The sequence below is a fragment of the Bidens hawaiensis genome, unplaced genomic scaffold (assembly GCF_021521415.1).
Source record: "Bidens hawaiensis isolate Kalapana, Puna unplaced genomic scaffold, B.hawaiensis_p1.1 tig00000055_1, whole genome shotgun sequence".
In the NCBI taxonomy this organism is placed as follows: domain Eukaryota; kingdom Viridiplantae; phylum Streptophyta; class Magnoliopsida; order Asterales; family Asteraceae; genus Bidens; species Bidens hawaiensis.
Genome location: NW_027491016.1, coordinates 481,125 through 625,303, shown reverse-complemented (window position 1 = coordinate 625,303; position 144,179 = coordinate 481,125). Strand labels below are relative to the sequence as shown.

General features: G+C 35.3%; 10 protein-coding genes and 4 pseudogenes across 11 annotated transcripts; 5 read left to right on the top strand and 9 right to left on the bottom strand.

Annotated features, from left to right (window-relative positions):
- Positions 1-14,251: 14,251 nt before the first annotated feature.
- LOC143548062 (fasciclin-like arabinogalactan protein 16) lies at positions 14,252-16,709 on the top strand. The gene is made up of 3 exons (XM_077039353.1): positions 14,252-15,509; positions 16,381-16,476; positions 16,572-16,709. The coding sequence occupies exons 1-2, from the start codon at positions 14,252-14,254 to the stop codon at positions 16,443-16,445; spliced, it is 1,323 nt and encodes a 440-aa protein (XP_076895468.1). The 3' UTR covers positions 16,446-16,476; positions 16,572-16,709.
- Positions 16,710-23,239: 6,530 nt separating this feature from the next.
- Positions 23,240-25,988, bottom strand: LOC143629350 (uncharacterized). The gene is made up of 7 exons (XM_077098668.1): positions 25,852-25,988; positions 25,091-25,431; positions 24,960-25,006; positions 24,791-24,875; positions 24,640-24,711; positions 24,444-24,551; positions 23,240-23,723 (listed from the first exon to the last, which is right to left on the bottom strand). Exons 2-7 carry the CDS (start codon positions 25,427-25,429, stop codon positions 23,397-23,399), a joined length of 978 nt encoding a protein of 325 aa, XP_076954783.1. The 5' UTR covers positions 25,430-25,431; positions 25,852-25,988; the 3' UTR covers positions 23,240-23,396.
- Positions 25,989-28,503: 2,515 nt separating this feature from the next.
- On the bottom strand, positions 28,504-36,075 carry LOC143548393 (calcium-dependent protein kinase 26-like). The gene is made up of 8 exons (XM_077039604.1): positions 35,256-36,075; positions 29,936-29,986; positions 29,719-29,862; positions 29,475-29,627; positions 29,257-29,372; positions 29,009-29,176; positions 28,707-28,931; positions 28,504-28,626 (listed from the first exon to the last, which is right to left on the bottom strand). The coding sequence occupies exons 1-8, from the start codon at positions 36,073-36,075 to the stop codon at positions 28,504-28,506; spliced, it is 1,800 nt and encodes a 599-aa protein (XP_076895719.1).
- Positions 36,076-44,679: 8,604 nt separating this feature from the next.
- LOC143620169 (uncharacterized) lies at positions 44,680-47,138 on the top strand (annotated as a pseudogene). The gene is made up of 4 exons (XR_013151305.1): positions 44,680-44,841; positions 45,636-45,751; positions 45,828-45,841; positions 45,963-47,138. The product of XR_013151305.1 is annotated as an uncharacterized LOC143620169 (transcript).
- A 3,473-nt stretch (positions 47,139-50,611) lies between these two features.
- Positions 50,612-51,506, bottom strand: LOC143629260 (RING-H2 finger protein ATL70-like). The gene has a single exon (XM_077098602.1). The coding sequence runs from the start codon at positions 51,152-51,154 to the stop codon at positions 50,612-50,614; it is 543 nt and encodes a 180-aa protein (XP_076954717.1). The 5' UTR covers positions 51,155-51,506.
- A 3,600-nt stretch (positions 51,507-55,106) lies between these two features.
- LOC143629168 (uncharacterized) lies at positions 55,107-58,179 on the bottom strand (annotated as a pseudogene).
- Positions 58,180-62,060: 3,881 nt separating this feature from the next.
- On the bottom strand, positions 62,061-65,152 carry LOC143620065 (uncharacterized; annotated as a pseudogene).
- Positions 65,153-73,673: 8,521 nt separating this feature from the next.
- On the top strand, positions 73,674-79,750 carry LOC143629084 (non-specific lipid transfer protein GPI-anchored 6-like). The gene is made up of 4 exons (XM_077098465.1): positions 73,674-74,027; positions 74,263-74,361; positions 74,841-74,849; positions 79,584-79,750. Exons 1-4 carry the CDS (start codon positions 73,700-73,702, stop codon positions 79,694-79,696), a joined length of 549 nt encoding a protein of 182 aa, XP_076954580.1. The 5' UTR covers positions 73,674-73,699; the 3' UTR covers positions 79,697-79,750.
- Positions 79,751-91,128: 11,378 nt separating this feature from the next.
- Positions 91,129-95,904, top strand: LOC143619969 (uncharacterized). Its single transcript, XM_077091808.1, has 8 exons — positions 91,129-91,444; positions 92,905-93,010; positions 93,122-93,214; positions 93,311-93,506; positions 93,583-93,761; positions 93,863-94,059; positions 94,129-94,292; positions 95,684-95,904. Exons 1-8 carry the CDS (start codon positions 91,129-91,131, stop codon positions 95,840-95,842), a joined length of 1,410 nt encoding a protein of 469 aa, XP_076947923.1. The 3' UTR covers positions 95,843-95,904.
- On the bottom strand, positions 95,903-97,847 carry LOC143547959 (uncharacterized). Its single transcript, XM_077039270.1, has 4 exons — positions 97,470-97,847; positions 96,492-96,557; positions 96,219-96,391; positions 95,903-96,138 (listed from the first exon to the last, which is right to left on the bottom strand). Exons 1-4 carry the CDS (start codon positions 97,771-97,773, stop codon positions 95,944-95,946), a joined length of 738 nt encoding a protein of 245 aa, XP_076895385.1. The 5' UTR covers positions 97,774-97,847; the 3' UTR covers positions 95,903-95,943.
- An 18,938-nt stretch (positions 97,848-116,785) lies between these two features.
- On the top strand, positions 116,786-120,659 carry LOC143547764 (casein kinase 1-like protein HD16). The gene is made up of 14 exons (XM_077039127.1): positions 116,786-117,079; positions 117,853-118,055; positions 118,155-118,224; positions 118,320-118,375; positions 118,446-118,517; positions 118,595-118,689; positions 118,779-118,845; positions 118,932-119,061; positions 119,137-119,355; positions 119,436-119,578; positions 119,668-119,933; positions 120,002-120,159; positions 120,238-120,426; positions 120,521-120,659. The coding sequence occupies exons 1-14, from the start codon at positions 116,828-116,830 to the stop codon at positions 120,578-120,580; spliced, it is 1,980 nt and encodes a 659-aa protein (XP_076895242.1). The 5' UTR covers positions 116,786-116,827; the 3' UTR covers positions 120,581-120,659.
- A 376-nt stretch (positions 120,660-121,035) lies between these two features.
- On the bottom strand, positions 121,036-122,055 carry LOC143547862 (E3 ubiquitin-protein ligase SINAT2-like). Its single transcript, XM_077039197.1, has 2 exons — positions 121,873-122,055; positions 121,036-121,800 (listed from the first exon to the last, which is right to left on the bottom strand). The coding sequence occupies exons 1-2, from the start codon at positions 122,053-122,055 to the stop codon at positions 121,090-121,092; spliced, it is 894 nt and encodes a 297-aa protein (XP_076895312.1). The 3' UTR covers positions 121,036-121,089.
- Positions 122,056-131,035: 8,980 nt separating this feature from the next.
- On the bottom strand, positions 131,036-133,141 carry LOC143619863 (uncharacterized). The gene has a single exon (XM_077091720.1). The coding sequence runs from the start codon at positions 133,139-133,141 to the stop codon at positions 131,036-131,038; it is 2,106 nt and encodes a 701-aa protein (XP_076947835.1).
- A 4,839-nt stretch (positions 133,142-137,980) lies between these two features.
- Positions 137,981-142,389, bottom strand: LOC143628973 (peroxidase N-like; annotated as a pseudogene).
- Between the last annotated feature and the right edge of the window lie 1,790 nt (positions 142,390-144,179).

Sequence of the window (144,179 nt, the reverse complement as noted above, 5' to 3'; positions counted from 1 at the left end):
ATGTCAGTCACTTTTTCTGTCAACCAATGGGGTTGGTGCGCATGCTGCGCCAAAAGTGGCTTTTCAGACAAGGTCAACAGCTCAGAAGACAAGACAACACAAAAGCTAACGGCTAGATTAAACAGGAGAAAAGACTCAAGGGTTAAGCGCGAGAAGGCATCGAGCGCGAAGGCAAAAGTGCGCGAGCGCGAAGGCAGACAGAACCAACCTTAACGCGTCGCGGGAAGAATTACATTTCTAAGCGCGCCTCGGGAAGAACTTCAATTCTAAGCGCGTCGCGAGAAGAACTATATTCCTTAGCGCGTCGCGGGAAGAACGGTATCCATAGCGCGCCGCGGGAGGAACTAAAATCCTTAGCGCGCTGCGGGGACAGTTCGTCTCGCGTATCGCAGTAACAGGTGGTCTTCACGCAGGCTTCCTTGTAAGGAGTCTGGCGCGTGGAGCTGCGCAGACAACCTTAGGCGGGAAGGAACAAAGGACAAAAAGAGGGTTCAAGGCTTAAGGGCGGGACGGCGACAAGAGGGAAAAGAAGGCGGAAAGAGAGAAGAAGAGGGACGGAACGGCGGAAAGAAAGAGAGAGAAAGAGGCGGGAAGGAAAATATATTATTATTATTATTATTAAAAGTAAAATATAAGTATAAATAAATATTAAATCACAAAAGAAAGAGATCGGGTCAGAGAAACGGGTACCTGGGTCGGGTCGGATCGGGGCAGATGCCACACAGAGGGCTTCTCGACTTTGTCATAATGACAACATAAAACACATGTTAACACATTCAATTTTGTGAATATTTTGTTTCATTTGAGCATAGTTTAGCATGTTATGCTACCCATACGATGTTCTGATCACCATTGAAAGAAAAAATTAATGTTGACATAAATATTTCAAATTTGATAAAAGTTAAGCATTGATAGGCATGGGGGTGACATGTCGAAAGTGTTCGCAATGTTTTCTTAAATTTTAATAGTTGAGGGAAAAATAGTCAGTTTGCCAAATCCCGAACCTTTTGATTATTTCAAAAAATGTCCTTAAAAATAAATTTGAAACCCGAATCATGTTTAAAATTTTAACTTTCATACTTTTGACATTTTAAAGTCAACACTTTGAACCCATAACAAATTTGACGATATATCTATTTTGCATTCTCAAACTTTTAAAAACACTCAAAATTTTCATTTTTGCCCATAATAAATTTTGACCAAAATGTAGTTAACTTGTACCAAACAGTCTATTTAGCAACTTTTAACCCATAAAATCAAATTTAAGTTTCACAAAAAAACCCGAAACAATGTTCATTTGAGAAACATGATTTGTTGTTGATTTTTGGAATTCATCAAGTATTTTGAATATATAGTAAAATAATATGTTAATAATTATATTTATAAAAATATATAGATATTATATAAATATAGTGTAAAAGGAAAGTGAATAATTATTTTTTTATTACATATATTAGGGTATATTAGTTTTGGAGGGAAAAAATTATAAGAATTAACCAAAACATGACAAGTGTCCACATTTATTTTACTTTATTAGAATAGGTAGATAGATTTACTATTGTGTATAAAAAGATACTTTTACTTTGATAAATATATTTTAATTCCGGTATGAAAAGGTTACGTCCCATCTAGGACGAAACACAGAATATCCAAAGGTACACGGCATCCCCAAAACAAATAAACTTTGCAAAAGCTTCGTGTAAAGCGTGACTTTCGGAGTATAATCGTCAATAATGCAAACGTATCATTTGAGTAGCACCCATATGCTCAACATCATGTTTCATAAAATATTTTGTATTTGTAGGGATTACTCGCAACGAATTATGACAATCATTCATTTGAAAGGGGACCACGATCATGGTCCGTTCTAACCAAAAAGAGTATAAATACCCAAGCATAAAACTAAACCAAGGTAATCACAATCTAATATATGAATCCCGTGTACTCTCTTTTTTACTCTCAAACTCAATTGCCTATACTCACACCGTAGAGTGGTCGGAGAAACAGACCCTCTCTTCTCCGATGACCTCGCCAGTGTTCTGTTTTGCAGGTTTTCAAGTCCTGTCATTTCACTGTTGTCATACATCGGAGCCACTAGAATCTATTATCCTTAGGTGCTTATTCCTGTAGCTTCAATTGGCGTAATCCATGGGACTCGAAACCATAACCACGTGGTTAAAGTTCAAACAATATGAATAACCATTATTTACAAGTAAATACTAGAATCTTATATAATTGAAGGCATTAATTTCTCTTGTATTATTAGAAAACAAAACTATTAGATTTGTCTTAGACCGTGCAATATATTATTTTGGAAGGCATGCCGCATGTGTACGAAATTAGATGGCACTATATTGTCCAAGCAATATGAATAGTATTTCACATTTAAAACCTTTCAAAATTATGATGTTGACCATTGATCTCCCAAGTTGTTGAAACGTCCCCCCCATTTCTTCATTTACATCTCTTCTGTTAGTAGCCAAAGGGCACCCTAAACAATCATTTGTTAAAAAATATAGCCTAAAAGCTTTATAGTTACTTTCTCACCTTTACAAAGAGGGACATTTGATTCTAACAATCAGTGTTGCAAAAGTCCCGACTAGGCGTCGATTAATCCCAATTAATCGCTAGTCTTCACTTGACTGATTAATTTTTGGCTAATCTGCCAATTAATCGGTCAATGGTCAAATTCAGCCAAAGGCGGTTTCCAGCGAGATTCCGATCAAAATCAGTGGTTTCCAGGTATATGCCAACCAAAATCAACGGTTTCCGACGAGATTCCAACAAAAACCAGCGGTATCCAGCGAGATTCCTGCCAATTTCTAGGCAAAATGTGTTTGTGTATGTATAAAATTGAAATTTACATATAAAAATGCGTGTATATAAATCCGAAAATTATGCATTAAAGTCTGATACGTTTAATCCCGATTAATCTCGATTAATCATGATTAATCACTAGTCCTCATCCTACCGCCCGACTAGCGACTAGTGATTTTTACAACACTGCTAACAATACTAACATGCTGAGTTGGCAACCTTGTATTGAGCCGTTAATAGGTGGCCTCTGACTCAGTTAACATGTTTCTATAACTCACTTGTTAAGATACAGCCTCTTAATATAATCATTAAAAGACTATCAAGCAACCCATTAAAGTTAACCATGGTCGTTGCAATTGATGTGCATGGACCTTATCTTTGGATACCACGAATGGCCATGGTGACATAAATTATTGTTAGTCTAGTCACGAGTATTTGTCACATGACTTGACTCGGCATAACAAGTTCACTAAAGTAAAATCATAGAGAGTGATAAAACAAGACAGGTATATAATGTACATCCAGTAAATGAGAAGTAATGAATGTGCATGTGTGATAAGATCGACAGATCGTGCCTCACCTTATTTGTCATTTTGAAATACCATATTTATGATTAGTATCACGGCAGAATTTAGCTTATCATGTAACTTTTGTTCAATCCATTACAATTCCAAATGACAAATTAGGTGCCAATTAATCCAACGTTTATTCAATTCCTAATGGTTCAAATTAGTTTAACTTTTACGAATGTACCCTCCAGACGGGATACCTAACGCGTTATATTCATATTTTAGAATTGCAAAAGAGTTTTGAGAACAAAATGAAAAATTATTAAAACTGCCGCCAAGAAATTGATGCAATGGAGCCAAAGAAATGAAGAAATAAATAGCTTGACGTAAAATCAAAATAACTAAAACTTTTTAAGGAACAAATAAAAACAAAAAATAAAACACGACAACGACAGCTTGCCTTCCAGCTAACCTTTGGACTTTACTCGGCTTATATGGCTCGAGCCGTCTTTCTCACAAGCAGCCGCTGTTTAATTGAATCATACTTATTACCAAAATTAAATTATAATTATAGTTCTTTGATTAATCACACGTGCTTTTTGTCAAGTTATATAATGTTACGTTGAATCAAATTTATTAAATAAAATATAAAGTTCTACCTTTTGGTTCATTTGGAAGCAAAGGAACGATAAGTTTTTAATATTCGGACTCTCTCAACCGAGTTCAAGAAATTAGAAGGTGTTTGTTCGACTGGTTAAGAAAATCAATTGGTTGGTTTGGGTTAACTCCTTGGTGTCTTGTTTCGCAACTTGAGTGACTAGTCGAATGTTTGTTATTGTTTTCTTGTTTTTTGGCTTTTGATTGTATCTTGCGCCTTTTATAATATATCTTTTTGTTATTGGTGTGCAAAAAGAAAAAAAAATATGTAACTTACAAAATAATTTTCTTTGTATTGTGAGGCTAACGGTTGTTAAATTTTGCAACTCAGACCATAAAGTCTGTTCGTTACACAAGATCATCACATTACGAGTCTTATTCGAACGAACTTCAAGTAAGATTTTTTTATAGCATGTAAAATTAAAATAATAATAATAATAATTAAAGAAAGTGAAAGATGGTTTGCTTTGCCTAAAAGGTAAAGAATAAGGCAACACAAGATTATTGAATTCATCAAAGCAGTTGATGGATAGTGATTGCTAAACTTTCACAATGTCTTCTTTTACCTGCTATATATCTTGCTACGTTGATTTTATATTTATATATAAAAAATCAAAATGAAGTTCAATTGTAGTATTTTATTGATTTATAGATATTCAAGTTTTATAATAACTTGACTTGGTATTGGCATCATGGTTTTGAAACAATAAATGTATCAATCAATCACTAATGCTACATTTATAAGTGAATGTTAGTGTTTGTTTGTTATACCGAATCACAAATCTCTTTGCGCTACGTTCTGTGGTCAAATGTATCGGTCGAGTTACCATAATCGGATATGAAACTGGTTTTGTTAATTTTTGTCGCACACTTATTCATAAAATTATATCAGTTGAGTACCAATTACTCATCAATTGTTGGTTTCACATCTAGGGCTACCATTTTTACCCGAAACCCATCCCGAGAAAATCCTAACCCGAATCTAAATTAACACAACCCGAACCCAAGAAAAGACCAGCCCGAACCCAAACCAAAGTAATTCAGGTTGGTTCTTGGGTCTGATTTCTAGGTTTCGGGTCAACCTGAAAAACCCGAATAAACTATTTGTTTAAAAATATGATATTATTATTAGGTATGTACACCGTATATGAAACACTCTACATATTATACTTTTTTTCTATTCTACATATTATGGTTGATCGACTATTTATTGTTTATATATCCTTTTCTATTTACGGCTAATAACAACTGTAGTCGATGAATATGTTGCTTTACCGGGCTATATTTATTTAGTATTTGGTTATTTACGTAACGAGTAAAGAAGAATATGTTGCGATATTGTTCATGTTGTAGTTTTTCTTTACTTTTTTTATTTTCTTTTTGTTTTTTTAGATACCCGAAACCCGATTAACCCAACCCGAATCCCCCGAACCCGAAAAACGTGAGAGATTTGGGTTGGGTTTTGGGTCTAAAATTAAAACTTCGAAGCCCGAATAACCTGACATGAAACCAGAAAAACAAACTCATAGAACACCCCTATTCACATCTACCCATCGAGTATATAAGTTCATTATCTTATCTGATTAAAAGTTACCCTTTTACCCTTCTCATGATTCTTATAACTTGAAAATCCATCTTAACATATTCGGTTTCGGTGTGTATAAATTTCAAATGGTCACATCCCTAGATGACATATATGAATGAACTTAAGGACGAATTTGATAAAGTTATTAAAGTCGTATCAAAATATTATAAACCGATGGGCAAGTGATCACTTAGGTATAACTCCTTTTCTTTTTCTTAATAGATAAAATAATAAGAATAAAAATATGAGTAGGACCCTTGTTTTATTTCCACAATGAGATGAAGTGAAAGAGAAGGATATAGCCATTTTAGGCATTTGTCTTCCCACGTTTTTTGTCATGCGATTCTGGCCGTGTAAAGGGTTACAAGCTTTCGAATTGTACATCGACTTTACTATACTTATATGTCTAGAGGTGACACCACCTTACCACCGTCACCATCGTAGCTAAAAAAGGCGTGAGACAATTTTAATATCTTCTTGTTTTTTTTTCCTTAAACAACTTGTTTCAATACGAACTCATTTTTAATCATAATTATTGTGAACATAACAAAATTGGAACCTCTTCTTGCATATCATTTTTTGATCCATACTTGGCACCTAACCCGTGTTATACCAACCTAATCATGTTTTATATCTTATTTAGTGCATAGAAGCAGCTATAGATGTCAATAAGTCAGGATAGCCAGATTAATAAGAAGCTCAACTTGGTTAGCTTAATAGATTTTGAGATTGAATCGTTTTAATATTTATTTTTAAAAATTAAGCTCGGCTAGTGAGTTATATTGCGTGTTTGGATCCGACTTGTTTATTACTTATGTATTGTTTGAATGGCTTGTAATTATATATGTAAAACAACTCTGTTATATATATAGGTTAAGCAGTTAATGCGGAAAAATATCGGATATTGGTCGAGCGGCATTTGAGATATTGGTTATCGCGGTGAGATATCGGTGGGATCTCCATAATTTTAATATCGTGCAGAATTTATGTATATAGCACTTTAACACTAACAATTTAGTATATTTTCCTACTATTAACAAATTAACCTTTTGCAACACTAAGACTGTTCTCTATGGTGGAGGGCATCGAAGCCCCACCACAGTGCAACACAAATTAACCTTCTCCACAATGCCCCGCTGTGGTTTAAAGCCACCTGGGCACCCCCAATATATATATATATATATATACATACATACATCTATATGTATGTATGTGTGTGTATGAGAGGGAGAGAGAGAGAAGGCGCCAATCGTTGTGAAGCCGGGCACCCCCATGAGCCCCCCCTGGACCACAGCCCTCGGCGGTGTTCCGCGCCTTTTGCGCCCCTTCGTAGCCCCCTTCCGCGCCCATATCGAAGGGTCTAACAAATATAGCAAGTAGGAACTGATTAAGACTTGAAACACCAACATTAAACACTAAAAGTTTAAAACTAATACTTAAAACACTGATATCGGGGATATCGAAATATTGATCAATATCGATAAATATCGTTGATATTATCGGTACCGATATGCTGACCGATATTTCACATAAGAACTGATAACCGATATACCACCGAGATTTACTACATAGTATGTATATATCTATATTTTTCGAACGGCATAGTATATAGGTAAGGTTCGGGTAAAAAAAAGATTTTACCTAAAAAGATGCCTGAGTGATTATGGGCCAATTTTAATCAACGGCCTTAGATTAGATAGGCTGTCATGTATCATACCATTCATGTCAATTTTGGTTTTGCCAAATAGGTAATAGTGACAAATGGATTTGGCAAAAGTGACAAATGGTCGACTTTTTGGAGTTCCACTAATTAAAAAAAAAAGTAAATTGTTTATGATAATCCCGTATGTAAGAACATGTCGAGTTAAAGGAAGATAGTCAAACAAACTCAGATATGAAAATGCTTCGTGCTAACACCAAGCATGTCTCATAAAGATTATGAAATATTAGAACGAACGAAAAAAAACTATTCGTCGAAAATACCATTTGTAATATATTTTGGGATTCGTTTGATACATATATCTCTATTTTGTATGTCTAGTATTGTTTATTTTAAATTTGTAATAATAAAATATATTTAAACGAATTTCATTAATTTTTGTCACAATGTTTTTTAATATCTAGTTACAAATTAAAATTATAAATAATTATAATAACTCATAGTAATAAGCGCCTAACGGTCAAAATAAAATTATATTTCACAGTCATCACCACACATGCCTCAGTATATGAAATGTGAAAGCCTCATCGTGACTTCACTCTTTTTTTTCGTCACATTTCACACCTCCATAATAAATGACTTAAGTAGTGAAAGTTCAAGCTCGTGATAAATTAAAGTTGTATATTTAGGAGTAAGATTAGAAGCTTGCGTTGACCGTTCTAAAAATTTTTTATATATAGTTTGTTTATTGGTTATTGCGTTTTTGCTTTTTTTTTTAAAGATAAATTTCTTAATGTGAGACTTAAAACACTATCAAAATTAAGGTCTGAATTTCTGTATCTACAAGGCATCCATATATTTGTTGTTTATAAATTTATTTATTTCATCTTAATCAATTAAGTGAGATCTCCATAGTTAATGAGTTAGTGGTAGAATGGTAAAAAAAAAACTTGATGTTCCATGTGACTCAGGTTCAATTCCTGACCATAGCATTTAGTTTCAGAGGCATCAAGATGATTATGGGAGACTATACGATTAGGTGACTTTCACTAGTTGGATTCTTGAACTGAACGGGTTTTATATCAACGCATTATCGTACCTTCGGGCGAGTGTTCACGGGCGTTGGCCTTAGATGAGGGTTTTTCCCAGATCGAAAAACGAGTGACCATATGCGATAAATTTAACCAGAAGCCTATTTAAAGGATTCCTTAGCCATTAAAAAAAAGTGAGATCTCCATAGCTCCATTACAAGAAAAGTTAACACTTGGATCCAACGTTCTAAAGATATTAATCACATAAATAATGGTGAAGATCATCTTATATAATAATATTTGTGTATTCTTTTAGTTTATTTATCACGTGTAATTAATTATTTTTAGATTCATGTAAAATATGAGATTTATTTTATTATAAAATTGATTCAGTATTAAACTTATATTATATTGTAGGGTAAATACATAAAATAAAATTTTCTATTTAGTCTTACATTAACTTTTACACTTAGAAAAATACATTTGGTTACAAAAAGTATTACATTAACTTTACACCACCGTTGTCTTCCTCTACTATAACACCACAAGAGTCTCAAATTCTAAAGATTTTATGCATGAAAATCTTAGCTTTTCGGAAAAAAAAATCAATATTACATGCGGTATATCAAGTATTTTCTATTTTTCTTTCATCCCTTTCAAACCTTCTCCATCATCGTCACGATCACCTTAATCTTTCATCATCATGGGTTGAACCATAGCCATCCAAAAAGAGGCATTCGCTTTCCTTGAAAATCATCACAAGAAAGCAGCATTTAATCTTTGGTTCCATCCCCTCGATTTTTATTTTCTTGTTCTTTCGCTAGCTAGATAGATCGTAGTGTTTAATTAACATACAATTAGTTTAATCTTCCATATATAGGTGTTGATCTTTCATTTCTCAAATTGTAACAAGAACACGAAATCAAAGTAGTACAATATTTGGATTTCCTCCTTAATTACGAAATTCAAAGTTTTCATTTTCTTTTTGTTTTACAATTCAACCCGCGTAATATATTAGACAATTGATATGTATTATTGTGGCTTAACGTAATACTTTATTATGATTTTTTTTCTTATAATGGTGTTTGTGAAGAAATATTTACCTAAATGAGTTGTTTGAAAAGTATTTAACAAAATATGTGTTTTCTTAACTTATTTTTTCTCATTGTTAATTTTATCGGATGAAAATAGATAGACAAAAAAAATTGATATACCTATCTATTTTTCATCTGAAATTTCTCAGTTATGTGTTTTAAAAACTGTCTTAAATTTAAATAGATTTTTGTTTATTTAAGAAAATCACATTAAAATAATTTTTGGTTTTATATCTACCACTCACCAGTTGAATTCTTGAACTGAACGAGTTTTATCTCATCGCACTGCCGTGTATTCGGGCGAGTGTTCATGGGTTTTATCTCTTAGGTGAGGGTTTTTTCCGGATCGAAAGACGAGTGTATCCTGATGTAATAAATTTAGCCTGTAGTGCATTTGAAGGATTCGTTGTTCTTCAAAAATAAAAATAAAAATTCAGCAATAAATGTTGTTTTCAGGAGCATATAGGGAGAAAACTGTTGGTAATTAAATGAAAAACAATAAATTCCATTAAAAGCCATTTGTTGAATTATTTGATGATATAGGGTTGGTGAAGAATTAATTGTGAAGTCACTAAATTATTTTCCTACTCTTATTCTACTCCGTTACTCACTACTACCCAACCTCTCATATTATAATTTTCAGATCTTTCAAGTAACCACACCAAACTCACATTCAGTATCCGTATTAAATTCTGAAATATCTGTAGTAAATTTAGAAATTATTAACAAGCATTAATAAAAACAAAATACAAAAACATTGTTTTCTGGTTTATAGATACGAACCGTACACCTGAATTATACCATAATTTTTTTCCAAAAGGTTGTAACCCTTTTGGTGTTCAAATGTTTTTCAAGAAGGGTTTGTTGCCCGGTTAATTCTTCGAAATTTTTTTACTGGGTTAAAACAGGTCAGAGCATGCATAATACATTCCTCGTCCTTATCTTTATAATATAACTATAGATTCATTTCTAAAAACTAAACATCTTTAAATATCCCTCATTCCCCATATTTCATCAAATAATACATATGTATTATTATTAAAAAAACAGCCCATCTGTTTTTCCAAGCTTACCAAATAACGTTGATTACTTGTATACATAGTTGAAGTACATACTCGAAGTTTTTAAAAAAAGGTCATCGTATTTTAGGAGTTGCTACAAGTTTCTTTTTCCTGAGTTCATCAATTCATATTTCCTCAAGCCAAAAAATCTATTACATACTTCACAAGGCCATAAGGGTAAAATAGTGTGACATTTGTCAATATCGGGTTATTTTATACTTGTATTCTTAATGTAAACCTGACCCGTTTTGTATCCCGAACCTTTCGATATTATCAAAATGATGAATTGTATGTTAAATATTTGTTTTATAGTTGTTGGATAAAAAAAACACCCTTTTCGGTTCTTAAAATTCCCCGAAAACGCTCAAAACGAACTCCATGGACTAAAACTACCAAAATGGAGACTTGAATGACCCATTTGTAGCTTGTGCTTATTGGGTCTATAACCAACTCATTTTCATGAAACACCCTTTATGAAAGACCTATTCAACTTACTCTATATATACACACACATCTTCTTCATTTGTGCTTGCTCATTTCTTCATTTCTCTCTCAAATTCTTGAATTCTAAGGTTGTCCTTCATAAGCTAATCTTTCATTTTAACTAACTTCTCAACACTTAAAGCTTGATGTTACAGCATATATATAATATACACTCCTTGTTTACCTTCGGTCTTTCATTTCTCCGGTCTCGGCCGGTTGAAATGTCGGGCTAGTAAGGCAAGGTTACATGGAGGACTTTGTAGTCCTTGTTTATATATTTAACAAATCTAACCATATAACTTGTTATACTTGCTTAACTTCTACATATTTTAGTTTATTGTTCATATTTGTCAAGTTCCATGGTATTGGGTATGTGGTGACTAGCCTCGGTTTCATCCCGAGTTGAGAACCGAACAAAAAACCGAACTTTTGTTTAAAAGCATTATTGTTAACTTTTTGAATGTAAAACTTGAGTATTATTATTTATAAGTTATTTTACAAGTTCCATGGTAATTGGGTATGTGGTAACCATCCTCGGTCTTATTCCGAGTCAAGGACCGAACCAAAAACCGAACTAAATCGAGTTCACTCGCTTAAGACACACAAGTGTGTTTTTAGCCACCAAAACTCATATTTTTCTTCAAGATTATATTTTAAATCAATTTTAGTTAGTTTCTAAACATACCTGGCATGTCGGTAACCAACTTGATCTTATAACAAGTTCGAACCGATAAGGTCGTATACTCGCTTAACGAACGTTAAGGTTCTTCACAATAAAACTACATACCTGGTTAAGTCTATTTTGATTTTATTGAGTTATCTCATAACATTTATTATTTTGGGAAGTTAACTGTGAGCTTGGTCAATTATCAAGTCTCGAACCGACAAACCCGAACACTCGTTTAAACCTCGTTTTGGGTATTCTTATAACCAAGGGTTTTGCAATATCGCATTTTAACTCACATTATTACTTAACATAGGTTGAGTAAAAAAAGAAAAAAACTAATGAATAGAATACCGAGACCCGGTTTCGAGTAAACTTATTTTACAAAACTCGTTTCTTTAATTTCCCAAATATTTACATTTTAAATCCTAAACTTTATTTATTTACTTTATTTGTCATGTATTTTATTTTAAACCCTTCCAAGACTACCTACTAACACAAGACCCGTTTAATATAGGTCTTGCTCGTTAAACCGATCTCTCCGATTATTCACGACACTATCTTTCAAGTTACTTGTTAATGTGAGTACGTTTTCATCCCTCGTTTTCCATCTTTCATTTTGGGGGTGGCATTGCATACTTATTCAAATTCAAATGATTTATACTTGAGTCTTAAACCACAACACGTATTGTATATGTTTACTTAAATAAATGTTCGATTTGGTGTTATATGCTTTACATGATTATGTGCAAATTCTTGAATGCTAAGGCGGGTAGCCTCATCAAAGTATGATCATAAGTTAATTCCGAGTATATATGGTATCCCCATATAGAAAGGTGTCGTCAATGTATTCTTATTGACGATTTCATTATTGTCGTCAATGTATTCTTATTGACGGTTTTATTATCTAAATTGTTGCTATTATTTATAGTTTTCATATACTAGTTGTGGGTTTCATACTATATACTTATTGTCCAAAACTATGAAAATTGCTCACCAACATTCGTGTTGACAAACTCTATTTTATGCAATGTTACAGGTTTGATGTTAGCTTGATTGGATTACTTGAATAAACTTATTATCTTGGCTTTAGGATATTAGAAAATAAAAGAACAAGTTATTTGTTTATCTATCTATTTGACATTTTGTATGAACAATTGTTGTGTTATTTATGATGATATGGATTTAAATGAGTTGTTTAAATATTGTAACTTTATAGTGTCATTGTGCAATGAGCAATCATGTCGCGCCTCGATGTTTCCGTCTTCATTGGTGGTGTGACAAATAGTTATTCAATAACTTAATTTTAATGAAATTTCTAGTTATGCAATATATGTTTAAGAATAGGAAAATATAGATAAGGAAAATATGTAATGAATTATAAGGTAAAGTTAAATTAAAAAGGGTGATAAAAATGATAATTGTGAGAATGATTTGTATCCACACAAAAGACCCCTTAAAAAAATTAAAAAAATAATAATTAAAAAATCATCACTCAATATATAAATAAAAAACAAAAAAAAATACAAAACCAAAATGTTTCCCCCCGTCATTCCCGTTTCAAAAAAAAACAACGAAAAGTCACAATGCCAAGAAAAAAGATACAATGCCGAAAATGAACAAACAACACAATAATAAACAAAAAAAACACAATAGATAGCAAAATATAACAATAGGCCAAACAAAATATGACACTATGCTGCGTAATATAACACAACATCAAGAAAAAAAGACACAATCAATTACGAAAATAGAAACAAAATGCAATAATAAACAAAAAGACACAATGATTTTTTCGCTTAACGTCGTGTCTTTTTCGAGGTATATTATTATTATTTTTAGAACGAGGAATACGGTGGAAACATTTTTGTGTTTTTATATTTTTCGTTTTCGTATTAAAAATTGAGTTATGATTTTTTTATTAATTTTTGATTATTTTTAGAGGTTTTTTTTTGTTGCTACAAATACTTCTCATCATTCTCATTTCTGTCCCCATATGTAGAATAACATACTAGTTTTAGAAAAATATGTAATACATATATATAATATAAATATTATTTGCCAATAATCATGTCTCAAGTGGTTGAGGTAACGCATCCAAAGACTATTTATAAAGTGTAGGTATTGGGTTTAACTCTCACACGTAACAAAAAAAAAGGAGGGGGGGATTTCAGGTTGGCCCAACGAGTTTTCTCCGCCTATGGTGTGTTTCCTCCTAAAAGTGGTCCTCGGCACCCAGAGGATGAAAATGAGTGGATGAAACAGTGACCCAAATTAACTGTTAAATAAGAAAAAAACTATTATTAGGAAATCATTAACTAAAGAATTAAAGAACAGTAGTATAAATCCGAATATTAATTCATATACAAAAAAATAACAATAAATACCAATATATTCAAAGGTCCAAAAAATCTCACATTTATTGCGAATCCATTAATGAGGAAAAAATATTAGCTTTGGTACCAAGCCAAGCTAAGCCGTACACTAGCCGAGCCGAGCCGAGCCGAGCACAATGCTTTCTAACTTGCTTCCACTCGTGTGGCCCCTACCTCTCCTTCATCCTACCTCATAAAACGACACCACCTCCGCCGTTTCACGTCTTCTCTTTTCATTCATTATTATATTATTATCATTTCTATTCACTTATCCGATACCTTGTTGCGGTTACTTGTTTAGACAGATATTGCATCATGAGTTCTCTTAAGAACTATGATGCAATGAGACTTGTAGTAGTATTCATAACCATGATGTGTAGTTCTACCGCCGCATTGCCGATTCAGAATCCGAAATCGATTAACTCGAACTCGGTTCTCGTCGCCTTACTCGACTCGCACTACACCGAGTTATCCGAACTCGTTGAGAAGGCTCTGCTTCTACAAACTTTAGAACAAGCTGTGTCCACTCACAACATCACCATATTCGCACCGAATAATGAAGCTTTGGAAAGACAAATGGATCCTGAATTCAAACGGTTTTTACTCGAGCCACGTAATCTAAAGTCGTTACAGAGTTTGTTGCTTTACCATATTGTTCCGTCTCGGGTCGGCTCGGACGAATGGGCGGGTCGGGATCACGACACGCTTTGTGCCGGTGAGAGAGTGGTTGGCGGTGCGGCCAGGGTGACCCGACCCGAGGATGTGGTTCGACCCGACGGGTTGATCCATGGGATTGAGAGGCTGCTGGTGCCGAGATCTGTGCAGGAGGATTTCAACAGGAGACGGAGTTTGAGTTCTACTTCGGCGGTGCTTCCAGAAGGAGCACCGCAAGTGGATCCGAGAACTCACCGGTTGAAGAAACCAGCGGCTCTGGTCCCTGCGGGTGCTCCACCGGTTCTACCGGTGTATGACGCGCTGGCCCCGGGTCCGTCACTTGCCCCGGCGCCAGCGCCGGGACCCGGTGGAGCACACCGCCACTTTGACGGTGAGAGCCAGGTCAAGGATTTTATCCACACGCTTTTACATTATGGGGGGTATAATGAGTTAGCGGATATATTAGTCAACTTAACGTCGTTAGCGACGGAGATGGGGAGACTGGTATCCGAAGGCTATGTTTTAACGGTGTTGGCACCTAACGATGAGGCGATGGCGAAACTGACCACGGATCAGTTGAGTGATCCCGGTGCGCCCGAGCAGATAATGTACTATCATTTAATACCGGAGTATCAAACCGAAGAGAGTATGTATAATTCGGTTAGGCGGTTTGGGAAGGTTCAGTATGATACCCTTCGGTTGCCGCATAAGGTTGTGGCGGAGGAGGCGGATGGGTCGGTTAAGTTCGGGTCGGGTGAGGGGTCGGCGTATTTGTTTGACCCGGATATTTACACCGACGGGAGGATATCGGTGCAGGGTATTGACGGGGTTCTGTTTCCGTTGGAAGAGACGAAGGAAAAACCGACGAGCAAGGTTTCGCCTGCGACGGCGCCCAAGGTGGTCGCTAAGCAAAGAAGAGGTACATTACTATTACTATTTTACTAGGTTAAAAACCCTTATATTACACGAGTTGAATAAATAAAATATTTAGCAGTTAGTCGTAAAGATTTAGAAATAATTATAAAACGATATATTGAGATAAGACATGATTGATTATTAACTTTTTAGAATTAATAAATAGAATACGAAGGGTAATAAGAGAAGCGATAACCAGAATTTTGGGCAATAGAAGTTTCTAATACGTAGCGCAATCAGTTACTTATTTATTAGTAAGGGAGGGGGGCTTATGTTCAAGGATCATATACGGAAAGAATTTAAAAAAGATTTACCGTTTATAAAAATAATAAAAAATCATTAATATCTTGAATTGATTAATTAATGCCAATTCGTAGCTTGACCGGAACAATGACAATAAATTTTCCGGTTGTCGGTATAAGTTTAAAGTGGTGGTTGTCATTTGTGGGGTGGGTCACATGGTATTATTCCTCCGCGTTTATTGCACTCATTTTAGACCATTTTTGCATAATGTACAACTTAATTAACTACACTTAAAAATCACAATAATATATGTGTACTCTTTTTCATAAGTAGAAAATCATAATATGCTATGCTAATCTTGTGATGACTTTGCTTGCATAAGTTCTTTAAAAGGTACAACTTTTAAGGCATAGGGTACAAATGTACAATGTTTATAATATTATAAATAAACTTTATGCCAATTTTGATTGTGGTTAACTCTTCCTTTCAAAAAGTTTTGATCATTAAGCATATCTTAACCTCCAAGAAAACCATAGATCTGTTTTAAGTGTTTAATCATCAAGTACACATCTTTTTTAGCTTTTTTTTTATAAATTTTTATTTTAATGAGTCTATTTATTTGGTCAATGCAGGGAAATTATTGGAAGTAGCATGTTCAATAGCTGGATCATTTGGGCATTTTACAAGTTGTTATTGATGTATACATACATATATTTTATGCATAAAAGGTGGGTGTTAATTGATTTGTTAAATATATAATAAATATAAAAATGGGTTGTTGATTAAAAATGGAATAATAATAATAATATTATTATTATTGCAGTTTAATTTTTAGGAAAAGTGTGTGGAAATAGGACATAAAGGGAAGCCAATGGTGCAGTTTGGCATTGAAGGAAGTTTCCCAAAGAATCAGATTCATATTTCAGACCCTTCAAATGAGAACAGACTTTTTATTTCTTTTTATTTTTTCTTTAATTTTTTTTTCTTGATGGTGTTATATAAATACTGTAATTAGTAAAAAAAAGTGATTTTTTATGTATTTATGTTTGTTCTTTTTGCGGAAGTTGTATTTGCTCAAACATGCAAATCTTGTTGCACTTTTCTTCCTTAAGGAAGAATATTGATATGGAGATCGATTTTTGAGAATATGAGAATAATTGCTTTAGTATGTGACATTTTAGAATCAATAATATCTCAAAACCAGCATAATATCTTGAGAATCGTAAGAACCATGTGACGTATATATTGCTTTGACAGTATTACAAAATAACCGTCTCGTCTTATCTTTTCAACTACTAACAATCATCTTTAACGCAATATGTACACGCGCATTTTATGGTTCTTAAAGTTGATAACGTATTATTGGTTTTGAAACAAAAGCGCTGCAATATGTACACGCGCATTTTATGGTTCTTAAAGTTGATAACGTATTATTGATTTTGAAACAAAAGCGCGTTTATTATATGGGTCAGTTTTTTAAAGTTTTTTTGTTACATATTTGTTCATATGAGAAGTGTTTTTAATGTACAGATTTATCTTTTCTTTATTTTCTGTTTATACCGGCGATTCTTTTTTATCATTAATTTTTTTAGCATCTGTAAATATCTTGATTGTAAAAGTGTAGTTTTATCTTGTTAAGTTGTAATTTTCTCATAAATTTTAAACCATTTTAGTCTAAAATAATTAATATTACGTATTTGTCTGGTGACCATTGGCTATAATAATAAATTATTAATAGAACCCTTTAGTTTTATTATTATATAATATAACTTTAGTTTTATTATATTGTGGTTGGACCTCTAAACAAAATAGGTGTCGGTGGTGTGAAAGGTTTGGTCTTTTTCTTTTTTTTGTTAATAAAGGGAACCACCAGAAAAGTATGGTGGTTGATGATTGCCTTGTCCTTTTAATACAAACACAAATATACATTAAGTTAATAAAATAAAAACTAATTTGTAAATCATACTTTATCTTGATAACTAAATACCAAAGTGCATACATCAGTTTACTTTGACATCCAACATATTTGTCTGCCTCCATTTGTTTTGGTGCGCGGGTTAAGACAGTAGAAACCCAAACTGACTTGCGATGAATATATTATACAGAATTTGCCAAGCTTTCACTTCTCAGGACATAGTCGAAAATAAGACCTCATAGAAACGTATGACTATTAGGTAAGGAAATTTACGGGGAGGGTAGTAGCTTGTTTTAATTATTTTCTCTTTTCATTTTCAAGACTTAGTTTCTCTTAGATTGTTTGTGGGTGTTGCATGCTGGCTTTCAATTGTCGTTGTTTCCCTTCGATGTTTTATCTGCTACTATTAAACTTTTGTATCATGTTTTTAGTGATTAGTAATTACTAATTATATATTACTAGTACTTTTTATGTGTTTATTGTTTTATTATTTAGACTAGCTTTTGAACCCGTGTACACGGGTTTTGTCAAAATGATAAAGATAAATAAGGTTTGTTAATTCAGTTGTGATTCTCAAAATACTTGTGAATTAATTTACTGTAGACTTAATGGAAAAAACAAACAGGGTTAACGAAAAGTACTAAAATAACATGATTTTGGAAACATTTGGTGTTGATTTGCAAGAAATTTAAAAAAAAAATTACTAAAGTTGTGTAGTTGGTCAAACCTTAGGTATGAAATTGACACTTGATTCAATAATGAATATAATCCACACTATGTTATAACCCGGTTAACAAAATGGTTTTGACTCATGACCCATGAGTAGCTAGAATGAATGAGATGATAGATTAGGAATTATGTGAAATATGAGCTTGACACCTAAGCTTTAACATTTTCTTTTATTAGTATTGTAAGATAAGATTCATGATTGATAGTTTGATTCTATGTGTTTTAACACACCTTTCATGCCCATGTTTCGTGTTTGAAGCCGAAGGTTTTTTGAAAGCAGTTTCTCTATCAAGTAGGATATAGATAATATAATTTATCTGTATTTCACCATCTCAGACTCTATTAATAGTTTTGATACACGTGAGATTATATTGGTCGAGTTGTTGCTATAAATCAATTTATTAAATAAGTAATTAAATTATAATATATAGGAAAATAAGGAAAATGAATTTGTGGAAATTTCCGGGATGAAGAGTCTTAAAGAAAAGTTAATGATACATTTAGTTGAATGTATATTGTTAGGTTAATGATTGATGAACACCACCAACCTCGACTTAGCTGGATCGATCTACTCTTCTTTTTATCCTTCTTTCAACTTTGACTACCTTTTTCAAATTTTGTTTTTCTTTCACGGGTCACGGACAACAGAGAAATTTATCTTTTAAAAAAAAAATGACTCATCCTTTAATGTTATGTTATAAATGACCAAATGTGAGTATATGATCGATTACCAACTAGATATAACCTTTCAGTCAAAGGTGTGAATATCCCTTCTATTCTTTGTCCTGTTTGTTCAAACTCGGAGAAGGTTTTGGATCATGTACTTGGTGGGTGTCTCATTACGTCCAAGTTATGGAAACCGATAGGTTGTTGGCTGGAATTAGATTTTCCTATCATTTTTGGGCTGAAAAACATTATAAACTGGTTAGATCCGTCTAGACAGGTGAAGAAGAAAAAGGATGTGGTTGAGGTTATTATTTTCACTGCTTGGTGGTTTTATTTGGAATACTCAAAACAAGACGATTTTTGGTACGAAACATGATAAGGCAGGTTTTCTTTTTGTTTATTTTCTGTTTCTTATTTATGGCTTTCTTCTTGTAATTGCATTTTTAATTTGGATAGTGTGGTTAAGAAACCCGTTACTTAGTATGTGAGTTGATTTTTTTTCCTTCCGGTTAGGTTTTTCTAACCGGTAAGGGTGTTTTTTCAATTCAAGTTGTAAAAAAATGTGAATATATGATCATTTTACAATTAATGAAAGCGTTTTTTTATGGGTACTTTTTCTTTATCTTGTATTCTTGGCGACTTATGTCACGTCAGTGCAACGCTCAAAAATTATATATTCGGCATGGTCATTTAAAACATCTAAGTGCGGAAAAATATGTTTCACCCTTTTCATTTTTTATCTATCTATACTAATAAAAGAAAATAATCTGAACACATGACATTATGAGGTTAATCCCTACTATCAAATTCCTGCCCAAATCACTTCTTTTCTATTGATGAAAAAGAAAAAAAAAATATCTTGATTCTAAATAAATATAGTATTGATTATAAATTCAACATACCATATTAATTGGTCAATCTCCATTGATTGAATTATTAATGCTATAAGTTATATTGTAAACATACTTAATATAAAAAATATTAATATATATAATAATTACGTGTCATAAAGATATTTTCCTTAAAATTAAAATGTATATAAAAATTCAAATAAATTTGATGATATAAAGCGACTATATTTGTAATACATTTTTTATATTAATTATTCATTGTAATTTATATATTAACCTATGCCGTGCAATACACGGGTTTCTAAAGCTAGTAATTACTAATAAACACATTTATATATATGCACAAAGTTAAGTGAGATATCACGCTAATGGGCTTACAAGTATTGTGAGAACACATAATATTTACACAATATTTGCAATTTACCCATACAAAAACCCATTCTAAAACAAATTATGTAAAATCCCACACAGCCAACATGCCATTTTGGGTCTTTTATGGCTGTCGAAACATGAAATGAATCTGACCTGATCCATGACGATGTTCCCACGGATTTTCGAGATGAACGAACCACGTCTTGATCTTCTTCTCCGGTTGCTTGAGATCTGCGATGGCTTTTCGGGGGTGTGGAGGTGACCGCTAAGAAATCTCGAGGATCTCTTGTTTACAGACACAAAAATAGTATGATGGTGGCTCTTATTGAGAGCAACAACCAACCCTTAATAAGGAGGTGGAGATCTCCTTATATAGGGAGCCTCATGGCCACCATCATGGTACCCTAATGGGCCTAGCCTAGTTAGGGTTACCTCCACAAAACCCCCTCAGCCCAATAACATTGTATTAGTCCATATAATAAAATAAGCCAAACATGATAAATTTAGGGTCGTAAAACCGGGTTTAGTACCATACCCCTACAATGGCTTTTAACCTTCAAATAATCTAAAACTTATTTTTTTTGTCTTTTATTTTTTAACATGCAAATAATCTAGTTTTGACCTGCCATGGACTCATCAAGCGAGGGTCGATGGCTCGCGACCAACGATGTGTTCGTTGTGCAAGCACAACTAGCGTGTCGAGTCGATTATCCCTCTGAGGTCGTGCCTGATGAAGTCCAGGACGAGCCAACAAACCCAAACGCTCAAGCACACCAGGCAATTTGATCTTCAAATATTTGGTCCGTGGCACTCTCCCACCACCATGCACGTCCTCGTGCATGCACTTAGTGTCTCATACTAATGTGCAAGATTTGAACGGTGTGGTCTTCTCCCATGTATGCACCTCCTCGACTGCTTGCAATCCTATACTTTCTCACAACTAGGGGAGGAAAGTGTGTTTTGAGAATGATTCACTTCGATAAATAGGACAACCAGTGGTTTAACCACCCGTGATCTTTAGCCGTGCCAGTTCAATAGTTTAGGTGATGTCGATGTTCGTCTAGTGTTTATGGGATACAGAGAACCCGTAAAGGTAGAGACTTGAAACTAGTTACGGCTCTGTTTGATCGTAGTTTTTGAACACGGACACAGAGGGCTTCACTAATTATGAACTAGGGCGGAACTCAAGATCCCATACTCGTGGTTACAAAGACCATCGCCAAAGCGTGTTTTGGTCTTCTTCCACCACCATTGCATAACTCATCCACGACATTTTTATGCTCATTTGGAGGAGTGTACACTTTCCAATGTATTCGACGTTTGACCTGCTTTGATACCACTTGTCACAGGTCAATCTTCTTAACTACGTGTGGCGCCCGAAAGCTAGCCAATGCATCCCGCTTATGATAAGGGTCTACTGATTTCGTCCTGCCTTGGAGTCATCAGGTGAGCAGCAACAGCTCGCGACCAGCGATGTGTTCTTCGTACAAGCACAACTAGACATCTATGCGTCGATTATTCCGCTGAGGCCGTGCCCGATGAAATCCAAAACGAGCCAACAAACCCAAGCGTTCACGCACACCAAGAAATTTGATCTTCAAATATTTGGTCTGTGACAATAAACCCTCTTATATGTCAAAATACTCAATTTGGATATCAAAACTGTTTATAAACAATTAATCTCATAGTTAGACCTTACCCCTCTTATATATATGTAACACAATCAACAAGTTATACTCCGTCTTAACTCATGATACATATTAATCATTCCACAAACAATCTAATACATGAGATTTTATTAACCCTTAACTTCAACGTAATAAACATACTTAAATAAAAACACTCAACGTAAATAAAATCCTTTATATCAAGAGAGTGTTTCTAATAAATACTCGAGTAGCACCCAACACTATAACGTGTTCAAAGCGTAAATTTGGTCCTAATGATAAATGGGTGATTACATACTTTTTTCGTCTTAGTTTCTTCCTTAAATATTAAGTAATTAAGACATACTTAGAAACTAAACAAGAAATAGTTGCAACTTATAAATCAGTTTAATGCTTTGTTCACAGAGTTGATGGAGTAACATCAACAGCCACATTAATTGTTGATGTGTGTTGATATAAGCTGTGTCAAGGTTAATGCACAAAAATACTATTATTATTTATTAAATGAGTGATAACATTTTTAATTATAGTTATATTGGTTTTTTCTTAATCCCAACTAACGTCTTTTGGTCACTACCTGTTCCAACTAACGATTTGGCTGCTGATGGTCCCAACTTTTAACATATTTGTTTCTAACGATCCGCGACTAACAGAATCCTAAAGTCGTTAGTTTCAGGTTGCCGGAAAAGCGTTTTTGGCCGGAAAAGTCAACATTTTCGTACCAAACATCTTGGTAACTTTGTATCGGACCTTTAGGAACATTTTTCTAGTAAAACCCCCAATTATTGAGTTCGACGGAAACCCTAGAACCATCATCAGAATCGGTTGATGGTGCTCAAGTGGTGGTAGTTGATTGGCAGTGAGTCAATTGGTGGTGGTTGCGGTGTTTTCCGGCAAAAAAAATGACTTTTCCAGCCAAAAACGTTTTTCTGACGACCTGAAACTAACGATATTAAGATTCTGTTAGTCGCGGACCATTAAGAACAAATATGTTAAAAGTTAGGACCGTCAGCTGTCAATTCATTAGTTCGGACCGACAGTGATCAAAACGTTGGGATTAATAAAAACCAATATACCTTAATTATAAAATCTTTGATGCGGTCTAACACCTAAAGTCATTAATACATGTGTTTGAGATAAAGCTTACTTGTTCATAGTATTTAAAAGAAAACAAACACTTTATATGCACAAATGATGAAAAACAACTATATCTATCAGATTATTTAGGCTGACATAATGCAATTCTAACCACTAACCAAACACTTTTGGCAAATTACACAACTCTTGAATATAAAGAGAGAAGCAATTCATACATTATATAAACCAATAGATCATTAAACATGGGACAGTAACATATAGTCTATTCACAACACCAAAAACTTATTAACTTGAAAACCAGAAAAAGAACTCTATTACATATACAAATATTAAACAAATTACCGCGCAATTTATCCTTCAACTTCAACAGGATTTTCAACTTCAACCGGATTTGGAGACGGGCTTTCATGGGACTGTTCAGCACATTCTTTCTCTTCTTGTACCGGCTTTTCGTTTGATTTTTCAGCTTTGACTTCAGTTTTTGGAGATTTGGATTGAGTCTTTCTAATAATCTTTTTAGCAGCAGCAGTGTCTTTATCGCTATTTGTTGTGTTGACAGCGCGTGACACGGTCTTGTTTTTAGTCACATGTGGGCTAGCCACGGCCCCGTTGGTGGCTGCAGCCACATTGCTCTTGTTCCTGCCAAGTTTGGGAGATTTTGGGCGCGTTGTTGGTATCTGTAGACACAGAGTATGCATAAACAAGAACCCAAAATATTAGGCACGTAAACGAACCAAACGAACATGCATGGGGAATGCTCGTGTTTGTTTGATTAACTTTAACTGAACAAACGATCGAACACGAACAATGAAAAGAGTTTCTTGTTCGTGTTGGTTCGTTAAGAAAATGAGTGTGCTCGTGTTTGTTTATGTTCGTTCGTTAATAGTATAAATGAACGATTCACGAGCGTAAACGGGCACAAATGGACAAACTTTACTGAGGGATTTTAATTTTATAAAACCATACTAAATAGTAATGGGTCTAAAACCTTTTTATGAATATGTAACAAACGAGCATAAACGAATTCATATGAACAAACGTCATGAACATAAATGAATGAATGAGACGTGTGTTCATATTTGTTCACTTAACTTAAAGAACAAAAAAAATTGTTCATAAACGAGCTTTCTGCCGAACGGTTAATAGACGGTTCATTAAATGTTCAGTTTGTTTAGATTTACAGGCCTACGAAATATATTAAATATATTAAGATCTACAAGTAATCATTACACATAGATATGATCAACAAAAAGTAAAATAGCAATAAAGATTAATACTTGGAAAAACAAGAATTGAACATGCATTTATAGAATTTCATGCAATATGATGCAAAGATTTGTTATGAAAATTTGATTATGATGAACACGAAATTATGAAAATTTGGATGTTACAAATACCTTCTTCAAGTCGACTTTTGGAGGGGGCTCTTTGTAAAATTTTGGCATCGGTGCAGCTTTAAACATCAAGCTCTTTCTCAATTGTTTGATCTCGGCTTCTTGGTTTTCCTGCATTGTAAACTTAACAAGTTAAAGCTACAATCTTTTTTAAATTCTAAACTTTTTTTTATAAACTAAATATTTCAAAAGCTAAAACCTTTGATTTTTCTATCAAGTTGGTTTTTTCTGCTTCTTTTGCATGAATCTTCTCTTCTATCTTTGAGAAAAACTAGTTCACAAAATTGTCAACAAAGTAATGATAAAAGTCAGAGCCAAACATACAGTATTCGAAAACTTGAAATAACTACCTCTTTTCGCTTTTCTGCGCGCTCTTCTAGTCGAGAAGAAAAGCCTACCACACTGTTCTTATGTGGTCCACTCGAGGCAACACTTCTAATCATCAAGATATATACATGAAAAAGTCAATTCATGAAATTCATATTTGCAACAAAACATGTATGAAAAAAAGTTACATACGAGGGGTTCGAAGGAGGGCCATCTTCGCTCCCATTCGGCTTCTTCGGCTAAACAAATACAAGAAAACATCAATATGTATAAAAAAACATAACAAACTAAAAATTACCAAGAAACGAAATTTACAAAAATACCCTTGTCGCACGCGCATTTGGAACCGAATCCTTCGCTTTCTCACCAGTGGAAGCTCTTCTTACCGACTCATGGTTTCGCGGTTTAGCAGGGAAAGATAAACTTTGAGTCAAATGGGATTTTGGCCCTTTCGGCTTACAGGCCGCTGATAGGCCGTCTTTACGCCCACTTTTTGTCACTTCATTGTTCTTTGAAGTACCCTCATTAACACCCTCAACTGAATTTGGAACATTTGACACGTTAACATCCTCACAAGATTCACTCACTTCCAATGATTCAACTTCATTTGACTTTTCTTGACCATTATCATCTTCCCCATGAACCCCATTACCAGACTCCATCTCTGTCAATACCCATCACAAGAAACACAAATTCAAGCCCAATTCGCCTTCGAAACCAACGGATCATGAAATTTAAAAACAATCCACAAAAATTTAACAAAAATAAACAAAACCCACATCAATTTTTGGGTAAAGTTTCAAACTTTAGGGTTTTAAAGATTAAACCTTGAGAACCCACAAATTCTGTAGATTTTAATATTATTGACATATCAACATCAGGAGTATGAACAATGAATAATGAATAATGAACAATGAACAATCACTTTCATGTTAAATTCACAATAGATAATAAGTTATAAGTTAATAACTACAAGATCAAGAAAACATGGAATAAAGATTGTATAAATAAATCAAAGCAATTTCAAGAAAATGTTAAAGATTTATAATTTATATAAAAAAAATAAAAAAAAAGACAAGTGTACCTTGTTTATACAAAAGGGGTTTGATTTAATGACTTATGCTTGTGAAGAACAAACAAAGATTCTTACTTTAAATTCAAATGCTGCTATAAAACTGGTGTCTTGATGTGTGAGTGAGAGGATGAGTTCAGTAGGGTATGCAAATGGTGGGTTGAAGTTAACTGCAACTGGAATGACCATTTTGCCTGTTTGGTAAATGTGTTTTTACTGTTGGGACAGGTTTTGATGCATAAGGTACAAGTGGTTGTGAAGTTGGTTATGCATTGTGTAGGTGTTGGTGTTTGTGATATTACTGAAATACCATTGAGGAAATTTTGTTCATTTTGTTCGTAGCTAATTAAATTATTAGCTGGTGTGTGTGTATGGTGGATGCCCATGTGCTGCCAGCTCATATGAGGGGTAAGTTGGTCATCAAATATAGTGAACATATATTAGATTTACATAGGATACGGGGTAAGTATAAAATAAAAATCTACTGGAGTTGTGAAAACTTTAGAAATCCATTCTCAATTATATGTTTTTAATTAATGTTTAAATCTTGTGGTTCACAATTAAAGTGAATAAAAAATGTAAATATAAATATAACTTTTTCTCTCTCCTGAAAACATATATAAAAATTAGTAAAAAAATGTTAAAAAATAGCAAAATATTTTCTTTTGATGTTTCGATGTTTTATATTAAATGTTACAACATATATTACATGTAACAAAAAAAAAACCGATGTTACATAGGGTTTTCGCGGGTTTTCATTTTAACCTTACCCATATTTACATATATACAATTTCCTTTGTTTGTCAAGATTTGGTTTCTAAAATTCAAATTATGATATACTTGGCATTATTATATTCAACTAAAATGTATTTGTATTTATATTTGTCTATATGTGTGTGTTTGGGGTGGGGGTGGGGTGAAGTGTTAAATGTTTGATAATCATTGTTGTTTGTTTTGACAGTTGTGTGCTTGAACATTTGGGTTTACTGGCGAAAAACCCAAGTGAGGAACCGGCCTCAATGCTTAGTAACGTGAACGTGCTTGGTTGTATTTACGCAATGAGCGCACCATTGGGTGATAGCTATTGCCAAGCAAGGGCACCACATAAGGCCTCAAAAGACAACCCGTGACGTTTTGCTCTCTTAGAGTTATCTTGAGGCCTAAGGTGTATCTTCACCTCATCGCTAGATTTGACTTGCCATTTGTCTTGGTATATAAATTTCCTTTAGGCCTTCTTACTACTATTTGCTCTTTTGCTTCTTGTTATTACAAGATTCTGAAGTCGGAGGCTTCAATGGTAACAATCTCTTTGTCACTCTAGTTTAGAGCTAATCGTTAAGATTGCTCTTATTTTACCTGCTCCAAGCTTATCGGTAGTCTTGCTACAAGTGAAATACTATGTATATTTATTTATTTGTTTACACTTTGCACTTGATCGTATATATATTTTCAAAAGTATCATCTTTATTACCCATATTGATTTTGCTTATATTAAATTTAAGTTTCTATATAAATTCCAATAATTAGAAGTCTAGAAAATAATATAAGTAGCAGAAATTATTTATAAGATAAGATTTGAAGGATTTGTTCATTAATAAAATCCAAGTGTCATCATAAATGCCCATATTGGCTATCAGTGGCATGTATCCATGTCTCTTTTTCTCTTATCTTCTTCATTTACGTGGTAATCGTATTATTAAAAGGAGAACACATAAAACATATGAAGATATATATTATTTCCCATTTCTCTTCATAGATATTGTTTTACAAAAACTATATGAACTACGTTACTTTTGTACCGACGGCAATAAATGAACTGAATGAGGACTTATCTGTTTAAGTTTAACGAACAAACAAACAAACATGAACACTAGAACAAACGGATTTTCGTGTATAATTTGTGTTTATTTGTTAAGAAAATATGTTTATTCGTGTTCATTCATTTAGAGATAGACAAACATAAACAAATGTATATAGACGAATATACACACATATCTAGAGCATATCTCTCTTTATATTAACATCTTTCAAGCATCAATTGAAGGATACATCAAAGATCAAAGAAGCGCAAAATGAAGAATGCGCCTACAACCTTTCTCGTTCATTCTTACATTATTGTGGAGACATCACTTGTGTTGTTCTAGTGATTTGCTAGTAAATTTGTGTGGGGAAACAATCTTGACATAGTGTTGTTTTGTTCTTACTGAAAGTTTAAACACTATCGTGACATTATCTTGACATAGTTAATAGTTGAAAAGCTGTAAAAGCCTACTATCTTGACCTAGTACGTTGAAAAAGGTGATCACCGCATTTGCTTAGTGAAAGGTTGTATTGGTAATCCCTACCATTTAGGTAAAAGTTTGGTGGAGAAACTCGGAATCAGGATAAGATATATGGTGGATTAATTAACATCCACTTGAGCCTCTGTAAATCGGTTTCGTCATCTGTAAGCCTTAAAATCTTTACTTATCGCATATCTAATATCTTGAGTTAACACATTTAGTTAAGCAACAAGGTTGAGGCTGCTATAGTCAAGCAAAGGAATATATAATTAGAGCTCTTTCAAGACCTTGAAGATGATAAAAAACTAAGTCCTCTGGGATTTGTATACTTAAGCATATAAATAATCGCGTAAAAACACACTAAATAAATACTAGATTGTAATCATATAGCCGGGAGTGGCTTCTTGAATCCAATGATAAAGTTGTCCCTGCTTCGGTTCCTCGCTAAAATAGCAGTTCCTTTGTGCATCATTGCAACAAACTCACTGTAATCTATTCTACCATCCTGCAAGTTAAAGATCACAAGTTCAAGTCAAGCATACATTCATGGCGGATATATAATAATATAAACATCTAAATACTTACATTATTCTGATCAACTTCTTTTATAATTTCTTCCAAATGAATACTATTAACTCCAAACTCCTCGCAGGCTTGTTGAAGCTCGTTACGTGTAATGTAACCGCTTCCATCTTTATCAAAATATGAAAAAGCGGCAAATAAACGATCCTCCCTATCAACTTTGGTAAAATGCAATGTTGCAGCCACAAATTCATCATAATCAATAGTACCACTATTATTAATATCCGCCTGTAACGAAAACAATATATTTATCAATAATAAAGAAGCTTGTAACTTATAGATTGCAGCATAATATATATACTCACCGACTGCACTAAATCATAAATATCGGATTCATTAAGATCAGTACCGAATCTCTTCAATCCATCTTTCAATTCATCAAAAGTAATATAACCACTGTTGTCTGTATCAATCATCTGAAACATTTGCTTCAATCCGGCAATTTCTTCTTCGGATAGTTTTGATGCAATGACCTGTAACCACAAAAGTTAAAGACACTATTTTGTAGCTTTAATCAAGATCCAAGATTCAAGAATAAGCTTAAAGTTCATACCTTTAGAGCCATTTTCTTTAGCTTATTCATGGCCGAAAACTGCGTTAACCGACTCAAGACTGCAGGATCAAGAGGCTTGTCTGGTGCAACACCATCTACACTGATCCAAGGGTGTCCTGCATCAATTTAAATTCAAGAATTCAAATAATAATCAAGAAAAATAAACTCAAGAAAGAAATAATAATTTGGATTAAAGGAAAGAAACAAAAAACACATACCGAGAATTTCATGAGCAGTTATCCGTCTAGTTCGGTCTCTAACAAGCATTTTCTTGATCAAATCTTTAGCACTTGCAGAGATAACAGGCCATGGACTAAAGGAGAAGTCGATTTCGCCTTCCAATATATCGCTAAATACATCATTTACCGTTTCTGTAACCAAAAGAAATAATAAGCATAACAACCCAATATCAGTTAGATAACAACTATCTAAAAAAGTTACATAAGTTTTAAATCATGTCACCTCCCCAAAACGGTGGCACCCCGGAAAGAAGAACATACAGAATCACACCCGCGCTCCATATATCTATTTCGGAACCATAATGTCTTTGCAGCACCTCTGGTGCAACATAATAAGGGCTTCCAACTACATCTGTAAATATTTCTCCTGCATATTTAACCTTAACATATTAACTAAAACATGCATATAAACTAGAAACTAATGAAAACCGAAAACCTACCAGGTTTAAAGAAAACTGATAATCCAAAATCAATAGCTTTAAGAGGTGAATCTTCTGTTAAACGAGACGATATTTAAGGGCGGTTCGGTAAATCTCATGGGGTGGCTTGGAGGAGATTTTAAATAATAATTCGTTTATTATTTATTAATAAGTTAGTCTTATTTTAATTAAGTTAGTCTTATCCTAATTCCTATTTGTGTTTGGCTCAAATTGTGTATTTGAATACGAGTAGGATACGAATTAAGGGTGTTATATAAACCCTTGGTTCACATAGGCTTATTAAAAGTTTTTAAGTTAGTCTTTTTCTTAATAAAATCATCGAAGTCTTTGTTTGTCAAAGAAAGATCCATTCTGTTTGCAATATAATTGTGCAGCCCAACCAAGGTGAATATATTATTTGTCCTCTACTTACTGTACGAACAGTAATATTCAAAAAGCAACAATTCACAAGGAAGCAATCTTAGTTTTCTTGGTCTGCAAACTGATCAAGATCAGTTCTTGATTATATCAGGTTTACATCGGCTCCACTGTTAGGTTTAACAAGTGGCATCAGAGCCGGGATTACGAACGTCCGTACGGAATCAATTTTAGCCGATCGAAGTCCAGCCAAGAGATTAGTCTCACGGACGATTGCCTTTGGCGATTATCCGGGTCTGTAGATCGTAAGCTAAGCAGGTGAAGAAAAGAAGCAGGCGAATAAGGAAACGACGGCCGATATGTCGTTTGTTGCCGGAATCAAGCGTTTGAACCAAACTAATTACCGGACTTGGTCGACATGTGTTATGTCATACCTTCAAGGTCAGGACCTTTGGGAGATTACCAATGGAACCGATACGCAACTACCAAGAAACGACACCGGAGGTGCTGTCGGGAAGTGGCGAGTAAAGGTCGGGAAAGCGATGTTCGTGTTGAAAACAACAGTCGAAGAGGAGATGTTAGATCACTTTCAAGAAGCCGAAACACCGAAGCATGCATGGGATATTCTTGAACGACTATTCACGAAGAAAAACGACACCCGACTACAACTTCTTGAAAACGAGTTGCTTTCGGTCACTCAGAAAGATATGTCAATTCCAAAGTACTTCCATAAAGTGAAATCGCTTTGTCGCGAGATTGCCGATTTAGATCAGCAATCAAGGATTGGAGACGCGAGGATGAAACGGATTATTATTCACGGGTTGAGACCGGAATTTCAGTCGTTTGTCGCTGCTGTTCAGGGTTGGGCGACCCAACCGTCACTCTCGGAATTTGAAAATTTGTTATCTGGGCAGGAATCCTTAGCTAAACAGATGGCCGGTGTGTCGGTCTCCGCTGTACCGAAACAAGAAAACGAAGCACTGTTTGCGGGTAAAGGAAAAGGAAAATTCAAACCCAACCACAATTACAACAGAAAGAAGCCATGGGATCGATCAAACAAAGGAAATAAACCCGAGGAACGAAACCAACAGGAAGGTGGTGATGAACGAAAGAATTGGAACTGTAATAAACAAGGTAAAAGTCCGTCGTTTAAAACTTTTAAGTGCTATAATTGTGGCATGCGAGGACACATCGCAAAGTATTGTACAGCGAGTGCAACTGAAGAAGGAAACGTCGCGACAACGCAAAATCGAACTGAAGAGCCTTGGGATGCCGAGGCCCATTATGCCGGAATTGAAGAGGTTCACGCGTTAACGGCTACGGTAAAACCCTCTTTAAATTTGTTAAATGATTGGATTGTAGACTCGGGTTGTTCGAATCACCTAATGGGTCAAAAGGAGCGGTTAAAGAACCCGGTTAAGTACAAGGGTAATCAGGTGGTAGTTATAGCCGATGACTCGCGACACGGCATAGCTCATATGGGTGAGGTTGATATCTCATCAGATTCCGAGGAAGGTGGTTTGGTTCTTAAAAACGTGTTTCATGTTCCCGGCATGAAAAAGAACCTGTTGTCGGTTCCTCAAATCACCGACACCGGACGGTATGTTCTATTCGGGCCGAACGAGGTGAGTATTTTCGATAAGTTCGAAACTAAATCCATACCGGTGATTCAAGGGAGAAAGAAAGACTCGGTTTATGTATTGTCTGTCGGGACTTCGTATGTGAATAAGGTGAAAAGGAATTTAAACGCAGATTTGTGGCACCAACGTTTAAGCCACGTCGGGTACGATAAACTTCAATTAATCGTGAAAAAGAAGTTGGTGGCGGGAATACCCGAACTTGAAGTAAAAACGGATGTAGTGTGTGGCGGTTGTCAGTTTGGAAAGGCTCATAAGCAACCGTTTGAGAACTTTAGTTATCGAGCTAAAGCCCCTATTGAACTCGTTCATACCGATGTGTTCGGTCCGGTAAAGCAACCAACGGTCAAAGGTATGATTTTTATGATATCATTTATTGACGACTATTCGAAATATTTGTGGGTATATTTCATGAAGGAGAAAGCCGAGGCGTTTGAACATTTTAAAGAATTTAAGTTGGAAGCTGAACGAGACTTAAAACGAAGCATCGAGTGCCTTCGTTCCGATAACGGAGGCGAGTATACATCCCGTGAATTTTCTTTGTTTCTTAAATAAAATAGAATAAAACGCCAACTAACGTGTTCTAATACTCCTGGGCAAAACGGGGTTTCGGAGAGAAAGAACCGGCCCCTAACCAACATGATCGGAAGCATGATGCACAACAAGAATGTACCGGGGAGATTTTGGGCGGAGGCAATGAGTACCGCTGCGTTTATAAGTAATCGATTGCCACAAGGAATGGGCTATGAGTCACCATACGAGAAGATGTTCAAAATCCGACCGAATGTTAGCTATTTTCGAGTCTTTGGATGCGTGTGTTACGTGTTCATCCCGGGGCATCTCAGACACAAGTTAGAGAAAAAGGCAACGAGATGTATTTTCGTTGGCTACGATAACGAAAAGAAAGGGTGGCGATGTTGTGAGCCGAGTACCGGGCGAATTTACGTATCTCGAGACGTAATATTTGATGAAAACTCATCATGGCGGTCACCGAGTAAAGAAGTGTTACCCGACACTCAAGACTTAAGACAAGAAGTGGACAAGTATGTTGCTGTTGAGTTCAACAATGAAGAGGAGGTTGAACCCACTGTTCAATCTGTTGAGAATCAAACAGAAAGTGCGGGTTTACACAGCAGCCCACGGATCAGCCCCTGGCGCACCGGGTTGTCGACCGGTCAGTCCGGGTCTCAGTCCGACAATCCAAACGATTCAGCAACCGTTGAAGACAGTGTGCAGGCTGTTCGAAGGTCTGAACGGGCGAGAAAACTGAACCCAAAGTATGCAAATGTCGCCTTACTTGTTAGTCAAGAAACCGAACCCGAGATGGTAGAACAAGCTATACGAGATCCTAAGTGGATGGAAGCAATGAAGCAGGAGGTAGATGCTTTAGCCAGTAACGAGACCTGGCATCTTGTTCCGAAGCCGGGTGATGTAAATCCGATTTCGTGTAAGTGGGTTTTTAAAATTAAAAGGCGGGCCGACGGGTCGATAGAAAGATATAAAGCTCGATTAGTGGCACGGGGTTTTTCACAGGAGTACGGGATCGATTATGAAGATACGTTTAGTCCCGTAGCTAAGCTCGTTTCGGTTCGAGTAATTTTAGCTATCGCTGCGTGCAAGGGTTGGAATTTATGGCAAATGGATGTGAGTAATGCATTTTTATATGGCGATTTGGATCGGGTAATATACATGGATCAGCCGGGAGGTTTTGTAAGTCAAAAATTTCCTAATTATGTTTGTCAGTTAAAGAAAGCAATTTACGGCTTAAAACAGTCACCGCGGGCCTGGTTCGGTAAGATCGGTGAGTTTTTAGAACTTAACGGATTTGTTCCTACAATAGCCGATACCAGTGTGTTCGTCCGAGCCGAAGGTGACAAAACCGCTGTTGTCCTCGTTTATGTAGACGATTTAATTATAACCGGCGATTTAGTCTACGTGGTGGAGCAGTTAAAAACGAATCTGTGCACTCGTTTTTTTATGAAAGACTTGGGAAAATTAAAGCACTTTTTGGGTCTAGAGCTCGAGTACGAGAATGATGGGTTTATACTTCACCAAAATCGGTATGTCGTTAATCTTTTGGTGAAATTCGGTATGGAAAGTTGCAAACCGATACGAGTACCCATGGAACCAAACGGGTCTCTTCGAGCCAAAGAAGGAAAAGAGTTGGAAGAAGTAACCATGTATAGGCAAATAATTGGAAGTCTTATTTATTTGAACTTGACTCGACCCGACATCGTGTATGTCGTTGGTGTGCTTAGTAGATTTGTTCAAGCTCCGAGAAAATCGCACCTTGAAGCCGCTCGGTTAGTGTTGCGGTATGTGAAGTCGACTCCGAGCTATGGTGTTAAGTTTAAGAGGGAGTCGAGTATGGAATTAATCGGGTTTTGCGATGCCGATTATGCTAAAGATCCGGACACGAGACGGTGTACAACCGGGTATGTTTTCTTGATTGGTTCAAGTGCTGTTACTTGGTGTAGCAAAAGGCAGCCCACGGTGTCACTTTCGACTACTGAGGCGGAGTATCGGGCTGCGACTATGGCCGCGCAAGAGTGCGTGTGGCTGGTTCGTTTTATAAACTAGTTAAATCAAGGTAAAAACGAGAAGGTAACCTTGTATGGGGATAATGTCTCTTCGATATTGTTGGCTAAGAATCCCACGTTTCATGCGCGTACGAAACATATAGAAGTTCATTATCACTTTATTCGTAAGAAGGTGTTGAATGGAGAAATTGATTTTAAACATGTTAACACGTTGGAGCAAGCTGCTGATATGTTCACGAAGAGTTTGCCAAAAGAGAAGCTTGTGAAGTTTTGTACTCGCTTGGGAATGAAGGAAGCAAATATCGAAAGGGAGTGTTAAACGAGACGATATTTAAGGGCGGTTCGGTAAATCTCATGGGGTGGCTTGGAGGAGATTTTAAATAATAATTCGTTTATTATTTATTAATAAGTTAGTCTTATTTTAATTAAGTTAGTCTTATCCTAATTCCTATTTGTGTTTGGCTCAAATTGTGTATTTGAATACGAGTAGGATACGAATTAAGGGTGTTATATAAACCCTTGGTTCACATAGGCTTATTAAAAGTTTTTAAGTTAGTCTTTTTCTTAATAAAATCATCGAAGTCTTTGTTTGTCAAAGAAAGATCCATTCTGTTTGCAATATAATTGTGCAGCCCAACCAAGGTGAATATATTATTTGTCCTCTACTTACTGTACGAACAGTAATATTCAAAAAGCAACAATTCACAAGGAAGCAATCTTAGTTTTCTTGGTCTGCAAACTGATCAAGATCAGTTCTTGATTATATCAGGTTTACATCGGCTCCACTGTTAGGTTTAACATCTTCATCTTTTTCCGCAAATAAAAAGTTCTCGGGTTTAAGATCGCGATGCATAACGCCTAAAGAATGACACGCTTCGATAACACTAGCAATGGTTCTAATAAGATTAGCCGCTTTTCGTTCCGAATAATGTCCTTTTTTTGTAATTCTTTCAAATAGTTCACCTCCTCCACAAAGCTCCATAACCAAATAGACTTCATATTCATCTTCATAAGCTCCTTCAATGGAAATCACATTAGGGTGTCCGGACATATGGTGCATAATTTCAACTTCCCTTCTAACATCCTCGACATCATCATCGTTTACTAGCTTCCTCTTGGAAATCGACTTGCACGCATACTTTTTCCCGGTTTTCTTATTAGTGCATATTGAAGTTGTGCCAAATTGTCCTTGTCCAAGTTTCTTACCCAAGGTATAGTGATCTTTAAAACAACCGGATCTCGTTTTCAAGACTTTATCAACTTGAAGGCCTGCAATCGACTTTCGCCTCTTATGTTGTGAATGTATTGCACTATTTTGTACAATTTTTTGTGTGGGCTTGCTTTGTTGCTTTGTTATTACAACTGTTCCTGAATATTTGCCGTGCTCTTTGGTCACGGGTTGGGCCGGTTTATAATCTTCTTCCTCTATGGATACGATGCTTGGAGGCGTGTTTTGGACCGGTTTAGCAACCTTGTGATTTTTTAAATGGTGATGATGGTTTCTTGCTTTTCTTTTTACATGAGACCACCATAATGAATGCCATATTGTTCTAAAGAATCCATGCTTTAAGCATCTTGAATTTGATGATCCACATGTGTTTCCCATCTAAAACAATTTTCTTAAACATTTCTTTTCCATGTTATCATTATCATTCTATATATCCTTTTGTCACAACCTGAAGCAATGAGATGAACATGATCATATAAATAAAAACTTTTTTTTATCATTTTACGAGCGTAAACAAGAACAAGGAGAGAATTTGATAGATTCCTGGTACCGGATGAAGTTGAATGATCGAGCGGCATGCAGATTTGATGGAAGCAACGTTGGAAATAATCATAAAGATGACAACTTTATATGGATTCACTAGATTTCCATGCAAAACCTTAACAAAATCGAAATTTTCTTGAATATTTGATGGATTTTCTGAATGTTTGATGGTTTGTTTCGGTATGATTTCTGCATTCAATGGCTTCCAATTAAACATGAATTTACCAAAAAAAAATTTTAAATAATGTGGAGGCTAATAGATGGATATGTTTATATATAAACCAAACAAATAAACATGAAATATATGTGTCATGCAATATATATGCAGTTATGCATGGCACATTACAAATTAAAGTTGCAGAATATTAATTTGAATTACTTTTTTTTGTAAGAACGGCGGCATAAATAGATATAAACTAGCAAGAAGCTAGACGAAACACAAACGTACAATTACTATGACCAATTTCATAAAATAGTTATGAAAATAAGGAAACTGGGGTTAAGACTTATTTTGAGAATTTTGGATTCTGAGGGTTTTAGAATTTCTAGATTATAACTAGATGAAATTTTATAAAATTTGAATTGTAGTGAGTGGAAATCTAACTCAAGAATTATTATTACAATTGAAAAATAAAAAAATTTAAATTAAGTTTGCGTATGCATATATTTTTTTAATTTTGTATAAACATTTAAAAGCTTGTATTTGTATAAGAACTTATCATGTTATATATTTATATAATATTTTGATAAAATCAGCTTCATTAAAACTTTGACATTTTAATAATTTACAAATATGATGATATAATTAAGGAATTATAAAGCCCTTTTCTATAATAATCGGCCCATTAATCCGGCCCATCGGTTAATATGAGCAGATCGGTGTCAATAAAATTTGTATCATAATGTAAACGTTTAGCCGGTACCCGTTCAGTTTAATAAATATACTTAATTTTGATTATAACTCTGTTTCCAATCAGATTTACATGAGAATCTTTAAATTCTCAATTACTTTAATAGGAATACATTTCACACACCTTGTTAAAATGGTACCACTTCTATGTAAAAAAATAATGGTACCTCCTAACTACAGCCCATTGGTATGTGGATATTTAGTAATTTAGCTTCGTGTAGAAAGCCGAATTAACCAATGAAATCAAACTGAAACCGAACCATACCCGAACTTGGTGGGTCGGTTTAATGATTTTTTTTTTTTTGAAAACCTACAATAGTGAGTCCGTTATGATTAACAAGGTTTCCATACCGACCGAAACAGAATTGAACCGGTTATAAGCATACTTTTAATATTATAGATTATATGTATGTATTTTTAATGCTATGCATTAGACTAGTATATACAAATTGTAATAAAAATTTATTTCATGGTGAAAATTTTTCAAGCCCGAATAATATCCAATTATATTGTTTTTAGCTATTTTTAGCTAGGCCAAATTCAGGGTTAACCGATTGATTAACCGAAATGTTATAACCTTCAAAACCAATTAACCGAAACCACTATAACCGATAGGTTATAGTTATCCATTAACCGACCTCTAGGTTACGGGCCAAACCAACCCAAACCTACCCATGCATACCCTATTTAGTATCCATGGGGAACTTGCTAAGTGTATTTAAGTAACTCTAAAGCATCATACCTGAAAACTTTAATGGTTACTAAGGAAGCAAAAATACTAACGTTATATACAAAGATATTGCCTTTCAATCAACGAATATTCATTTTTAGGAATAAAAGTAAATGTAGGGGAACATTCTTAAAATGATCCATTACAAGAGAAAGAAGATGATTTTGGCTCAAAATTTGGCCTCTTTCCAAAAATAACCCACCCAAATCTTACGGAGGCGAAGCCTTTGGCTTCGTGTCGATGATTTTCGTTACACACTAATATTATGTCATGTGTAATTTGTCTGACCCCACACGTATTTCAAAGCAAATCCATCGGACAAATGAAATTTGATATTAAAACCGTCTCCTTGAAAGCCATATCCTATGTGATGTTTTATCTTATTTTCATCTCCTCTGTGAGTTTTGAAAAAGTTTGAATACCCAAATCCACTCACCATTGATTCACCACCACCACCAACGTCTCCATGATGGATTTTCGACCACCAAACATCTCCTTGAGGATTCGTATGGGACTATGAGCAAAAACCAAAAAGCTAAGAACTAGTAGCAAGAACAAAATGCAAGTTTCAATAACACCAACCAACACCTTCAAAACTCTCCGGTGAACCACCACGACCGACATCCCATACAAGATCATCACTAGGAACCTACATTCCTCTACCGATGGATCCTCACGGAGACGTTTGGTGGTCGGACATCCATCACGAAGGCGTTGGTGGTGGTAGCAAGTGGTGGTGAATCAATGGTGAGTGGATTTGGATATTCAAACTTTTTCAAAGCTCACGAAAAAGATGAAAACAAGATGAAACATCACTGAGGAGATGGTTTTTGTTAGGAGTCATTTTATCTCGAGAGTGATCCTGAAAAGTATTCCGGCATCTGGGATTGCTAGTAAGCTCCAGTATCCTGAACTAACCGACTATAAGTATATTTATTTTTGCTTGCAGGCTACTCAAGTGTATAATAGCTTCAACGGCTAGAATGACTAATTCTTATCTGAATTTCAGAGAACAGTTAAAGCACAGGTGAATAGAATAATAAGTCTTCTAATGGTCACAGTAGCTAGGGTTTCCGTCGTTTGCAATTAGTTCTGGAGCTGTAATCACTTTTACACCATTAATAAATTGAGGCGGGGAATAATCCCCCCCCCCCTGATGTTTTTTCCAAAGATCCTCACCAGAATCTGAGGTTTTTCTCGTTAAAGCGCGTGTCACCCTTTTACTTTCACCGCATTTGTTCAATAATTGCTTCGGTAATTTTTGACCAAACAGTTTTCAAGGAAACGGTTTTCGTATCAAATCTCACGGGTTCGATGGATTTGCTTTGAAATTTAACGGGTGGGGTCAAACAAATTACATGTGGAATAATATTAGTGGGTAATGAAAATCATTGGCACGAAGCCAAATGCATCGCCTCCGTAAAATTTAGGTGGGTTATTTTTGGAAAGATACCAAATTTTGAGCCAAAATCATCTTCTCTCTTCTACTGGATCATTTTAAAAATATTCTCTAAATGTAGTCTTTGTTTTAGCTATCAATTCAAATTTTAGTATATTACTTAATTCAAAATAATGAAATACTCAAATCCAAATCGAGAAAATGACTCATACTAACTATTTCAAACAATTATATAAATTTGTTATGAGTTTACAAAAATCATCATACTATAAATAGTAACTGCTATTAGAAGATAAGACAACATAGATATCAAGATGACAAGTATATATTGAAGATAATATGATATCTAACAGATTCAATGCTCAAAGTAGTTTTATGACAATATAAATCGAATATACCTCCATTCAATGCTGTTATGAACTTTCACATTGAAATAGAAGATAGACAACAAGTTACGTTATTAACTATTTTCGGATACCAAAAAGAAAGAGCAATTTAAATAGAATCTCATATCCCATTGTTGTGCTTATGAAAAAGATAACATAACGGGTCTTTAGGTTTTTCATTGGCAAAACAAATAGTGTTAATCAACACGAAACTAAATGTTACACTATACAATATTAATAAGTATTAACAAGCGATCTGTAATAAACTTAAAAAAATAAATGTTACTTATATTTGAATATTTGAAAATAGTAATATGAAGCTACAAAATAATAATAATAATAATAATAATAATAATAATAATAATAATAATAATAATAATAATAATTCAAAGTGTCAAAATCAGTTTTTATGAACAAAAAGCAATGTCAATAAACTATAAACCCTCTCGTCGAGAAAACGACGTGCACACGGTTGCTTTGTAAGTATGAACTGTGAGCCTAAAAATATCTATTTTGGTCCCCATAGTTAGGTGTTTATATTTAATCGTCACACTTCTTCGTATTAAGTCGATTATTATTGCAACTTATTTTACTTATTTATATGCTCAATTATTCTTTGATATATAAGACATAAATAAGATTTATTGGCAAACTGTTTCTAGAAAATATGTAATCATGTTGAATGAAATCGCGTTTTGTTATATAATAAACAATGTAATTTGGTGTTTTGAACGTTTTATATAATAAACAATGTAATTTGCTGTGTTGATGGCATCGTCGTTCATAAAGTCGAAGTAGAGGTCATGGGGCGAAGGATATGAGGGACCCGGGGTGTCCCCACCCCCGTTTTCCACTTAGTAGGGTAAATTTTGATGATTTCGTACGAAAACTTTTATAGTATTGAGTCCGGTCACCCATGAGTATTTTTTTCCAATAAACTATAAGTCACCCTTGATTCAACTTACGGTTACTTGTAATTAGAGGTGACAATATGAGTGGGTTGGGTTGGGTTGGATTTGGGTGATGGGTTAGAATGGGTTTGGGTCAGGATGGGTATGGGTCAGGATGGATTTTTAAAATAGATTGTTAGAATGGGTATGGGTCAAGATGGGTAAAGTTAATCCATCTTGACCAAGTAAAGGTTAAAATGCAAAGGGTTTTAAAATCCCATCAAAAAAAATATTCTAAAAATTTAATGAAAAATTAATAACTCAAAATATAAATTAAAAACGCAAAAACTAAAATGTCTCCCCCATCGTCCTAGTTCATTAAAAAAAAACTCGGTTTCGTCTCGGCTCAGGTTTGGTTTTTCGGTTCATTTTTGCTTTATTTTCGTTTCGGTATCTATTCGGTTTCAATGTTTTCGGTTTTTGTTCGGTTTTGATTTCTCGGTTTTATTCGGTTTAGGATGGGTATGGGTCAAGATGGGTAAAGTTAACCCATCTTGAACTAAATAAAGGTTAAAATATAAAGGGTTTCAAAACCCCTCAAAAAATTATTCAAAAAAAATAATAACTCAAAATATAAATAAAAAACACAAAAAGTAAATAACTAAAATGTTTTCCCCGTCTTCCTCGTTCATTAAAAAAAATTCTGTTATTTCTCAGTTCAGGTTCAGTTTCGCTTCGGTTTTGCCTTTTTTCTTTCGGTCGGTTTCGGTATATGTTCGGTTTCAGTGGTTTCGGTTTTGATTTCTCGGTTTCTATTCGGTTCCGTGAGTTTTGTTTGAAATAAAATTGAACAAAGCTTGTTTTAGTCCATTCTAACCCATAAACAAACCCATTCTAACCTGTAACCAAAAGTCACTAGCATCTATCCAACCCATCCTGACTTTCTTACAAAATTCTTTTGATCCATCCCGACCCATCTCAATTTTAAAAGTTATCCAAATTGACCCAAAACAACCCATTTGGGTTTGTTTTGCCACCCTTACTTGCAATCATTTGAGTTTGTGTTAACTAGGTTTTTCTTCCGATTGATGGTCGCGGCTTTGCTCTACGGTAAAAGAATGTTTCAGAAACGTGAAGAAGATGGCCTGACTAATAAAATTGGGCCTTTTTATAATTTAATACACGACCCATAATTTTTAACCAACTAGTTTTTTATGCGAGGAGGGTAAAAGTTAAAACTATAATAGAGGGAAAAACTTAATAGCTATTTCTTTATTATTTATTATTCTCAATATAAACAAAAGTTAAAAGTTAAGATTTCAATTTTATTTTATATCTAATATATTTTTTCATCATTTTATTTAGTTTATCGTTTATAAACTTTTTGTGTTTGTAATACATTGATTGTTCAAAAAATTAGTAAGCTCTCATATGACTGTGAATGTAAAAACCACAACTTTTCGAACCCTCCACTTGGTACAATTTAAAAAAAATTATATATATTAAAAGATTTATGTTTGTTTAAGGGCTTGAGTTTATATAAAGGGTCTAAAAATTTCCTCGATCTTTCGGAAACAAATTATTTAAGGCTCATTTTTTTAATATTTGTCTCGGGCACTCGAAGACGACCGTGCACTTGATGAAGGAAGTATTAGGAAGAATTGAAATACTTTCTATAGAACCGAAACACTCAGACCAGAGTCCCAAACCCAAACCAAATCTCGAAAATTTCTAGATCCATGACTTTTGTTATGATTTAGCCCAAGTTTCGCCAATGTATATAAAAGAATTTGTTGTATACATGTGTGTGAAATGCTAAGCAGTTAATGCGCAAAAATATCGGATATCGGTCAAGGACTGATATCTGAGATATCAGTTATCGCAGTGAGATATTGGTAATTTTAATATCATGTAAAATTCATATATATATAAATTTAATACTAATAATTTAGTATAGTCTCCTACCATTAGCAAATTAACCTTTTGCAAATTGCAAAACATTAACAATCATAGCAAGTAAGAAGTGATTAAGACTTCAAACCAATGTTGTAAAAGTAGGTCTCCAAGGCTGAGTACTCCCCGAGTACTCGCTATAAGGTATGACGCCAAGGAGAGTTTCTTTAACTCCGCCTAGTTACTGAGAGTCTGAGAGTCGATCAAATGTGGTCAACCGCATCCGATTTTAACTTAAAAAAGTAAACATAATTCATAATTCTATAATATTATAAAAAAATATCATTTTTTTTAGTTAATGGTTAGCAAATTTTAGAATAATTTAGTATTTAAAAATATATATTCTCTTATTTATATCGATATTCATTTATTTTGTTATAAATAATAGTATACTTATGATATTTGACATATATTTAATATCCAAAAATTAATTTTCTTTATATTCACCATTTTCGAGTACTCCGAGTACACCCAACTCTTCAGTCAGCCGCTTAGGGTCCGCATAGCAACTTTTGCAATCTTGCTTCAAACACTAAAAGTTGATAATTTAGACTTAAAACACTGATATCGGGAATATCGGTGATATATCAATCGAATATTAGTCCAATATCGGTCAATATCGTTGATGTTAGCGGTACCGATATTCTGAACCGATATTCTGACTTGTATATCGTCAAGGGACCGATAACCGATATATCATTTATATATCGGTGATATATCGACGTTATCAAGTGCATAGGTGAAATGTGAAGTTTGTTGTACAAATGAAAAGTCTTAAAATATGTTTAAATAACTTATTGCGTATTGTTTCTGATCGTCCAATGTTTTCTGTGAAAGTAGTTTGAAAGATTATTAATAAGTCAACAACATTAAAATTGCTGTGCCGATAAATGTTTTGACTTTCAAGTAAATTGTAGTCAACGAGAAGAGAATGAAGATATTTGCAAGTTCAAAATCTTATCCGGATGAAACATCAAACACGAGCCTAAATCTTTGTTATTAATTTTTTTTTATAATTGATATAAAGCTTTAATGTGTAATTAATGCTATTTTCATGCAATTACCATTTTTCTTAAGAGGTAAATATTTGATATTTCTTTTAAAAATGCAACTTACACAACAATGCGATAGTTTTATTTATTTTTTAATAGATTAACATGTTAATAACATTAGGTTACAACTCTCTAGTTATAAATTCTAGTACTTACCATTAGAATTGGTGCTAACAATCATAGATTCTGATTGGTCCATGTCACCAAACAATGGTTACTTTTCCTTTTCGTTTTATCTGTCCTTTCCCCCAAATCACGTCTATTCCTCACACCCTCTTCTATTGATCTTCGGCATTCCGTTAAGGGCATCATTAATTGGTTACAGGTCCTTCGATCTTCATTTGGTTGGTTTTTTATCAACTGTTTTCTTTTTCGGTGACTCCATAGCAACACCAATACAAGATTTCGAACACGTTTCAAGACGATGAATATGATAATCAGAATCAACATAATGAAACCCATATCTATTAACTTAATGTTTTTATTATTTTACATTTGCATAGGCTTTTTAAAGAAAATATTAAAACATATAATAAAAAGAAAAGCTTGAATGTACAAAGGAAAAATGAGAAACGTCCTCCATTTTAAACTTACCCTAGTTCATTTCATTTTGTGTGTTCGCATCAAGAATTTTGCTCTTCTTTTTCAACCCCGTATTACTTGTAGATTTCTTTCTATCATTTTATCTAGACTTCGCTTTTAACAGATCACTCACCTCACTACGACTTCTAACCTTATTAATTGCATCTTTTACACGATACCACCCTAATCATTAACAAGATTGACACCCCACTGATCGTAGCACTGAACAAGAAGAAGAAAAGGTTGCATTTTCCCCATTGTCGTACTATCAAAGACGACATGTGCCACCATTGCACAACCATCCTTTAACATGCTGTGGTCACCCTCTCTTAATAAGTTTCGATTAAATTATATGTTGTTAATGTAACCCAAACCATCAAACATCATACTCTAATTTTAAGATCTAGCGATGAAGCTTGCTTACTTTCTATTACGAACTAAACTTGAAAACATCATATCATTAGTTGAATATTAAAACATCTGATATTTTGGGTATTATTTTTTAACGTGGCTATATGGTGGATAAAATTTTGTTCTTTTAGGAGGACAGTGAAGAGAAACTTTACAAAAGAGGTGATGGGTGTTGAGCCAAACGGTGTTGTTCAGTGGGATGAAGAGTTTTATTCAGTCTGTACTCTTTCTGCTAGTAGTAAAGACAATGTTTTTAATCCTTGGGAGATTGGGTTTACTGTCTTGAATGTAAGTTTCTTGATTTTATTTTTTTTTTATGGGATAAATATTGAATTTTGCCTTTTTTGCCCTTTTGAAAAGTTGGGTGATTTTTGTCTGCACACTTTCTTGATGGGAATCTTGTGTTTTCATTTTTCAATATGGATAGATAGATATACATGTTCTGTATCTATGTGTTTCCACATACAAACATTTAGGGGTCTTGATTAGGGTTTCATTTGGGCATTTTTGAGTATGTTGTGTATTACATGAATTTTGGTATGCAATGTGGAAAATAAAGAGCTATACATTGACTTTGAATGTCAATTAGGCCAACTTTTCACATATTTGGTTTTGGTTTTTTAAGATGCGGTTTACATGGTCCCACTGGTTAGCAGGGTATTGGCGGGGCCGGTGAGTTTTTCTCAACGGGCTCTCATGACCGAAAGAAACCTTTTTAAGAAATGGAGTATTTAATAGAACATAGGAATGCAGATTATAGTATAATACTAGTTTTGACTGTTTCCATGATGTTGATATCTAAAGATTCTAAACTCATGTAGTTATTTCATTAACTTAGGGTTTGTTTAAAGATGTCGAACCCTAGTTTAGCTCAAGATATGATTTGTCTGTCAGTGACGGTTTGATGGCACGAATCATAGATTGTCGCATCGTACGTATCGTATATTGTCGGGTCATACACATCAAATAATGTCCTTTGTCAGTATATTTCCTAGTAAATCTACGAGCATTTATGTTGTTTTTGAAGTTGTGATTATGAAATAGTTAGCTTCATATGTATTCTATTTTATTTTTTAATTCAGGGGTCTAGCCCGGGACTGAAAAACAAGATTCCTATTGTTGGAACAGCATCTTGCTGAATATGTTTCTGCTGCTGAAGAAAAAGATCTTGACCTTACAATTCCTCTCACCATTTCATGTGGATCAACTGACTGAGTCTGCCCCCTCTCTTCATGTAAGCGAGCTTTATATTTTAGGATTTTTGTATTTAATAGACACAATAATTATCGTTTCAGGATGTCTTATACCTAAATAGGGAATTTCCAACATTAAAACCAGCTTGCTTGGGTACTTAAAGTTGTAGCCGGTTGGTGTGACTATTGTGACTATTGTCATTGTCTTTTTAACAGTGGCATACGATGAACGATCAATCTTTAATATCCGAATTCGGTGACGATAGTTTTTTTGCGGTTGGAAACTGGGAGCAGAGGGAAATAATCAGCCGTGACACACACATGATGCTTAAGACACAGGTTTTCTTTGCTGCAATTGATCAACGGTCTGAACGAGCCGCCGGAGAGAGTGCGTGCACCGCCCTTGTGGCGGTTATAGCTGACTGGTTCCAAAACAACCATGATCTCATGCCAAATAAGTCCCAACTCGATTCTTTGATCCGTGAAGGCTCGTTAGAGTGGAGAAATCTTTGTGAAAATGAAGTTTACATGGCCCGGTTTCCCGACAAACACTTTGATCTTGAAACCGTTCTTGAAGCCAATTTACGCCCTTTATCGGTCAATCCCGGAAAATCTTTTATCGGGTTTTTCCACCCCGAAGAAGTCCATGAGGGTAGTTTTGATTTTTTGCATGGCGCGATGTCTTTTGATACCATGTGGGATGAGATCAGTCGCGAGTCGGAGCCCCGAGTTTACATCGTTAGCTGGAATGACCATTTTTTCGTGTTGAAAGTCGATCTTGATGCTTATTATATTATTGATACTTTAGGGGAGAGGCTCTTTGAGGGGTGTGATCAAGCTTATATCTTGAAGTTAGACCGAAACACAATGATTTATCAACTTAACTCGCCTGAATCCGGTTCTGATGACTCTAACCGAAACTCAACCGCAGAACCCGTTGACCGGGTGGTCAAAAAATCGGGCGAAAACGAGGTTATTTGTGAAGGGAAAGAATCTTGTAAGGTGTATCTCAAAAGCTTCTTGGCAGCTATTCCGATAAGGGAATTGGAAGCCGATATGAAAAAAGGTTTACTTTCTTCTTCTACACCGATTCATCACAGGTTACAAATCGAGTTTCACTACACTCAGTTGCAGCAACCAACGCCTGATGCGGTCAAACCCGACCCTCTTCCGGTCAATGCACCCGCGGTTGATGACTCAGCAAGCGCGGTCGTCACATAGGATAGTTTCACAAACGGCAATGCGAGTTTTAGGTTTAAAGTTTTAATCTTTTAGGTTAAAAGTAGATTTGTTTCAACTCTCAAGAACTTGTTTTTCTTATAGATTTTGTGTTAAAAGACTCTTGGGATGGAAAATTAAAGGGAATCCCAAATGTGTAGTCTCTGATTCCATCTTTTGCAAATGAAAAAGTTTGACTTTTTTTGGTCAACTTTTATTTTTGTTTTCGAATAGACAAAGTTGCAAATTTTGTTCTTTAAAGCCGTTTTATGGATTGAGTCCTTTAAAAAATTTATTTTCGCTTGTTGTCCTTTAAATGACAAGTTGTCTTATTTTTAGTCATTTACACCAACGACCATTCAAAAATGGGTTTCTTGTCGTGGGTGGCCGGAATTCCGTCTTGATTTTATTATTAAGTTCTAAATTTAATAATGAGTGGAAATTATGTTTTTGCCCTCACATATATGGAACTTATCATTTTACCCTTCACATGTTTGGCACATGTTAAGATTTAACAGACTTTTTGAATGACCGTTAGCGTAAAAGACTAAAAACGAGACTACTTGTCGTTTTAAGGATAGCGAGTGAAAATAAACTTTTTAAAAGATCCAATTCATAAATTGGCTATATTTTTGAATATGCAATTTTGATGGTAATTGGTGTTTTTGAGGATGGTTTTTGGTAACCACGTGATGCATGTTGGTTCATAAAAGACCTAGACATTTGGTCAAAACTAACCTTTTGTGAGTCCAATATGTGTGGTCTGATTCCAATTTCCAAGTTTAAGGCAATTGGTTTGTTTGAGGGTTCAGATCTGCATCTCTGAGGATATTTTTGGGTCACCATGTGATTAAGTTCATGTCCTTGCTGTAAAGTTTTCACCTTTTTTCACTTGTGGCCTTTGAGAGTGTCTTTTTGTTGTCTCAATAACACTTTATGAATCAAAAAAAGTTTAACTTTAAATGTTCATTTAGTATGCATTGGAGGCTATTATTACATAAAAGAAAAAAAGATTAAACTTTAAGAAACCTGTATATTGCGGTTTTACATGGTATTTTATTAAGATAATGAAAGAGAAAACCGGTCATGTGGACAAAAATATTTAATCACCTTATTTATTGTAATTAAAACAATATATTATATGTGTATTATATACTTTTGTTCTGCTTTATCAGTATAACAAAAGATAAAAAAAGAAAAAAGTTAAATAGACAGACAATTATATAATCGTCTTATTTATTGTAATTAAAACAATAAATATGATAAGTTTATTATGCCGTTTTTTAGTTATGTTATTCATATTGCTTTATTAATATAATGGAAGAGAAAAATAGTTACGTAGACGGACATATATACAATCGTCTTATTTATTTGTTGTAATAAACAGTAAGTATGATAAGTTTATTACGCATTTATGGTAGTTGTGTTCCGGATTTTTATTAACATCATGAAGAGCAAAAGTGTTGGCTAGACAAACAATTATACGATCGTCTTACTTATTGTAGTTAAAACAATACGTATAAGTGTATTATACAGTTTTCGGAGTTCTATTCCTCTCATATTTGAACTTTATATCTTATACACTGAACTTTATGTCTTGCATGGTAAATCTTTTGTTTTATAATGCACATGTTACAACTTTTGATTCACTAAAAGTGGGATCAATCTTGCTTAATATGACAATAAGCATCCAATGTGGCTGCCTATAAAGTATAAACAATTAATATGGTACAAGTTCTGGCTGAGAGTGCACACCACAAACATACAAATTAAATAATTTTTTTTATGCAGGAACAAATATAATATTCTTGGTCACATGACAAAATTTTTGAATCCTAATTGACTTCCACCCCCCCCCCCCCCCTTGTCATATTATGAGAATATTGGTCAAAGATAATCCAACAATGCATGAATCATTACACCCCTTTTGTATTTAACTATTAATCAAACAATTATATTTAACTATTATATACACCAAAAAAAGTAAATTACTAGAGATATATCTATGAAGAAATATTCTTTTGTATAATAAAATTAAAAATCCCATATTGAACGTAATTTATACCATTAACTAGGGGTGTTCACGAAACCGTGAAATCGTTCAAACCGGTCATCGGTTCGGTTTAATGGTTGGTTTTTTTCTTCAAGTTTCGGTCGGTCGGTTTCAATAATTTCAAACCGGAGTGAACGGTTTGGTTTACGGTTTATATCAAAAACCAACCGTACAAAACCGGACCGGACCGGACCGTATAATATAATTATATATATATTTTTAAATATTTTATGTTATATAAATATATAATTTCAATATTTATGTTAAATATGAACTGATAGTGCAAATGCAGTAGCAAGTTGCAATGAAGGTCTTTAAATTTTCTTCATTAAAGTATTAAACCTTAAATTAAGATATACTTTATGATCTCAGGCTCAGAATCTCAAGCCACTTATTCTGATGTATTTTCATATTTCTTGACAGATTGTAGTTAAACATGATCATGGACGAATTGTATTTAAATATGTTAAACATTTCAAATTATTCGAGACTCAAACCGCGAAACCAAACCGGAACTAAACCGTAATGAACGGTTTGGTTCGGTTTAGTTTAAGAGTTCAACGGTTTGGTTTTGGTTTACAATAATCAAAAACCGTTACCAACGGTTCGGTTCACGGTTTGACCCAAAAACTGCAAAAACCGGACCGTGAACACCCCTACCATTAACTTTTTAGTATAAAACAAAAAGAAAAACAATTGAAATAAAAATGAGAATAATGGACAATATTGTATCGGTTGAGATTAAAGAGGAAAGATTAAGATGGTTTGGTCATGTGAAAAGAAGACAGATGGCGGCGGCGATAATTGCAATGGAAACCTTTACGATAGAGTGGAAAAGGAGCGGATGGAGGCCCAAGCAAACGAAAGCTGAACGGATATGCATGATTTGCCAGACACACATTTATGTTATGTGAAATAGTATATGTAAAAAATAAAATTAAAAAAAAAGAGAAAAAAAGGTTTTCTAAGCCGGGTCTTAGTGGGACCAGCCTCTCTATCTCTTGCGATAAAATAAGGGTTTTCTCTCATCTCACCCTCTTCATACCCTACCGGTGATCAGCAGCTTGCTATGAGTGTATGGTATGTTGGGTATGCTTGTGTGTTTAGTGATGAGCTAATTTACTAGCTGGACCAAGCCCAGTGAGTATTCTTTTTGGGCCAATCTTCTCAGCTCGCTTTGACCTCGAATAAGTGGGCCAATACATATCAATGATCATACTATTAAATCACTATACATATATTACTAATAACATGTAAACTGATGGGCTAATTTACCAGACCAAGGGCTAGGCTAGCCTAGGCACACAAAGTTTTCCTTGGGCCAACTCTTGGGCCTTTATAACCTTTTCTGTCATCTACCTTATAGCCCAAGGAATATAATATATAACTTTTTGACATCCATAAACACAATTGATATATAGGTAACTTTTTAGTAAATCACAATGAAAAAATATATAGTATATACAACAAATTTATCCATTTCAACAGCAATAAACTCTACAAGATCTACAATATATCATAAGTAAAGGAAATGTAGACCTTCAACACCAAATGTTCATCGAGCCGAGCTAAGACGAACAAAAAAATGACAAAATCAATCCCGCCTTCTTGCAAGTGGGACCACCTCAGCCAAAGGGGTCGAGAGCGGTGTTGGCATGGGAGACGTTCGACAATTAGGGCACGTGGGGTTCAATCGCAACCACGGGTCAACACATTTGACATGAAAAAGGTGACCGCAATCCGGAAGTTGTCTAAGCATGTCACTTCCCTTATAATCACCCAAACAAATGGAACAACAAGTTGAAGAGCCCGAATCCGATTTATTGATCTTAGCATCTTTGTAGAGCAGAGTGGGATAACTCAAAAGTGTCTCTTCATCAAGTCCCACTTCAACCACACAATGGGCCAAGTCAGGTTGGCCCAACGCTCGAGCTAAACTATTCCTTTGGGCTCGGATTTGGGCAGCCGATGGTGACGATGATGTTTGCGTGGTTCGATTGCAAAAATAAGAAGCTAGAGTGATTGTTGTGATAAGCAAAAGCATTCCAACCGAGATCCCGATGCCATACCCGAACCCGCTAATATTTTGTGACCCAAGAAAGCCGGAGTTCGGATCAGGCCCATTCGTGTTGTTCATCTTCTTGTTTTAGTTTTTGAAAAGGTGATGTAGAAGTAGAACTAGAAGAGAATGAGATGAACAAAATGTTGAAATATTAATCTTGCCAGCCATTTTGTGGGGTGTAATGTGGAGAAATGGCTATTTGGTGGGGGGTTGAAATATAAAATATTGTTTTCATACAAAAAAGTCAACTCAACGTAAAGAGGGGATCAAATTGCAAAAAGAATTAAATAATAGGTAAAGTGTCATTTTTCAAAGTATTATGAATCTTTAATAATATTAAATTATAAAAGCTTACGTTATAAATGTCAACGGTTTTAATTTTAAGATACACTGTTGAGAAATTGAAATACTTGACATACACGTTGATTGTATATGTGGTATAAGTTAAGTATTTAAATAAATCTGACGTATAATTATTATATTTCTCAATAAAAAATATTTTAAATAAACCTTTAACCTGCTTATTAATATTAATATTAATAATAAATCTTCTCTTACGAGCCAAAAAGGGTAAATTTTGTTCAATTTTTTTACAAAAAGAAATTAAATAATTTTAATTATGTAATATTTTAGTTATACATTTCATAAGGTAAATAATACCTTAAAATCTACGTATTAAAATTTTGGTTCAATTTGAAAACGGATGGACGTGTTGCATGGTTGAATTGCACGTTGGGAGCACCACAAAATGAGGTGATTCAACTGGTATTAATTTATTTGAATATATAGTAAATATTAAATTTATAATATAGATTCTTTTAAATAAATGAAATTGTAATTAATGTGATGCAACGTTCATGAGGCAAATTTGTGATGAAAAAGTCTTTTATTCATTTACTTCTATTCCATTCACTTGTCAAATATATTGGGTTACATAAAAATTATATGTGTATATATGTGTGTGTCAAGAATAGCTGGTATGAGAGAAACTTGTATTTTGATCAATAAATGAATGAATAAGTTTTATAAAATTTTAGGAAAATATTAAAATACAAAGGGTTATAAAAATAAAAAGGGTGAGAAGGATAAGTGTGTATATATTAAAGCAGAATATACAATTAAAATAAGATAATATTAACTGAGATGGTAGATGAATATATGTAGATAGCCTGATTTGAATAAGTCGTTTTCATGTATCAATTTTTTGGTGAGGGTTTGGTTTTAAATGGTTGACTATATTATTATGATTAGTGTTCTCTTTTATTACCACTAAATGCAACTATAACTATACATATATATATATATATATATACTAAGACAGTAAGCTGCCCTATTTTTAGTTATTATCTATAATTAATTGTATTTGCTTAGTATTGCTAAAATGTAATTCTAATGTTAAAAAGTAAGTCAGTATAACAATAAATAAAATTGTTAATCAAGAAAATATAAATATGTTTTTATATCATTTCACTTTATTGTAATCGTTTTGATTTTAATGATAAATTTACTAGCAAAGAAAAAAAAATATCTATTTCTTTGGGTTTGTTTAGTTTTTTTTTTATTGTTTTTATTTTTGTGTGTCACGAACATAAAACCGAAGGAATGGATCAACCTAAAAGGGCTTCGAAGCTGGAGTAGCTGGGCTTGGCTAGAACTTGGGCTGGAAGCCGGAGTTGCTGGGCTTGGGCTTCCATGTTGTAGGCGGGTTGTACCCGGGTTATTTGTTGACCCGCTTCATCTCTAACAGACGTGCGGGTCTTATTATTTGTCGGTTCACACGCTTAATTGTCAAAGCCTATCAGAGTTCATGCTTTCGCCTATTGAGTTCTGTAAAATTCAAATCATGATTCTCCTTCAAATGTAAAAGTGATTACAAACTAGTATTTATAGGCAAGGAAAGAAAAACTAATTCTAACTAATTGATAACAAACTCTAAGTAACTAATATGAATTAATTCTAACTAATAAACACGTTATTTGTAATCTAGGGTACGGTTTTGGCTCATCGTTTTGTTGAACCATTTAGTCTGATAGATTAAATGTGTTGCGAGAATTAGATCATTGTGTTAATGATCTATTGAGCGAGTCGGTCTTTTGAGAGTTTGTTCTTCATTGTTTGTATTGGATAATTGTGAATTTGTAATTAATAATATCGTAGAATTTGAGTATCGATCTTATTACCATTTTTGACACAATATTAAAAAAATAATAATAACAAAAAAGAAAAAAAAGAAAAAAGAAAAAAAAGACACCCCTCTGCTTCCAGCTGATTTATTTAGAAAAGAATACTTGGGTTGGGTGACTCAATTTTCTGTTCCTGTGGTTCGCTAATTGTTAAATATCATATTAAAAGTTATTTTAAGCATAAATGATACATATAAGATGAGATGAATAGATGGTAGCAACAGCTAAATATGTTTTAAGAGTTTAATTGTATATTTGAATATTTTGCTATATTTATTATGAATATGATTTTCTAACACGTCCCAAGTTAAATGGCCGACCTTGAGTAGCTCGCGAGCAGCTCGGATCGTTTGCATCCCCGTAAGCAACATTTTCATCTAATATTGTTTTCTTCTAGTTCTAGCATTATATACGCTACTTCTTAAATTAACTGAACCTGATGAACGAGAACCGTTTAAGACCACTTAATGGTTATGCGACAAGATAATATACATAGCATTCCTTTAATTATTACATCACGGAACTATATATATACATCTGTGATATGTCACGTAATTAAGCAAAATATGACTAACATTTATTGCGAAGTAACATAGATCAAAGATACAACAAGCCGCTGCACACTTCTAGTACGATAGTTTTTTCTAAGAGTGAGACTTTACTCGGTACGTTTATTTGTTTGTAATATATACATACAGGTGAAATCTTCTATCCAAGCTTGGCATTAAACCTGACAGCAAGAGTCAATATGTAATATAAATAACATAATAAACATAATAATTATGGTTTTGCAATGGCGAAGGTTGCTTAGGGTCCGGGAGGCCTCAGCCCCCCCGGATTTTTTACGTAATAACGTAAAATTACCCGTTTTCGTCCGAAAATTTTCATACGTGAAAATTTTCATACGCTGTTTTTGACCGAAAATTTTTATACGTAGTGTAAAATTTAGTCTTTTTTGCCCAAAATTTTTTATATGTATTGTGACATTTAGTCATTTTCGGCCGAAATTTTTTATACGTAGTGTAAATTTAGCCGTTTTCGGAAGAAAATTTGAGCACGGCCCCCTTCGTTTGTGAAATTTTGTATACATTTTGAGTCTCCCCTGGTTTCTTAGTCCAAGCTTCGCTATTGCGGCTTTGATCCGGTGATTTGGGCTCTTTAATCATTTAAGTCCAAAAAATAATCTTTTAACAAATCACGACACCATTTTGGTCCATGCTTCTAACCCATATGACAAAATATATTGCAACACTATAGCATATTATGGTAAGAAGATCGTAATAAAATATTTAACCAGTAAAATAATTTACATAGTATTCAATGTTTTTTGATAGATTTATACTTTTATTGCAAAATGTAAGTATTCGTTTACAAAGAAATATATATCTTCTAAGCATATTGTATTGATGATACATGAGGTTAAACGATTGAAAAATATGCATTACTAATGTATTATTGCTTTGAGTATGCTATTTTTGAGAAATAAATAATAAGTTGTACAATAAATAAAAAAAATAAACAAAATGAGTTAAAAAAAAGACAAAATCTAGATACATAATTTCAAAAATATAATAACATCACATAAATACATATACATAAACTTAACAATGTAGTTATTTGATATAATGACTAAAATGTCTTTCATGCTAGTGGCATCAGACTTTATTTAACTGAAAAGTGTAAGTGGGTTAGGACTATATACCAAAAATTGTTATTGAATTTAAAATTTAAGTCCTGATTTGTTAAAAGATCTTTTGTTAACCTGAAATGGTTAGTAAGAACAAATCACAAGAACCAAAACCGTAATTTACTCATAATATAATGTATACATATCACTCAAATATATCCTGGTGACAAATATAATCTTAAAGGTGTTGATAAAACAAAATTATACAAACAAGTGATGAAAATGATGAATACACATGAAGATTTTATAAAGTGGAAAGCAAAAGGAGAACACTATAACTGGATATTTTGAAGTGAATCCATAATATGCTGCAATTCATGTATAACCTTTGTAATATCCATGCGTTGTGGTGGAGAATCCAGAGAGCATGATACTCCAATCTTGACTATTGAAGTCAAACATTCCTCTATTTTCTTTGCATTTGCTTCATTGTTGAAGCTAGTCACACCTTCATAAAAGTTTAGAATGTTAACATCAATTGCATCGGTTACATGGTCTTGCAAGGCCATGGAAGCAAATTTATGAAGACTCAGGCCTTCATTAACGATGTTGCTAGTTGGGTTTTTCCCGCTCATCACCTCTAGTAATAATATTCCAAAACTGTAGACGACCCCATTACTTGTCATCTCACTCCCGAGTCCATACTCTGCAAATTATAAAGAAGTACTTCAGAAAATAAGGTTAGAATATAAGTAAATATAAGCAACTTTAAATACATGAGTATTACCAGGAGGAGCATAACCGATTGTTCCTCTAATCCCGGTTGAACTGTTTTGGTAAGAATGTGTTCCATGAAAGCGAGCTAAACCAAGGTCTCCAACATGAGCCACCATATCATCATCGACTAGAACATTGCTAGGTTTCAAGTCGCCGTGGACAAGGGTTGGTATGCAATGATTGTGCATATAATCAAATGCACATGCTACATCCATAAGAATATTTATTCTTTGAAGAAGGCTGAGCCTAGATGTACCTTCATTTGAGTGCAACCAATCATGCAAACTCCCTTTAGGCATGAACTCGTATACCAAGGCCTTGAAATCATTTCCTTGAAAGTCAATGCTTGAGCACGAGGTAATTATCTTCAACAAATTTCGGTGTCGAATGTTCCTCCATGCTTCACACTCCCTCGTAAAGCTTCTTTGAACTCCTTAATTATGAAGATGTAGAACTTTGACAGCGACAAATCTATCATCATATTCACCAAGGATTCCTTTATAAACAGAACTGAACCCACCATGTCCAATCAAATTGGCTTCAGAGAACCCATCTGTAGCCTTAAGAAGTTGGTGATATGAAACTTTCAAAAATTGTTTGTTCCTTGATGATTGAGATAATCGACTCTTTCTTTTATTCTTACACCAAGCATATGTTAAACATGTTATCGTGGAAAATGTGCATGTAATCAAAATGACTATTGCAAAAATAGGAAACTTTTTTGTATGTTTGTTTAACTCCTTGCATTTGGGTAGCCCAAGTTCAACAATGCCACCACAAAGCCTACTGTTCCCCAATATAGAGAATGCACTTGCATTGGCAAACACTCCTGACGTTGATACTTTACCTTGGAAATTATTGTATGATAGATTCAAATAATCTAGCACAAACAACCATTCTAAGAAATGAGGAATTTGACCTGATAAATTATTATGAGAAATATCAAGTACCACCAAGCCTTTTAACGAACTTAGCGATAGTGGTATCATACCTTGAAAGAAGTTACCTTTAAGGGATAACTATGAAAGACTAGCACAACCCCCAAGGCTACTAGGAATGTTACCTGATAAATTATTATCAGATAAATCCAGAGCAGTCAACATGTTGAGGTCTCCAACCTTGTTTGGAAGTGAACCAAACAGGTTGTTTTGAGAAAGATTCAATGTTTTGGAAAAAGATGAAAGTTGAAGAAGTTGCGTAGGTATTTTCCCAGTAAGTTTATTGTCATTGACGTTCAACTCTAACAACATATGACAATTTCCAAGATTTGATGGAATTAGCCCTTCTAACATGTTGGAAGATAAATCAAGTAAGATCAGTGATGTTAAGTTCCCCATGGTTTCAGGAATCTGCCCTGAAAACTGGTTTTTATATAAATAAACAACTTGCAGTTTTTGAAGATTGCCAATGGTTGAGGGGATGTTTCCTACGAAACGATTTCCTTGTAAATGTAAACGAGTTAAGCCAACTAGACTACCGACTGAACTAGGGAGATTTCCGTTTAATTGATTTCCATATAAATAAAGTTGCTGGAGTTGACTAGAAAGATTACCTATTGATCTAGGGAGCAATCCTTGAAACTTGCACTTGTGAAGAATCAACTTCCTTAATCTAGTGCAGTTTTTCAAAGAGTCAATAAACTTCATTTCGTCATCTCCTTTGCTTCCAAAGAGGTTATTGCTTAAACGCACGTAAGAAATATCTCTTAATTTTGCAAAGTCGATTGTCAACTTTCCACTAAACTTGTTTTTAGCCATATCAAGATATCCTAACCTTGAACAGTTAGACAGAGATGGTGGAAGAGGTCCTGTTAGCTTGTTACCCCATAATCGGAGTCGGACAAGACTAGGGAGCATTGTGCCAATGGTTGGAGGAAGACTACCAGTGAGATTATTATCTGCCAGGGTAATGTTAATCATGAGCGAAAGGTTATAAAAGGAATAAGGGATTGTTCCATATAACTTACAACCACCAGAGTGAAATTCTAGTAAAATTTTCCAATGACCTATGGCGTCTGGAATTTGGCCACCCAAAGGATTTCTTGTAATAGAGAACACTTCCATTGATGTAATATTCGTTAAGAAAGGTGGGATTCGACCTGTTAACTTATTATCACCAAGATAAACAATGGCAAGTTTGGAGAGGAAACCGAACTCGTCAGGTATGCTTCCAACTAGCTCGTTATTGGAAAGACTAAGCACTTCAAGGTTAGAACACCTAGATATGTTAACTGGAATGACCCCATTGAACTTGTTACTGGACATATAAAGAAACTGTAGTTGGGAAAGACGACCGAGTTCATGAGGAATTGCTCCTTGAATGCTATTGTTCGAGAGAGAAAGAAAACGTTGGAAGCTGAGGTTCCCAAGGTGAGGAGATAAAGAGCCTTCTAGACCTTGCGATCTCAATACCAAACGAGTCACTCTTCTATGACGCTTTCCACATGTAACACCGGTCCAATCACAGAAATGCAGAGAAGTGTTCCATGAGGATAGAGCTCCAGATGTGATCATCGACTTGATCTCGAGCAATGCGTGATGATCGGTGTCATTTCCGTTGGCATAGGAAGCTGAGATGATGGTGGAAGTTAGAAATATAACAAGAGCATAAAAGTGGAAATGGGTAGGAGAGGAAGATGAGATTGGTTGCTTTGAATTCAAGAATACGAGATGAGGATCACAAAGGATCATTGTTGGCTTTTATCCTTAGTTTTTGTGTGTTACTAAAACTTAACTAAAATATATAGTTGCTGGGACTAACTAAACTGAAGATCACAAGATACCTTTTGGTCTTTTATTTTCGTTTCATAGCGGCTCAGTTTTAATTTTTTCATGTTGTCGTTTTCTAAGCCAAGTCTTCAACCACTTCTTTGATTCATTCTCATTTAGAAGAGAATGAATTTGTAAATTCCAACTTAATAAACCCCCCCCCCCCCTCCCCCAATCTGCTACTTACAGCATTCAAAAATTTCTGAACACCGTCTTATTTTGTTATTTGGTTCATTTATACAAAAGTACTTCTGTTTGGAAATCTCATGCTGAATCATTGAGGTGTTGTTTGTTTTTTCGAAGATAAAATGTCTACTGTCTACAGACATTTGTAGACAGCTGTAAGAGAAGAGGTGGACTAAACCTCGGTAATCTACAAGAAGAAGACTGTTGGTTTTTAAAGATCTGTAGACTTTTAAAATAATTTGGTGCTAGTGTACGAACGGTGGTAGTGGGTGGTGGTGGACGGTGATGCTGGATGGTGGTAGTGCTAGCGGATGGTGGGCGGTGGTGGTGTTTACTTCTCTGCAGACCTTAGAAAATCTTAGAAGTGATGGGTAAAGTTTGCTCCAAGAAGAGTTCGCGCAGACATTTTTAAATAAAACATCTTCAAAAAAACAAATAGTCTGTAGATGGCAATGTCTGCGCGGCGCAGACAAATGAGCCTGCACAGACAAAGAGCTTGTGCATACATTTTTTAGAAAAAACAAATACCATCTAAGAGAGGTCTGGCTGATTAAAAGATAACATCTGAAATTTGTATCATTGAGCATGTCTCTTAAATTTAACTGTTAAAAAACTCTATTAATTATTAGTGAACCAAACACATTCTATCAGTTACCGATTTAAAGATAGTCTCTTATGGGAATAATTGAAAAACTACAACACAACGCCAAAGTATTTTTGTTTATTGAATTAGGGTCATGTTCCATTATACGTAAAGATAATAACAGAAAACTGAATCAAAGGTACTTTTTATGGTATATCGATTTTTAGAATATAAATTTGATTCAGTTGAGTTAATTCTTTTGTTTTTATTTTTTAAATTAATTTTATATATGTTCTTAAAAACTTTAAAATTTTCATATATACGGTATATCTATTTTTAAAATATAAATATGATTGAGTTTGAGTTAATTCTTTTATTTTTCTTTTTAAAATTTTTCATATATGTTTTTACAAACTTTAAAATTTTCATATATATCCAACCAAAACTAAAACCATTATATAGATTAAATTTTAATCTATATGTTACGGTTGGCTTGGTTTACGGTTTAACTTAAAAACCTTTAAAACCAGCTCGTGAACACCCTTAGTACGATCGCTTGGTACAATAGTTAAGGGCTCCGGCTTATGTCCCTATGCCACTGGTCGAGCCTCCCCATTGGGGGCACCGGAGGTGCATATCGACAAGGCCCATGTGGACACAGATGCGGGGGCGGGGGCATCGGAGGATGAGCAGGTAAATTAGGAGCAGCCATTGTATGTTTTATAATCGTTTAAATTCGTTTTATTTCGTCTATTTATTAACGTTTAGTTATGGTGTGGATATAAGTATCAGATCCGCAGCATGTCCCGCATACATATCGCACCATGCGTTTAGATGCCGCCACTGACATCTGGATCCGAAGCTTAGAGCAGGGGATGTTAGTGCTCCGGCGTCAGATGGCCTGAATGATTGAGCGGGAGGCTGCCTGGCAGCGTGATGAGGAGTACAAACTACCACCATCACATTTTGGCCACGATGCGAGCAAGTTGGGCGTCAGACGCAGGGACAATGGCGACGATGATGGTGTTGCTGCCGTTCAGATAGATTTTTCATATTTATTTTATTTGTATCACTCGTTGTGTGTGTGTGTGTGTAGGGGAGGGTTCAATGAGGAACTCCCAAAAAACAGCGAACTAAGAAACCATCCCTTTTACATGTAAAAAATAATGATATAAAGCAAGATTTCACATGCAAAAATTAGTTTTAGTATAAAATATTTTTAGAGCTTTTGCTTATAAAATATATGTAGAAGATATTTTAATAAACTTTTTTTAAAATTTTCTAAAGAAATCTATTTGTTTACCTTTTTTTAACTGATTTTTTTACATGTAAAAATTATTTTTTATTATTTTTTTACATGTAAAATATATAGTTTTTCAGTTTCCCACTTTTTTATGGTTCTCTTTTGAACCAGTCACTATATGTGTGTATATACACATCATTTTATTTATATTTGTTTAGTTGGAATTTGAAATCGAGCCAATTACATATTACAATGATTTTTATAAAAAAAATGAATTTTTATATAGACTATATGCATCGCATATAGAGGGGTTCCCCTAAAAGAGGTAGTGTTTAGAGAAAACCCCATTTAAGAGTACTCCTTTACTATTACCTATTGGTGATTATTTATATCTGCCGACTGCCGCTCTACACTAATATTATAAAGAAAGAATTAGTTTACTATAAATAATTTTAAGAGTGCCGTGGTTTCCTTAAGAAAAAGCAAGTCAACAAGATCCCTACTTTCATTCTCTGCCATTTGGATTTTTACTAAATTTATACCTAACTCATTTTCGAATATTTTATTTAAGCAGGCATATATACCTTAAAAAATACGGGTTAGTGATGCAGTCTGTTGTCCGCTTACATTCTATTTCAATGTAAATTAAATCAAGATCAATGAGAAATGCACACTATAGATGCCAACTTTATCGGCCGAACTCGAACTTGCATCACTTTATAAGGATAGATAGTTGGGATGGCGGTGGAATAAGACAAGCGTCCGTGTAAATAGGTTAAGTTGTTTTATGGGTAGAATATTGTGTAGGTATATTGCAGTGTGAAGTGCTTCACCTGCTTAAAGAACATCCATGTCTTACCATGGCATCCAACGTCATGGCACTGCCTCGTATTCTTGATTATTTTGATACTTTGTTACGACTTTTTTTGTTTACTACATCAATACTGGAATTACATTATGAGCATATAATCATGTGTAACTAACATTTATATTGCATGTTTTTATTGTTTTAATATCATAAAAATGATGCATTTATATGCACCACCGCCAACTTATTCTTTTAACTATCACAACATAAAATTCAAACAAAATAGCACGTCTTGCAAAGCAACAAGTATGTAGTGGTGACACACAATCTCCTAGGTATTATTTCTTCAACTCCAACCAAGCTTGGTAGTACACCTGAAAGAATGTGAACATGCATGGAGTCGGAGTGATAATGTTAGACTAATGACATATATAATGTATAAAGTGGTCCAAATGTTTTATATATTACACACACACTTTTTTGAGCGACAAAAATGTTATATCAGTTGATTTATTCATACAAATTAGTTTTCAAAATAATGAGCATTGTTAGTGCAAATCTTGTGCAAGTACAGTTAATTGTCACACTTAACATACCTTGGGTTTTTGAGTTAGTTTTTCTACTAGCTAGTTTGGGAATTGGGTCTAATAAGGGTTTGTATATGCTAAGGATTATATGATTATAAATAGGGGTTATTTATTATTACAATCAATATTGAAATCAAGGTTTAGACTCAACTTGATATCGATTATTTCTTTTAAACACAAACTAAGATTCTCAATTGTGGTAAGTAAAAAAGATGGAAATTATACCTCAATATTCTGAAGTGTATCCAGAATACGCCGCAATTCATGAACAACTGTTTCTATGTTTATCCGTTGTAGTGGGGAATCCACCGAGCATAATACTCCAATCTTGATCGTTGCTGCCACACACTCCTCTATTTTCTTTCCATCTACTTCATTGTTGACGCCATACCATCTTTGATAAACACTTTCAATGTTAACATCAATAACACCCGTTGCACCGTCTGGTAAAGCCATGGAAGAAAATTTATGAAGGTTAAGTCCTTCAACAAACATGTCATCGGTCGGCTTTTTCCCTGTCATCGCCTCTAGTAATAATATTCCAAAACTGTAGACATCCCCGCTACTTGTCATTTCATGGCTGAGTCCATACTCTGCAACTTATGAACAAGTATTTTAGAAAAATAGGCAATACTAGAAGTACCTACGAATGTCTATAAATAAATATGACCTGGAGGAGCATAACCAATTGTTCCTCTAAATCCAGTTGTGCTATTTGGGTATGAAGATCCAAGAAGTTGAGCTAATCCGAAATCTCCAACATGAGCCACCATATCATCATCAAGTAGAATGTTGCTAGGCTTCAAGTCTCCATGAACCACATTTGGTATGCAATGATTATGAAGATAATCAAGTGCATATGCTACATCTGTAAGAATATTTGTTATTTGAAGAAGGCTGAGTCTCAATATCGATGCACTTTGATCACTTGAATGCAACCAATCATGTAAACTTCCATTAGACATGAGTTCATATACCAGAGCTTTGAAATCATTTCCTTGGAAGTCAACACTTGAACAAGAAGTTATTATCTTCAATAAATTTCGGTGTCGAATTTTCCGCCATGCTTCACACTCCCTCATAAAGCTTCTTTGAGCTCCTCGAGTCTGAAGATGTAAAACTTTGACTGCAACAAGCCTATCATCTTCAAGGCTTCCTTTATAAACGGAACTAAAGCCACCACTTCCAATCAAATTGGATTCAGAGAATCCATTTGTAGCCTTTAGAAGTTGATAGAATGAAATTTTCATGAATCGTTAGCTCGTTGATGATTGAGATACGTTCCTCTTGGCTTTCTTCTTACACCAAGCATATGATAAACATGCTATGGTAGAAAGTGTGGTTGCAATCAAAAGGACTATTGCAAATAGAGGAAAACTCTTTTTATGTTCTTTTGTATGCTTGCACTTCGGTAATTTAAGTTCAATAATGCCACCACAAAGCCTGCTATTGCCCAAAACAGAGAAACTGGTTGCATTGGCGAACACTCCTACCGTTGGTACTTCACTCTCAAAGTCATTGTACGATAGGTTCAAGTATTCTAAAGAAAGCCCTTCTAAGAATTGAGGAATTTGGCCTGATAAGTTATTTAGAGAAATATCGAGTTTCACCAATCCTTTCAATAAACTAAATGATGGCGGTATCGAACCTTGAAATATGTTGCCTTTGAGGGATAACATGGTAAGGCTAGCACAATGACCAAGGCGACTAGGAATGTTACCAGATAAGTTATTATCAGATAAATATAATTCACTCAACATGTTAAGGTTTCCAATCTCAGATGGAAGTGAACCAAAGAGGTTATTTTGAGAAAGGTCTAATGATTTGGAAAGAGATGAAAGTTGGAAAACTTGTATAGGTATTTCACCGTTAAGTTTATTGTTATTAAGGAACAAATCTAAAAGACGATGACAGTTTCCAAGACTTGATGGAATACGACCTTCCAATTTGTTGAAACTTAAACGAAGAAGTATCAACATTGACAAATTTCCAATAACATCAGGAATTGGCCCTGAAAGTTCATTTCCATCTAATTGAAGGACTTCAAGCACTTGAAGGTTTCCAAAGGACGCGGGAATGTTTCCCGTGAATTGGTTAGGTCCTAAAATTAAAAGCGACAAACCAACAAGATTACCGACTGATTCAGGGATGTTTCCATGAAACTGATTTTGTCCTAAAGCTAGGAATTGAAGTTGATTAGAAAGATTACTTATTGATCTAGGGAGCACTCCTTGAAACTTGCACTCACCTAGGTCCAACTCATGTAATCTTGTGCAGTTTTTCATTGAATCTATGAACTTCATTTCATCCGCTTCTTTGCTTCCAAAGAGGTTACCACCTAAGAGTATATACATAATATCTCTTAATTTTGAAAAATCGATTGTCAACTTCCCACTAAACTTATTTGTAGTAACTTCGAGAATCTTTAGTCTCGAGCAATTAGAAATGGATGGTGGAATAGGTCCAGTTAGTTGGTTATTCCATAAGAGGAAAGTGACAAGATGAGGCAACATTATGGCCGAAGGTAGACCGCCACTCAATTGATTCTCACCCAAACTCAAATTAGCTAGGAATGAAAGGTTAAAAAGGGATTGAGGGATGGTTCCGGTCAAATTACAAAAATTGGAGTCAAAGTATCCTAAAGTTTTCAGATTGCCTATGGATTCTGGAATGCTACCACCCAAAGGATTATAAGAAACACCTATTGCTTCTATTGATGTAATATTCCCCAAGAAATATGGGATTCCACCCGTTAACTTATTATCAATAAGCGAAAAAATAATAAGTTTGGAGAGGAAACTAATCTCACTAGGAATACTTCCAACTAGCTCGTTATAGGAAAGACGAAGATCTTCAAGACTAGAACAACCAGATATGTTAGCAGGAATGAACCCGCTGAAATTGTTATCACTCAAATAAAGGAAGCGTAGTCTGGATAGACGACCAAGTTCATGAGTGATGGCTCCTTGAAAATTGTTGTTCCTAAGTCTTAAATAACGAAGAAAGGTAAGGTTTCCTACATGAGGAGACAACGTGCCTTCCAAACCTTGTGACTCCAGTACTATACGACTCACTCTTCTATGCCGCTTCCCACAAGTAACACCATTCCAATCACATAAATGAAGAGAATTATTATTCCATGAGGTTAGCGCCCCATACGGATCGTTAGTGATCATCAACTTGATCTGTTGCAAAGCCTGATAATCAGTCTCATTTCCGGCATACGCGGTGCAAGTGAGGAATATAACTAGAGAATGGATTATGAAATGAATAGAAGATGAAGATGATAAGAAAATTATTATTGGTTTCATTGAGTTCGTTTTTGAGAATAATTAGCTGATGACAACAAGAATATTATTTATAGGCCTTTAATCCCTATGTGTAAGTACCTCTATTCAGTGTTTTTGCATGTTATCTTCGTAAGTGGGACGGCATGGAGTAATGAAGCCAATGGCATCCACTAATCCGCAATATATTCAACTTGATTGAATTTATACCAAGTCGTCGTTTTTAAGTCAACAAGTCATCATGTCCTCCATTACTTCATTCTTGTATGGGGGGGTGCACATATATAGGAGTTGTGGTGCAAGCTGAGCAGGGACGGATTCAGTATTGGGTCAGGGGAGCGTGGACATTCACTCAGATATCTAGTTTATGTTATAAACTTCTAATATATTAAGCACAACGACCCATGTGTCCTATCATTTTTATTTTCGGTGCGCCAAACCCAACCTTTTGAGCTAGCCTAAATTTTATTTTGTTTTAAAAAATAACAATTAAGCCCACATTGCTTAATTGTCAAACCACATCATAAATTGAAAATTTGGAATGTGCAAGTTGTACAGGTGTGAGATTAAAATATTTTCACATCTGATCGGGTATATGCCGTTTAGATTTTTTTGTGATTTCGGCTTCTTGTTTTTATTTTGGAATACGAGATACGCACATCTGATCTTGTTTTCACATATGATCGGGTATATGCCGTTTATATATATTTTTTTATTTTGATTTCTGTTGGTTTTGTTTTGATTTGATAGTTTACGTGTTTCTTGAAATTTAAAAGACATGGGATTTTTGTTGTCATTTGAGGAACGATGATTTAGGTTCTAGGTTTCTGAAACATTCTAGCTAATTTAGAGTCTTATATGATTGTTATAACAATTAGACCAAAATATGAAGTTATTCGTAGTATCATTAATTAATGATTAATAATTCTACACTATTTAAATAATGAAAAAAAACACTTACAATTGTTATAAATGAGGCTATAATTAACCTATTTCAAAAGATAATAAAATCACGTAAATGATAAGTGTAATATGTATCTTGTTTATTATATTTAATGAAACCTGTTGATTCGTTTAAATTAAATTTACTTTAATGTAACTTTGTTACCCACCCCTATTTGGTTTGACCCGATCCATCTTGGGTTGACCGGTTTTAGTTTGACCAGATCCATTTTAGGTTAACATTTTTTGGCACCACTGACTAAAATTTTTGAATCCGCCAGTAAAACTGAGTTTTAATTTTAAATATATATGATTTAATTCTGATAGTCCTTCATGAAATTTTTACACCGTCTATGAAATAATAAATTTGGATAGTTAAACTTTATTTTAAACATTGAATTTAGATAATTCAAGTTTATTTTACATTATTTGTTGATAATTTTCTAGATCAGTTACTAGATTACGATTAGTGGATTATACTGGATTGTCTTAGTTGATTACTATTTAATTATTTGAATGATAGATAAATTATTGGATTATTTGTCATATGTGAATCGAAGTAAGGAGTTTCGAAATACGTCAACTCGCTATTTATAAACCACTTCAAAAGTAAGGAGTAAACCCATAGTTTTTTGTTCTTTATATATACAATAAGTTATCGAAAGTCGAGTCAAGCGAATCTATAAGTTTTTAAAATTTAAAAAGTGAACTCATTACAATGCAGTGAAGTGGTGCAGGCACCATTTTCGTTTCTTTAACAGGCTTACATTAGCAATATAAATTATTATTATTATTATTATTATTATTATTATTATTATTATTATTATTATTATTATTATTATTATTATTATTATTATAAGCTATATACGGGACACTTGAATCACGAGGGAGAAGATAAAACAAAAACTAACAAAAAGATCCCCGGCGCAGACAAAGAAGCATAAAATGTTTATGTTTAGTAGAGCATTTTTTTTTTGTTCCTTAGCATTTTTATGCTGGTTACGACTCTTTAACGATGTTGAATAATTTTCTTTATCGTGAACACCTTTTTAATATCTGTTTTTGTTTTGTCACGAATGACTTATCTTAATGTTTGAAACGTAAACATATCCTTAAAGATTAAAGTTTAACGAGATTGTGTCCATACGATTAGTGCAATATATTAAAGCTTACATTAATTAATCTATATTATATATATAATACATGAGATAAGGACAAATTAAGACACTTGATTTTTATGAGTTTTACACAATTTAATGCATAAGATATATATAGAAAAAAGGGTAAACTTTTCTTTTAAACAAAATATTTACAATTTTCACCCCAACTTTAAGCATCTTTTGTTAAATGAAAAAATATTTACAAGTTTACCCCTTCATTTTTAACAATATATTATTTTTTTTTAATTTTAAACCAACTCCCTCACGATTTTTAAACTGACATAACTTTTTCATATGTTAATATTTTTGCAAAAAAGTTGCACAAAAAAACGAGCATTTTATTCTCTTTAATTTAAGTGTGGTATTGCTATTGTTTTATAAATAAAAAAAATGAATATGTTACGTATGGATATTTATGGTCGGTTTCGATGGTTTGGTCTAATACGCTTCAATGCTTTAAACTGACCCATGAACATCCATAATTGTTACGTGATTACCAGAGTCTGTATTCAACTACCCGTTGCATCACGCAGGCACCTGTCTAGTATTGCATAATGTGAGTTTTTACACTTAGAATTTGAAAAAATAAATGTCATAGTGAATTTCTAGGATTTTAAAAGCTATACAAAAGATGATGCATAAAGTTATCTAAGGGGCTGTTTGGCAAATGCTGAATCATTAAGAGGTCTGTCTGGTTAAGTGGCTCTGAGCCAATAAGTGCTGAACCAGTAAGTGTTGTTTGGTTGGACCTTTGAATAACTATGTAAAACGACTATTATACCCCTCTGGACTCCTTTCAACTAAATAGACCGAATTTTGGCAAAATAAAATCAAATTGGTAATAAATCAAGATATGCCCTTAAGAGGAGGAAAATATCTATAAAGTAAAAATACATCTAAGTCAAGGTCAAACTCATTTTTAGTCGTAAAACTGTATCACTAATGACATATTTGGTTCATAAATTTTCTTCATATCAAAAAACTCATTTATAGAAGGAGGAGCGTGGGTAATTAAGTCTATTTTCTCATTCAGTGTTGTTTCGATGCTAAATGGGTAAGAGCTCAAACTGAATCGCTCAGATGTATTGTATATCAAACCAAACAGTCTTAACTCTTACTGAATCAGACATGTCCTCTGAATGGTTTCATTTAGATGCCTAACAAACAACCCCTAAAGCTATTAATCAACTAAAGTGTCTGCAAGTCCATCCAAGGCTAACCAAACGACACAAACTCTAGTATGCCGTAACGTTTTATCTAAAATTTAAACCCTAATAATAATAACAAAATTTACATTGTAAAATAGAAAATAATGCGTTGAATCTTAGTCCAACTTTAAGGTATGTCGTCATCCACGAAGATCATTAAAGGGTTGTGATGAACGACGGAAGGGGCCATCTAAAATCATTGCTATCCTTTCTAAAGCTTCAACTTATAGCAAGTAATATATGGTCTTAGAGTAAAGTGACATTTTCGTCCTTGTGGTTTGGCAAATAATGCGAATTTAATCCAAAAAGTTTATTTTTTGCATATGGACCCTCCACGTTTCTCAATTCTTGCCAACTACATCCAAATCACTAACCTAGTTAAATTTAATCGTTAAATCAGGGGTAGACATGTCTTTTCACTATTTATTTGTTATATGAGTAAAGTGCCAAAATCGTCCATGAGGTTTGGTCATATTTGCGAATTTTGTCCAAAAATATTTTTTTCACAAGTAGACCCTCAATTTTTCCCAACCGTTGCCAATTTCATCTAAATTGTTAACTTGGTCTAAGTTCAACGTTAACTTATGGGTGTTACTGTCCTTTTACATGTTTGTTTACATTATTGTTATTATGTGTTTGTTTGATGACATATATAATATTTCACGATTCCTATGTTTGAATCCAATATATTATCCATTTGTTTATTCTTCTTTATTTGTAGTCATATAAGGGCTTTAGCTCAGCCTAATAATAATAACAATGTAAACAAATATGTAAAATGACAGTAACACCCCTGAGTTAACATTAAATTTAGACCGAGTTAACAAATTGGACGAAATTGACAACAGTTGGGAAACATCGAGGGTATAAGTGCGAAAAAAAATATTTTTGTACGAAATTAGCAAATGTGGCCAAACTTCAGGGACGATTTTTGCATTGTACTCATGTAATAAAGAAAGAGTGAAAAGACATGTCTACCCCTGAGTTAACGATTCAATTTAACGGAGTTAGTGATTTGGATGTAATTGGCAAGAATTGGGAAACGTGGAGGGTCCATATGCAAAAAGTAAACTTTTTGGACTAAATTCGCATTATTTGTCAAATCACAATGACGAAAATAACACTTTACTCATGGTCTTATAACATAAAACAGTGTTTAAGCTAGCCTGTCGGAGGAAAGACTTTATATACTTGAAAACATAATAAACCTTAATGATGTTGTGGTTCAACTTGTAAACAAATGATTAGCCTACCAAACAAAAGATGGGCCGTTTCAGGTTGAACCATTCCTGACTACCCGTTATCCTACTTATCTATTTTACTACTTATAGACAACGAACCCTCATTAACCAAAAAAAATGCAGAAAAAATTCTAAAAAGATATTACCTTATAATTGTTGTACGTACCTCACAATCAAGTTAGAGCCTTAGCAATAAACCTCACCTTCTAGTTTTATATATGGTAAGCCACAATGCAAGAATGCAAGGCAACTAACACACAAATAAAAGGATTACAAAAAAATTGGTATACTTCAGGCTAGGTAATGATACGAAAGTCAAAACAAGTCGGTTCTAGTCACGTAACAGATGGTGTAATTATATCATCGTCATACTAACAAAGCCAAGACCACACACAAATGGCTTAAATCTTAATTAACTATCTGTAAATAATAAACATACAACATTTGTTTGCCTAATTATCCATTACCTAGGATAACACTAATTTAAATTATCTAACTTTACATTGGTTGCTCTATGATGTAATAACATATCATCCAGTTTTATGTTTTAACATTCTAGTGAAAATTTAAAAACTTTCAGGATTTTTTATTTTTTTTTACAAATTTCTAGATCTAAATTGAAGTCAATAGTAATGTTATTACATAGATTCTGATTTTTTTAAAATAAATTCAAAATGCTGAATAGAATTCAAAATGATTTGAATAAACTTACTTGTATAAAAAAATTCCATTTTGACCCGTTAGCCAACTGACCCATTTAAAATTTTGAACCGTTATTCAGCCGTTACCCGACCGAGAAGCTTGTGAGTTTTTTTATCTAGGTACTTAAGTTATTCAAACATGATCATAAACCCATTTGAAATCTTACCTTGTAGTCTCCAAATATAAAATATTTGAAGACGACAAATTATTATGCAAATTGGATTTTAATAATCTCAACTTAATGTAGTTGGCCGATAATAATCCCAACTTAGAAAGTAGCTGTCACCGGTCCCAACTTTCACAATTTGCCGGTGACAGCCAACTTCATGCCATAAAATGGGAAGAGGCTTTATCATAATAAGGCTTCAAATACTAGCCTAAAACAAAGAAAAAAGAGCATTTATCTAATCACCGATAACCGCGCGCCTTCTTTGATATGGTTAGTTGGTTACTCCTCTTCAAGGTTCTAAAATATGCTTTTGGGGTGACGGATTTATACAAGTAATGCTTCTGCAAAAAAAAAACGTTTAAATTAATAAAAAGAAATAGCACTGTATATAATCATGTAGGTAAAAAGGAACTTATATAGTTACATGACATTTATGGATATATATAATATAATGTTATTTACATAAATCCAAGGAGAATTAAAAAATATCGAAAAGAGAACAAAACAAACAAAAAAAGCCCACTTAAGTATGGTACAGCTAGATACAAGACTGAGCCCTAATAGGTACAAAAGTGCCAGCCTAGAAGCCCATTAACCAACCCATGAAGTTTGAGACTTAGGCCTAGACTTGACCCACAAATCACAATTACTCGAAATTGAAAAGTTTCAGAAACAGACATTTATGTAATTGGAAATCAGACCTCAAACTTCAACACAAAGCAAACGGTATTTGAACAACTTGTTTGACTCTTTTCAGTATTATTATAAGAGCAAAAACCACACAAACCTTAACTCGTTTCCTACTTCAACTTTAAATCCTAATAATACTCAAAACACATAATAAAATAAACTTTATACTTTATCTCTAACTCTAACAATAAATAACGATTTAACTTATTCTTTAATTTTTCTCTACTTTTATCTTTGAACTCATTCGATTCACCCCCTTATACTTCTCGGTTGTTCATACTAACCCTCATTCATATGTGAAGTCAAGATTATATCCTTCAATTTATTGAGTAATCATTTCTCTGCATTACCAATACATTTGATGATTGGAAAATATATTTTGACAAGAAGATTGGCTGGGTCGCATTTTGTATGGGCTTATTGTCTATTGTCCGAAAAAATTAATAGGATCCCTCTTTTTACGTCTCTAAAGGAATGTGCGAAATTGATGACTTATCTAACAGATATATCAATCTTTTTTTTTTTTTGTAAATATTCATAATAAATTTCCTAATGGTAAATGTTGTGTTTCTTAAACATAAGTTGTGTTTAACAAATTGGAAATAATTTGTAAATGTTGTATTTCTTAAACATTGTCATGTATATACTCAATACATTTAGATTTTCTGAATAAACATTGTAAATGTTGCATTCTTAAATGACTAACTTAACCATAACTCCTCATACACTAGCGTTATTGTGGGTGTGGTGCTTGCCGTAGTGGTTGCTACTAGTTGTTAGGACCACCGCGAGTTGTGGTTACCATGGTAGGTTGTTAGGACCACGCCACTCATCGTTATAGCACTAGTCCTTCTTGTTCGGCGTTAGGGGGGCCCTTGAGTTGTCGGTAGCATCATCGTTGTTTTGAAACAGATCACTCACACTACTGGTTCTTTGAAACGCTAAGGTAAAAGGCAGACGGTCGGGAGCACTAAAGGCATTAGCCCCGGCACGAAAACTTCGTTAGCACAATGGCTTTCACTCCTTTGCATGACAGGTTTTTGTTATTCCAAGGTTCCTCGTCAATTGACACACTATTATCGATGACTCTTTCCTTGACGTGAAGATACCCATCAACAAAATTACCCAACTCTTGTAAACTACTTTTATTTGTTATAATTTAGTAACATCCCAACCAAAATTCAATGCTCTTCTCACTTACCATTCAAAAAAAAAAAATATTTAGTTGTTTTATTTGATTATCAACTTTAATATAGCCATTCTAAATGGATCTAGATCCATTTAAATATATTATCAATTATGTATAATAAATATGAGTAGGACAAACCAACACCTTGGTTAATTATAAGATTAGGAACATTAAAATGGTTTATTAAATATTCCAGCCAAAAATATAGTTAGGGACATAAATGACAATATAATCACGGGACCAAAGACATCCACATAACAAGACAACGTTGCCTCTCTTCCCATCACGGGTGCCCTAATCATCTCTTTTCAATCAAAACTATTGAAAAAATAAATGTTAAAAATATTCTAAAGGTAATTTAAAATTTTAAATCATCATATCATATGTTATAATTAATACATATCTAACTGTTTACAATATTCCATAATTCTCACTCTCACATTTTAAAATCTGAACGCGTACCTAACACCAACCTAATATACACCATTAATTAATGTTTTCATTACTAAATCAGTCGTTGAATCAGGTGTCTTATCAATTCACTAATCGGACCTATCAAACCAATTTCAAAAGCCGGATTACGCCATTAGTAAGTTTAAAGTTAATATGCAAATATATAACTAATTTAAAACAAAAAATAAAATTACTTTTAACTTTTAAATTATTGATGGTGTAATCCGGCTTTTGAAATAGGTTTGATTGGTCCAGTAAGTGAACCGGTATGACGCCTGAATCGACAACCACTTCGGTTATGGATACATTATTTAATGGTGTATTGTGTCAGGTCGTTTTTAGGTGCGCGTTCGTATTTTAATGCGTGAGAGTCAGAATTTATGGAATATTGTAAATAGTTGATGTGTACTAAATTATAAAATATTGGTTCAACGGTATCATAGTGTGTTACAACAAGATCACAGTGTTAGGCCCGAATTTTAAAAAAGATTTATATATATTTTTTAAATATGTATTTTTAATATTAAAAACAATTACCAATTCATTTAAACCTATTTTTATTAAAGAAAATTTTGCACAGCCTAAATCTTAAGTAAGCCCATTTAATAATTTTATTGTTTAAACCTAATAAAAAAAATACTTTTTACTTAAAGCCCAAATACTTTCTTGCATAACCAAATTTTTTTATCGATTTTCGAAAACAGCCTCTATGTAAATAATATATAAGTTAGTAAATGCTCCAATAGTTATTCATTAGCACCTCCAATCACAGCATAAAAGGACATCCAAACAACACCTCACCACTCATCATTTCAAAATGGTTTCAAGAAGATTTCTTCCGTTGTTAACCATAACGATGGTGCTACTAGGTTTATCTAACGGAGACTTCGCAAAAGACAAAGATCGGTGCGCGGAGTCGCTTGTCGGGTTAGCCACTTGTCTTCCTTATGTGGGTGGTCAAGCCAAGGCTCCAACCATGGACTGTTGTGCTAAGCTCAAGCCAGTCTTAGACGAGAATCGAGTTTGCTTGTGTATATTGGTCAAGGACCGCAATGAACCCGGTCTAGGTGTCAAGATCAACGCCACCCTTGCGTTAAGCTTACCCGATTCATGTCATTTGCCTTCTAACATCACCGAGTGTCCTAGTAAGTTATACTATACCATGTTCATATCTGTATTTACTTTGGGACACGTTATTTACCTTTATTTTATCGGTCAGGGACGCCTGACAATGGCGTACACCGTTTTTCGTTATGGTTATCTATCTTATTTTTCAATTATCCAAATCCACATACATTTTATTCAATTTATATGATAAATAGTATTAGAAATCAAACGGTTTTCTCAGTTCTTAACATATTATCATTTTATCGTTTTCAGAGCTCATGAATTTGCCAGCCAACTCCTCAGAAGCTAAGATTTTCGAAGATTATGGTAAAACAGTCAAGAACAGCAATATCACCACCGGAACTCCATCGGGTAACAAATATTTTTTATTTTTTTATTTTTGAAAGTTTCATGTTGGATTATTAAATGATCGAATTACCCTTTTCGTTTCACAAAAATCATAATTATAGTATATTACTTGAAAAACATAACGTTTTAATATAAAAGATCAATTTTTTTATTATTAGAAAATTTAGAATTTATGGCTGTGCTGTTTTTAGACAAGTTTACTTTGTTTATCATTTATCCATTTATGGCTGAATATATTAATTATGTAGCATGCCAATTGCAAAGTACACAAAAAAGAATTGTATCCTCATACTCTTTAGTTTTATATATTTTATATATTTAAGTATAGAATTGTCAGTTCCATGTTTATTACTTTGATTATTAGTCATCAATAATTCATTTCAGTTTCTATTTGTTAAAATAAACCAAAGTGCCTTTATTTTAACATATCAAAGTGTTAGATAAAAATTTATCTTTGCATATAGTGAAATTTTTAAATATAGGAAGTACTAGTTTTCGAACCCGTGTATTACACGGGATTTGTTAAATAATAAAAATAAATAATGTACGTTTTTTTAAATAAATAACAAAATTGAAGGTAAGAAGAAAATAAAATATATACTACAAATAGTAAAAAGTCTATACTCTCAAGTTTAGAAATTATAATGAGATGAACCATTACAAATTTACAACAATATATAACATTTGTTAAAATTGTTTTCACTCATTACCCATGACTAACTATAATGAATGAGATGAGAGATTAGAAAATTAAAAGAGAAATTATAACTCATTTGTCAAAATTGATTAGGCCCATGACCAATGGATATGTAGGATAAATAAGATGAGGAATTAGAAAATTATAAAGGAAATTATAACCCTTTTGTCAAAATTATTTTGAGCCATGACCCATGGATAGATATGAATGAGATGAAAGATTAGAAAGAAAATTATAACCCATTTAACAAAATGGTTTTGCCCATAACCCATGGATAGCTATAATGTCACACCCCGACCAAAGACGGCGGAACATGCCGAGGTGTAACGATTGTCCATAAGCACATGACACTAATTAAAGTGACAGTATTTAATAAACTCATTTCATTTCACAACATCGAAAATGTCACATAACAATTATCCATAAAATAACCATAAACAATATATCACAAAATATGGCAAATTGATATTGTTCATTTTTACTAATATCCTAAGGTATTTGATGTCGTTTTCTTCACAATCATAAATCAACCAAGATGCAAACCTGCAACATTTCATAAAATAAAGTTTGTCAACACAAAGGTTGGTGAGCAATTCATAAGTTTAATCATATTAGTATATAATAAAGATAGCCACAAAACTTGCATACGAAACGATAAATAAAAGTGGTAATTTGGATAAATAGATATCGCTAAACACATTAGCGACACCTAGCTATAAGGGGATGCCAAATAGTCTAGGATTTTACAGTTATCGTTAATTGCATTACGTTAACGACACCTTGCTGCTATAAGGGGATGCCAAATAGTCTAGGATTTTATAGTTCCACCAACCAAAGGCGATAAACACATAGGCATATAAGCATAGAACACCAAATCGAGCAATTATTTAGGTAAAGTATACAACTACGTTTGTGGTTTAAGATCCAAATATAAAGCATTTTGTTGAATAAGTATGAAATGTCACCCCCAAAATAAAAGATGGAAAATGGGGTTTGAAGTACTCATCTTCAAGTAGTAAACTTGAAAGATGAAAATTTGGAGATTTGTCGGAACGACGAGTTTAACGCACAATGCCTAAAAAGAAAAGAAGTCTTGAATTTAGAAAGGTTGTCTTTAAGGTCTTTAAACAAAATAAATGTTGAGAATGTAAATAATTAAAGTTCAAGGTTTAAAATTTGACTATTTAAGAATTTATAATAATAACCCTTTAAAAATGTAAGTTTGCTCGAAACCGGGTTGAAGTATCTAACCTTAATATTTACTCAACCTATGTTAAGTAATAAGGTGGGTAAAATGCAAGAATGCAAATCCCTTTGGAATAAAGATACTAAAACGGGTTTTTTTTTATCGAGTGTTCGGGTCTTGATAATTGGTCAAACCCAAAGTCAACTTTCCAAAATATTGAATGTTATGAGATAACTCAATAAAATTTAATAAGACTTAACCAAGTATGTAGTTCCATTGTTTTAGAACTAACAACGCACGTTAAGCGAGTGTTCGGTTTTGTCGGTCCAAACTTTGTTATGAGATCAAGTTGGATCCAACATTTCCAAGTACTTAAGAAAACATTTAAAAATCAATTTGTAACTATTTTTAAAGAAATATACAAGTCTTGATGGCTAAAAAAACACACTTGTGTGTCTTAAGCGAGCAAGAATCGGTTTGGTTCGGTTTCCATCTCACAACAAGTTCATAGATGGTTTCCACATGTCCAAACACTAAATAACTTGTATAATAATGTACAAATAAAAAAATACCAAAAGTTAACAATAAAGTCTTTAAACAAAAGTTTGGTTTTCGATTCGGATCGTGTTTCGGGTTAAGACCGAGGTAAGATTCTACAAACCCATAACCATAGAATTTGTAAAAATGATTTTAGAAACTTAGATCTAACACTAAGTATGTTTAAACAAACAAAACTAGTAACAAAGTTCGGTTTACGGTTTAGAGCTATTTACGGTTAAACCGAAGCATAGACTCTTAAAAACCCATAACCATGGAACTTGTAAACATGACCAACAAACTAAAATAAGCAAGATTAATATGTATGAACAAGTTATATAGATGTATATATATCAAGGACACGAAGTCCTCCATGAAGCCTTGCCTTATGGGGTCCGAAACCTCACCGACCGGAATCGGAGAAGTAACTACCAAAGGTAAACAAGGGGTGTATATTATATATATGTTGCACAACCATAAACAAGTATTAATAAGGCTACATAAACTAATTAAGATGAAAGACCAAAATCCTTCAAGAATACTTAAGAAGATAACCTTGAATCTTTGGTGTTTGAGAGAGTTTTTTTTTTTGGAGTTGTAGCAAGGGAAAATGAAGAGGAAATGTGGTGTATATATAGGGTAATGTTGGTGGTCAAATATGGGTGTGAGACACAAGAGTTTTCATGCAAAATGGATCAAGACAAAAACACAAAACAACAAATAAATAAATAAAAATAAAAATAGGATGTTTTCAAGACCCAACAAGTGTGAAACAATATTGTAACATAAATCTATCATTTTGATTATAACATAAGCTTCGGTTTACAAATAGGGTCGGTTTACATAATAAACAAATACAAAAACGAATACAAACAAGACCCGAAATTGACGAATGTCACATATAATGAATGAGAAGAGAGATTAGACCAAGAATTAATGTAGGATTATCACATCATCTTAATTATTTTCTTTTATTAGTAAAGTTAGATTTGTCAAAATTATTTTGACCCATGACTCATTGATAGATATGAATGAGATGAAAGATTAGAAAGAAAATTATAACCCATTTAACAAAATGATTTTGCTCATAACCCGTGGATAGCTAGAATTAATGAGAAGAAATATTAGACCAAGAATGAATATGAGATTGCCACATCATCTTAATTATTTTCTTTTACTAGTAAAGTTAGATTAGATCATATTTCATTAAAAAATTGTGTAATTTAAACTTTTAAATGAAATTGTTAGAAGTAAAGTTTAATAAATGCAACTATTAAACAGTTGAGCTTTCTTTTTATAAAAAAAAAATACTAAAATAATGCACCCCTTGTCTTTTCTTACACACATTATGCAAGTTCATTACTTAGTTTAATAAAATTAATAATTTGTGAGTTTAGTGATACGTAGGGATGTAAATGTACCGAAAAAACTCGAACAAGGCCTTGTTCATGTTCATTTGTTAAGTAAATAATGTGTTCATGAATAGTTCACGAACACTTACCGAATGAGATTTTATGTTCGTGTTCGTTTATTAAGGAAATTAAAGTGTTCACGAACAGTTCATGAACACAAACGAACACAAATAAAATCGGCAGATCCTAGAGATTGAGACCGATGTATTCATCAATGTGAATAATGAAAGCCTGTAAACGAATCGAATGAACACGAACAAGGGCATGTTCATGTTCGTTCATTTAACTTTAAAAGAACACGGACACTTAATCGAACAAATATTTATGTTCATGTTCGTTTATTTAAAAATGGACATTTATGTTCGTTCGTTTAAAATCTAAACTAACATAACTGAATAGAACACGTATGAACAAACGTAAATGAACACAAATTAACAAATATAAAACCTTTAAGCAGATGCCATATCAGGATAATATTTAATTGTTTTCTATTAATATTAATACATAAATGAACATAAATAAACAGACATGAACGAACATAAATGAACGAACGGAACATGTGTTCATGTTCGTTCGTTTAATTAAACGAACACAAATTTTTTGTTCATGTTCGTTCGTTTATTAAATAAACAAACATAAACGAACTTCCCGCCGAACGGTTCACGATAGTTCACCGAACGTTCAGTTCGTTTACAGGCTTAGTGATACGTCACTAATCAAACATGTGGAACTAAATTATACCTCATAAACATATAAGCAAGCATGCTAACAATTTCATTTTTATAGCAAAGTCATTGTTTAACAAAAGCATATAATGTGGCACAAGGAATTAACAAAAAGAAAAGGACAATAATAAAACAAAGTACTAACAAAAGTAAAGTACTTATTACACGTAAAATCTATAATGTGTTGTGATGTTTTTCTTTAATGGAAAAAAATGTTGGCACATAAAATAAAGTACGTATACCGTATACGAAAAATGTATTCGTATATAAATAAAACAAATAAAAACAAAAATTGGTCCATTCAATACATTCATGATGAGCAGATGATTCGTGAATATAAATTAGAGGATTTGTTTTCATACACCCCTTCCGTTGCAAATGAAAACTAGGACCACAAAGGCACAAAATAGTGTATTATATTTCATGATTATATGAAAAGCATGCCTTATGTGTACAGTAATGTCTAAATATACCTAAACATAATCACTCTTCCAATCTCTTAGGAACAATATAATTTGTATGATTCTAACATTGTATGTGTGTGTCTTCTATATGCTAAATGTATTTTTTCCTGAGTAAAGTAGAAAGACGATGTAACTAGATGAATCTTGAGTCGACTGAATAAAACGAAGATTATTATCATTTAATTTATTTTCTCTTTTGTGAAGGCAAGGGAAGCTTGAAAAATGACGTTGGGAGAGGAAAGAAATGGTTGGGAGCTGAGAAAATTTGGGGGGCATTGTATATAATTATTGTAATGGTCCTCTTTCAAATGGCTTAAATGGTTAATGTTTTGCCCCACCTGTTTTAATATCTCTACATGTCGTTTTTCTCATCTCAAGAGTTCTTTGTTTTTTAGACGTTTGGTGTGTGAACTGTGAAGGTTTAACTTTTTAAGGAAATTGTCTATGTTACTATGTTAGGGTGACCACTATGGTTACATATGTACTTATGTTATTTTATGTTATTATGATTAGAAATTATACAGTTCTTTTTTTCTTTCCTATCAATAGATCACAACTAAGTCACACCCTTAAAAAAAATAGAAAGAAAGGCAAAGCTTGGGCGAAAACCCGGGAGAGTTGGGGGGTGGGGGGGGGGGGGGGGATGACGGGACCCTGTCCTTACTAACCTTTGCCACTAGCGTGAGTTATAGTTTATTGGAAAACTAAAGTTTAAGACCAACAAATAATGCGGAAAAGAAAATATTTTATTAAAGCAAATTTCTTTAAATACATTTTCTTTATTGTAACTTATTTTTCTTACTTATACAGGAGAAAAGTTATTCCCACTTTGATGGGGTGGTAAGATGAGTTAGATGTAGAATAGGTGGTCAAGGTAACTTTAATTCCTTATAAATGTTGGATGAGCGATTGTTTGGCAGGAGATATTCATGCATTAGGCCCTTAAATCCAGACATCATTCGGGCCCTTATAAGACTTGTATAGGGTTATGCGGGTCGTATAGATGTCAGATGGCGTTGATACAAGCCCACACAAGTCGTATAGTGTGTATACGAGCAAAGGTGAAAATATGAAAAAACTTGAACAATAATGAGACATCGTGACCTATACGAAGTGTATAAAATTATGCATGGTTCATCCACGAAAGACTATACGAGTTGTATATACCCTATACGATTATTCATCCATGAAGAACTATACAAAGCACATAGGACCTGCACGACTCGTATAGGCCTATACGAGTTGAATTAACGTGTCAAACTGCATATCTGGCACACCTATACCATTATCATGCACGCAATGTCTAGTTAACCCGTATAGGTTTATACGAGTCGTGCAGGCCCCGATAAACACCAGGAGGATGGTGTCTTACTATGACACCCATTGTTTTTAGTTCGTTGAGTTTTGCTTTTTATATTATTCATCAATGGGACAAGTTATTTTATTTTATTTTTTTACATTGAAATAAAAGGCAAACGGAACGGACAACAAGCTACAACGCTAACCCTTTATGAATAGCAAAATTGTCTTTTAAAAATTACATTTATAAATAGTGGTCATAGCATTACTTTTAATGATCCATTTGACTCGACTAAATAGTTTCAGAACCTCAGGCGCAATGAACCAAAAGTATCAAATGCAAGTTGGTCGTCGATGCACGTTTTCTTGTGTCCGGTGACTTTGCATTAAGTATCTTTTAACGCAGCTTGACCCATTGTGAAAACACTACTCCTCTCAAAGGCCCAAACCCACAAAATGAAAAACCCCTATTAATCTACAAACACTTATTTCTCTTCTATCCATTCAAAGACCTAAATGTCAGCGAATATGAGTGTTGATTATGCTTCCATTTGAAACTTGATTTTTTAAAGAATGTAGTTTGTCAAAGAAGTGACTGTGACTTTATTTGAAACTTGTATGCAACAGTTAAGTAAACCTCAAGTAGACTAATACGTAATTACGTATTTTAGTGATTAAAACGATTTATTATCTTATTTAATCTTTTAAGAAAGGAGTTTTTACATATTTCCTCCTACTAAACCTACTAATTTACATATTTCCTCAACCCTAAACATCAATTACATATTTCCTCTTTTTCAAGCAAATTACCCCTTTACCCTTGTTCAATTTACAATACCATTAAAAGGTCTTTAAAGCTTTTTGCCCGCTTGCCTTCTATTTCGATGTAATCCAAAAGGTCTTTAAAAATTATACAAAATAATTCAATGAAGTAGATAAGCTTTATTGAATTTATTATTAAAAAATAATCTCCTGGAAAAGCTGAAAGGTTGCTAGAAAAACTGAAAGGCCAATTTCTTTCTTCGATCTTTTTCTGCCGGCAGGTAATCTGCTTGTTTTTTGCTCGACACGCGGCAGGTAATTTGCTTTTCTTCGATCTTCTATCTTTTTTTTAGGGTTTTATATCTTTTTTGTTTGTGTTCGTAGTTTATTCTGCCATATTTGTTTGAAAATAACATTAAAGATTGGGCATTTGGTTTATTACTGTTCGTAGTTCATTCTATGTGTTTGAAAATAGCATTAAAGATTGGGCATTTGGTATATTTGTTAATACATGGCCCATGATTGAAGTGTAGGAATGGGATTTCGATAGGGATTAATCTGGTTTAGACCTGCTGGTTAGATTCATGGTAATGGAGAATATGTTTTGGTTATAATAAACATTTGTTTTGGTTTATTTACATTAGGTTGTTATGGAAGACTACTCATTTACACTAAAATGGGAGAATATGGATCAATCACCAACAAAAGAGAATGCGTGTGTCCAAGTATCTTCTAAGTACAAGATAAAGTTAAAATGTGGAAGCTACTTTCAGTTAGCAAAGAAACCGAGGAGAAGATACACCCACCTGCAATTAAACGTCCACCAGGAAGACCAAGAAAGAATAGAATTAAACCAAAAGACGAGACAACAAAGAGACAAAAGTGTAAGCGTTATGGTGAATATGGACACCGTGAAAAGACATGCAAAGATGTACCAAATCAAGATCAACTCTCAACAAGTAAAACGAAACGAGGAAAAAGTGCATAAATTCTTGTTTCTTATAGTTTTTTGTGTTTTGTAATGTTGGTTAAGCCATTTTGGAATATTTTGAAGCTAGTGTATTGCAACTCAATGAAGGGTGTTTGGTACAATGATTGTATGATTCATTTTGGGATGATGTAAACATTTAACATCTTTTTTGGTTTTGTTCTCTTAATCTAGTGCATGTATGTGCTTTATAGTTTTTTTTAGCTCCAATATGTTTCTTCAAATAGAAACGAAATGTTTGGACCTCATTGATCTTAACGATCAAAAAAATCGACTCCAATTGAATTTATTAGCTATGATATGTTCGTCTCAACACCGACTTGTTTGAGTTTAAATAAGGGAGATATATAATTGATGCTAATAGAAAGTGGACATATGTAAATAGTTTAATTAATTCATTAAGGGTAAAATTGTCATTTAATTAATTAATTTTAATGAAATGGGTAAATATGTAATATATATGGTTTAGAAAGGGAATATATGTAATTGATTTTTAAGAGATGGGTAAATATATAATAAGTGAACTTAAGAAGGGGATATATATAAATGCCCCTTTTTAAGAAACATAGTTTGTCTGACTTTTTATTCGAGCCATCTACCTTATTAGTTATATCACTTTATTTTAGTTAGGATTTATAATTTATAATTTATTAACTTACTAATTTTTTATTATATAAGTAGGTTACAACTTTTACCACTTAGAGATGCATTCTTTTTGGTCTTATCTATTATTTGATTTGTATTTAACAAATAAAAGGATCCAATTACAACGAAAAGGCAGGTAAGCGAGCAACAAGCTGCGCAGCTACCCTGTTTTAAATAGCAAAACCGATTATACTGAAAACTAAAATATAAAATATAGTTTTTTGTTGCAAACTCTATACAACTAATTCATGTTTGTGCCACGGTGATAGACAAACGTATTGCGACAAAACAAATAATATTTCATCGTTAATTATAAATTCACAAATAATACAATACCATGAATGATGAATGATGTAACATATCAAAAACTAGATAAAAAATGATATGCATAGATTACGAACTAGCCTTCACATGTACAACAACGCATAGCCTAACATGACTCACTCAAAAACTATGTTTGTAAATAATGAAAACTATGACGCCATCGATATAACACGGAAATTCATGATTAAAGCAGCATTCAATGTAGGAGATTACGGTTGGCTTATTTTGAATAAAAGATAAACATAAACAAGTATAGAGTTTTGTTTTCTTTTTCAAGAATTTATGTGTTGGAAAAAGTGTTTCCAAAGAGGACTTTCGGGTGGTAAATGATGTACTCATCTAACCTAAGTTCCTAACACTACGTGTTATGTGAGGTGTGAATCTAGTTATATAAAGGAGACATTTTGCAGCATCTAAATGCCACATTTGTAAATGGGGCTTTTACATTTCACACTCACTAGAGAATGTTATGGTGAGGTGAAATGTGGTCATGTGTAAGATTTAGATGAATGACTGGTTAATATATTAATTAAAAACAAAATAAAAAAAAGTCAAAGAAATTAGCCCCTCACGAGTTACTCCCACTACCATGATCACCAAGCCACCCTTGTGCACCTTTGGTGCTGCCTATGTCGCGGTGTTTGGTGCTAGTGAGTGCTAAGATGGCGGAAGCGTGCCCTCATTGATTCCCCCATAAGGCCATAACACATGACCTAACGGGTGATGGGTGACGGGTGCATGTTTATGCTTTAATTATTAATTGTCAATATCAGTTATATGTTAAAAACCTAATACATACAACAATCAATCAGGATTGATCTAATTAAACCTTTATGTATATAGTTTTATAAACAAACACCCCTTGTCTTTTCTCGTACAAATTAAGCGATTTTATGTGTTGTGTTAATTAAAAATAGATCACAAAAATAATAGACTTTTAGTTCAGTTAAACACCAAATTATACCACTATAGTTGTTAAATACATGATAACATGAACACGATTAATCATTGCTGTCACACCCCGACCAAAGGCGGCGGAACATGCCGAGGTGTAACGATTGTCCATAAGCACATGACACTAATTAAAGTGACAGTATTTAATAAACTCATTTCATTTCACAACATCGAAAATGTCACATAACAATTATCCATAAAATAACCATAAACAAGATATCACAAAATATGGCAAATTGATATTGTTCATTTTTACTAATATCCTAAGGTCTTTGATGTCGTTTTCTTCACAATCATAAATCAACCAAGATGCAAACCTGCAACATTTCATAAAATAAAGTTTGTCAACACAAAGGTTGGTGAGCAATTCATAAGTTTAATCATATTAGTATATAATAAAGATAGCCACAAAACATGCATACGAAACGATAAATAAAAGTGGTAATTTGGATAAATAGATATCGCTAAACACATTAGCGACACCTAGCTATAAGGGGATGCCAAATAGTCTAGGATTTTACAGTTATCGTTAATTGCATTACGTTAACGACACCTTGCTATAAGGGGATGCCAAATAGTCTAGGATTTTATAGTTCCACCAACCAAAAGCGATAAACACATAGGCATATAAGCATAGAACACCAAATCGAGCAATTATTTAGGTAAAGTATACAACTACGTTTGTGGTTTAAGATTCAAATATAAAGCATTTTGTTGAATAAATATGAAATGTCACCCCCAAAATAAAAGATGGAAAATGGGGTATAAAGTACTCATCTTCAAGTAGTAAACTTGAAAGATGATAATTTGGAGATTTGTCGGAACGACGAGTTTAACGCACAATGCCTAAAAAGAAAAGAAGTCTTGAATTTAGAAAGGTTGTCTTTAAGGTCTTTAAACAAAATAAATGTTGAGAAATGTAAATAATTAAAGTTCTAGGTTTAAAATGTGACTATTTAAGAATTTATAATAATAACCCTTTAAAAATGTAAGTTTGCTCGAAACCGGGTTGAAGTATCTAACCTTAATATTTACTCAACCTATGTTAAGTAATAAGGTGGGTAAAATGCAATAATGCAAATCCCTTTGGAATAAAGATACTAAAACGGGTTTTTTTTTATCGAGTGTTCGGGTCTTGATAATTGGTCAAACCCAAAGTCAACTTTCCAAAATATTGAATGTTATGAGATAACTCAATAAAATTTAATAAGACTTAACCAAGTATGTAGTTCCATTGTTTTAGAACTAACAAAGCACGTTAAGCGAGTGTTCGGTTTTGTCGGTCCAAACTTTGTTATGAGATCAAGTTGGATCCAACATTTCCAAGTACTTAAGAAAATATTTAAAAATCAATTTGTAACTATTTTTAAAGAAATATACAAGTCTTGATGGCTAAAAAAACACACTTGTGTGTCTTAAGCGAGCAAGAATCGGTTTGGTTCGGTTTCCATCTCACAACAAGTTCATAGATGGTTTCCACATGTCCAAACACTAAATAACTTGTATAATAATGTACAAATAAAAAAATACCAAAAGTTAACAATAAAGTCTTTAAACAAAAGTTCGGTTTTCGATTCGGATCGTGTTTCGGGTTAAGACCGAGGTAAGATTCTACAAACCCATAACCATAGAATTTGTAAAAATGATTTTAGAAACTTAGATCTAACACTAAGTATGTTTAAACAAACAAAACTAGTAACAAAGTTCGGTTTACGGTTTAGAGCTATTTACGGTTAAACCGAAGCATAGACTCTTAAAAACCCATAACCAAGGAACTTGTAAACATGACCAACAAACTAAAATAAGCAAGATTAATATGTATGAACAAGTTATATAGATGTATATATATCAAGGACACGAAGTCCTCCATGAAGCCTTGCCTTATAGGGTCCGAAACCTCACCGACCGGAATCGGAGAAGTAACTACCAAAGGTAAACAAGGGGTGTATATTATATATATGTTGCACAACCATAAACAAGTATTAATAAGGCTACATAAACTAATTAAGATGAAAGACCAAAATCCTTCAAGAATACTTAAGAAGATAACCTTGAATCTTTGGTGTTTGAGAGAGTTTTTTTTTTTGGAGTTGTAGCAAGGGAAAATGAAGAGGAAAGGTGGTGTATATATAGGGTAATGTTGGTGGTCAAATATGGGTGTGAGACACAAGAGTTTTCATGCAAAATGGATCAAGACAAAAACACAAAACAACAAATAAATAAATAAAAATAAAAATAGGATGTTTTCAAGACCCAACAAGTGTGAAACAATATTGTAACATAAAAACATCATTTTGATTATAACATAAGCTTCGGTTTACAAATCGGGTCGGTTTACATAATAAACAAATACAAAAACGAATACAAACAAGACCCGAAATTGACGAATGTCACAATTGCCCCCCCCCCCCCCCCCCTAATATTTTAAGAGTCACTTTTTCATTGCTAGAGGGTTTTTGTTGTTTAATAATATTAATGCTTAAATCCACACGTGTATATGTAAGGAAGTTATTACATATATACGTGTGTATGCTATTACGATTAGAAATTTATAAGTAACCTTTTCTTTTTTTAAAAAAAATTGATATCAGTAGTTCACGCATAACCAAGTTATAAGTGTATGGTCAGATCTATAGTTTATTAGAAAACCTAGGTTGTGTTTGGTATACAAAAATGATAGACGGAATGGAATGCGCACTTGCAAGGAAATAAAAAACCAAAATGTTCGGTTAGTCAATGGAACATAATCACATACTACACAAGAAATCTCATACATTTTAAACAACTATATTTATTAATTTATAAAAAAGTATACGAAAATAGATTGAAGTAAAATTTTAGCTTGATCAGGCATTGAGCTCCTCAAGGTCGAATGAAGTGGATTACAACGGAAATCATGATTCAAGGAAGTTGTGATGGATTGTAAGTAATAGGGTTAACTTGAGTTAAATCGATGAGTATAGTCTATATGTGATTTTTCCATTTTGTTTGGCTTTAGGACCTCAACTTTTTAATACATTGTTATCGTAAGTTTGAGCCGGTCAAAAACCACCCATGGGCCATACGGGTCTATAACACGCTATATTAGAGCATTCTCAGCTCGTACTAAATCCTCATCTTTTTAATTATACAAAAAATACTGTATTTCTTTTTCGTGTTTAATTAAATAATATTTTTTATAACTTTATTATTATAGTTTTTCTCTAATCTGCTCAAAAGCATTTTCAATAGATCTTAAAAAATAAATAAGAGCAAACAAGTTTTTCTCAAGTTTATAAAAAAATCATTAATTTTTCTCTCTGTTACACGTACAAACACACACAAAAAAAAAATTGACAAAAAAGAAGAAAAGTAGAGAAAACATGTTAACAATATATTTTTTATTTCTTTCTGATGGAAGGTTTACTATTTTTTGGTTATTTCGTTATCAAGAGATAAGATAACAATCTCTTTCCTATTTAATTTATTGTCCTTTTAAATAGCTATATTTAATTTATGTTAAGTGTGCTTTTCAAAATGAACGTTAGAAGCCAAGTTAGTAAGGTTGGTATATTCGTTTGGAGAGTAAAACTGAAACGTCTATCTTCCTTAATCACGATGACTCGGAAACATTAATGTGGGCTCGGTGACATGTCTAGTGTTTGGGGACTATGAAGAATCAGTAGATTCTATATTCGTGTCATGTGGTTTGGCCCAGTCCGTTTGGTAATCAATATTGAATTGGTGCAATATCCCGTCGTTTTATGCATTTAACATCCGAGATCTATTGGATTTACATAAGTTCACTAGATTCGAAAAGAGGAAGGGCAAAGCATTCCGTGTGATTTGTCTTATTACTTTATGATATTTGTGGAAAGCGAGGACGAGATGATTTTTAATAACAAGCCGACTCAAGTAACGAACATGATGGGTGACCTCAAAGCTTTTGGTTTAATGTGGGTCAACTGGTCAAGAACTGGTTGAAATCGTGTAATTTGTCTTGAGAGGAGTAACAAGGGTTTAACATGTAGTTGACTACACGGTTGTTGTCGGGCAAGGAGGGTTGTATTATTTTGTGTGATATGTCGTGTATGGCCCTATGCCTTGTTTGTATATATATAACGTTTTGTTGCTTATTCAATAAAAAAAGTGGAGCTTAATATGCGATGGAACTTGATTATTTTTAATAAAAATGATTTTCTTTCAAAAAGCAACCATGACTTTATTGAAACACTTAAATAACCACCATGTATGACATATCATAGGCTCATAACATTCAAATAATACTTGTATTATATAGTCCATTAAAAAAATTGTCAATAATCAGGGCCGTCTCTGAGAATTTAAATGTCTCGGCCAAGTTAAAATGAAAAGGCCCTTAATTAGGCTATAGAGGTGCCCAAAAAACTAGAACCTGGAACCGGGTTTTTTAATAACCCGTAGGGTACGGATAGGGTATGTATTTCAATACCAAAACCCGTACCTGAACCGGACCCGATTTGTACCCGGTAATACCCGAAAACCGGAACCGGGTTTTTTCAATGCCTGAAACCGAGTTTCGCAAATACCCGAAATTACCCGAAAAATACTCTTAAAAAGTGCAGCCCCTTAAAAAATCCAATCTATACCCAATAAATACCCGGAAAAAAGCCCGAAAAAAACTCGAAAATAGGGTTTTTCAATACTCGAAAATAGGTTATTTAAATACCCGGTTTTAGAATACCCGGTTATATACCCGACCTTCTGAACCCGATGCATAGGGTATGGTTTTTAGAAACAATACCCCGACCCGATCCGGGTATTGCCAAAACCCGATTTTCTAATACCCGGTCATACACGAACCCGGCTTCATACCCAGAAACATGTATTTAAAAAACCCGATTTGTGCACCTTTATCGTAGGCCCTAACGAGTAACGAAATAAAAAAGACCTGTAGGCCCAATATCTCAAATGGGTTATGGGTAAAAAATATTGGGCCTAATATCTAATAAAAGGATTAAGATTTGTAGCTATTTTTATAAAGAAAATTTTAAAAATTATGTAAAGGTTTATATATAAAAAAAATATTTTATGCCCCCAAAAATTAAGTGGCCTGGCCGGTCGCCAGGGTTGCCCAACCCAAGAGCCAGCAGTGTCAATAATAACCTATTAAGTGATGCCCCGCTGGGTGTAATGACATTTGGAGTCGCCGATCCACCTTCTGACGCTCCAATCAATATAGTATTCATAATCGACATATGTGTTCGTAGTATCAACCCGGTTGTTTCTTCTAAGAGAGGTGGTTGTTAGGGATGTTCATCGGATCGGATATCGTTATTTGGGTTGTTTGAATCGGTGTGTTCGGATTTGAAAATTTTTTCCTATATCCAAATACCGAACCAATCCGAATTCAATTCGGATCGGTTTCAGCTAAAATCCAAAAAACCTGATTCAACCGAAAAACTCAAATTTTTATATTATATCACTAGGTTAGATCCTGTGTTACACACAGATGGAAAATATATAAAATTTCATATATATGTGTGTGTGTGTGTGTGTGTTCGCGCGTGCGCTATATACATTTTAATGAATTGTAAACGTCAGATAATCTAGCATTATCATTATTATAACGTATCATATTGTTACTTTAATTAAAAGAACCCATCATACAAAGATAAATAGAGAAAAATAACAATTTAAAACGTAATTCTAAATTATTCCACATATTTCTAACTTATACTATGAAACAAAAAAGATAGATCAGTTAAAACTTTATCATCTACTAAAGTCATATGTTATAAACTATGAAGCGTAAACATAAGTTGTGTGTTACAAAAACTATTTTTATTGAAATAATAAAACATTTAAGTACACAACATAAAAAAATGCTAAAAATATAAATATAACAATGAGATATAATTATAATTTTTATTAAACTGCGCGTTTAATAAACCAACAATATAATCAAAACTTTGTGACTTAAACCACCATTTCAATCCAAACATCCAGTCCAGCGTTCATAAATAATTTCCCAAAATAAAAAATAAAATAAAATAACAAAGTCTCAAAATTTAAAAAAATAACAACGAAAACAATTAATTGTCTTTATTGCTCAATAAATGATAATTGTAACAATTTATTTTAGAACTTTATTCAACTTATGAGTTAATGTTTAAATTAATATACAAATTAACATGTGAAAAGTATATAAATAAAAATTTAATGAGTTGAAAGCATATGTGGATATAGCTGAATGACATTTGAAAACCTTATGTTTTGTTAATAGTACAATAAGATAAGATGTGCAACAACTAATTACCAAAAAACAATTATCAAACACAAATGTGCATGCATAATTTTTAATTCTTAAACACAACAATAGTCTTAAAATATAAAATACAAAGTTCAAACATGAACAACAAATAAACCAGAACAAATAAATAGAGGATTAGACCTGAACTTGTAAATATAAAACCTATAGAATTATATTAAAAAAAACCCAACACGACCTAGATCGGTTTCTTCGTTTTATCCGAAAACCGAATTGGGAATTCAAATTCGGTTAATATCCGATCCGAAAACCAGATTGTTTTTTCGTTACAGATACGGTTCGGTTTATGTTTTTTTAGGTTCTTTTGAACACCCCGAGTTGTTTGGTGCCCGATTCAACCCTTGGCGCCTGCATCAGGAGGGTGCCCGGTCGATGGGGTTTCACCTTTCTTCTCGATCGTCGGACCCGAATCGTAAATAACTAGAAACGGATCTAAACCGGGTCATCTTTAATCATTCTCCATTAACGAATCTAAACCAAAATTAACAATGAGACCATCATCTCCAATTTCTCTGCTTCTTCGAACAGCAATTGGATCAAGACTCCTTGTACTAACCCTAACCATTATCTGGAGATCAATCGTTAACCCATACGACACCTCAGCTTCAATTAACCCCACTTGCCTCACCGGCATCACCACCGCCGCCGCCGTCCGATTTCCTCGCATCGCCGCCGCTATTGAAAACGGCGTCGTGTGGGACAGCGTGTACTTCGTTCGAATCGCTCAGTGTGGGTATGAGTATGAGCAGACTTATGCGTTCTTGCCTCTGCTTCCGTTTTGTATTTGGTTATTGTCTCTAACAGGTTAGTTTATTTTGATTTTTTAAAATTAGGGTTTTGAAGGTTAGTGCAATGTATGAGATCTTGTGCATAAAAGTTTTTTCATTTGTTGATAATGAATGCATATATTCTTGATATATGCCAATTGTTATTCTAAGCTCTTAGGTTCAGTTCGGTTACATTTTCGAGACATAAATAGGGGTTTGCACATTCGGTTCGGTTATTAGCTGAAACCGAAACTGAAGTGTTCGGTTAATCTATTTTGTTAACCTGGTTTTTGGTTCGGTTAAATTTGTTTATTATGCTTGTGTATCATTTTCAGCATTGTGTCTCATGTTCTAAGCTCTTAGGTTCAGTTTGGTTAAAAATTTTGGAGACGTAACTAAACCGAAGTTATCGGTTTGCGGTTTGGTTTATTCGGTTAGTTTGTTAGTTTTCGGTTTGGTTAATTTCGTTTAATAAAAAACCAACTTGGGTTAAAATTTTTGCTTAGGAATACATGAAATGGTGGTATAAATGCATGAAATGGAGGTATAAAATATAAATGCATGAAATGGAAGTATAAAATATAAATGCATGAAATGGAGGTGTAAAATCTATAAATATATGAAAATATGAATGGTTCGGTCTGGTTAACCGTGGGTACCAAAAAAAAAACCGATTTTCAGTTAATTCGGTTAATTTTGGTTCAGTTTCTTCGGTTAACTGTTCGGCTATTGTTCCTCCGTAAACATAAACAAATAGAGTTATAAATGCTCAAAGTTAAACTACATTACGAGTTTTGGAGAGATAGTGTGGTCTTACACGGTTACACTCCATATATGCTGCTAAAGAGGCATGATATGATTTTGGGATCAAATTCCTGCTTATCAACTTCAATTTTAAGGTTGATTCTCACATTTTCGTGATCTGATTAGTGACTGAACTTGGCTTTAACTCCCTTTAGTTTAATGAAACTACGAAAGACCAGCTTTGATTTGCGATGCATAACCTGTAATAATATGCTACATTTCTGTGGATTCTTGTTGAAGTTTTAACGCTGTCGTTAGTTTATGTGTAGTACTTGTTGTAACCGATAAAGGTATTAAGGTTTGTTGCAAAGAAGTTAAAATTCTAGCCTCTATTCTAAGTTGAATCCTAACTTGTTTGATATTCAAAGTCAGACCGGACCACTTCTCGGGTTCTCTTGTTTGGATCTTTTACAGTAGAATGGAGAGAACAGTAATATAACGTTGTCTTGGTGTATAGATTTTTTTAGGAGTGTATAGGTACGTTTAAGGGGGTTAGTGCTGCTTTTTCGTGTCTGCTTGCTACCGTAATTTACTCACCATTGTATGCCACTATCATTATTAATACTTGGGTATGGTTTGTTGCTCTGATTCTTTTAGCTACATTTTATATTATCTGGAACACTTATACAGTACATGTCAAAAGTTGTGTAATTATCTAATTTGGAGTTTTTTTTTTGGTTATCTAATTCGCAGTTTTTCAGCCATTAATTCCCCTTGTTGGACATAGAGCCGTGTTAGCATTGTCTGGATATTTTATTAGCAACATCTCATTTGTTTTTGCTGCACTGTTTCTTTACAGGTAACTGTGTGTTAACTTTTAACCCTGCATCAAGCATCTTTTGTTTTGCATTTCGTTGTCTCGCATCGCATTCTTTCCCTGACGGTTTTATTGTTTTTTTTCTGGCTATAGACTTTCTGTAATTGTTCTAAAGGACCATGAAGCATCATTGAGAGCATCAATCTTGTTTTGCTTCAATCCAGCATCTATATTTTATTCATCTATGTATGATCCTTTATCTTAACTTCTAATATTTAATTTTCAATAGTCATACTTTTGATTGTGAATTTGTGATACGAAACCAGTATTTTGCTTTTGCAGTTACTCTGAGAGCTTGTATGCATTATTATCTATAGGCGGTCTATACTTTCTACTGTCGGGTTCAAATAATTTAGCAGCAATCTGGTTTGCTTTCTCAGGTTGTGCAAGATCAAACGGGGTGCTAAATGCGGGGTATATAGGTTTTCAAACTATGCATCGCGCTTATAATGCTTTGTTTCTTCAAAAGAACACATTTGTAAGCTTGTTACTTGATCTAGTTAATGTTTTTAGATGTTTCTATATTTATGTAATTTATTATCATATCCATGCAGCTGATGTTTCGGGTTGTTATATCTGGAATTTTGCGTTGCCTGTTTATATTCATCCCGTTTGTTGCATTTCAAGCGTATGGATACTATAATCTGTGTGATGGACGCGATCCAGATAAGTTAAGGCCTTGGTGTAAAGCAAAGGTTCCTCTGCTTTACAATTTTATTCAAAGTCATTACTGGTACGTTTATGTTTTTTAAACTTTGTTTATGTTTTTTAAACTTTTGATAATTACTGACTAGCGTAGACGTATCGTTTGTTAATATTCTTTTTTGATGTCAGGGGCGTCGGTTTTCTAAAATACTTCCAGTTCAAACAGTTGCCAAATTTCCTTCTTGCATCACCAATACTCTCCATTGCAGTCTGCTCAATTATACACTATGTGAAGCTACATCCCAAGGTTTTCTTTTCACTCGGTTTTCAAGTCGACCCGAAAACCGGCTCTTTGTTGGAGACACAAACATCAACAGCAAGTCAAGGTATGCATCTAAAAGAACCAAAACATAAATTCTGCAAGTCTTTAAAGAAAATCTATTTTTATTAAACAGAAGATCAGCTTCTTAGAAGGAGAAAACATAGAAAACAAGAAGCGGGCCCCACCACACGTTTCACAGATAACGTATCAATCGACAAATATTCAATTATCATTGTACCGTTTGTTTTACACTTAGCGTTCATGGTCGCCACAGCATTTTTTGTTATGCATGTTCAGGTTAGTCATACACTCGTACACCTTTTAAATGTTATACGTAAGACGGTTATGTAACATAAATCTACCTATTCTAATAAAATAAAATAAATGAGGACACTTGTCATGTTTTGGTTAATTCTCACAATTTTTTTCCCTCCAAAACTAATATACCCTAATATATGTAATAAATCAATAATTATTCACTTTTCTTTTACACTATATTTATATAATATCTATATTTTTTTATAAATATAAATATTAACATATTATTTTACTATATATTTCAAAATACTTGGTGAATTCCAAAAATCAACAACAAATCATGTTTCTCAAATGAAAATTGTTTCGGGTTTTTTGTGGAAGTTAAATTTCATTTTATGGGTCAAAAGTTGGTTAATAGATTGTTTGGTACAAGTTAACTACATTTAGGTCAAAATTTGTTACGGGTCAAAAATGAAAATTTTGAGTATTTTTAAAAGTTTGAGAATGCAAAATAGATTTATCGTTAAATCTGTTATGAGTTCAAAGTGTTGACCTTAAAATGTCAAAAATATGAAAGTTAGAATTTTAAACATGATTCGGGTTTCAAGTTTATTTTTAAGGGCATTTTTTGAAATAATCAAAAGGTTCGGGATTTGGCAAATTGACTATTTTTCCCTCAACTATTAAAATTTAAGTAAAGATTGCGAACACTTTCGACATGCCACCCCCATGCCTATCAATTCTTCTAACTTTTATCAAATTTGAAATATTTATGTCAACATTAACTTTTCCTTTAATGGTGATCAAAACGTTGTATCGGAAGCATGTCATGCAAAACTATGCTCAAATGAAACAAAATATTCACAAAATTGAATTGGTTAACATGCTATTTTTTTGGTTGTCAAGAAACTCTGTAAAACTTATCAAAATCTTTTTTATAGTGTAGCTCGGAAAAACATAGTTTTTGAAGAACATCCATTGCTACAATTTAATATCCTATTTTCTTTTGTTGGGTGGTAAATTGATAAATACATCAATAAAGGTAACGCCTCTTTTGTATTTAGGCTGAGTGGTTAGAACTACAATCGTATTAGAAGTCTTATTTTCGAAATTGGTTCATAACCAAAATTCTTTCAATTATACATATATGACACCGAGAATGAATTTTTCAATAGAAAGAAACATTCTCGAGTACGATTTTGCACAGACATTGTTTTATTAAGTTCATTTAAAAAAATCATTTTATGATATATAAAAAATCAATTTATGTACACATTGTATAGATATAAGCATAGATGTAATATATATATTTTTTTCATATACATTATATAATTATTTGTTTTACATATAATTTTATAATTTGAATTATCCCGTGTTACACACGGGCTCTAAAACTGGTATATAATATATAATAATACTATTTGTTACAGGTTGCTACAAGGTTTTTGTCATCAAGCCCACCAATTTATTGGTTTGCTTCATATGTAATGATATCTCACAAGGGCTGGGGATACTTGATTTGGAGCTACTGTGCAGCTTACATCCTACTTGGCAGTTTGCTTTTTTCAAACTTTTACCCATTCACATAACATTTAAACTACTTGTAAATATAAGAATCTTTGACAAAGTTCAAATTTTGATGATTAAAAGATGATGAATATGTACATTATGTTACATACAAGTAACGAGATCAAACAGAAGGACCGGATCTAAGAACCTTTTCCAGCTTTTCTGCCCTAGCGTAATCACTTTCGTTAAGCGGGCCAGCTGGAAAAGGAGTGATCTCAACAACTAGATGTGGCGTCGGGAGTTCATCAAACAAAGCTCGTACGTTGTTGCAGCATACGCTTTCTCCATGAGCGCTTTCTCTTCTGATTTGACAACCCTGCAAGACGTTTGACTTATTAGACCGTACTTAGCTACGAGTGGCATTATATTGGATATAAAAGCCAGTTGATAAATAACCTTGTGTGAGGTGGCGTCTCTGAAGTTATCGTCGTCTGAGAGTAGGGAAGCTATGGACCTTAGAAGCCGACGTCCTTCGGTTTTTGAAGGGACTCTGTAGTTTCGTCTAAGGGTACCCTTTGTCGTCGGGTGCCATTTGCTAACTAGTTTTCTTTTATCTGCTGCTTCTTTATCTGCCAGTAAGAAAAATAAGGCTTAGCTTTCTATAACATAATTAGATTTATTATAACCGAAAGCCATAACAGATTAAATGGCATTTGTAGTTATACCAACCTGGGTTTTGTTTGAACTTTTCAAACCATTTGGAGAAACCCAAATCATCACCTTCAGTCTCAAGCTCTACAAAATCATCAAAAATTTATTAAAAAGAACAAAAAATAATTAGTAATAATGTAATTGATTCTTGATCCATTGATGAAAAGCCCTCTAATTTCTAGGGGTGCAAACAAGCCGAGTTGCTCGTGAGTTACTCAAGACCGGCTCGTTAAAAAGCTCGATCGAGCCGAGCTTAATCTAGCCCGAGCTTGAGCCTAAAAGTAAGCTTGTTTAATAAACAACCCAAGCCCGAGTTTTACTTATCGAGCTCGAGCTGGCTCACGAGCTCAAACGAGCCTGTCATTTATATAATTTTTAAAATATATATTTAATAATTATTAATTAATATATATAATGTTATGAAAAAATAAATAAAAATAACTAAATAATATATATTATTTTATACATAAAATTATAATAGAAAAAAATGTATAAAAATAATTATAACTATATAAAAAATAATTAATAAATAGTAAACGAGCCGAAAATTATAATAGAAAAAAATGTATAAAAATAATTCTAACCATATAAAAAATAACTAATAAAATAGTAAACGAGCCGAGCCCCGATGCTTGAAAATCTACTGGCGAGCCTAGCTTTGAAAATATAGCTCGAAACGAGCCGAGATCAAGCTCGAGCTCTTTGTAAATTAAACGAGCCGAGCTCAAGCCTAGTCGAGTTCGGGCTCGGCTCGTTTGCACCCCTAGTAAGACAGTAATTTCTAACAAAAATAAGAATTTCATAAAGAAAAAGCTAGGGTTTTTTGTTAATGGGATAAAGGTAATGCTTGGATACAATGATGCATTACAGGTCAACACAAATCAAGATCAAATAAGCAATATAAAAAATGTTTTGCGTCACTTTAAATAATAATAATAATAATAATAATAATAATAATAATAATAATAATAATAATAATAAAAGAGGATGAAGAACCTGTTGTGGATGACACTGAGAGTGGATTAGAAGGGGATCCAGCCAAGCCAGCTTTCAACAAAGCATAAAATATACAAACTCTCCCAGCCCACAAAACTGGTGCCTCAATCAATGAACATTTGATGCTTGATCTTTCAATCCCAGATGAAAGACCCCAAACTGATGAACAACCCTTGATTTTTTTACCAAAAAATGGCAGCCCAGATGAAGGATAAAGGGTTTTGGGCAGGAGTGAAGAGCTTGTAGTGAGTTGGTGAGTCTTGAGGGTGAAGATGTGAGCACAAGTAGGAGTGTTTAGAAGCATTTTGTTGGATATCTTAAGAGGAATCTTGGTTTGAATTAACAAAGTGAAAGTGCGTAACAAGTTTTAATGATATCATGTAGTGACAAGATTTTAGAGCAACGTTTAAGGTATCTTTTGGGTGCCTTATAGTTCTATGTTTGTCACAATTTACCCTCTTATTCTATATTGTTATACATTGAACACCATCAACTAACAAGATTATAGATATTATTATATTTTTTATATATAATAAAAGAAAATTTTGGTGCCGCAAGTATCTGATTGGGCCATTTGGTGGCACCTTAGTGGTCGATGACAATTTGTTTTTTTCTTTTTTTTGTTTTGGTTTTTAAATTCGGAACAGTAACAAACATAACGTAAATCGATCAAATGCCAATTTTGTTTTTTTCTTTTTTGTTTTAATTCCAGTATCGGAAGGAATGTGAGGGAAACCGACCGAATTCACATAGACTCACCGCATTTTGTTTTAGTTCTGGTACCTTAACGAATGTAACAAAAACCAATCGAATGCCAAATTTGTTTTTGTATTTATTTTTGTTTTGGTTTTGATACCGTAACAAACGTAACTGAGACAGACCGAATTTGCATAGACTCACCGCCTCAACACCCAGGATTGACACGTTCGGGCAAAATTAAACCGTCACCCGAGTTTTATTCTGATGCCATAACGCGCATAACCGAAACTGGCCAAATTCTTGTCGACTTAATGCCTCAATGTCCGAGGAACTGTTGGGTTTTATCACCGCCCGTATTTTGCCGACCTGTCCCGGCGTAATACGTTGGGTGTAACACTAGTTGCTTATATGATATATATGTGAGATAAAATTCTAGATTATAATTCAATCTTATTCCAAAAGTTATATAAATTGATGAGAACTTTTAGGGTAAAAACGAGTCAAGTTGCTCCCGAACTACTCTTGATATTGGATCAATAAAAATCTCAAAACGAGATCTGTTTTGAGCTAAGCCAAGCCCTTGTCTCAAAATAAAGCTCTTTTAGTTATTGAGCCCGATCTCGAGCCTTGTGTATTTCTAAGTTTTACTTGTAATTTGGACTTCTACTTATTAATTTCACACTGCATAGTTGAGCTTGAACCGAGCTTTTGCTCATTTAAGGTACTATACAAGCATGAGCCGAGCTTAGGCTCGTTCAAGATTTTTCTCAAAATATATAAAAATAATTAAAAAAAAACACATATAAGTTTAACTAATAAATAGTAAAAGAGTCGAGACCGATCTTGAAAAACCGACTCATGAGCTTATCTCTAGCTCTCATAAGTCATAAAGCAAAACAAGCCAAGCCCGGCGGGCTTGGCTCGTCTACACCGAGTTCTAGTATGCCATTAACTCAAAAGATGGACGACTTAATTGTCGGTGTGTAACACATAAGGGATGTAATTTCAACATATATTAAAGTTAAGGGGTGTTGACTACCTAGCTTTCCACGTTCAATGATACAAGTGAAAATAGATATTTACGACGTTGTTGCATGATCTTATCCGTTCGTGGTGGGACCAGATGAGGCACACACTTGACACGAAATGAAAGATACAAAAACGAAATAAAAATTTTATAATATTTTTAAAATTTAAACGAGATTTAGAATGTCACATTGCCGTGGTTTACACTACTAAACAAATCAGTATCCGAAGAAACACTAAGTGACCCGGGGCAGATTACGGATAATCTGAGGGTTAAGTAATGTTTCCCACGAGAATGAGGTTCAGCAGAGAAGGTTGTTCAGGTGACCTGCAAAACAGACACCGTAAGCTCGTCACTGAGAAGGGGGGGTTCCTCCTTGTGACCACCCTCCGGCGTGAGAATCAGACTAGATTGCTCTGAATATAAGTGTATATTAAGAGATTGCTAGATAAGATAACGAGATATCAGATGATGTCCTTACCATTCCAAGGTGTTGGAGTATTTATAGCCGAAGGTAGGTTTCCTAGAAGGTACAGCCGGCTGAATAGTATTCCTGTTCTACCAACAGTGGGCTACGCTCAAGCCATGCTGGTTGGTGGATAGGCTGCGGCCTACAGTGACAAGGTCGGCTGTATACTGTTCCTTTACTGCCGGCTATGCACTGTTCCACCAACTGTAGGCTGCGCACGTCCCACAGTAAGGGTTGGTGAGTAGGCAGCGGCTAATAGTGACAAACAGTACTAGAGGGTGCTCCTCCTCGTACTGTTGTCGGTGAGCTGTCACCCTGTGATTGGTTCATGGGCGTCTCTGGTCAGATCGTCTGTTTTGCCCATACCTTGGTAGGTATGGTACAAAAGATCTTCCAGAAGCATACGGACTGGCTCATTTGGGCGGGAGTATTCCCGCCTTGCTCATTCCTTCAGGTGACTACTGAAGTAGCAATAGTGCCTTGTGCGTGTAGCCTTGCTATCAGTGCGGGTAGCCTTCCCTGATGGCTTGTATCCGCAACTGTGGGAACAAGCGGGGTACTTCACCATTGGGAGGCTTTCCCTGCGGGTACAGCTGGCGTACTGCGCGTAAGGTCTTCTCTGAGCATGGTGGGTCCTGCGGAAGCAGTTGGTCGTTGCGCAGACGTCCCTGTTCAAGGTGAGTCTTGCGGGTCCAACTGGGCTCTGCTGGGACCTACCTCTTCAAGTCCCCCCAGTCCAATGTTCTTCTCATGAATTATTAATAAGTGAGGTGAACTTTTGGACTAGCAAGGGGTTTTGAAAAGGGTTCTTAGTTTTAAGGTTTTCCGTGGGGATTCTTCCCGCGGTTTTCCTAATGTCACGCATAAATTCCCGACTTTTCTGCTTGATCTTTGGGTATGAAGCGGGTAGGTTTGTAACCTCCTCGCAAGTCAGGAGCGTTGAGTCCCACTTGTGTGGATTCTCCATGGGGTTTTGGTAGTTTCCAACATAGTGATCAATTATGTTAAAACCACCAATTCCATCTTGGAGTTTCAAACAATATAGTTCTCGACGTTCCCGCCATGCGGGGATGTTATTCCCGATTCCGCAAGCATGGCCCAGAAGATCCTTCCTGGTTTGAATTCCCTGCGGAGTGCTAAGTATGTGAAGGGTTTTGCCTTGACACTGTACCCGCACTCGTCTTACGGTTACTTTACTTCCAAGGTATTCCTGGCGTCAATTCCCTGCAGGTGCTAAGTATGTGAAGGGTTTTGCCTTAACACTGTACCCGTACCTGTCTTACAGTTACTTGGTTGCCAAGGTAAGGGGTATTTTCCCGCTTACTTTTGAATCTTTTTTTTTTTTTTTGAAATTTTTGAAATTCGAAGAGTTGGTGAAAGGATAAGAACAGTCCAAACCTCTGAAACGTCGTGCGACGGTTTCTTCTGACTGTGTCAGGACGTGCAGGAAGTTATGGTGACGTGACAGTACATGGTCATTCCAGACGCTTTTTCAGGCGCGTGGGCGCGATTTTTCGGGCGCGTGGCCGCGAAATTAATGGTACGCGTCCTTTCAACAGCTGTTGCCAGCTTGCTTTTTGCCACGTGTCATAGTTTCATTGCACCTTCGATTTCTCTCTCTTCCGCATTAAATTCATCGCATTAATTGCGATTAGTATATAAAGGGGGAGAGGGTTCTTTGTAATCCACACTTCTTCAAAACGATTTCCGGCGAATACTCAACTTTTCAGTCGAGCATTCTCTCGAAATCGTCTTCTTCTTTCATATCTGCAAGATGTCTTCTGCTTACGATCTTGAGGGTACAGCCCAGGAGGCTGGGGTGCACGCCGAGCACCCGTCATCCACGTCCGATAAGGATGACAAGAGTACTGCTGGCGAGTGCCAGTGTGCTCTGCCTGTCGATTTATATCAGTACATCGTCAGGAAGTTCATGCTCGAGTCTCTCGAGCCTGAGTTTCCTGAACCTCATCAGATGGTGTATGATGCCCCCAGAGGCAAGATCGGGGTATATGCCGCATTCTTTGTCTATGGGAATCTTAGGTTCCCATTGACAAAGTTTATGTACCGTGTCCTAGAGAGGCACGGTGTACACCTGACCGAGGTGCACCCGATGGCGATCGCGAAGATTCGCCACTTCGAGTGGGTGTGCCGGATTCTGGGCATTGAGCCCTTCGTCGACCGCCTGATGACCTTCTACTCTTGGAGGTGCATCCAGGGGTGGTATACTCTGATAACCCGGATCAAGGGTTTGAAGATTTGCGCAACCGAGCGCAGTCTTCGTTCATGGAAGCGGGAGTTCTTTTTTATCTCCGCTCGCGCCATCCCCCTTGCCATGAAGTTCAAGAATGGGCAAGCACTCCCCAGCCTTCACGCCTCCAACTATCAGGAGGCGGAATGGTTTTCAAAGATATCCCGAGTCCAATCTCCGGTTTACCGCTTTGCGGAGTCCGGGATGGTGATGCTCGGGATGAGCCGGGTGTGGAAGGATGCGGAGGCGGAAAAGATCCCGATCGTCCTTGTATACGGTTTGAACTCTGTCCCTTACGGTATGCTCTGTCTTCTTTGTTTATATATGTTTGTCTTCTAACTGTTGTCTTTTATTTCAGAGGGGAACGACTTGCAGTCGCTCCTGTATCCGCGGGAGGCTGATAGTCCCGCTCGGATGGGTACTCGTGCTCTAGATGAGAACGAGTTGCCCATCCTTGCGCAGACGACGGATCGGTTCGTGGAGGTCTACCCGCCAGGCCACGAGATCCTGAGCGCCAGGCGGCAAGGTAAGGCGTTATTCAACCCTCGACCCCTCAATGTTGAAACCTCTGCTGGAATTCCTCTAATCCTGTGTTCTGATGAGGAATCCGCAGATGGTCCTTCGTTGGTGCGGAAGAAGAAGGCTGCCGGCGGGAAAGGGAAGGCGAAGGTGGCCTCCACTGCCGATCCAGTGCCTCGGTCTGATTCAGAGACCGAGAGCGAGGAGGTGGCGGGGAACCCCGGTGGTGATAAGACCACTGCTCCGGAGGTTGTGACGACTGTCACCTCCGGAGAGCCCAGGAAGACAACGGTGAGCGGCGTGAAGAGGCCGGCTCCATCGGGTTCATCCCCGCCTGTCCGCACTTTCAGGCTCAAGAAAACCCGTAAGTACAAACTTTATTTTTAACTTCATAGCATTCCATCATTAATACTTTTCTTTGTGCAGGCGTGGATGCTACCGCATTCCAGGGTGAAGCGGGGAGGAGTACCTCCGGACCCATGACGGTAGGCTTGGTCAGCCTACCTAAGGTGACGACCCAGGTGGCTGCGCCTGCGCCTGCTTCTGCTGGTTCAGTTGCTCACTCCGTTGAGCCAACTGTTCCAGCTGTGATGACATCACCGCCGGCTGTCAGTGCCATATTTACCGCATCTTTCACTGAGCCGGCGGTTACTTTTGCTGAGGACTCCGCGGCGGCGACCGCGGCGGCCTTCACCATGCCTCCTCCGTCATCGGCAACGACGGCCGATCCTTCAGGTATGCATGGGGCTTCTCGCCAACCTCTGCCTCCTTCCCATCTACCTGACCTCTTGGACGGATTTCCCTTGGGTTCAGGTGATGGGTTTGGCGGCTATCGGCCTGTTATTGACCCTACAGGTGCGTAGGGTTCTTTTGGCCTATTTTTTTTTTTTTTTTTTATGTATCATCTTTTCCTAACTGCTTTTTGTTTTTTGCAGTGTCGGATTCCAATGAAGTGTATGTTCCACGATGGAACATCCGCTCAGGAACAACCCTTCGCACACCTGTGGAGTGCTTGGAGTGGGCTCGTCACGCAGCTCCCAGTGGTGCGTTGGGGGAAGCCATGGCTAGCTACCAGGAGGGTAGGCTAACCAATGAGCTTCGGGTTCTCCTGGCCCGGATGCAGCCGCGCATCGAGCTGCTTTGTCATGAAAACGACAAGTTAAAAGCAGCTCGCATTCAAGAAGTAGCTCAGGCGCGGGCTGTCCGGGAGGAGAATAGGAGGCTCTCCGCCGCGGCTGCGGAGAAGGAGAAGGCGTTGAAGGCCCTTGAAGTTGAGGTTCAGGCCCGTCTCGAGGCCCGTTCCAAGGCTGCCCAAGCTGTTAACGAACAGCTTCGGCTGGCTAAGGAAACTGCTAGGAACGCAACTGAAAGGGCCACCAAGGCTGAAGCTGTTGCTGAGCCTCTACGCCTCGAGAATGAGGAACTTAAAGCTAAATTAGAGGCGCTCCAACAGGCTCATGAAGCCTTGGCGATGGAGGACGCGAAGAAGCTCCAAGAGATCCTGGACCAGAGGGGCGTGCTTGACCACACTGAGCGGAAGCTAAAGGGCGTCGAAGAGGCTGCTGCAAAGGAAGTGTTGCTTGCCAACCTCAATAAAAGTGAAGCCGAACGCGCCTGTAACCAAGCTCAAGCCGCCCTCCAAGAAGCTCTGGTTGCCAAGGAATGGCTTCTTCGAGAAGCGTTGTCTCAGGTAAGCTTTCCATGTCTTTACGCTTTTCTTTGTAAATAGAAAAGGTTTTGATACTTGTATTTTTTCTTTTTTGTAGGTTGTGCATCGGGTCTTCTCAGAGACGTCTTATGACGATGCTATGAGCGCAGCCCTCAACGCTTCTCATGAGGATGGGGAAAATGCCGGCTTCCTGCTTGGTCTAGGGTTCGTTGAGAAAGGCATCCCGCCTTCCAACTTCCCTTTGTATGATGTGGATACTGAAGCTGTTTATGACCAAGCAGTGAACCAGTATGCCGCCTTCCCGCATCCGGTGGTGGAGAAGGTGAACGAAGTTGCTGCTGCTGATGATGGGCTAGCTATCCTTAAAGCTTTCCTTGAACCACCACGCTCTACTGATGGAGCGGGTCCAAGTGGAAGTGGTCCTGAAGCTTGATCCTGAAGATCCCTTTCCACCATTAGCGTAGATTTTTGTTTTTGTATAGCTTCTTTTGTATACGGGTATGCACCCAGCAATCTTTGTAATATTTGAATTTGATGGAATAAAGATTGTGTTAATTCCTTGCCTTGTTTATTTTACGCATGTTTTGATTTAACTTAGCAATTTCTTTAGTACTTAGATAAGTTAACTTTTTAACGTGGCCAATTATAAGTTTGTTTCGCTTCCTCTTTCATGATTGTGCGGGTATGACCGTCACTTACACTTAGTAGGATGGCTTAACTTTACTTATATCTGACCTGCGTGGAAGTTTTCCTCATCTTTTCCTTTGAAATTTTCTAAGTGTTTAGAATAAGTTAACCTTTGAACGTGGCAGATAATAGGTTTAAGTTTTGCCTCCTTGTTCGTGATTGTGCGGGTAAGACCGTCACTTGCACTTACAAGGATGGCTAGACTTTACTTACATCTGACCTGCGTGGAGGTTTTCCTTAAAACTTGAAATTTTTACCGTTGTGTTTATGCGGGTTTTGCCGCCTTCCACACGTAACGACTTACTTCTTCCCCTATTTATGCGGTGAATACCGGCACATCAGTGTGGGAAGTTCATAAGTATAAAGGTAAGGCTATCAACACATTGTGAAAGGAGAATCATTTCCATTAGAAGTGGCTCTAGGCCTTTTCTTTACAAGTTTGGAATTGATCTACATATAACATTTGCGTAATTGAGCTCCATTCCATGTTCTTGGGATGGGAGTGCCATCGAGCCTTTCGAGCCGGTATGCGCCCTTTCCCAGAACTTCTTTGATAATGTATGGCCCTTCCCAGACCGGGGCCAGCTTTCCTGGGCGTTCTTGGTTCGAAGGCTCGTTGTTACGCAGTATGTAGTCTCCTTCATTGAAGTTGCAGAGTTTTACCCGCGTGTTGTAGTACTTTTGCATTTGTCGCTTGTAGTTCTCTTCACGCACTGCGGCTAAGTCTCTGCGTTCCTCGGTTAGCATAAGGTCTAACCGTCTTTCCGCATCATTGTCTTCTGGCTGAATCAAGACCCTTGGTGAGGGTAAACCAATTTCGACCGGGACCATGGCTTCAGTGCCATAAGTGAGACTGAACGGGGTTTCTCCCGTACTGGCCTTCTTCAGCGTTCTGTTTGCCCAAAGGACGTGCGGAAGCTCGTCCACCCAGCCGGATCTGTGTTCCAAGAGTCTTTTCTTTATGCCTTCGACGATGCTCTTATTTGCTCTTTCCACCTCACCATTACCTTGCGGGTGTGCCACTGAGGTAAAGGTGTGGGTGATTTGAAGTTCTTTCAGCCACTGTTGTAGCTTCTTGTCAGCAAAGTTGGTGCCGTTATCGCTCACCAAATTTTGTGGAAGTCCAAAACGACAAATAATAAATTCCCAAATAAATTTTTTGATATGTTTCGCGGTTGTTTGGGCTAAGGGTTTTGCTTCTATCCACTTGGTGAAGTAGTCGATGGCTACCACTAGGAACTGAACATTTCCTGCTGCTGTAGGAAATGGGCCTGTCACATCGATGGCCCACTTCTGAAATGGCCATGAAGAGGTGACTGGAACAAGTTCATTCTTCGGGCGGTGCGTGTTGGGTGCGTAGAGCTGGCAAGACCTGCATTTTCTGATGTATGCCAGCGCATCCGTATGCATCCCCGGCCAAAAGTATCCCGCGTTGTTTAGCTTAGCTACAACAGCGTGGGGACCTGCGTGTACTCCACAGATGCCTTCGTGTACTTCCCTTAGGAGGTAGTCAGCATCTTGGTTGTCCACGCATCTTAAGAGTGGGCCAAGAAAGTTACGTCTGTAAAGGATGTCATCGATGAGTTGATAATTCAGTGCTTTACAGCGTAGTTTTCTTGCCTGTGTTTTTGACTCTGGTAGTGTACCTGCCGCAAGGTATTTTATTATTGGTGTCATCCACGTTTCTGTGCCGGTTTGGATGACACAAATTTCCTTGTGCGGGACCGAAGGTGGTTCGAGGAGTTCAATGCGGATGTCCTTTCCCAAGTGGGTGAAGGCTAATGATGCAAGCTTGCTTAACGCATCCGCAGATTTGTTTTCACTACGCTTGACGTGTATGACTTTGCAATCATTAAAATCGCGCATAAGGGTTTTTGCTTGTGCGAGGTACAGGGCCATTGTGTCGTTCACGGCCGTGTACGTCCCGTTGATTTGATTGGCTACTAACATAGAATCCACGTGGGCTTCCAAGTGTTTCACTCCCATCTTACGCGCAATTCTCAGCCCGGCCAAGAATGCTTCATACTCGGCTTCGTTATTCGTACTTGGAAAATCGAGTCGAATAGCGTAAGTGTATTCTTGGCCTACTGGGTTGGTTAGTTTCAGCCCTGCGCCTGAACCCTCGTTACTGGCTGCTCCATCAGTGTAGAGTCGCCAGACATCATTGATGTCCTGTGCTGGAGAGGGTTGAGCCTCTTCCTGGCACTCTTTTTCCCGCGATGCAGGCACTTCCGCAATAAAGTCGGCCAAAACCTGGCCTTTTATGGCTGGTCTTGGCTTATACTTTATCGCGTATTCCCCCAACTCAATTGCCCATTTGGCTAGGCGCCCCGATAACTCGGGTTTGCGTAGAACATTTGCAAGTTTGAAGTTGGAGAGAATGGTGATTGGGTGACCCTGGAAATATCGTCTTAACCTGCGTGAGGCGTGTATAAGTGCTAAGACTAATTTTTCGAGGGTAGAGTACCGGGTTTCTACGTCTGTTAGGATACGGCTGACATAATAGATTGGCATCTGGGTGCCTTTCCGTTCAACTAGCAGGACCGCCCCGGTTGCTCTATCTGTTGCGGAAAGGTATAGGATTAACCCCTCCCCCGCTTCTGGTGCCGTGAGCGTTGGGAGTTCGATCAAGCGTGACCGAATCTCCTGAAAAGCTGCTTCCGCTTCTGGTGTCCAGCGGAAGTGCGTTTTCTTTAAACGGTTTCTCAACGTTGACACGAAAGGAAACGACTTATCCGCGTGGTTTGCCAAAAAGCGATTAAGTGCGACTAGTCGTCCGTTCAGTGTCTGAGCCTGTTTGATGGTAGTAGGTGATTCCATTTTGATAATGGCTTCGACCTTTTCAGGGTTCGCTCTGAAGCCATCTTTAGTGACGATGACCCCCAAGAACTTCCCTTCTTCCATTCCAAAGGCACACTTGCTCGGGTTGAGCTTCATGTTTATCTTCCTGAGCGTGTTGAAAGTTTCTTCGATGTCTTTCAACATCGCTTCTGCGTCAGGGCTTTTGATGACCAAGTCATCCATGTAGACTTCCAAGTTCCTCCTAATTTGGGCATGAAACTGGTTGTCCATTAGGCGTTGGTATGTGGACCCGGCATTCTTAAGTCCGAATGGCATCATTTGGTAACAAAATGTGCCATCGGGCGTCCGAAAAGCGGTTTTGTCCTGATCATCAACGGCCATGTGGATTTGATGGTATCCCTTATACGCGTCCAGGAAGCATTTAAGGCGAAACGGTGCTAACGAATCCACCTTAAGATCAATTTCGGGTAACGGATAACAATCTTTGGGGCATGCTTTGTTTAAGTCCTTGAAATCTATGCACATGCGCCATTGTTTGTTATTCTTCGATACCATAACGGGATTTGCAACCCATGTTTGATATCTACTAACGCGTACGATGCCTGCGTCAAGGAGTTCCTTGACTTGGGTTCTACACGCGTTAGTTTGTTCTGGCCCCATTACTCTGCGCTTTTGTACGATTGGCGTAACAGCCGGATCGCATTTGAGCTTATGCTCTGCCTTACTTCGGGGTACACCAGTCATGTCAGCTGGTGTCCACGCGAAGATGTCAGCGTTTTTCTGTAATAAGCGCTTGAGTAAGGTGCGTGTGGGATCAACAACTGTTGGGCCAATGGAAACGGCCTGGTCAGGGTATTTGCCGTTGAAGGCCCATCTTTCTGGTTCGGTGATGGTTGGTTTAGCCATCTTTGGTTTGGGTTTAGATGAGACAGATGCGATGCATACCTGGGGAATGCCGGTGATCATCGCTACACCCTCAGCTGTTGGCCATCCCATCATGCCGTGGACTGAGGATACCACGGCGTTGAATCTTGCCATCCCGTCTCTTCCGAAGAGAATGTCGTATGTGTGGTGTGGCTTCCTCATTACGACAAAATCCACGTCTTCTGTGCGTGAGTGATTCCCGTCCGTAAGAGTGACGGGGAAAGATAGGATACCCAGGGGGGTGTTTGTGCTGCCATCGAACCCTTCCATCGAGGCGTAGATCGTTTCCAGGCGTTCCTTGTCTTCGTCATCTAGCTTGTCGAAGAACTGCCTGTACATCACCGTTGACGAGGCGCCGTTGTCAGCAAGAGTGCGAGAAGTGATGTAGTGCCCCAGCTGGCTTTTGATGACGATAGGGCCTTCTTTGCTGGGTCCTCCTGGCACTCGCGGGAAGCGCACCTCAACTTCCTTCCACGCGCATGGTTCTGTCGTTCGCCTTTTTCTTCCTCTGATCTTACCATGAACCATGTTGATGCTGATGTCAACGGGCTTTCGTCCGTTGCCTCGGTACCGGTTATCGTTCCTTCCTCCCTTCTTGATTGATGCCACAAGGTGTGCAAGTCTTCCATCCTTGACGAATGTTTCAACAATATCCTTCAAGGATGTACACTCTTCCGTACTATGACCTTTTGTCCCGTGGAATCCGCATTAGGTCGCTGCCGGATCATTGGAGCTTTTGGCCATGGTAGTTTTTCAGTGGCAAATATCTCCGTGACGCTTTTGGTGAGTGGCGTCCACCGGTGTTTTTGGCTTGAAGGGTGTGTGTTATTTCTTCCGCCAACAAGAGGGTGAGAGCTGGATGAGGTGTCAAAGTTTACCCTTGACTGCCAAATACCTAGCTTCCTCTTTTTGTTCTGCCGGGCGATCCGAACATTGTTTTCTCTAGTCCTTTGCGTGTAGAGGTGTGTACTCTGGGGAAGATCCATTCCCAGTTGCTTCTCCGTCTCGGCAAAGCGCTTGGCCGCCGTCATGATGGCATCCCATGTGGATGGCATGCCGTCCTTACCCGTCAATGTGCGGATAAGCTCTGGGTATTCGGCGCCCTGGATGAAAGCGGCGCGAACAAGATCTTCACTTATGTTGCCCAGACTTAGCTTTTTGGAGTTGAAGCGAGTGATGAAGTCTAGTAAAGATTCATCCTCCTCTCTAACGCAGTTGAGGATCGTCCACTGTTCTTCAGTATATTTCCTTTGTTGGCTGAAGTGTTGGCTGAACTTGTTCTGAAAGTCCGCCCAATCATAGATGTGGTGGACCGGTAAACGATCGAACCATGCCCTGGCCGCTCCAACCAGAGTCATCTGGAACAAATAACACCACGTGGGTTCCGTCCAGTTACTGACGGTTGCCCCCGCAATGAATCTGTTCAAGTGGTCGTCTGGGTCGGATAGACCATCACAAGTGCCGATGTTGGACATTTGTTTGGCACTTCTCGGGGCGATTGCTTCCGCAATGTCCCTTGCAAACTTTGACTTTCCTGCATTTGCAGCAGTTGGTCTAAAGGTTTTGGAGAAGTCACGCGGGTTTCTCTCCGCATTCGTTGGTTTAAAGGCTTCCCCAAAATTCCTTGTCGGTTGGAAGTCCGTTTCCTTACGCTTCCCTTTTGCCTTATGGCGAGGGTTTGCGTCGGTATCGGATTCTTCCCGCTCATCGTCTGAGTACTCGCACTCACTGTTCATATTGAGATGTTGGCGAGTACTGCCGAATTCGTCAGCCTGTTGAACTGAACGCAAGCGTTCATCCAACTCAGCTTGGAACTCTTTCTGACGTGCTTCGGCCCACGCCTTAACTTGATCTAGTGTTTGGCGAGGGACCCTCGTCCGTTTCTCCAACTGGGCATCAGTGAACCCCAGTGAAATATTGTTTACTGCACTTGTCCCGGCTTGGGTAACCGGGGTAGTGTTCGTAAAATTTGTATAACCGCCGGTGTTCCCAGTTGCTGGGGTTGTGGTCACCGGGGTTTCTTGGTCACTTACTGGCCTTGGGACCGGAGTAACGTTAACCATTTCTTCAGAAATTTTGAAAAAACTAAGAATTAGTTCTAGCTTTTATGCACGGATGGCGCCAATGAAGAAACACTAAGTGGCCCGGGGCAGATTACGGATAATCTGGGGGTTAAGTAATGTTTCCCACGAGGATGAGGTCCAGCAGGGAAGGTTGTTCAGGTGACCTGCAAAACAGACACCGTAAGCTCGTCACTGAGAAGGGGGGGGGTTCCTCTTTGTGACCACCCTCCGGCGTGAGAATCAGACTAGATTGCTCTGAATATAAGTGTATATTAAGAGATTGCTAGATAAGATAACGAGATATCAGATGATGTCCTTACCATTCCAAGGTGTTGGAGTATTTATAGCCGAAGGTAGGTTTCCTAGAAGGTACAGCCGGCTGAATAGTATTCCTGTTCTACCAACAGTGGGCTACGCTCAAGCCATGCTGGTTGGTGGATAGGCTGCGGCCTACAGTGACAAGGTCGGCAGTATACTGTTCCTTTACTGCCGGCTATGCACTGTTCCACCAACTGTAGGCTGCGCACGTCCCACAGTAAGGGTTGGTGAGTAGGCAGCGGCTAATAGTGACAAACAGTACTAGAGGGTGCTCCTCCTCGTACTGTTGTCGGTGAGCTGTCACCCTGTGATTGGTTCATGGGCGTCTCTGGTCAGATCGTCTGTTTTGCCCATACCTTGGTAGGTATGGTACAAAAGATCTTCCAGAAGCATACGGACTGGCTCATTTGGGCGGGAGTATTCCCGCCTTGCTCGTTCCTTCAGGTGACTACTGAAGTAGCAATAGTGCCTTGTGCGTGTAGCCTTGCTATCAGTGCGGGTAGCCTTCCCTGATGGCTTGTATCCGCAACTGCGGGAACAAGCGGGGTACTTCACCATTGGGAGGCTTTCCCTGCGGGTACAGCTGGTGTACTGCGCGTAAGGTCTTCTCTGAGCATGGTGGGTCCTGCGGAAGCAGTTGGTCGTTGCGCAGACGTCCCTGTTCAAGGTGAGTCTTGCGGGTCCAACTGGGCTCTGCTGGGACCTACCTCTTCAGTATCATTGACGGTTGTTTACTGTTGATAATGTTAACGGAAATCTGTCACAAATGGTAAATCAAAATCTTATTATCAAAACACAAATGTTTATAAAAAACGTTGTTACAAGAAAGTGTATAATACAAATAGAAAACATGACGAAACAACAAGAACAGGCTTCTGATCCTTCATTTTTTACGGTGTGATACACAAAATTATAAATAAAAATACAAAAACAAATAGAATCAATGAAATGAAACCTCAGTTAGATAAAGATGAAAGATCTCTCAGGTAAACAACCAGAGAAGAATCAGAATATGAAACCAAGCACTTGAAGATTGATAGCGGAAGACGAGATCACAATCATCTGATGTAGAGAAGAATCCTTGACGAACAAAGAAGATGAACGCGAGAACTCCATTAACACACATAAAACCCGTCCCTTAACTAAGATGCTCACTTTTCTTTTAATACACCTGATTAGGGATGAGCAAACCTGTTACCGGTACCAAAATCGGTACCAATTTGGTACCGTTGTTACCGAATCGGTACCAAATTTTTGAGTTTCGGTATCGGTATCGGTACGGTACTGCTATTTCCTGAAATTTAGCTTAAATATCGGTACCGTACCGATGCCGGTACCAAACCGAAAATTTCGGTACTGATACCGGTATCAAGAATTTGCGATATTTATGATCGAGATTTTCGGTACCGTTACGGTACCCATGTCATCCCTACACCCGATCACAAGTTTAAGTCCAACCCACGAATTCAGCACCCCACTAGCTTACATGCTCATCACCAACACCAACTCTAGCAAGCGCAAGCCCACTCTCATCTTCAACCCAATTTATGTTTTAGTCCAGATTGATCTTAGCCCAATACAGCATACAAACATCAACACAATTATATTAGAACTAACATTATTATTAGCAACTAAACGTTTGAACACTAGCAATTAAACCTAATTAAATAAACTTGATTTGTAGCTGTAAATTTGTAATCCTAAAGTAACTATTAATAAAATGAAGTTAATAAAGAATTTATGAACCTTAATTTTTTTTCCCTTAAACAGCTAGATTTTATAACCCTAGCTAACAAGAAGCAAGACGGGAACAAGTGATCCGTACAGGGGTGGATCCAATACGGATTCCCCGGGTTCACGAGAACCCATTAATTTTTAAAATTTACGTCAAAATGATATATAAAAAGTTTCATGTAACCCATAAGAATTATAGAAGTGAGTTAATATCAAATGTCTAAAATGTTCTAGTGATAGACTTCTTTTCTTAGAACTTTTATAAACTTGAAAGGTCTCAAGTTCTAGTCTTTCTAACACCGATATTCTTAATTTTTTTTAAATATCATTGTGTTATTAATTGGGATTTTAAATAGCTAAAGCAGTAACGCTTTTGCTTCTGGTTACTTCTAGACTTATTCACACATTATGCCTTCACAACCCATTGATTGTATTTTTTTTTGTTTTTAATGACCTTGTAGTTTTATTACGTGTTTTTAAAACTAACATATTGTTTTATTATGATATCGAATTATAAAATATTCTCCGAACCAACCCGACCGGCCTGAAAAAATTCACATTTGGTTGTATGAATTTAAACACTGAAAAAATGAACCCATATGAAAAACATCCTGAATCCGTAGTCTCAGGTTATGATTCGCTAACACTTGCCAAGCCAGAATACAAACCATCCTAAAATTGTAATGGTCCCAAATAGTCAGCCTATCTCCATCTGAAAGAATCTTCCGGTCCATAGAGTTCCTATCTCCATCGGATTCCATTTCCAAAAGTCATGCTTATCAACCACAAGAACCTTTCGGAGCACACTAAGGGGCTGTTTGGTAGGCTCTTAACCATTCAGAGGTTATGAGCCATTAAAAGGTAGCCTCTTAATGACTGTTAAGAGGCTACCAAACAGCCCCTAAGCAACCCATGTAGTGAGCCACTGCATAATCTCATCAACTATTCCATCGCCACCTCCATGACCAGCCATCCTGCGTCGTAAGATCCACAATGCAACAATCCTAAGACGCCCTAAGCGGGCAATGGATGTCATTGTAAATATTTTATAGTGTTGTCATATATTGTTAAGAAGCAAAGAGAGTTGGTCCATATGATCCACATGTATTGGTATCTTTATGAACCTAGCTTTTAGTTTCATTAAAACTTGTTGAAAATTTGAAAATAAATAATCATATTTTTTGTGTATTGACCGATAATAGTCTCACATTTAAAAATTACTACCAACGGTCCAACTTTTCAACTATTTTTGTCTCAATGGTCCTTCGTTAAAAAACATTTAACGCCGTTACGTTTTTTTTCGAGTTTCAAACCGATGTTTTAGGGATTTTGATCGGAAGAATGATACTAGCCAACTGATGTAAAACTTACTCGAAATGATGCATCAAATGGATTGATTTTTGTTAATTGGAAATTCAAACACCCAAATTGAAACACTGTTTCGTCGTTTGGATCACCGTTTCGAGATAAGTTTTACATTAGTTGACTCGTATCCTTCTTCGATCAAAAGCCCTAAAACATCGGTTTGAAACTCGGAAAAAAGCGTAACGGCGCTAAGTGTTTTTTAACGGAAGACCATTGAGACAAAAATAGTTGAAAGGTTGAACCGTTGGTAGTGATTTTTAAATGTGAGATTATTATCAGCCAATAAACAAAAGATAGGATTATTTATTTTCAATTTGCCAAATGTGTTTAGCCTTTAAATATGGGTTATTTGTTAGAAATTGAGGAGAGCCTGTATATTACCGGAAGATCACATTTATTGGTATCTATCCAAGATCCATGTAACGCAGATATACGATATTTGGGTGGGTGTCATGCTTTAGATTCGAAGCCATAACAAAATCTTCTTTTATTGCATCGTGAAGTAGAAGTACCATGGCTGAGACAATAATCGCGTGTTAACATTTATTAGATACAACTGTTCACCATATCATAGAAAGCCTACCATTTTAGTTTCATTAGGGTGCGCTTAGCATTTAAATAAGCGTACTTGCTAAGAAGTAAGTTGGGTTTGTTCAATGATCACATTTATTAGTATCTATTCAAGTTATGTCATATTTAGTTGCATGGATCCTCTAATATTCATCAATACATGATGTGATTTGGGGGTGAGGATGTCATGCTTTTAGATTCGAAGCCACATCAAAAACTTGCTTTATTACACGGTGAATTACCAAGGAGAGGCAATAACCGTGTGTAACATTTATGCTATGCTTCTTTACTCTTGTCGTCATGGATAGTGGTACCTACCTTTTCAATTTCATTTAGTATTTATAGATAGTACGAATACAACTGAATTTTGAATGCAATAATGATACACAACATGCTACGTCAAAATCTTACTATAGTCTTGTCATAAATGGTTAACATGTGAGGATAGTTTCTCTATCAAATGATCACATTTATTGTAATCTTAAATGATTCAACATTACAAACATCCACTAACATTGATCAAGACGTGCGACACTTTCAAAGTTTTCTCTTGCTCATAAGTCATAAAGCCTTATTTTCTTTTGTACATTATATGAGTCTCTTTACACAGATGAGGAGTGAAGAAGCATAAACATTTGGTTTTGGACAGAGACCTTCAATATCATTAATAATTCATACTTTGAAATTCATACAATTGCCACACATCACATATCTTTCTATACTACTGAATTAAATACGATATAAATCTAAATATAATCGACAAACACATAGTCTGCAGACATAACTACAATACTCAAATGGAAGCATGATCTACAATAAAAAACCCTATACACATATAATCGAAGTCAAAAACGTCTAAACAAAAAGCTCTAGGCTCTAGCCGAACATAAAATCAAACGAAATACTTAAATTGAACCCTAAGTTGATGTTGTTTCTAACAGCAATAAACATAAAAGTTACTAGATCCGTAAATCTGTCTTTTGAGTACAAAATAAATAAATAAATAATTTTAAGCTGTCACAATAAGAATACCAAAGAATATAATTGTAAAAGTTGTGAGCCAATGATTATGTATGTGCGAATCATGTGTGACACGATTCTTTGTACTTTTAAAGGTGGTAAGATATGTGGATCATGTTTTTTTAAATTAAAGTGAACTCAAGCAAAAGCTTTTAAGAATTTCATGAAAATTAATCAAAGTGAAAATAACCAAAATGAATATGGGAAAAGTCAGGGTTGTATGTGTTTAAAATAAAACGGGAGTTTATGAGGCGATACTTAGGCAAAACGTCTGGGCTTTCTGATAACCAAATTCACTGACGGACAAATGATTTGCTGACACGTGACATTTTTTCGGATTGGGTTAATCGGGTTTCGGGTATCATAGGAAAAAAACTACACTGCTAAATTTAATTGTAACATATTCTTCTTTACTCGTACTGCAATTAAACCAATAAAAAAACAAAAATAAACCGATAAAACAACCTAAAAGGAGTAAAATTTAACAAAATTCAAACATAATAAACAAGACCGTCATAATCGTCTTCAGTATGTTGTGATTAAAGTGCTGAACTATAGTTGCTTTTAGTCATAACCTGAAACATTTATTAACAATAAACAATCGACTCATAATAGGTGTAACGAGAACAATCGGCATAGTCTAAATTATGATAACGTCAGCGGCTAAGGTTAGCCTATAATACCTAAAATCATATATGGTTTTAAAAATAAAAGTTTATTCAGGTTGACTCGAAACCTAGAATTCGGACCTAAGAACTTACCCGAATTACTTCGGTTTGGGTTCGGGTTAGCCTTTTCTCAGGTTCAGGTTTCTCGAGTCGGGTTAGTTTGAGCTCGAGTACTAGTTTTCTCGGGTTGAGTTTTTTCGAGTTTTGAGTAGAAATGACAGCAAGCCCCTACAGCCCAAACATTTCATCCATATCCTTCAATCCAGACTTTTTTTTTTAATCTTCATTTTTGGCTTTTTTTCACATGCTCAGTTAGTTATTTTGGTGAGTTTCTCGACTTTTATATGTTTATAACAATAATAATAATAACAATAATAATAATATTTCTACGGAACCAAAATATCTAATGAAGAACAACCCCCTTGTGTCTCTGACCTAAAACACAATATACATACAGAATCCTGTATCTATATCCCTCTTGTCCAAACCCTAACTTCCAAATTCTCAATCAACACCTTCCAATTCCACCAATCAAGCTAGGCTTTCAATTTCATGTGCCAATTTCATGGATAAGCAATGCCGGAGCTGCGCAGTGGAGTCCGCCGTGCCCGTGCTTCACCTGTAGTCGATAAAAAGCCCAAGGTTAACGTTAACAGGCGATCGGATCGGTTGGCAGGTGGTCGCGTCAAGACGCGAGCGGCGGCGGCGCGTGAGGCGGCGGCGGCGGTGGTGGTGGTTGAGACCATGGCCGATGCCAGTGGCGGGTTGAGTGCGAATAAGGTTACGGGTCAGGAGGAAGAGGGGAACACTGCTCCGTTTCCGGATAGGGTATAAATGTGTTCTTAATTATTATTATTATTATTATTATTATTATTATGTTTTAATTGTTTTAATTTTGGTTATTTGCTTGAAATGTTTAATTGATGTTAGTTAATCATGATCTAATGTGATTATGTGAAAGTTAAGTTTTAAATAATATCATGCCTAAAAGATACAACACTTAAAGTTGCGAGTTAAGGCTTCGGTATCGGTACTGAAAGTACTGATGTGTGTTATGAAATTTAGAAGGTTGTTTATGATGGTTTAATTACACAAAAGTTGTGTCAGGTAACCTATAAAATAAAGTTGTGATATGGTTAAAGTAATATCAAGTTATCAACACGTGCTTTACGTCAACGAAAGCCATAAAGTGAAGACAGATACCGCTTATGGTAATACTGACACATATGTTGTTCCATTGCTATCCGCGAGGAACTGATCAGTACTAAAATGTTTTATTTCGAATGCGACTTTTTTTTAATAATAAAATCTATACCGGAACTCTGAGAGAAAAATTGTTTTAAAATGTTTAAATTGTTTCATTTCTGCTTGGTTATATTATAAAAGATTGATGCTTGGTGATTACTGATTAATATGTTTTGTTTTCATTTAATGTTGATCTAGCGTGACCTTACAAGTTAAGTTTTAAAAGGATTTCGTGGAGTTTTTATTGTCAAATCTGTTTTGAGTATTTCTGTTGAAATAACTGTTCATTTGAATACAAATTATACAATACTAGAAAATCTTTTAATCTCATGTATCATTGATTGGTTGATTTGCAGGTTCAAGTAGGTGGGTCACCACAATATAAGGTTGAGAGGAAGTTAGGGAAAGGTGGATTTGGTCAAGTGTTTGTAGGTCGTCGTGTTTCTGGTGGGACTGAACGGATATCAGGTCCCGGTGCTATGGAGGTAGCTCTTAAGTTTGAGCATAGAAACAGCAAAGGCTGCAGTTATGGTCCTCCATACGAGTGGCAAGTTTACAAGTATGTGTTTGTTTTCTGATCTATTATAGATTCATAGTCATGTTAAATGTAGTTTTTAGTTGAAATAGAAGTAAATTGATGTTTGTTTTTGTCAAACAGCACTCTAGGTGGCAGTCATGGAGTGCCTAAAGTACACTATAAAGGAAAACAAGGAGAGTATTATGTTATGGTATGATAGTAAACTTTCTTTTGTATATTATGAACTATGAAAAGTGATACATCATTATAAGTTAACAATCTTTTTATGTCTTCTTGCTTGTTAAGGTCATGGATATGCTTGGACCTAGTTTATGGGACGTATGGAATTCTTCAGGGCAATCGTGAGTCCTTGCAATGTCTTTATATCACGTTGACCCATGTATTTTGATTGTTGACTTATTGATTTTACAGGATGTCATCAGAAATGGTATCTTGTATAGCTGTGGAGGCTTTGTCAATTTTGGACAAGATGCATGCAAAAGGGTATGCTATCACTTTTCAAAGTCAGATTTTTCACATACTAATAAGTCCATTATGTTTAATAACGTTTGTTTTCTTAGTTATGTTCATGGAGATGTAAAACCAGAGAACTTTTTACTTGGCCAGCCATCAACATCTCAAGAAAAGAAACTATTTCTTGTGGACCTTGGGCTCGGTAAGAAACCTCAATTCACTTTCAAAAGATTTGACTTTTGTTAATATCATTATTCTTTCTTTAATGCTTCCCTGTTGCCTTAAATGCAGCAACAAAGTGGCGAGAGAGTGGTAATGGTCAGCACGTTGATTATGATCAACGACCCGACATGTTCAGGTGAATTTCATGTTCAAGTTATCAGTTACACAATTTTGATTTAGTTTCACTTAGGTAACGTAATATTCCTGTTTATTTGATTGCAGGGGTACAGTTAGATATGCTAGCGTGCATGCACATTTGGGAAGGACTGCTTCTAGAAGAGATGATCTTGAATCTCTTGCATATACACTCATATTCCTTCACCGTGGCAGGCTTCCATGGCAAGGGTATCAGGTATATTTCTATTTTATATATGTTAGCATCTTCTATCAGCTGTTTACTATATTCACATGTGGTTATGTTTATCAGGGTGACAATAAATCATTTCTAGTTTGTAAGAAGAAAATGAGCACATCTCCTGAAGTGTTGTGCTGTTTTTGTCCTGCACCCGTAAGGCAATTTTTGGAGATAGTTGTGAATATGAAGTTTGATGAAGAACCTAATTATTCCAAGCTAATTTCTTTGTTTGAGGGACTGATCGGTCCCAATCCTGCCATTAGGCCAATAAACACAGACGGTGCTCAAAAGGTAATAAATATCATTAATATTGCTATATGTTCATTTATATTATACCCAGTATTCTAATTGTGTACTTTGTATAATGTTAGATTATATTTCAAGTTGGTCAAAAACGGGGAAGATTGAATCTTGATGAGGAAGACGAAGGCCAACCCACAAAGAAAATCCGTATGGGCGTTCCTGCAACACAGTGGATCTCAATCTATAATGCGAGGCTACCAATGAAACAGAGGTTTATTATTTTGTATCTATTATGTACAAAACGTATATAACTACACGATCTCTTACAAAGTTATAATATCTTTGTTTATTCTGCATTAGGTATCATTACAATGTTGCAGATGCGAGATTAAGCCAGCACGTTGAAAGAGGAAATGCGGATGGTTTACTTATAAGTTCTGTTGCATCTTGCTCCAACTTGTGGGCCCTAATAATGGATGCCGGGACCGGTTTTACTAGCCAAGTTTATGAGCTGTCACCTTTCTTCTTACACAAGGAATGGATTATGGAACAATGGGAGAAGAACTATTATATCAGTTCCATTGCTGGCGTTAATAACGGAAGCTCTCTTGTGGTCATGTCTAAAGGTTTGTTTACCACAACTTTTAACTTTTGTCTCTCGGTATAACTTATAAACAATAATTGACATATGCAGGGACCCCGTATTCTCAACAGTCTTACAAAGTTAGTGACTCGTTCCCGTTCAAATGGATTAATAAAAAATGGAGGGAAGGGTTTCATGTGACCTCCATGGCGACAGCCGGGACCCGTTGGGGCATTGTAATGTCTCGCAATGCTGGATTTAGTGATCAGGTAATGCTCGATTACTTGTACGCGTTTTTTTTAACAACTTTTGCAATATGTTTGTGAGTGATGGGTTGTGTTTTGTAGGTGGTGGAGCTTGATTTTCTTTACCCAAGTGAGGGTATTCATAGGCGGTGGGATAACGGGTACCGTATCACATCAACTGCTGCAACATGGGACCAAACCGCACTTATTTTGAGTGTACCCCGTCGCAAGCCCGGTGATGAAACGCAAGAAACTTTGCGCACATCACAATTTCCAAGCACACATGTTAAGGTTTGTTATTCTGTTTCTTTTGAGTTTGGTAAAGAAGTCAAACATAGGCGCGCCTTCTGATTCGTTACGTGTGTTGTGGTTTTGAAATTTGCAGGAGAAGTGGGCGAAGAACTTATATCTTGCTTGTGTTTGCTATGGACGAACCGTGTCATGATAAAATCATGACATGTGATTGGATAATGTGTTGGTTGTAATCTGTCTTTTTAGTGACTATTTTGTACGAAATGATTTGAAGATTTAAGTCGGTCTGATGTTTGTTGTTTGTAAAACATAATTAAATATATATATATATATATATAGATATGAATCTTTATGTGACTTCTTTTTGGAATGTTTTCTGCTCCTGTTTTTATCCCCACATGTCTATGTTTGTTATTAATTAAGGTGCATATTGTGGCAGAAATTAAAGTATTTTATAAGATTTTTGATACATTTTAAAATATTGTGTGGCTGTGTAGTTATCTGGACCTGTTTGACCAACTAGATATATTACTGTACCACTCATGTGCAAAATAAACCAAGTAATAAACTCTCATATCAAATGCAAGCATCTTCACTATATTAAACTAAACATTTCTCTTTAGTGATTTGTGCACCAAAGATCACATAGTAATGTAAATTTGTTGCATACAAATCACTTGTTCTTGTTTCAAACTCAAACTTCTAACACTGTTCTTTCCATATCCGGCCCGATACTTTCAGCTTCAGCTCCCGCCTATCTCCACCCGAGAAAAACAAAGCCACATTCCTTGTAATAATCAGCCCGTCAAGACTGTCACGAACCGTTTTATGGCTGTCACGAATGCTCCTCGGGACCCCTTGCCACTTCATTTTCCTCCCGCTACCTCCAACCTCGAGACTGTAAGTAAACTTATTTGCATCATTTTCATCACCCATGAACCGCAAAAAAGCCATGTAAACGGGTGCATTCCCGAGATGAAACGCTTCAAAATGCAAGCAGAACTGGTACCCGAAACAGTTAAAGACAGTTAACATCCAAGTAGCATTTTCGATTTCGTGAGGATTGGGTTTCACATAACGGTGATTGAAACTAGACCCGTCATGCATATCAACGTTATGATTGGTTTTCAGATGCGAAACGATGAACGGGATGTCACCGGTGACGGTACATTCCACACCTGCGTAAGGACAGTTATACCCTCGGTGCTTGCAATTCTTCTCGTGCCTCGTTCGGTTATGATAAGGTAAAACATCTTGACACCCGTAACATTGGTACCTGCAAGGCAACTCAATCGACTCTGCAACTTTCTCCAATGCCAAACACCTAATGTTTCCAAGCTCTTCCCGGCACATCAGGCAAACGTTTTGCACTTTTGTCTTGCACAGTACACAGATCGTGTGCCCGTTTGGACACTGCATAAAACAATATTAGTTATAACATTATTTCATACACAATTGGTTACAAACTTACAATAACACGTATACCTGATGAATTGGTGGGCACATCACGGTCACACACACGGGACACTTGAGTAGCTCGTGCACGCCACTGTTGGATGCCATCCCAACCTGACCGCCAGCAGAACCGCAAGATCGGAGGCTGCTTTTGGTAGCATATTCAGCACATGACTCAATGGCATCTTCATAAATATTGCCTCCAGGAGCCATACTTTTAACTGCAAGCAGGAATTAAAGAAATCTACATATATGGCATACAAAATATAAACTAATTGTAGCAAGTTTCAATTTTTAACAACTTATTCAACATAAAACCATAATCTTTAAACTATTTAACCTTAAAGGCTTAAAACTACCCAAAATTCTAATCAAAACCCTAACAAAATCACATTTTTAGCAGTTTGAGTTCTTGAATCAAGAAACCCACATCAAATTCATCAAATGAAACATACCCAGATGAAAAAAGATTCATAAAGATGGTTAAAGAAGCAAGAACTGACCAAGAACAGCAAAACCCAGATGGGTTTTTAATGCCCAGAACCCAAATTGAAGAAACCCATTAAAAAGTTAGGGTTTTGATGAAATGGGTCAGAACAAGATTAGGGTTTGAATGTGCAGACAGATGGGTTGATGATGAATTCCGACAGTGGATTTGAAATCCCAGGTTTCATTCAATTTTAAGATTGTGGGACGGTTGAAATGGAAATAAATATAGGGATTTATGATGTGTGTTTAACAGCTAAGATTTTAAATGTACAAATGTTTATGGTCGTTTGCTCTTGTCTTGTCTCGTTTTGAATTTAATTTTTTTTGATTTTTATGGTGCACGAATTTTTTTTAAACAGTGATTTTTTTTATTTAGGCTACCCGTCTTTTAAATTTGAAGAGCTCCGATGTCCGCTCTGGCCAGACTATGTTGTTTTAACTGGGCCCACGCTGGCTTCTGAGTTTGGCTTGGGCGTTCCCTCGAAAAACCATACCACCGACTGCTAGTTGACAGTAATTGTGGCGTTATTATCAATTTTTTTTTATTAAAGTAAAAGATCAACAAAATAAGTTTTTTTTTATTAAGGTGTATTGGTTTTTATTAATCAGCCATAATCTTTTGATCACTGTTGGTTTCAATTAACGAATTGACTGATAATGGTTCAACCTTTTATCATATTTGTTCTCAGTACATGTCCCCGAAATAACGTTTTTGGCCGAAAACTCAACATTTCGTCTCAAACATCCTTGTAACTATATATCGGACCTTTAGGAATTTTTTCTAGTAAAACCTCAATTATTGAGGTCGCCGAACCTTAGAACCATCGTCGGAATCGGTTGTTGGTGCTCAAGTGGTGGTAGTTGGTTGGTGGTGAGTTAGGTGGTGTTGAGGTTGAGATTATCGGAAAAATACGTGACATTTCTGGTCAAAAGCGTTTATTTGGCAACTTACAATTAATGACGTTAGTATTCTGTTAGTCGCGAACTGTTGAGAACAAATATGATAAAAGATGATATCTTTATCAGCTAATTCATTAGTTAGGACTAATAGTAACTAAAAAAATGATAAGACATCTTTTTCCTAAATATATTTATAATGATAACAATAACTATGTGTCATATATAATATTTGCATTTATAGTGATGAAATATGAGATTGTTAACGTCTATAAAACTGATCACAGACAATCATAGTATTTTTTTTTATAGGTATAATGGGTTTTAATGATCCAACTATTGCATTTTGGTCACTACTGGTCCCAATTAATAAATTGGCTACTGATGGTCATAACTTTTAAAGTATTTGTTCCTAATGGTCCGCGACTAACAGATTCCTAACGCCGTTAGTTTCAGGTCGTCGGGTAACATTTTTGGCCGGAAAATTCAAATTTGTTGCGGGAAAACACCACCGGAACACCGCAACCACCGCCAATTGACTCACCGCTAACCAACTACCTCCACTTGAGCACTATCAACTGATTCCGACGATGGTTCTAGGGTTTCCGGCGACCTCAATAATTGAGGCTTTTACTAGAAAAAGGTTCCTAAAGGTCCGATACGAAGTTACCAAGATGTTTGGGACGAAAATGTTGAGTTTTCGGGAAAAAAAATTGAGTTTTCCGGCCAAAACCGTTTTTCCGGCGACCTAAAACGAACGACGTTGGGATTCTGTTAGTCGCGGACCGTTATAAACAAATACTTTAAAAGTTGGGACCATTAGTAGCCAATTTATTAGTTGGGACCAACAGTGATCAAAAGACAATAGTTAGGATCATTAAAAATCAATATTTATAAAATGCACATGTTTTTTAGTTTATTTTTGTAAAAGAAAAACAACTATCAGCCATTGAATTTTAGTACATACTATGTCATTATGCAATCTCTTTTATGTCTTTATCCTCTGTGAGAGTTACGATTTGGTTATATTACACTATCAATGCTTTTATTATTGGTGTGATTCCAAAGGGTATGTGTCGTAGTATGGTCCATATTATAATTTTGAATGTTTGGTCATTGAAATTAATAAAACTCATTAATATCTTATCGTCGTTTTCAGGCTATTGTTATTATAGTTATACGGTAATAGCTGTGCGTTATATATAATTTACATTTATAACGATGAGATACGTGATCATTATAATCATGTCTTTAAAACTGATACAAAGCCATAAAAATATAAAAATTTGTACCAAATATATGCCTTATACTCGTATATTTGCTTTATAGGATGACATATCATGTTAAGTAAAACATTACACGATTATAGTATTTCTTATAATAGTTATAAGGAAACTTAGGTTTAAATACTTCTAATTATGACCTATTGGCAAATAACAAACCTAACTTTGTACTTGGCTGGTGGCGGTCCCAACTAAAGGAGTATTTGTTTTTAATGCTCCGCGACTAACGGATTACTAACTCCGTTAGTATGTTTCTTACGTGGCACGCCTAGTTGTCAAAAAAGATATATGTGGCAGCTTATGTGGAAAACAAACCTTCATCGTCATACCCTACCGCTCCACCAGTCGGAAACCACCACCACAACCATCTTCTACCTCTTTTATGACATCACACACACCACCAACCTATCATCAACCCTAACTTCTTACCCTACCGCCATCTCCTTTATTCTTCATACATCATACTAACGCTATCCTCTGATTTAGTGAATTCAAAGTTTAAGATTTTGGGGTTTAATCTTTCTGGTGTATTTCCACCATCATTTTCCTCGTTGAGTGGTTGCTTTCGCATGTTCTCAATGGAACAAATTCTCCCACTTCTGAGCTCGTCGAACCTCAATCCCTGCTCCGTTGACATGCAACTCACAAAAACCCCAAAATCGTTTTTCCGACCTCTGTTAGAACTTGTTCACAAACCCATATCCGCTCTAAACCCTACCGGATTATTGCCCTAATTAAAAAGTCTAACCATCCTCTCCTAAAACCGCCTATGCTTGATATTCCGATTGCTTCTTTCTAGTGTTTTGAGATGGTGATTTATGACGAGATTTCAGATGGTGGTTAAAGATGTGGGTGCCTGCAGGGTGGTGGTGGTGGTGGTCCGTTAGTGTACATAGTGGCGGCGGCTGTGGCCAGCGTGAGCAGAGTGGTGGTGGCCAGTGGAAAGTTTTGTTGATTGAAGTTGAAAGGTGGGTGTTGATTGAAGATCTGGGTTTTTGATTTTGGTTTGAAGATTTGAGATTATTGCCACGTAAGCTGCCACATATATATTTTTTGACAACTAGGCGTGTCGTGTAACCAACATACTAACGGAGTTAGTCATTCGTTAGTCAAGGACTGTTAAAAACAAATACCCCTTTAGTAAAGACCTCCACCAGCCAAGTGCAAAGTTGAACATGTTATTTGCCAATAGGTCATAGTTGAGAGTATTTAAAACCAATTTTTCTAGTTATAAAGTACATATGTTTTTAAGTTTTTATGAAAGAAATGAAACAAGAAAAACAACTCATAGCCCATTGAATCTATTATACATATTATTATGGTCATCCTCATTAATATCTTATCTTCGTTTTCAAGCTATAGCTATTTATGATTATACGCATTTTCTTGTAAATTAAAGCACATCGCTTAAAGTTTAAGGAAGTGTTTAAAAGAAATAAAATATGAAAGTTAGAATTAAATAATTCAAATTGTAATTTGTAATGCTATTAGTTAATAGTATAAAATGTTGAATATATTTTACGCCCTGCTTGCGGTGCGCACATATAATGTATATATGTGTGAACCCTCGGGTGAGCAAAAGTGAAATTGCACTAATTTTGACGTTATTTTACTAATCTCGTGAAAATAATGTTAAAAGTGGCGGAAGGTTAATCAGGCATCATGTGGTGGCGTTGATAGCCGAAAGACAATGGTACATGCACCAATCGACCGGTGTGCCGATGGTTGAGTGTTATGCGCCTTATGTCCAAGGCTTGATGAAAAGCTACTATTGAGCCGGGGGTCTCACCAGAAGCAGCCTCTCTATTCCTACAGAGTAGAGGTAAGGCTGTCTACATCTTACCCCTCCTCAGACCCTACCATAGCTTTGCTATTGGTGGGATATACTGAGTACGATGATGATGATGATTTTTATTTTTTGGTGTTGTCCTGTTTGTAAATTTGTTAAAAAAAATTAGAAAATAAATGACAGAAGTCTCTTTAATATTTTTATATCATCTCTTATTTTTTTTTTAATATCTTTTAAATTTTATAAATTATGGCTATGTGTTGGGTAGAAACAGAATCGAACCAAACAAACTAGAACCCAAAATTTCTATAAAATCAGCACGAATGATATCGGGTGGGTTGGATAGAATGTGAAGTCTGTCTGTTAAAATGTTTCATTTGCAACTTATAAACCATGTATGAAAGACAACACAAGCATAATTCAAATGAAGACAAACTATCAATTGTTTGTTTTGTGAGTATTTTGGTATAGTGTACACGTTTCATTTCAAAAGAATGCTCCAACATTGTTTTAATGTACCTTTGACATTTTGTTTTTCCTTTAAAAGTTACAGAAATAATTTATAATTTTATATCGAACCAACCGAACTTAACTCTAACAAAATTATATTTAGATTTTAGAGTTCTCTTTGATGGATATAGTTAGGGCCGTCCAAACTGCTCGACGCTCGAACTCGCTCGCCGCTCTTTCGGAAATTACTCGGAAAATGCTCGCTCGTTTTTTTTCTTGATTGTAAACGAGCCGCTTTGCTCGATTCGGTTGTAAACGAGCCAAGCAACGAGCAAAGGTCTGCTCGGTTCGGCTCGAATACTTTTAATTTATTTTATATATAATTATATATGAACAAATATATAAATATATAAACAACACACGTAAAATATAAGTATACAATTTTTTAAACCTTTTAAATATTTTACTATTCCGTCAATTTTATACTTTTATTAGTTCGATTCAAGTTTTCAAAATACTAAAAGTTTGTTTACATGTTCATTATATTTCACTTCAAACTTTTTTCCCCTAAAAATTTACAACATATTATACGTTTGTCTAAAAACTACTAATTTGTTTACAAAATATATTATTTACAGCCTTTAAACTTGTTTCTTATTAAAAATTTTAAAATGAAAAAGAAATAAAAAATGCTCGAAATCGCTCGATTTTCGGTCGAAAAATGCTCGGTTCGATTTTGGCTCGTTTTCTTTTTCGCTCGGTTTGAATTTCATCAGTTCGGTTCGGTTGTAAACGAGCCAAGCAACGAGCAAGCTTTCGCTCGATTCAACCCGACTCGTGAACCGCCCCATATATAGTTGGGGAATTGGTGGAGGAGAGAAGCCTTCCAATAATGCGGGCTGTCTTCTAGGGTTAAACCTAATGGGCCACACTAAAATACCAAAAAGCCCGCTAAACATGGGCCAGAACAAGTGCCATTTTCCCTAAAATTTATTATATATTTATTAAATTTTTTTTAGCGATATGATATGCTTGTACGTGTAAGCAAATTACTACGAAGACAAAACAATTGGACAAAACATATTATACACAGGCAGGATGTGGATGTCATCATATTATACGGATTATTATTAGAAGAGCCCCAAATCCTAAAAATATAAAAATATTTTGGTGTATCATTCAAAAACATACAGTGTATTTCTTTAAAAAAACAGTTGCATATTAAGTTGAAAAAAAAGGTACTTACGGTTTTGTTATTCTTATTTCGCTTTGTACTTGATGGGTCTTGCTTTTTGTGAGTGCCTCCTTCTCGTTTTTTAATATATTAGCCTTTAAATAAATAAATACAGATAGCAGTTCAAATGTCCAGTCTTTAAAAAAAAAATAATAATAATTGGGAACGCGATCAACTTGATATAAATACACGGGAACACAGAGAAAACCTAATGCATCTTTAATTTACGAATAAGTTGACATCACAACGACTTTTTAAAAATGGTATTGTCTAAATTTATATTTGGTCACTTAGGCACACTATCACAAGTTAAATTTTTTAAGTCACTCAAGAATTCAAAAGTTTTCTAAACTTTTATTAATTTTATAAAACTTGATAATTAAATAATACAAAACCCAAAATAAGACTAGTTTTATCAACAACTCAACCAAACCCAATATTATAATAAAAAACTAATTTATCTCTCTTTCACATACACAACCCAACCTAACCTAATTTTCTAATCTCTTGTTACATTCATTATAGCTATCATAGGTAATAGATCAAAACAATTTTGACAAATTTTGTATATAAAGAGATTTTTTTTCGAATTTGTAAATTTGAGATACTATACTTTTTATTGTTTGTTTATATTACATATATTTTATTTTCTTTTTACCTTTAATTTTGTTCTTTAAATAACGAACTTTATTTATTTTTATTATTTGACAAATCCCGTGTAATACACGGGTTCAAAAGCTAGTAGTTGAATAGAAGAGGCTTTAAATATATAGGGTAAATATAATATATATTTTTATATGAAAAAAGTTAACCGTTTAACGGTCATATGAACGTTATGATGAGCGGGACGAGCGGTGCTTACACCCTTCTAGGGGCTGTTTTTTATCGGGGCCGTGGAGGGTGGGGTGGTGTTTTAGTCGGGTCCAAGCGGCACCGCACACCTCCCCATTTACATTGAAATTCTTATTTTTATCCATGTAATATAACTAGAAAAAACATTTGTTCATAAAATTTGTAAATTTTTTTTTTAAAAAGTTCCTACAAAGATTCCTATATCTATCTCTATTCAATAAATTAATACTTATTTTTTATTATATTTTCTCTTCTCCCACTCACAAGAAAATATGCGGAATGAATATATGGAGTGACTTGCGATCCATATATGTAATCACTATTCATTCCATATATATCAATATCATATTTTAGGGAATTGGACGGAGGGCAATGATTTATTTGGTATCATCCCACAGAATTACTCAAATGACTAAAGAACAATAGATTATAATCAAATGACTTGAAACAAATGATTCTGTCGGCAAGCCTCACTCTTACACTTTTTCTTTAAAATTAACATAATAAACTAACTAAACAATATACATTATTTTATAAATAACAGTAAGCATATGGGTAGGGCTGACTTAAGCATATGGGTAGGGCTGACTTAATGGACCAGGTGTTCTTGTATCATATTATCATAATGAGATTATTGTGATTGTACTCGAAATGTCTAATGATCAATACATGTTTACAGAATATCATAGAGGTCCTTGAGCTTGTATATGCGACAATCTTTGGAGCATTTGATATATATGCTTAACTTGAGAGGAAATGTTAGAATATATATTAATATTATGTCATTAACATTGGGGTAACGTTCAAGATCCCTTTCAATTGCCAATATATACTAGATGGGTGTCCGCGTGATGCAGCGGGTGTTCGAACGCAAACCCAGATAATCACGTAACAATAATTTGGTGCATTGTTTGGTTTGAAACCTTAAACCCGTTTTAACCGGTCATTTGTCAGGATTCACCGTTGGTTTTTTTCTTTAACTTTTGGTTTCAATTTCAATATTTTATGACAAAAGATTGCTACTAACGGTTTGACTCAAGGGTTTAACTTAAAAGCATTCAAAACCGAAGCGCGAACACCCATACGTAACATGTTATATTTTTTAGTTGAAAAAAACTATAACGATATATATACTCAAATTAAAGAGAATAAAATGTTCGTTTGCATAGTGCAACATCTTTTAAAAATATTCAGCGTATGAAAAAATTATGGCCATTTAAAAATTTTGGGTGAGAAGTTGGTTAAAAGTTAAAATAAAAAGTTACATATAGTTAAAGATAAGGGGGCAAACTTGCAACTATTTTTTAGTTTAACTAAAGTTAGAGGTAAAAATTGGAAATATATTAAATGGACGTGAGATTTTTATACTTGAAAGACTATATTACCCCTTTTCAATATGCATTATAGTTGTACCTTGCGTTAAATAGTAAATTACTTAAAAATGATTTGTCTTAATTTGTCCATGGTATATGAGCTATAATGGCTTCTGAATATATGAACTATAAAATATGCTTTTCTTGGCAGAAAATGTGCATTAACTATTGGTAATGCAGCAAAGTTTGTGAATTTTGGTAGATTGTTTGTTGTTTTAAAGCATTTTTTAAGGGGTGCCAGTTTTAATGACTTATCTAGAAGATGAATTGAGCTGCTGGATGTGGTTTAAACTTTAAATTCTGTCTGGTATATTGTATGTGAAGGAGCTAAAACCAAATTTGTATGAAAGCATAAAATAATGAACATTGTTGTTGTATAAGCGCACAAAATGATGTTTTTTGGATTATTGTAGCACAGAAATTTATGTTAGGTATTTCATACAAAGCACAAAGTTAACGATGATCATAATAATGTCAATTATTGATAGCGTTATGTGATCTATTGACTACATGTCAGGTGTCAGTCGACTGAAGTTTCAACTAAGCAATCCGTTGCTGAGGAGCAGGCTTAAAGTTCTCACATCATGTCTCGAGGTATGTATCGATCTGTTTCACATACATATATGCAGCTTTTAACGAGCTTATACTTGTAACTCACTATAGTATTAAACTATAAAATGGGTACAAAAGGAGCAAACAACAAATTACCCTACAGAAAGTAATTATGACAAAATTCAAAATTATAGGAACACACCATGATACTTAAGTACAGAAACTGTTTTTTTTTTTATTTTTTTTATTTTCTTATTTGGTAGCAGGACTTGTTTCAAGGAGAAGGATGCAGAACACAATCTCGCCACTTATCAATAAATGGCAAATCATCAGGATTCAAGCTTGGGAGGTTGCGAACTTGAAGGCTATTGATTATCTGCATAGTCTCACCAAGAAGTTGGGCTGCAGTATGTACACTGGTGTCCCTTTCCTCTATGACACTTGTGTGGCATTTCATTGTGATTACTTGAGGTAAGTTGGTGAGGCAGGCAGCCAATATGCAAGAAATCATTGATGATAATCTCCCAAACAATTCCTCATGGCTAACCTGGTCTATGTCGACAAGCATCGTTTGGGTGATCCGGTACATTGAACTGGCAGAAATTTTCTTGTGGAATGAAATATCATCTGACACTTTCAAGTTTTCAGTGACAATGTTTTCAGCTGTATCACTGAACCATTGAACAATCTCCTTTGGTGTATTAACTTCATAAGCAAGGTTCTGCACCTTGTTTCCAAGCCATTTGTGGGAAACTTCAACTTCTAACCACATAGTTCTAGCAACCTTTTGAATGATTGCATACTCCTCACTAGAATTGAGGGTTTCTTCCACATGCGTGACATATCTAAGGCCTTCGCCCACACTCCTTAACAACTTATCAGTATTATCTTTTTGGATGTTAGGAAGAGACATAATGATGGCTGTCAGGGTCACTAAGGGTAGGCTCCAGCAGTCCACATACTTCTCTTCAAGTAATGGTGGGACTTGATGCACGTCATACTGCCCAACTCCTTCAAAACCACTAGATTTCTCTAGAAGATTCATAAGATTGTTAGGCTTATGCTTTTCAGCCTTTTGGATCACAATGTTCCCAGATTTTGAAATGCTTTCCAGTGCTCTCTCAGCAATCTCCATATCATCTTGAAGTTGCAGAACATACTGGCTGAGATCTGATCTATTGTGTTGTATTTGAACAGGTCTCTCTACCAACACACTATTTGAGGCACCAAACATGACCTTTAACCACTTCCAGCAATGAAAACAACACAAGGCCCCAATTACAAAGAAAATCGGGATTAACGCTATCATCTTACATGCTATCACAACCGTCTTCTGGATTCTGATACAAAGATTCAAAGTGAGGATCTTTAGATCCTGGAAGAAACACTTGCATATGCGGCTACTGAATTCGAATGGTATGCTACTCTGTTTCCAGTCAAATAACTTTTGAGTACAATAGCTTTCTACTTTAAAGACCCCTATATGGCTCCAGATCCATTTTATGGACACCTTAAAGCTTAGAAACGCAAAACATCTTGACAGAGGAGCGACTGTACCCAGTAATACTCCTATAAATTGTGTTACAAGAATCACGACAACTGACCCCTTATAATCTGACCCATAATTAGGCAAATCTGGTCTTATAGGAAACATAATAATAGTAAGTATGAGAGCGCTTAAAAAACATATTACCCCAGAAGCAGAGGTCGTAGCAGAGCAAACTATCATAAATTGGGGACTACCAGTTCCTGCCATGATCCAGTGGTTGCTCACATGCTGCCTTAGCTTCTCAACCATTGGTTGTTGCAACTCTAGATCCTTCAAAGCTGTTTCATGACCTGCTTTGTATTTGGAATCTAAAATTTTTTTTGACTTTAGAATCGTTAAAGCCGAAGATATATGTATCATGAGCAACGCGAGTAACATAGCCACGTAAAAGATTGCTATCAACCAACTGTTATAACTTACAATATTGTAATCCCTATAATAATGTTTATTGTTGTTAAGCACACCGGTTTTTATTTGGATGCATACATTGACAACCAAGGTGATTACTAGAATACTCAAAGCTATGATATTTGTGAGAAGTTCCTTAGTGTCCATGGTTGCTAGAGAAGGCAATAAATTAGCCATCATGGTGCACATAAATGCCATACTTCCGAGCTTTGCTCCCTGGTCCACTTGACCTGGCATTGAATTATTTAGATCCACGGGTAGCTTCATTGCAACAGCTATGACAGTGAGGGAAGCAGCATTCAGAGTAAAGTATTTGCACGGAAACCATGGTTTTTTGTTTCTGAAACCATGTATTAGATCAGCCAGCATTGGTAAGATGCAGACTAGAGAAGCTATTGCAATATAAATCCCAATCCACACCATTGGTTTACTGAACTTGTTTTGTAGGTCTGACTGGTGCACTAAGTGATCCAAGAAAATGCTAGCTTCCAATGGAAGGCTATTGCAATTAAGACTCACCCAATTTTGAAATTGCAAAATTGTCATTTCTCCCGAGGGGATACCCATAATTATGCTTCTTCCAAGGAAAGGAAAGGAATGATTATGGGGTGTATGAAGATTGCGTGATTTATGGCCTAGAGCCTTGTGGTAATATATATGAGATACAGTACAGAAGGAATAAGGCAAGGCTTTAGGTTATGTTTGGTTAAATGCATGCTAATTAAGGTTGTCTTAAATAAACAATATCTCAAGTAATTGCAATTGATCATGAAATTTCTAGCCACTTTCCACCAAATTCAGTGCGAGTTCAATAAGCAAATCCAGGACCAATGTCAGACGGTTGATAAGTCAGCCATCTAATCAGATTTATTAATTTTATTACATCTACCTACATCTGTGGAGTTTGAGATGATAAATAAATAAGAGTAACTTCATGAGCAATGAACATGTTTGGTTTTATCAACTAGTTAAGCTCTTGTAAATGCAATTGGCCTTTTGGAATTAGTAAGACCAAATTAACTGTGACAGAAAATAAGATAGAAACCACCTGTGACCTTCTCAGAAGCAAGCTGGTGTAACCCATTTGACACGATATATATGGAGACTATGCATATGAAGAAGAGGCTCTCCTCCACCCAAATTAATTATTATATATATGAAATATTAACTTGGAAGAGATAATCAACTGGAAAATGTGTGTGGACGTAACGTAAGTGATATCTGAAAACTTTTGGTAGACTTGACGTAGTCAAAGTTATATTAAAGTATATTAATCACTAATTTCAGGAAAAATACATTTAGGAATTCAAACAAAAATTTCGGTTAGTCGTTCTTGCCAGAATTTATCCGAAGTATATAAGTATATTTTTTATTTGAAACTTGTCATTTAATGCGGGCACAAGTGTTTATATTAGTAACTAAATGATTGATTATGTAATTTTGTAATTTTTTAAAAATATACTAAACTAGTATTTCGACCCCCACGTTGAGGGGGTTGTGAAACCGGTAATGAGTATGTGGAAACCAGTGGCGGACCCAGGATTTTTTGTCAATGGGGTCCCAATTTTTTCGGTTTACAAAATTTTTCGGGTCGGTCGTTTTCGGGTCGGGTCGAGGCGAGGAACATAATAAAACACGGAACTATGGTGTCATTGGAAACGAGTAAGTAGAAGAATCTAAATTAGAAACTAGATGAAACATACACTTTTAATTCATACCCGAAAAACATGAACGTAATCTATATATATGGTCTTACATAATTGACCAAAACATGAAAAAATAACTCTTACACAAATAAATGATTAATTATAATATACATACATAAGGTAAATAATAAAAGAATATGCAAAATCCATGTTAACATTATATATGTTGCATGGTGATAATGACTATATGAGAGAAACTAACAAAAAGCACAAATACCCTAACTGAATAACTAAGACTAGGATATTAAAAAAACAACAAAAAGGAGTATGATGGGGCTTGAACCTACAACCTCTCACAAGTAAAACAAGGGACTTTCCACTGTACCAGTTCAATCTTAATAGTATGGGTTCCAAGTATTAATTTTTATGGGGTCCTTACAAAATTTAATATACCGTCTCTAAGTAATTTTTAAAAAACATCGGTGTCCCGGAACCCCGATCGGACCTATGCGGGTCCGCCCCTGGTGGAAACAAAGGTAACGTTTGCATACATAACTCAAATTTGATCAACTTTAGGCTTAGATCATATTCGTGGTTGCAAAGTTGGTTTCGGTTCGTCATAGTATTTTCAAATGCTTCTGCTTATGCTTTGATCTGATCATCTATTTGGACTCGGATTTTGTTTCTGGATCAAATTTTAAAGCTTTCGTGTCAAGGTCTTTTGGTAGTGTCTTCACAACCTGGAATGCATGGTCATTTAGTAATATGCTAAAATTGAATAATAAATAGTTTAACAAATTTGTCCAAATAAATGGATCAAATCTGTTTATATTTTTATCTATTCATTTCCCTCTTTTCAGAGAAACACAACTGAAATTGAGGAATTTCAAATAACAGGTTAAAACGGGTCATTTCAGGTTCAATTAAAACAGTAAATAAATAAATATAAAGAGAGACAAAAATATTATGTAATATAAAGAGACCGTACCTTTCTTAGAGCTATAGTAGGCTCACTACGCATGAAATTTGCAACAGCCTTGGTAGTCAAAGGGATCCGTTTCAACATTGGTATAAAGCTACGTTTTTTTCTGTACAACACTCCATGAATTGAGCTCTTGACATATGAAAGCTCTTGACATATGAAATGGTAACCAAAATGATAACATCTATAGTGAATTTTTGTGACCAAATCGGTAAGCGTTTTGACCAAATCCAAATAAACATTTTTTTACAAAACAACCTATGTTGATCCAAATCTAATTTTCATCATAAACTTTTTAACTAAAACCATTTTTGACCCGAACCAAATTAGTACTTCTTTTTAAATGAATGTTTTGTCGAATCCAACAATCGTCTCAAGAGCATAAGCTGCATCAAATACGACTCTACATATTGGACTAACCAAACTAAAAAAAAAAAAAGTCAAACAAATGAGAAAATAGTGTCAATGTAACACAGTAAAAAATTGATGTGGTATGTAATTAACGAAAAGATTGTACACTAAGTAAAACATGGGAATTGAGAAGTATGAAAGTGGCTTCACATGTTGGTGAAGTCTTGTTCTACTATGGAAGGATTTGGTTTTCTTATGGGTACAACTTCTTTATACATCTATTGCAGACGATATTGTACGATATTCGACAGGCACAGATGTCTAAGAAACCACATTGAATTAAACAAAGTAATAGCAGTAAGAAAGGTGCAAATTATCAATATAAAGCATTAGCATGTATATTTAAAACTCCAATATGTAGCTTTGAGCAAAGGGCTCATCTATACTATATATAATACATGAGATATGAACAAATTAAGACACTTGAGTTTTAAGAGTTTTACAACTTGTTATGCATATAGTACACCCCATAAAACATGTAAGATAAGAACAAACTTGTTTATTACAAAACTAGGATATAGCCCGTGTAATACACGGATGATTAAAAAAAATAAAACACAAAAATTAAATTTAATAATATACGTAATAGCATACATTGCTTAGAATAATTACAATATTTCCTCTCTTTACTTAATTCAAGTTTTATAAATTTCAAAATTAGTTTCAACTTTGGTACTTCATATCTACCCATATATTCCTTTTAATTTTAATTTTAAACCAACTTCCCACCAATGATATTTGAACGGCTATCAGTTTATGACCCATTTTCACCTTTTATCAGTTTATAAACCTTTTTTTAGGCAAATTAGGAAATAAATAAGCTTTTGTGTATTGGCCGATAGTAATCCCACTTTTAAAAAATCATTACCAACGGTCCAACTTTTCAACTATTGTTTGTCTCAATAGTCCTCCGTTAAAAAACACTTAACTTCATTACGTTTTTTTCCGTGTTTCAAACCGATATTTTAGGGCTTTTGATAAGAAGAATGATACGAGTCAACTGATGTAAAACTTATCTTGAAATGATATATCAAATGGATTGATTTTTGTTAATTGGAATTTCAAATTAAACACCCGAATTGAAACACAGTTTCGTCATTTAGATCACCATTTCGAGATAAGTTTTACATCAGTTGACTTTTATCATTCTTCCAATCAAAAGCCCTAAAACATCGGTTTGAAACTCGAAAAAAAATGTAACGGCGTTAAGTGTTTTTTAACGGATGACCATTAAGACAAAAATAGTTGAAAGGTTGGACCGTTGGTAGTGATTTTTAAAGGTGGGATTATTATCAGCCAATACACAAAACGTGGGATTATTTATTTCCAATTTGCCTTTTTTTAATACTTTTTTCCGCATATTATAATAAGAACAAAATCGAGTTTCACTAAGAACAAAAGGTAAGGTATATATGGATAGAGGTAACATTTGTTCTCGTCTAATGGCGGAGCCATAAATTTTTTTCTATGGGTTTGAGATTTTTTGGTGCTCGATTTTTTTCCGACGTCAAAGTTTTCAGGCCTGGATGGGTCGGTTCGGTCATTCAGCCAAATAAATAAAACATAATATCACTATCATAACCAAAGTATATCATCACTGTTTTCGGGCCCGAACTGCGAAGGATGCGATAGTTTGGACCTTGTCGATAGAAAAGAAATTGGTCGGTTGCTGTTTTGGCTTTTCTTTTCTATTTAATTTTTATTTAGATATTATGTTTCATGTTAATTGGTTGGGCTTATTAACCTGTTTTTGTTAATAATAACTTTTTTTATAATCTATAGAGTATATATGGGTTATTTTGGCCCATTTATAATGTTTGCTACTAATTTTTATAGTTTTTTAAAAACTTTTTATATTTTATAAAAATATATTCATTTCTAAAAAAATTATTTAACTCAATTTTTCATAATCAATGGGTTCGGTTATTTTTATAAAATTGATACCGGGTTCGTTCGCCGGAAAAAGAATTGGCTCGCTCATTAAATCGTACCTATAGATTATATATAAAACCAACGGTTTCGTCCGAACCCGGTGAATTATATGTGGCTCCGCCACCACTCGTCATCGTCTCACTCTACATATGAATAAGGCATCACTAGGTAAAGGTATACATGATTTTTATTTAATATAAGAACATAAGTTCCCAACCATGTTATTATAAATTATAATGTTATATGCTTTGTAGAATTTTTGTACTACACTAGTAAAACTTAAGTATAAAATTAAGAATTAACAACCCTGCAATTCTTCCTGATCTCACCAGCGGATCCTGTGAGTGGTTGTATATTCCCCATTTTAACCATGGAATGCTTAAAGTCATCCAAGAAAATCTGCCAGTTTTTGCTGTAGACCTCAACAAGACTCCGTGTAGTTGAGACTGCCTCATCACTTGAATATAGCACCTGATCAGATTCAAGAACTTCGCGCCCGTTAACCAAGTTTCGGAAGTAATGGTTGTCAAAATGGTCGGTCGAGTTCCAGTCAAGAGATGTTGTTTGATTACGGATGGTTGGGTAAAAGTTAGTTATTATTATATATTAATTAGTTATATTTAGGTAAATAAATGAATAAACATTGGTACTTCAAGCATTGTTATGTGTTTTCAGAACATTGGAAGTTAAGGAGCTTAAACGAGCTAATTCAGAGCCATCCAGATGAAGATTAAGCAAGCCTCGAGAAGATGGAAGTATAGGGAAACATGTATTGAGGGTTAAGAAGGATTCGGGAAAGGATTGGATGAGAAACTTGAAGCAGATGCGAAAACTGAACAAGATGAGTTACCAAGAAAGTGTCTTTTAGTAAAACGGGTATATCTCGACCTAGAAAATGAGTTACGGAATCCATAATATATGAATTTCATGTTTCTCAACAAGACAAATCTGAATATGAAGTCAGTTGCACCTTCGCGATACGCGAAGATGCAGGAGTGGCAACTTCGCGATACGCGAAGATGCTTAAAGTCGGCAAAAATTAGGTTTTGCCTTATATAAACCCATTAACCTCTCCATTCGGCATATAACGACTTCTAGAGGTAGAAGAGATATTCTAGGGCGACTTGCATCCATCCCGAGGCTTCCGGTTCCATCCTTGATCGTATGCTCATCAAAGATTAGTTGTTTAATTGACATGTCGATGCTCGGCTAAATCCTTTGTTCGTTCTAGGCTAGGGTTTTGTGCAATTTAACTTAAGACCAGATTCATGTGCTTAATGTTTATGAACTTGAGTTAGTTTATTGTTTTATTCTTGTTCAATTGATTGTTTGGTTGTTTAAACAATTTGTGTTTGCGATTATTGATTAGTACATCACTTGTTTGGTTTGTTCATCAACATTTAGGGTTAGGCTCTTGTGTCATTGAACTAATAATCATCGGTTAGTGTTACTTAATTAGTGATCATAAAACATAAATTGGTAATTGTGTAGATCGAGTTCAATTGTGTCAACAATTCGGTTAGGGTATCGTATGTCATCACAATCAAACTACTAGGTCTAGTAATTACTGCGCAATCAAGACAAGTGAATCTGGGAAGAACACATTACCTGAACCTAGGATGAATGCTTTCATTAATATTGTTTACAAATCGTTTCAAAGTAATTGTTTAGTTTAATTAATCTTTTCTAAAAATTGCTTGACATCGTCTGTCCGCCTTAGTTTAGTAATTAATTTAGTAATATTAAATTAGCACTTTTCTTGAGTTCCTGTGGAGACGACCTTACTTACCCGTACTTATTATAGGTATTTAAGTCTTTAAATAATTGTTTTTTAGTAGACCGCGACAGCCTACGTCAATTACCATCTCCATTCACTGGACACTGATTATTTAGGACTGATACCATATTTGGGTCAAGTAAAGCACTATGGGGTGCATTTGTTCCCGAGAAGTTGAATAATCGGTTTCCAAATGTCGCGCACCTTGACTGCTCAATGGTATGCGCGCCTACACAATAATATTTCATTTTAGACAAAACCAATGTTGTAAAAGTAGGTTTAGAAGGCCAAGTATTCTCCGATTACTCGCTACAAGGTATGTCGCCTAGAGGTGCACAAATCGGGTTCAACTGGAAAACCCGAACCGGTTCGAAACCGGTTTTTTCACACCAGGTTGTAAAATGGCACCGGTTCCAATCAAGAACCGGTTCGGTTCCCGACCCGAACCGATGCCCAGATATGCTAACTTTTAAGAACCGGGTAGGGTATGAACCGGAACTGGTTTTTACGTAAAAACCGGTTCCACCGGTTTTTTTTTGAAATTTAAATATCATAGCCGTTAGGAACCGGTTCCAACGGCTATATAGCCGTTTTTGACCGTTGGAACCGGTTTTTTAACTATAAATAGGTTATTTTTTTACTCTAAATAGCAAGGTTTGTTTGTGTACTTGTTAAACCACTTCCAAAACTATAAAACACACTCCAAACCACAATTAACCTTAAACCGACAACAAATGGCAACTAATGATGACGTTGTTATGGTGATCGAAACAACAAGATGCCCCGATGTTTGGGTTCATTATGATTTGTGTCTCATGACCGACTCACATGAGTTGGCACGTTGCAAATATTGCTCGAAGTTTCTTAAAGCAGGGTCCAACTCGACATTACGAAAACATACGAATAAGTATTGTCGAGAGAAAAGAAGTTTGGAAGCTAAAAAAACGGAAGTGGGAGAGTCGTCCGGCTCTACAACCCAAAAATAAGTATTCCCGGATTAAAACGACGGACTTTGTTTTTTATATTTTAGTTGTTATGTTTAGTATCGTTTATGTTTTAATAATGTTTGTAATAGTTATTTTTTAAATAAATAAAATGTTCGTCGTTATTAAAAAAGTAACAAAAATTAATCATGAGTAACAAAAGTAATTATAATAAAACAAATCAAAACTAAATATTAGTTGAACAAGTTACAAATAATTTTACCAAAACAAATAATTACCGTTGGAACCGGTTCCAACGGATCTATTGTCTCTCGAAAACCGGTTCCAACGGCTATATTACCGTTGGAACCGGTTCCAACGGCTAATTGGTGGCTAAAAAACCGGTTCCAACGGCTATATTACCGTTGGAACCGGTTCCAACGACTACTTTGACTTTTGTTTGACTCTTCAATAAAAACCCGCCGGAACCGGTTTTTTCGGGTACGAACCGAACCGGTTACAATTAAGAACCGGGTAGGAACCGGGTTGGAACTGATACTAACATACAAATATGAGAACCGGGTACGATTTTCGGGTACAAAAATACCCAAACCGGGTATTGTACCAACCGGGTTGGAACTGGAACCGGTTCCGGTTCGGTTCCACCAGTTAGGTTCCGGAACCGGTTTTTTTGTGCACGTCTAATGTCGCCGAGACGAGTTTCTTTAATTCCGCCTAGTTACTAAGAATCGATCAAGTGCGGTCAACCTTAGCCAGAATCGCAGATAGTCGATGAATCTGGGCTGATTTTAACTTAAAAAAAAATAAAATATAATTCATAATTCTGTAATATCAAAGAAGAACTGTCATTTCTTTAATAAATGATTAGTAATTTTTTGAATAATTTATTATTTAAAAATGTATTTATCTTATTTATATTTTATAATAAATATTAAAATACTTAAGATATTTGGCGTATATATAATATCTAAAACTTAGTTTTCTTTGTATTTACCATATCCAAGTACTCCCCAAGTACTCCGAGTACACCGAACTTCTCAGTTGGCCGCCTAAGTTCCGCCAAACCTAATTTGATATTTGAACCATTTAACCAAAAACTATTTAAGGTACCTGAAAGTGACACAACATCGGTGATATTAATTAAGGCCCACGGCCTCAAACTTGCGAGTAATGTTACCAACAGTCTCAAAGGGCGCGGGCAACATTAAGTTAGCCCCGGTTTGATTTGCCACAAGTGCATCTCTTCTCCCTAGTGGCACGTCATATCTTCGTCCTCCGCTCTGCAGAACATTTCTGGTTAACTTTTGGGTAGTTTTTTAGTTTTAATGTTGATGTTTTGATGCTTACGAAGACAACTGAATAACGGGCGGCCATGGCCAGAATATCAGCACAAGAAACTACTCCACTGCATGAGCTTTCCACAGCACTTTTGATCGAATCCACCACCTCGTATCCCCTAACAGAATTGATGTTTGGTAAGGCAGACTTCTCTCCATCGGCTCCATCAAGTAAGATCGACGCATCACAACCCTGATTAATTACTTGAAATATTGCATATGTTAGAGTAAAACATGTTTTTAGGTAACTAATCTCATATTTTCATATATGTATGTATGCACGTATTTGCTATTATTATTATTATTATTATTATTATTATTATTAATTGGGGTTTATGTGGTCTTCAAGGGAATGAAAGCGCGTTGGATTTGAAGTTGAGACCTTTGCTAAAGGGAATCAAGTTATAATATATGTATTTATTGATTGACAAAGGCATGACTCACATTTACAAAACAATCATGGAAGTGAAGCCGCCATTCTTGGTTCGATTTCAACACGTTTATAATTTGGTCACGTACAATGGTGCGAAGATTAGGGCATGACTTTGAGTAGAAGTCTGTTGTTAGTTGAGAAGTTACAAGCAAACACAACATTGAGATGGTTATAAACCATGCAAAACCAACGTTGTTTGAGGTCTTCATGGGTACAATATACAAGTGGTGTTTTTAAGAGAAAATCTGAAAATGGTGTGTGAAGTATAAAACTTTAGCCTTTAGGTTCACTTAAATACTGCCAATGGCAATGAAAGTGGGACAAAATAAAATTCTTTCAAATGATGACAAGATTGTGGAAGGTAATGCATGGGCTGTGTCTATAAGAAATATGTTTTTTCCAAACAAAAGTAGTCACCCGTTCAGATTTTAATCAATATCCGACTGGATTTTAATTAAACCAGAAAATGCCATGCGTCAAAAAATCCAGTCGAACGGACATACTTTTGAAAAATCCAGTTGAACAAACTGCTTTTTGGAAAATCCAGTCAGTTCGACTAGATTGTTTCAAAATTTTGTTTTGAATATTATATTAATACAATGATCAATATTACTTCTGTTTGTATCAGTTAAAAGGAAAACAGAACTTTTTTCAAAAGCAGCTTTTGTATTGTTTGTATTTTTAAAGTAGCATTAATACATTAATATTTTAATAAAAAAAAAACAGCATTAACGAGGTATACAAGTAACCAAAAAATACGACGTATACATCAATGCGCGCACCTCATAGAAGAAAAGTATTAACCCAACCCATCACCCGCAATTCATCACCCGCAATTCATCACTCATATATATGGACACTACACATGCGGGAGTCAGCTTCACCGCAGCCCATGGGGCGTGCACGTCCTGCGTCCAAGTCAGCCAAATGCACCTATGAGTGGGATCCATTGGTGGTGTGGCCATAACAATAATTTAATTTACAATACGGTATCTGATTTTAATAATATTTAAATAAATTTCTAAAATTTTAAGAACCTTATAAAATAATTATACTAAGAGTGCATAGTGACTGGCAGAGCATTTGAACCTGTAGTGGCATGCAGGACGGCTGCACAGAATTTTTTTTAAAAGGGGGCCAAGTTACAGCTAATCACTTGGGGTACCGGAAATTTTATTTTTTTAAAAGAGGGGTTACCTCTCTTTGTAATGGCAAGTAACTCTCCTCTATTTGTAATGGCGGGAAGTATGAAAAAGTTATCTCCCCTCCATTTGTAATGGTGGGGAGTTTGAAAAAGATGGAGGGGACTTTGCATACGTTGGAAACTGGTGTTTTTGAACTCCCTATGCGCAAAACCAGTGTCCTCTTTATTTTTTTCTCTCCAAAAAAACATTTAATTTTGGTTTCCATGCAATATACCTAACACGCATTATAAAACCACATGACTTATCTCCTTTTATCTCATAACCATTTGCAAGTTCAAACAAAACAAAAAAATGTATTATCATGATCCCAACCGCCATTAACCATAAACATAATTCGGCTATGTCTACAACCGGCCTACTTGGTGAGTATAACTGCACAAAAACTAGAGAGTGGATTAAAAAAAAGACTATTATTGAAATAATGATTAGAAGAATTCACTTGATGAACGATTTAACAACATTCAGACTCCTCGCCATTACAAATGAAAGGGAGATAACTTTTTCATACTCCCCGCCATTCAAATGGAGAGGAGTTACTTTTTGCAGTCCACACCATTACAAATGGAGGGGAGATACCTCGTACTAGCAAAAGTTATTGCAATATCTGAACACTACCTGACACCCCTATATTTTCAAACTCTTTGCCATTACAAAGGGAGGTAACCCCCCAAGTGATTAGCTATTGTAACTTGGCCCCCCTTTCAAAAAAAATCCGGCTGCACATTATCCATATATAAGTAAAGTTGAAATTTGGCGCCGCAACAAGATGATTGGTTCACCTGCCAATGTGTGAG

Coding starts and splice junctions, on each gene's coding strand:
- LOC143547862 (XM_077039197.1), bottom strand. CDS start 122,055: ATGGCTCCTGGAGGCAATATTTATGAAGATGCCATTGAGTCATGTGCT. Junction 121,801..121,872: donor TGTGCCCACCAATTCATCAG/GTATACGTGTTA, acceptor TGTTTTATGCAG/TGTCCAAACGGGCACACGAT.
- LOC143548393 (XM_077039604.1), bottom strand. CDS start 36,075: ATGGGAAACACATGTGGATCATCAAATTCAAGATGCTTAAAGCATGGA. Junction 29,628..29,718: donor GGTGCCACCGTTTTGGGGAG/GTGACATGATTT, acceptor TTTTGGTTACAG/AAACGGTAAATGATGTATTT. Junction 29,373..29,474: donor AACTGCTCATGAAATTCTCG/GTATGTGTTTTT, acceptor AAATTGATGCAG/GACACCCTTGGATCAGTGTA.
- LOC143619969 (XM_077091808.1), top strand. CDS start 91,129: ATGAGACCATCATCTCCAATTTCTCTGCTTCTTCGAACAGCAATTGGA. Junction 93,011..93,121: donor GCTGCACTGTTTCTTTACAG/GTAACTGTGTGT, acceptor TTCTGGCTATAG/ACTTTCTGTAATTGTTCTAA. Junction 93,215..93,310: donor TCTATATTTTATTCATCTAT/GTATGATCCTTT, acceptor TTGCTTTTGCAG/TTACTCTGAGAGCTTGTATG.
- LOC143629084 (XM_077098465.1), top strand. CDS start 73,700: ATGGTTTCAAGAAGATTTCTTCCGTTGTTAACCATAACGATGGTGCTA. Junction 74,028..74,262: donor TAACATCACCGAGTGTCCTA/GTAAGTTATACT, acceptor TATCGTTTTCAG/AGCTCATGAATTTGCCAGCC.
- LOC143629260 (XM_077098602.1), bottom strand. CDS start 51,154: ATGAACAACACGAATGGGCCTGATCCGAACTCCGGCTTTCTTGGGTCA.
- LOC143619863 (XM_077091720.1), bottom strand. CDS start 133,141: ATGGTGTGGATTGGGATTTATATTGCAATAGCTTCTCTAGTCTGCATC.
- LOC143548062 (XM_077039353.1), top strand. CDS start 14,252: ATGAGTTCTCTTAAGAACTATGATGCAATGAGACTTGTAGTAGTATTC. Junction 15,510..16,380: donor GGTCGCTAAGCAAAGAAGAG/GTACATTACTAT, acceptor TGGTCAATGCAG/GGAAATTATTGGAAGTAGCA.
- LOC143629350 (XM_077098668.1), bottom strand. CDS start 25,429: ATGGAGTCTGGTAATGGGGTTCATGGGGAAGATGATAATGGTCAAGAA. Junction 24,876..24,959: donor GGCCCTCCTTCGAACCCCTC/GTATGTAACTTT, acceptor CTTGATGATTAG/AAGTGTTGCCTCGAGTGGAC. Junction 24,552..24,639: donor ACTTGATAGAAAAATCAAAG/GTTTTAGCTTTT, acceptor TTTACAATGCAG/GAAAACCAAGAAGCCGAGAT.
- LOC143547764 (XM_077039127.1), top strand. CDS start 116,828: ATGCCGGAGCTGCGCAGTGGAGTCCGCCGTGCCCGTGCTTCACCTGTA. Junction 119,062..119,136: donor TTCCATGGCAAGGGTATCAG/GTATATTTCTAT, acceptor TATGTTTATCAG/GGTGACAATAAATCATTTCT. Junction 119,579..119,667: donor AGGCTACCAATGAAACAGAG/GTTTATTATTTT, acceptor ATTCTGCATTAG/GTATCATTACAATGTTGCAG.
- LOC143547959 (XM_077039270.1), bottom strand. CDS start 97,773: ATGCTTCTAAACACTCCTACTTGTGCTCACATCTTCACCCTCAAGACT. Junction 96,558..97,469: donor CTCAGTGTCATCCACAACAG/GTTCTTCATCCT, acceptor ATGATTTTGTAG/AGCTTGAGACTGAAGGTGAT. Junction 96,392..96,491: donor AAAGTTCAAACAAAACCCAG/GTTGGTATAACT, acceptor TCTTACTGGCAG/ATAAAGAAGCAGCAGATAAA.